Genomic DNA, 119,130 nt, shown 5'->3' with positions numbered 1-119,130 from the left:
CCAGAGACCCTAACGCTGCATCCACCAGGAAATTGTCAGTTTGGGGAAAGAGAGGAGTGGAATGGCCACCTTGCGTATCAGCTGAATGGAGATACTTAAGGCGCCGGAAGAGTCAGGAAACTCACCTGAGACAGAGGACCATAGCACAAAGGAAAACGGTGCAGGGAGTAACCATGGAAACATTACTGACACTGGGTTCTGTAAAACTCAGCTCCACATAACCCAGCAGGTGAGAGAGGGCAAGAAAGCCCAGGACTGGCTTTTTATTCAGAACACATTTCCATTCAGTTCTGAGAGAATCAAAAAATCAAAAAGCTCGAGAGAGTAGCAGATGGGTTGTGTGTTTCCAGATCTGGGAAGCCACTCTGCACAGTGCTCCTGAAACATGTGGCACATGAAACGTGTAACCATTTTTTTTAAAGATAGATTTATTTACTTATTTATTTATTTGAAAGTCAGAGTTACACAGAGAGAGAAGACAGGCGGGGGGAGGGGAGTCCTTCCATCCACTGGTTCACTCCTCAGTTGGCCTCAGTGGCTGGAGCTGCGCAGATCCGAAGCCAGGAGCCAGCAGCCTCTTCCAGGTCTCCCACATGGGTGCAGGGGCCCAAGGACCCGGGCCAATTTCCACTGCTTTCCCAGGCCACAGCAGAGAGCTGGATCGGAAGTGGAGCAGCCAGGACCCGAACTGGTGCCCACGTGGGATGCTGGCACTGCAGGCAGCGGCTTTTACCTGCTACACCACAGCGCCGGGCCCACCAGTTACTTCACACCTGAATCATCTCTCAGATGCAAGAACGAATGCAGGTTGAGAATCCCTTATCTGAAATGTTGGGGACCAGAAGTTTTCTGGATTTCAGATCTTTTTCAAATTTTGGAATATTTGCATACACATAATAAGATATTTTGTGAATGAGACCTAAGTCTAAACATCAAATTAATTTGTTTCATATACACTTTATACACATAGCCTGAGGGTAATTTCATGCATTTTTTTTTTCAATTTTCAGAGGCAGAGAAACAGCTCTCATTTGCTGGTTCAGCCCTCAAATGCCTGCAATGGCTGGGGCTGGGCCAGGTCTAGGCCAGGAGCTGGGAACTCTGGCCCCTATTGGAAGTTAACAGAAATCTCCATTCACTGTCAGACATGGGGCCAATGACAGTGGAACAGGTAGAGAGGTCTGGATTTCAGGTCATGGAAGACAGGTAGCAGCAGTGGAACAGCTAAGATTTGAGGGGGGCGGCGCTATGGCGTAGCGGGTAAATCTGCTGCCTGCAGTGCCAGCATCCCATATGGGGGCCGGTTCGGGTCCTGGCTGCTCCACTTCCCATCCAGCTCTCTTCTATGGCCTGGGAAAGCAGTAGAAGATGGCCCAAGTCCTTAGACCCTGCACCCACATGGGAGACCTGGAAGAAGCTCCTGGCTCCTGGCTTCAGATCAGTGCAGCTTTGGCCATTGTGGCCAACTGGGGAGTGAACCAGTGGATGGAAGACCTCTCTCTCTGTGCTTCTCTTTCTCTATGTAACTCTTTCAAATAAATAGATAACTCTTAAAATAAAAAGACTGGGGATGAGGAGCCTGTCATGTTGGATTAGTTAAGGTTTGCCTCTGTGAGAGTTCAGCTCAAATGGGGTCGTGATGGAGTCAAAGCTACCAGTCTGGATTCAAGTTCAGACCACTGATATCTTCAAGGTTCTAAGGCTTAAAGAGCAGAACACCAGTGATGGTGGGTTTTCCCTTGAGAACAAGTTTTATTATGAATTATGTAAGCACTTAAGAAAACAAGCAATGGAGTTGGGCACGTAGGCATAACTAAAACTTATGGGACATAAGAATATCCTCCACTTAATACACTAAAATGAAGATAGTGGGCTATTAACCAGAGGTCCAGATTGAAGGTTAGACCAAAGAATAGTCAACAAAATTTCAGTCCCAAATGAGACCAGAGGGGTCAGGTCAGAATGGAAGAGATCATAGAATAGTTAATAGGTACATAGGTCTGAGGCCGACCCAGATGGAATTGATGCTACAAGTGTGAACAAGTGTCCAAGACTCAAGGTCGGATCAGAGGAGCAGTTATAAAGGAACAGTAGAGGTCACGGGTTTTTTTTTGTAAGATCAGAGGGTTATGAACAGTGTAACAATTTATTGAGGTCAGGCCAGAGGAGCAATTGAGTATGGGAAAGCTAAGAGAGGCTCAAGTTCAATTTTCAGATATGAGGAGCATTGACAGTGAATTAACTTGAGACCTGGATTCAAGTGTCTGGCAGTTGCTGATGGTGGAATCACAGTCTTGGGTTAGAGTTTAGAATGCAAAGATGTGCATGAAAGAGTTAAAAAGACTGAAGTTCCAAGTAAAACTAGAGATCTTGATTGTGGAGGCATTAGTAGAGGAGCAAGTATGAGGGTATACCAGATGGACAGTGAGGGTGATGGTGTAAAGCGCCTGGGTTTGAGGTCATGCTAGATATAGCCTTGGTGGAGGAAATGTTGAGATGCTCAGATGTGAATTCAGACTAAAAAGACAGTGACGGCGTGGGCCTCCAGCTTGGCAACCAGGATGCCAGTTCAGATGCCCACATCCCACAGCAGAGTACCTAAGTTTGGTACCTGGCTCTGGCTCCTGACTCCAGCTTCCCGCTACTGCAAACCCCGGGAGTCAGTAGTGATGACTCAAGTGGTTGGGTCCCTGCCACCCAAATAGAAGACCTGGATTGAGTTTCCGGCTCCAGGCTTTGGCGCTGCCCAGCCCCCACCATTGTAGGCCTTTGGGGGAGTGAACTGGCAGATAGGGCTCTCTTTAAATAAATAGATTTTAAAAAAGACATTGTTGGTAGATTAGTCAACAGAGGCCTGGGCTTAAATTTGGACCACCTGGGCATTAATGGTACAGCTGTTAATCTGGTTATGATATACCATGAGGACACTGATGGATGGTGAAACAATAAAGGCACAGAGTCAAGGTCGGGGCTGAGGTTACTTAAGGTTAGAATGGAGCAAAAAGGACACTGACCACAAAATAACTGACAGAAGCCCAAGTTCAAGGTCATATCAGAATTACTGGTGGAATAATATACAGAAACCCTGCTTTAAGATTTGATCAGTGAGTCACTGATTGGGAATAATTAACAAAGACCCAGTTTCAGGTTCAGACCAGTGAGGCTGTTGATGATGAAGTAGTTAACAAACACACAGTCAGACAAAGGGCATGGAACCCTTAATGGAGGCAAGACCAGAGTGGCACTGATGCAGTCATCCGTGGTTACAGAGCTCCAGATCTGACTGCAGACCAGAGGCACAGTGACAGATGATGGACAAGTTAACAGAGCTTGAGAACATTATTTTTTATTTGCTCATCTTTTATTTCTTCTTAGGTCGTAAGTCAAGAAAAGTGTCACCAAGTTGAATTTAAAATAGAATATCACTCTGCCACCTCAACATTTCACAAGAATGAAACCCCCAAAATCATGCACAACAATATTCATGACCAATCATCTCGAATCAGACTCAATAAAGGACATGAAGAGTGAGACAAAACGAAGAAAGTGTTAGGAGAAAAATGAGGTTCCCCGCCCCCACCCCCCAAGTTATCTTGCCATCTGTATACCATGGTTGAAACTGAGTATCCATTTGGTGTTCATACTGTTAGGGTTTAAATGTGTCCTCCAAAGTTCATGTGCTGTTAAGTGTGATCCCCATTGTTAACAGTATTAAGAGATGGGGTCTTGAAGAGGTAATTAGGTTGAGGGGCTCCACCCTCATGAGTGGATTAATGCCATCATCACAGGGAGTGGGTTCCTGATAAAGGATCAGTTGCCCCCTCTTCCTGCACTCTTGGCTTCTCCTCTCTCATGCTCTCTTGCTATGTGAAGCCTCCCACCATGTTATGATGCAACAGGAAGGCCCTCACCGGGTGCCAGCAGCTTCGTCTTGGACTTCCCAGCCTCCAGAACCGTGAGCCAAACAAACCTCTATTGTTTAAGAGTTAACACAGCAGACCCAGCCGCTTCCTTGGAAAGGCTTGCGTCAAGGTCGGCTCTTGGCTGGCGACTGGGAAACTTCTATTTCAGAAGGGTTCCTGTGATGCCCAGATAATGACTGCTCCCTGTGCCTAAACTGTACAAACAATGTCGTTTGTGATGGATTCCTGCTTTCCTTCTGGGAGTCTGGAACTTGGGGACGTGCCAGGCAGGGGCTGTCTACGTGACCGGTTCCCAGTAAAAACCCTGGGCACTGAGTCTAATGAGCTTTCCTAGTTGGCAACATTTTGCATGCATTGTCAAAACCCATTATGGTCCACTGGGAGAGGACCCTAAGGAACTTGTGCCTGCCCTCCCCTGAACATGGTCCCATGCACCATTTCTCTTTGCTGATTTTGCTCTGTATCTTTCTGCTATAATAAATCATAACCATGAACACAACCATATGCTAAGGCTTTTGACTCCCAGCAAATCAGCCTGAGGCTGGTTTTGGGGACTGTAACACATGCATACATGAGCGTGATCATAAAAACAATCCAGCTCACTGATAGCCCTATTTTGTCCCCATTTACCCTGGGGCTGGCAGATGGAAGTCAAAGTTAGAAATACTTTTGGCTACAAGTAACCAGACTATCAAATAACAGTGCATTAGAGAAAGAGATTCTTTCTTTCCCCCCAGCCAAACTGCAGGAGTTAGTTCAGCAGCTTAATCGTGTTAGACCAGATTGGAGTCTCCGTGACTCTGGGGAATGGCCCCGGGGGGTCACAAGATGTTAGTCAGACATAGTACCAACACATGGGAGCTGGAGGGGAGTAGCTGGAGAAGAGCCTTGGGCATTCTGGTAACTGACATTTTCTGGTGACTCGAGCCATTGACAAGGGAATTCTGTTAATCCCCATCAATACCCAAGCATCCTCTCCTCGCTAAGGGCTTTCTTCAAATATGAGGGTATTTTAAAAAGCTCATGGAAAATGGAACCAAAGGTAAGTTTGGGACTGATGTTACACAATGGGTCAAGCTGCTGCTTGCCTGCTTGCAATGCCAACATCCCGTATTGGAGCACTGATCGGAGTCCCTTTCTGCTCCATTTCTGATCCTGCTAATGTGCCTGGAGAGGCAGTGGAGGATGGTCCAAGTGCTTGGGACCCTGCCAGCCATGTTGTGAGCATTTGGGGAATGAACCAGCAGGCTGATCTATCTGTCTTTGTCTCTCCCTCTCTGTGTTTCTCTGCCTTTCAAATAAATAAATAATAAATAAATAAAAAGACAAATTTCTTCTGGTGCAAAAACATTTTGAATGTCTATGCATAGGACCGGCGCTGTGGCGCTGTAGGCTAAGCTTCTGCCTGTGGTGCTGGCATCCCACATGGGGGCTGGTTCACGTCCCAGCTGCTCCTCTTCCAATCCAGCTCTCTGCTTATGGCCTGGGAAAGCAGTGGAAGATGGTTCAAGTGCTTATGAAATATTGAAAATAAAGAAATCTATACATAGTTTTTTTTTTCATTAAAAAGCTGATGGAAAACACCATTATGGAGGAAATATGCATGACTTTCAGAACATTTGTGCACAAAATAAACTTGCTTTTGAATTCCAGTTTCCATGAACTTTTTGAAGTCCCCTTGTACTGAATATCGCTTTTTGATTTGAATTGTTCCAGGGCTGGAGTTTGGGCCCTGGGTGGGCACAGGAGGAGATGAGGATGGAAAGCTTCCTCATTGCCTGCACCCCATAGAGGGAGCCCCTAGTCCACCTTGGGGGTACATGGTTGCCCCTGTACCAGCTTCGAGCTCCAAATACTCAACACCTCTGTGCTCTGCTTGTGGACAGCAGTGCACGGACGGGTGTGGTCCATGGGGCCTTGGCTGGGGCTGTGATGGGGGGACACCTAGGCGCCTGAGCAGACTCCTGCAGCCTCTGACAAGGAAGCCCCTGGGGCAGAACCAAGCACAGCCCACCCAACTGGTCTGCCACCACCACCTTGGTGTTGGTCCCCATCCCTGCTCAACAGTGGTCTCCTCGCTGGCCCCTGCTTCCACCCTGTGGCCTGTCATCCCTACAGCAGCTACAGGGAGCCTGTTAGGACCGGGCCAGGTCCAGTCCCGTCCCTCCTCTGGTCAAAGCCTCCCAGTGAAGGCTCCTTTACTCAGGAAAAAAAAAAAAAAAAGGCAAAGTCCTCCTGTGGGTCCTCAAATGTGGTCCGACCTCACCTACCATCACACTCTGCCCTGTGGGCACACTCCAGCCTCAGTGCTTCTGTGCTGGCTCCATCCTGTCTAGAACGTTCTCCCCCCACACCCTGTGGCTGCCTCTCACCTCATGCAGGTCTCTTTATATGTCACCCTGTCACCAAAAAAAGCCAAACCCCCTACTCCTGCACCCCTGTCTCCTGCCCCTGCCCTTTTTTCTCGCACCACGCACCTTGAGCTGACCTGCTCCCTACAGAGGTGCCTGCCCTGCGGAGGGCTTACTGCCTGGTGACCGCTGTGTGCTGACAACATCCTAGAACTGCATTTCATCCCCCTAACCTACTGCACCTCATGGCTTAGCCGAGCCGATGGGAACCGCGCTCAGAGCACTCCCTTAACCTACAGATGGGCAAAGCCCTCTAACGCAGCCTACTTGACACAAAAGCGCTGAGAATCTCGGGTGATTTGTCAAATACTGTACTGGACGGGAAGAACAGAATGGCTGTATGGGTACGCTTTCACACCACTGCCGTGTCCAGACACTGGCGAGCCTCACAGGGATGCCTGCCTTATTGGCTACCGCCTACTTGTCTCCACTGGGATGCACACCGCACCATATGGCCAGGACCTCGAGTGGCTCCTGGCTCCAAGTCGGTGCTCAGCAGCCTCTGCTGAACGCGTGGCTGGGTCAAGCTCTGTGACATGGCCCACACTCAAAGAGTGTTTGTTGGATGGGTGAACACATCACTGTGGGGAAGGCATGGATGAGAAAATGAACCCCATTCTGCTGGGTCCCAGGGCTGTGGGGGCTCCCCAGGACAGCCCCCTGGCCCACCTGGAAGCTGGGCCTCACCCACCAGCACAGACACTTTATTTACAACACGAGGCTGGTGAGGGCTGGGGTGGGGGTGGGGGTGGGGAAACAGCAGCAGGGCCAGCAGGGCCCCTACTTCTGCTCCCGTCTCCAGACGATGACCATGCCCCTGGCGTCACTGGAAGCCAGCAGGCTCTCGTCGCAGTTGAAGCTGACGTCGAGCACGGGCGCGCTGTGGCCCTGGAGCTTGTTGACGGCGGCCTTGGCCGCCCGCTCCACGTCAAAGAAGTGCACGCACATGTCCTCACTGCCCGTCACTGTGCGGGTGAGAGGGAGAGGCCATCAGGAGGCGGCTGGGGGCGCCCTGAGGCGGCTGACGTGGGAGGCCCCAGCATGGCCCTGTGGAAGCCTGAGCCGCGTGGGCTGGGTGCGAGGTCACCCCCCCCCCGCCCCCGCCCCCGCCCCCGGCCAGGCTGGGGCTCTCACGCCTCCAGGAGGTTTCTGAGGCTGTTGTGAGGCCCAGGAAGTCAGGGCTTCGGGGTGTCACGGCCTCAGAGCAAGGTTGCCACCACCCCGCAGCAGCCCAGACCCCCCTGCCCCACAGGGGACTCACCCACGCAGGCTCCCTGGCGGAAGGACATGAGAGGGCAGAAGATACTGCGCACGGGGTGGGAGCTCTGCTCGATGGGGAAGCTCCTCTTCAGCTGCAGGGTCCCCTCGTTGTCCACCACCCTGAGGGAGGACCAGGGCGCAGCCTCAGCAGCAGAACCCCCCCCCCCCCCCGGCCCCGCAGTGAGCCAGGCCACGCCCCCACCCCTGCGCTGAGGTTCCTACAATGCTGCGGGGAGCTGAGTAGGTATCCTGCGTGAGCGATGGCTCAGAAGGTGTGTCTGCTGCCACACACACGAGCCCCCGCAGTGTCCGGCACTGGTTTCCTTCTTCTGCAGGGGGCTCTCAGGGATCCCGGGCTGAGGGGAGGAGCTGACACGGCACCGCACGGGAGAGCCAGGGTTTCCCTGAGCCCGTTTCTGTAAAACAGCGTCCCTCCCTCAACAGCTAAGGGAGTTGTGCGTGTGCGTGTGCGTGTGTATGACAAGGGCAGGAGGGCAGAGAACAGTGACGGAAACGGAAACGTGCATTGTCACCCTGTTTCCCTGCGGAGGGGGGGAGGGAAGAGGGAGGGCAGGGCGGAGGGTGGGGGTGGGGGAGCGAGAACATAAAAGTATAATTTTTTTTTCTTCCCCATGTCCCCCTATTCACAGTACAGACCAAGCGCAAAGCCTGAGCTGGGGTGTACACCGGGGAGGTCTACTCTGCCTCTTCTTTCTACAGGGTGTGAGGACACAGCAGTGGTAAGCAAGCGCAGATGCACTTCCAAATGGAGAAGACAGTGGTTCTCCAGCCAGGCCAAATGGCGCCTGGGGAAGCTCCCACCCCAGAATTTGCTGGCCTGCAGGGCAGCCTGCCTGTGGCTTTGTGAAGCCTTATCACGTTATGCCAATGTGTGGCCCCGGGGCTACACGGGCAGGTGTGAGTTGCTGGGAGGGAGGGAGGAAGGGAGGAAGGAAGGAAGGAAGGAAGGAAGACAGGAAGACAGGAAGACAGGCCTGTGCTGGAAGGAAGGAAGGAAGGAAGGAAGGAAGGAAGGAAGGAAGGAAGACAGGCCTGTGCTGGAAGGAAGGAAGGAAGGAAGGAAGACAGGCCTGTGCTAGAAGGGGGTCCCTCCCTAGTTTGGTGCCTCAGCTGGCTTAATCATAACGGGAGCTAATAAGTCTCTACTGGGGCTGGTGCTGTGGCACAGGGGGTTAACGCACCGGCTTGAAGCACCAGCATCCCATATGGGCGCCAGTTCAAGTCCCGACTGCTCCTCTTCCAATCCAGCTCTCTGCTATGGCCTGGGAAAGCAAAGTCCTTGGGCCCCTGCACCCACGTGGGAGACCCGGAAGAAGCTCCTGGTTCTTGACTTCTGATTGGCTCAGCTCTGGCCATTGCAGCCATTTTGGGAGAGAACCAGCGGATGGAAGACCTCTCTCTACCTCTCTCTGTAATTCTTTCAAATAAGTTAAAACAAATCTTTTTTTTTTTTTTAAGGGTCTCTGCTATTGGTTGGAGTGAGGATTAGATAAGGTGATGTGCAGGAAGTATCTGGAATATGGCCTGTCTGCAGCGGTTGCCATACAGGTGCTTGCTACTGCTTATTAGTACGACTCCTACTGACGTCACCATTGTCGTCATCGTGTTAATCGGAGACCAGACCCCCAGCCTCAGCGAAACCCATCTGACGGAGGAGGCCGGCTCTCGTCCCTGTGTGATGGAGGCGGTGGGGCCTGTATCCCTGGGTGGCTGCTGGGGACGCACCTGTAGAGCAGCAGCTTGTTGAGGCAAGCGTTGATGAGCAGCGAGGGGTCCCGGGCCTCGCGGCTGACCCAGGAGCGGGCGGAGATGCTGGTCACGGGGCTGCCTTCATGCACCAGCAGACGCTTGGCCTTGGTCAGCTTCCCTACAGCAGCGGAGGAAGGGAAGGCGAAGGTCGGGGCCCCGGCTGCGCTGCACCGCGCCAAGACGCAGGCCCACTGCCCGCCTACCTGTGGCCATGTCGAAGAGGAAAGAGAAGACGCTGCCGCGGTCATCGCCCGCCCAGAGCAGCCGGCCAGGGGCATCGAAGGAGAGGGCGAGGACGCGGCCTGTCAGCTTGCTGGAGCCACCCTTCACTTTCTTGCCCGTGGAGATGTTCACCACGTGCACGTTGTGCTTGGCGGTCCCCACCTGTGGGTGCGACACACATTCCATCATGCTCCTCCCAAGCCAGTCCCTCCCTGAGTCTGACCACAGCCGCGCTACAGTTGATGGGGCCTGGCTGGTCCCTACTCGAGTTCAATCGCAGTGGGCACGCGGCAGGTAGAGCAGAAAGGGACCCAGGCATTCACGCCTCCCTCGAGCCAGCCCCTGCAGCAGCCTGCCCACCACAGACAGCTGCTCCTGTCACAGAGGGGCCTCACAGCCAGCATGCCGCCCCTTGCTCAGTCGCCCGCAGTCTGAGAGCACGCGCCCCCTGTCCCCCACAAGGCCTCTAGCTTTTCCCTGCACAGGGCCCTGTGAGCAGCGGCTCGCCCGTGCCCAGCCCCCTGTGCTTCACCACCCTGCCTCAGGTGACGGCAGACTTTGCATTTCCCTGACCCATCTGTCCTGGAGTCGGACCACGGTGGGACTGCACGACGTGTCCGCCTCTGTGTCCTGCTCCCCAGCCCCTGCAGCTGGAAAACTGTAGGGCTGCAACCACTGGGACCAAAGGGGTCCCTGTGCCACGCCCCTTCCCACCAATCCCTGCTCCCTCCCCGAGCCACGCCCAGCAAAGCCATCCCACACTGACAACTGCTCTCCCCTCCCCCCAACTTCTGGCCTGCTCCCTTTAAATCTGACCACAGCAGGCCTTCTGTGACAGGCATGGGGGGTCCTAGACTCCCCAGGCCACCCCCCGTAAGACTCCAATGCCTTGGGGTGAGTGGGTGCCCTGGAGCCTGACCACAGTGAGGTTGTTGTTGACGGGCTGGAAGGTGCAGCAGAGCAGTTCGGCGCCATCGGGGTCAGGGATTTCCCGGATGCAGCGGCCATCCTCAGAGGCCCAGATGCGCATGGTGGCATCGAGTGAGGTGGACACAAGGATGTCATTGGAGAGGGACCAGGCAAAGTCGGAGACGCCACGGGTGTGGCCCCGCAGCACTCGGAGCACGGTGGGTGGGGCGGGTACCAGCTGGCACAGGGAGATGCTGCCGTCCAGTGAGCAGCAGGCTAGGCGGTGTCGGTCATCGTTGGCGAAGCGCACCCTGGGGACTGCAATGGCAACGAGCAGCTGTGGCAGTGCACTCACTGGGCACTTTTCAATTCTACAATGCCCTGGGTGCGCAACGGGTGGGGTGGGGGGGCTGGGATCCTACTGCGCAAGCGCAGTGGCCTCAGCACAGGGCTTTCCTTGACTGACAAAAGGAGCTGTAGCTGCAGAGGGCCCTCTACCGAAAGCTCCCCGATCTTAGCAGGAGCTCCCTCACAGATTGACAAAGTCAGCAAAGGCTGTGGATTCCTCCGGGTCTCTCCCATGGGTGCAGGGGCCCAAGGACTTGGGCCATCTTCTACTGCTTTCCCAGGCCACAGCAGAGAGCTGGATCAGAAGTGGGGCAGCCGGGACTCGAACCCACATCCATAGGGGATGCTGGCTGCAAAGTACTCTTCAAGCTCCCCAAGCCCTTTATGGCACATAGAATACTGAGGCCCGGGAGGCCACTTTGCCGGGTGGCGTGGGGTGCTGAAGAAGGCTCTACAGATGGTAAATTCCTGCCTCTGTGGAGGGGGCACCAGGGGTCTTGCATTCTGGATAAGGATGTCTTGAGTGGCTGTCACAGTTTGGACAGCTGCCTGGTGATGCCCTGCCTCCACCCGCCCCCCCCCCAGCTTACCTGCCTCATCCACATGCTGGTCAAAAACATGGTACATGCCAGCAAAGGCATAGTTCTCGCTGAGGGACGTGTCCCCGGCCATGGCCCGACTCGCCTCTGCCGCTGACGTGGGCACCACGCTGCCGGGGGGCCTGGGCCCCAATAGGAAGTAGAAAGTGACGGTAAATGTTCAGCCTGCTATTGCCCCAAGGCAACCCCTCCCCGGCCCCAACCCCCCAGCCCCTGGCTGCCTCTGGGGCCTACCTGTCCTCATAGACAGCACGGTTCATCTGTGCTTGCAGCTGGTAGGAGCCCCGGCTGACAGAGCGGCGGTGCCCACGGGCCCCTAAGGCCCGAGGGTCGTCCTCAAAGTCCTGTAAAGGGAGGGGGCGGGGCGGTCTTGGCTCAAACAGCCGGCGAACCTCGGAGGTCCGGTGCCCTCGAACTATAACCACAGCCTGATCCCTTCTCGCTGCGGGGCCCGGCCGCCACCATCACTGCTCGCCTGCACTCCTGCAGAGCCTCCTTCGCTACTTTTCCAGCTTCTGCCCTGTCCTTGCTCAGCGGCTACTCAATATGTGTACTATGAACACAGAACGGATATGCTCTCCCCGGAAAACCACTCACCTCTGTCTCACCTCCTGCGAATTTCACTCTGTTACCTCCGCAGAGCCACCTTCCCTCATCACCCCACCAAAAAATACTGCCCTACCGACTCCTATACCATTCCTTCCTAATCTCCCAAGTCCACTTTATTTTTCTATCTTAGCACGTCTCACTGCTAGCCAACGGTGGCTCATCTGGCTTGCAATATGCTTATTGACCTGTTTATCTTATTTATTGCCCGTTTATCATATTTACCATCTGTTTACTGGCTAACTGGGTATGCTCTTTCTGTCTTGTGCTGCGGCTAAGAGACTGGAACAGTGCATTGTACATCACAGGTGCTTGCCAAAAGACCCTGGAGTGGGGGGGGGGCAGCATTGTAGTGCAGGTCTAACCTGCCACCTGCAACACTGCCATCCCATGTAAGTACCAGTCTGCAGCCTGGCTGCTCTCTTTCTGATGCACCTCCCTGCTAATGCACCTGAGAAAGCAGCAAAAGATGGTCCCTGCCACACATGTGGGAGACCAGGATGAAATTCCAGGCTCCTGGCTTCAGCCTAGCCCAGTCCTAGCTGTCCTGGGCATCTGGGGAGTAAACCAGTGGATAGATCTCTCTCTCTCTCTGCCCCTCTCTATGCCTCTATCTTTACAAAGTCCACGAGTGGGATGGGATGCATGTGGGACATACAGCAGGCAATGTGTCCAAGAGCTCACCTCCATGCGGTCAAGGGTAGTGCGGCTGCTGCGGACGATGCTGTTGCTATAAGCACGAGCACTGCCTGGCTCGGAGAGGGGTCCGTAGCGTTGGCCCAACAGCTGTCCCCTCAGCCTCAGGTACTGCCTGCGCAGTGCTGGGGGGTGCCCAGCCTTGGCATTCTCCCGAAGCAGCTGGCTGCGCCGGCGGATATATTGGGTCCGAAACTGTGGAAACGTTGGTGTGCGGTACGCGTTGTACCTGTGAGGTCAGGTGGCAGGGTGGACAGCAGGCACAGGTCACAGGGACTTGATCAGTTAAAGGGACAGGGGAGGAAAATGAGGCGTGACTGGGGTCAGGGTGGCAGGAGTGATCAGCAGCGGTGATACAGGCTAGTCTATGGCACTAATAGTGGGCACGGTGAAGTTAATACAGGGTCGATCTCCCCTGGGGCCACTAGAGGGCGACTGAGTCAGGGGACACAGGACCAGTATGCAGAGACCAGTCAGGCTGACAGGACAATGGGGGTTAGTGGCGGCTGGTGGTGAAGTCAGCCTGGGTCAAGATGGTACAAGAGAACTCTGCAAGGGAATGATGTCCCAGCCTGAGTTCCATCCTCCCCTCCCAAAGGCAGCCGCTTTGCCCATGCCCACTTCTGAGCGCACTTTCCCAGCATGCTCTTGGAACCCTCTCCAGCCACCTCCGGGCGTGCCCCACACCCTGCTACTGCGCAAGCTCACCTCCGGCATGCCCACGCAGCCGCATAAGGCAAGTTCTCCGCCCAGCCTCACTTATCGCCATTGCGCATGCACCACAGTAAGTTCCGCTCCCATGGGCTCCGACCCCACGCCTCACCTCGCGTCCACTGCTAAGACTTGCTGCCACACCGCGGCCATTCCCCGGCCTCCTCCTCTGGCGTGTCCGCCCGCGGAAGCCTGCAGGACAAATGTCTGGAATGTCAGCGTCCCAAGCGAAGAGATCTAGTTCTGCCCCTTCCACCAAGCGAGCGTTGCCATAGAAACCGGGGCCCTTCACGCTGGGAGGTCGTGAAATCCCACCCGGCTGTTACCATGGTCATCACCCCAGCACTGCCCTTCCCAGGGAGCGCCGGGGTGACTCACAGCCGCGATTCAGACCTGACCCCGCCCCTCCCGGTCGCCATAGCAACGCCCCTCCCCCGCCTAGCAATTCTTGCTTGACAGCTCCCAGTCATCTTGCCCCCGCCGCCCTCCGCCTTCCCTTCTCAGGTCCAAGAGAATAGCCCAGGATCGAGGACCACCTCCGGGGCTGCCTCCGGCTCTTGAGGCCCCCCGGGGCGGCCTTGAGACCACTGTCACCCGTTCCTTCTGTCTCTCTTCTCCCTTTCTCAGGCTCCAGGCAAGATGGCCGCCTGCTATCAGAAAGAGCTGCCGAGCACAGAGCGAATCGATGGGAACCCTTTGCAGGGCGTGGGAGTCTCGCACGCGCACTGAGGGACCGTAGCTTAGGCACAAGGACTGAGACTCCACCCCTTGGGCTCTATGCTTTCCGGAATGGCACTTTTTGTGTGAGTATACCCAAGGATAATGTCCGGGACGAGGGTACAGCGACAGGGGTGAGTCAGTTAATTACTCACTATAAATCAGAAATACGACTTTCAGAAACAAACTGAAAAGAAACGGCTTTTCAGAGTAGTTATCTTGGCCCAGCAAAACGGACTACTAGAAACATAATCATACACGCCGAGATCCCTAGAAAGCTCTCCTAGAATGTTCTGCAGTGACTGATGGGCCTCCGGACACCCCTGGGATGAGATGAGTCGGTTATGTGTGTGTCACTGGGAGTGGTTGGATTTGGATGCCCCCAGACAGCTGGAGGCTTGCCTCTAAAGGCAGGGAAATACTTCCTGAAAACAGTCTTTGGGGTTTGAATCTAAGCAGGCTACCCGAGGTTTCATTTCACCTTCAACAGAAAGCTGCATCTCAAACTGTTCACCTTAACATCATCAGAATAAACAATTTACAAGGTTGAAATACAGTGTTCACAGGCCGGCGCCGCGGCTCACTAGGCTAATCGTCCGCCTGCAGCGCCGGTACCCCGGGTTCTAGTCCCGGTCGGGGCGCCGGATTCTGTCCTGGTTGCTCTTCTTCCAGGCCAGCTCTCTGCTGTGGCCCGGGAGTGCAGTGGAGGATGGCCCAAGTGCTTGGGCCCTGCACCCCATGGGAGACCAGGAGGAAGCACCTGGCTCCTGGCTTCGGATCAGCGCGGTGCGCCGGCCATAGCGGCCATTTGGGGGGTGAACCAACGGAAGGAAGACCTTTCTCTCTGTCCCTCTCTCTCTCACTAACTCTGCCTGTCAAAAAAAAAAAAAAAGAAAGAAAGAAATACAATGTTCACAGTAGTTTATTGGGTCTTAATATCAACTGACAACATTTTCAAAACAATTTTCATGTTATCTTTAACAATTTTTTTGTTTTTGTTTTTAATTTGAAGAGGAGAGACAGAGCGAGCTAGCTCATCTGCTCTCTCCCAAAATTCCCACAACAGCTGGGTCAGGACCTGGGAACTGGGAACTCAGTCAGGGTCTCCCGTATGAGTGGCAGAAGTGCAAATACTTGAGCCATCACTGCTGCCTCCCAGGGTGCACATCAGCAGGAAGCTGGAATCAGGAGCAGAGCCTGGACCTCAGTGCAGTCACTTCAGTATGGGACGCAGGCATCCCAGCTGGCATCTTAGCCACTACACCAAATGACTGCCCCTTTCCCACTATTTGTATAAAGAAGACAGTTAACTGGAATGGGTTTTTTTAATTACTTATTTGCAAGTCAGAGTTACACAGAGAGAGAAAGGGGGTGGGGGTCTTCCATCCACTGGTTCACTCCCCAATGGGCCACAATGGCTGGAGCTTCGCTGATCTGAAGCCAGGAGCCAGGATCTTCTTCTGGGTCTCCCACGCAGGTGCAGGTGCCCAAGGGCTTGGGCCATCTTCCACTGCTTCCACAGGCCATAGCAGAGAGCTGGATCGGAAGTTAAGTAGCCAGGTCTCGAACTGGTGCTCATATGGGAGGCTGGCCTTCTGGCCAGGGCTTTAACCTGCTGCGCCACAGCACCAACTGAAGTGTTTTAAAGCCAGGCGAGCCGGCGCCGCAGCTCAATAGGCTAATCCTCCACCTAGCAGTGCCGGCACACCGGGTTCTAGTCCCGGTCGGGGCGCTGGATTCTTTCCCGGTTGCCCCTCTTCCAGGCCAGCTCTCTGCTATGGCCCGGGAAGGCAGTGGAGGATGGCCCAAGTGCTTGGGCCCTGCACCCCATGGGAGACCAGGATAAGTACCTGGCTCCTGCCATCGGATCAGCGTGGTGCGCCGGCCACAGCGCGCCAGCCGTGGCGGCCATTGGAGGGTGAACCAACGGCAAAAAGGAAGACCTTTCTCTCTCTCTCTCTCACTATCCACTCTGCCTGTCAAAAAAAAAAAAAAAAAAAAAAAGCCGGGCGAACTGAGATGTATCCAAAAATGGTGTTACCCTTTTTCTGTGTTCTAGCAAAAATAGATCACCTTGCAATATATGGAATTGATATCTCCCTTGTCTATGTAAGTCATTGTCTTTTCATATTAGTCTTCTGTAACATGGTTGCTAAAGAATGAACTGTATTTCAAGGTAAATGTGTAACCTTCACAAGAACCACTAACATTGGGTAATGAATGTGCTGGGCACTGTCCAAGGTGATTTGTATGCATTGATCCACATATTTTTTAAGGTTTATTTTATTTATTTGAAAGAGCCACAGAGAGAGGTAGAGACACAGAAAGGGGTCTTCCATCTGCTGGGTCACTTCCCAAAGGGCCACAACAGCTGGAGCTGCGCTGATCCAAAGCAAGGAGCCTCCCCTGGGTCTCCCACATGGGTGCAGGGGCCCAAGGACCTGGGCCATCCTACACTGCCTTCCCATGCGCATCAGCAGGGAACCGGATTGGGAGTGGAGCAGCCAGGACCCGAAACAGCACTTAGATGGGATATTGGTGCCACAGGCCGGGGCCTTAACCAGCTGCGCCACAGCACTGGACCTAATCCATCTACTTTTTTCTTTAAATTGAAATTCCTAATACATTTCTCATGCACTTTAAAAAAAAACAGATTTATTACTTATTTGAAATGCAGAGAGAGAGAGAAAGAGAAAGAGAGAAAGGGATCTTCTATCCACTGGTTCACTCCCCAAATGGCTACAATGGCTGGAGCTGCGCCGATCCGAAGTCAGGAGCCAGGAGCTTCTTCTGGGTCTCCCACACGGGTGCAGGGGCCCAAGGACTTGGGTCATCTTCTACTGCTTTCCCAGGCCATAGCAGAGAGCTGGATTGGAAGTGAAGCACCTGGGTCTCAAATCAGCACCCATATGGGATGCTGGCGCTTCAGGCCAGCACGTTAACTCGCTGAGCCACGGCGCCGGCCCTGATACATCTACTTTTAATAAGTGTTGTGGGGCCTACTACTAACCCCATTTTACAGATCAGGAGACCTAAAGGCCAGGGAGTTCAAGGGTGACACTGAACTGGTCCCATATTTGTGATCAGCATTGGGTTTATTTCCATGTCCTTTTTCCACCATAAAGGATGTGATAAATGTTTTTTCCATTCATTTCTACCCTCCCTGGACAGAGCCGTGCCCTTCATTCTACCCACTCTGCCTCCAACAGGATGGGAGGAAGGGAGGAAATCACAGGAGAGTCCAAGATCCCCCAGGGATTTACTGTCTCACCATTGGAATGAGATCTTTTGTTGTTGTTTTTACAATATTTATATATTAACATCTAAAACATTATTTTAAATTGTTTTAATTGTTTGAAAGGCAGAGAGAAAGAGAAATTTCCCATGCACTGGTTCATTCCACAAATGCCCACAACAGCCAGGTCTGGGCCAGGCTGAAGCCAGGATCCTGGAACTCAATCCAGGTCTCTTACATGGGTGGCAGGAACCTAAGTACTTGAACCATCGCCTGCTGCCCTTCACGGTGTGCATTAACAAGAACCTGGATGAGAGAGCAGAGCCAGGGCTTGAAGTCAAGCCCTCTGATATGGGATGCAGGTGTCCCAATCAGCTCCACAAGCTACCTGCTCCTCAAACATTATTTTTTTTTAATTTTTTTAATTAATTAATTAATTTATTTTTTGACAGGCAGAGTGGACAGTGAGAGAGAGAGACAGAGAGATAGGTCCTCCTTTTTGCCGTTGGTTCACCCTCCAATGGCCGCCGCGGCCAGCGCACCGCGCTGATCCGATGGCAGGAGCCAGGTACTTATCCTGGTCTCCCATGGGGTGCAGGGCCCAAGCACTTGGGCCATCCTCCACTGCACTCCCGGGCCACAGCAGAGAGCTGGCCTGGAAGAGGGGCAACCGGGACAGAATCCGGTGCCCCTACCGGGACTAGAACCCGGTGTGCCGGCGCCGCAAGGCGGAGGATTAGCCTAGTGAGCCACGGTGCCGGCCATGCTCCACAAACATTATTTTAAAAATTCATCCTATAAGGCCATAATATGTTATAGAAAACAATCTAATGAAAGGGTAGTATGAGTAACACACATCAAGTGTTTACTACATCTGTAGCCTGAACGTTGCTGTTTTTAAGAGCAATATAATCTGTTTCAGAGGCAGTATAACTTGGCCACTGGCAAAGGCTTTGCCAACTGTGAGTTATATGGCTTCAGGTAAGTTGTATAATCTGGCTGTGGCTCAGACTTCTCATCTGAAAGAAAAGCATCTCATAGGGTTGGCATGAAGACTGAATGAGCTAGTACTTGTACAGCTTAGTCTAGCATCGGGAACAGAGTAAATACCCAGTCAGTGCTGCCTACTCTCCATTTTTTAAGAAACTCCCCCAAAACATATTCACCTCCCAGAGGTAGTTCTGGTGCAGAAATCATGCAAGTAAGAATGACCACAGCTACCACTTGTATGCTTTGAATTGTTCAAGTTTTAAACTCATTTGCGTACTCTCATTAGATTAAAATGGGTTTGAACAATAAGCTGACAGCAGAAAGCACTTGCAGTTGGGAGCTTTGGAGAAAAAGAGATTTGTCTATGTAAGTGGCAGTGTTATCAAACCCACATCCAATTCATTGTCCCAAAGAATGCAATAACTGAGGCTGGCTGGCATTTTGGCACAGTGAGTTAAGCCTCTTGGAAAGCCAGCATCCCATATCATAGAGGGATGGTTCGAGTCCTGGCTACTCTATTTTTTTTTTTACAGATTTATTTATTTATTTTAAAGGCAGAGTTACAGAGAGGGAGGGAGGGAGGGAGGGAGGGAGGGAGGGAGGGAGAGAGAGAGGTTTTCCATCTGCTGGTTCACTCCCCAAATGGTCCCAGTGGCCAGAGCTGGGCCCATCCAAAGCCAGGAGCCAAGAGCTTCTTCTGGGTCTCCTACGTGGGTACAGGAGCCCAAACACTTGGGCCATCTTCTACTGCTTCCCAGGCCATAGCAGAGAGCTGGATCGGAAGCGGAGCAGCCAGGACTTGAACCGGCACCCATATGGGATGCCGGCACTGCAGGCAGCAGCTTTACCAACTATACCACAGTGCCAGCCCTAGCTACTCTATTTTTGATCCAGCTTCCTGCTAATGCTCCTGGGAAAGCAGCAGAGGATGGCCCAATTACTTAGGCCTCTGACACCCACATGGGAGACCCAGATGGAGTTCCTGGCTTCTGACTTTTGCCTGGCCCAACCCCCACTGTGGCCATTTGGAGAATGAACCAGCAGAGGAAAGATCTCTCTCTGCCTTTCAAATAAATACATAACTAAATAAAAATCATTCTAAAATGTACTAAAAAAAAACTTATTTTTTTTAAAAAAGGTTAATGGGGCTGGTATTGTGGTATAGCAGGAGAAACCTAGTGGTTGCTGGGTTATGTCCCAGCTGTTCTGCTACCAGCCCCACTCCCTGATGATGCCATGGGAAAGATCATGGAGGATGGCCCAAGTGTTTGAGTCCCTGCTATGCATGCTGGGGATCTAGATGGGACTCCTGGCTCCTGCCTTCAGTCTGGCCCAGCACAGGCTGTTGCAGTCATCTGGGGAGTGAGCCAGTGGATGGAAGATCTCTGTCTCTCCCTTTCTGTCTGTAACTCTTTCAAAAATGAATAAATAAATATTTTTTTAAAAAAAGAGGATACTGGCCGGTGCCGCGGCTCACTAGGCTAATCCTCTGCCTTGCGGCGCCAGCACACCGGGTTCTAGTCCCGGTCGGGGCACCGGATTCTGTCCCGGTTGCCCCTCTTCCAGGCCAGCTCTCTGCTGTGGCCCGGGAGTGTAGTGGAGGATGGCCCAAGTGCTTGGGCCCTGCAAAGACCTTTCTCTCTGTCTCTCTCTCACTGTCCACTCTGCCTGTAAAAAAAAAAAAAAAAAAAAAAGAGGATACTAGAGCCAATGTTGTGGCACAACAAGTTAAGCTGCCACCTGTGACACCAGCATCCTACATCCAAGTGCCAGTTAGTCCCCACTGCTCTGCTTTCTATCCAACTGCCTGCTAATGCACCTGGGAAAGCAGCAGAAGATGGCCCAATTACTGGGCCCCTGCCACCCACATGGGAGACCCAGATGGAATTCCTGTTTCCTGGCTTCAGCCTGGTCCAGTCCTGGGCTTTGCAGCCATCTGGGGAGTGAACCAGAGGATGAAGATCTCTTTCTCTGTTTCTCCCTCTGTCATTCTGCCTTTCAAACAAATCTTTAAAAGAAAAAGAATCTCATAAATCAGGACAAGGATGTGGGGAGAAAAGTTTACTCAGGCCGCTAGCAACCTGGGAAGTGGCAGGCTAATGCCTTGACATCCAACCAGTCCAGTAAAGGAAAGGAAATCAAAATTTCTGTAGGAACTACAGATTGCCCTACGTGACCATGGTCAAGTTAAAGGTACGCAGGACAGGAAATTCTTCCCGTCATTGTGGCACCATTCCGTGGAAGCCTCTCTCATAGGAAGCTTGGTTGTTTGGGCTGTGGTTGTAAATCTCTTCCTTATCTGGGGTGTGCTGTTTCTGCCAGTCTTTCTCTACAGTCCCAGATCCAATCCTGTGGTCCTGCTGACTGGGCTGGGCTGATTACTTTGCACCTTAGCCAGCTTTCTTAAGGCCAGTTTCTGGAATTCTCAAACAAGCATTATTTATTAGTCACAAGATCAGCAGTTAGCTTTTGTTACTGAGAATGGGGAAAAGGAAAGGAAAATGGATTTAGTAAAGACACAGCAGGTCAATGGAGGGGCAGAAGGTGGCTCACAGGCCTGGGGCTGCCAAGTCACTAGAAGCAGCTTCTCCAGGTTGTGAGGGACCTTGGTTACAATCAAGACATCTAAAAACAAAGCTTCAGCCATGGGGGACCACAAGTCCCATTCATTCTAACAATCCAGGGCTATTTCACTGCCAGAGTGATGGGCAGGGGCCCCAGCCAAATAAACATCAAAAGCAGATTTGGACAGAAAAGCCAGGTAAGCCAGAGCCCTTTGAAGATAATATTCGTCACTGCAGTTAACTCCAACTGTGGAGGACACAGGCAGGGGCCATGTCTTTCCCAGACTAGTCCTTCCTTCCCAGGCCTCCTGCCATCTGCCATTTATACCCCGCCCCTGCCCTGCCCTGAGGGTTTTTTTAAAGATTTTATTTATTTGACAGGTAGAGTTACAGAAAGTGAGAGGGAGACACAGACAGAAAGGTCTTCCTTCCATTGGTTCACTCCCCAAATGGCCGCCACGGCCAGAGCTATGCCGATCCGAAGCCAGGAGCCAGGTGCTTCTTCTTGGTCTCCCATGCGGGTACAGGGGCCCAAGTACTTGGGACATCCTCCAGTGCCCTCCCGGGCCATAGCAGAGAGCTGGATTGGAAGAGGAGCAGCCGGGACTAGAACCGGCGCCCATATGGGATGCCGGCGCTGCAGGCAGAGGATTAACTTACTGCACCATGGCACCGTTTTGTTTTAAGATTTATTTATTTATTTGAAAGGCAGTTCGGGGCTGGCGCTATGGCTCACTTGGCTAATCCTCCGCCTGTGGCGCTAGAATCCCATATGGGCACTGGGTTCTAGTCCCGGCTGCTCCTCTTCCAGTCCAGCTCTCTGCTGTGGCCCGGGAGGGCAGTGGAGGATGGCCCAAGTGCTCGGGCCCTGCACCCGCGTGGGAGACCAGGAGGAAGCACCTGGCTCCTGGCTTCGGATCAGCGTAGCTCCTGCTGTGGCGGTCATTTGGGGGGTGAACCAACGGAAGGAAGACCTTTCTCTCTGTCTTTCCCTCTCACTGTCTGTAACTCTACCTGTCAAATAAATAAAATAACTTTAAAAAAAAGAAAGAAAGAAAGGCAGTTACAGAGAAGCAGAGGCAGAGCGAGAGCGAGAGTCTTCCACCTGCTGGTTCACTTCCCAGATGGCTGCAATGGCTGGAGCTGGGCCTGTGGGAAGCCAGGAGGTTCTTCCAGGTTTCCCAAGTGGGTGCAGGGGTCCAAGCACTTGGGCTATCTTCCACTGCTTTCCCAGGCCACAGCAGAGAGCTGGATCAGAAGAGGATCATCTGGGACTTGAACCAGTGCCCACATGAGATGCTGGCACTGCAGGTGGCAGCTTTACCCTCTACGCCATGGCACTGGCCCTATGCCCTGGGTTTAGAAACGCAAAGGAGGGGGCTGGCTCTGGGGCTGGCATCCCATATGGGCGCTGGTTCAAGTCCCAGCTGCTCCACTTCTAATACAAGTCCCTGCTAATGCACCTGGGAAAGCAATGGAAGATGGCCCAAATCCTTGGGTCCCTGTACCCACACGGGAGACCTGGAAGAAACTCCTGGCTCCTGGCTTCAGATCGGCCCGCCCCCGGCCCTTGTGGATATTTGGGGAATGTGCCAGTGGATAGAAGAAACACAAAGGAAAGCAGGGCCCACAGTGGCTGTGTCTGCTTTTCCTGACTACCACAGGTGGAAGTGGGGCCCAATTCAGAGGACAAAATGGAGCATGACTTGAGGGAAGCCAGGTGGCTTGGGATGATCAGGATGTACTGAGAATCAAGGCCAGTTAGGGAATGGGAGGAGCCTTGGAGCTGAGGGATAATTGGAGTGAATTCATTCCTGAAGTTTCTTCCTAAATGGGGCAAGTGGGGATTGGGATGGGAGAGCACAACTTAAATTTTACTGTTTCCTGATGAGAAATCACTTGTCTCGGGCTGGCATTTTGAACAGTGGGTTAAGCCACTGCCTGTGAGATACTGGCATGCCATATTGGAGTGCTAGTTCAAGTCCTGGCTGCTCCACTTCTTCTTTTAAGATTTATTTATTTATTTGAAAGAGTTACACAGAGAGAGAAGGAGAGGCAGGGGGTGGGGGGAGAGGGAGAGAGGTCTTCCATCTGCTGGTTCACTCCCCAGCTGGCTGCAATGGCCAGAGCTGGGCCAATCTGAAGCCAGGAGCCAGGAGCTTCCTCTGGGTCTCCCTCATGGGTGCAGGGGCCCAAGGACTTGGGCCATCTTCTGCTTTCCCAAGCCATAGCAGAGAGCTGGATTGGAAGCAAAGCAGCTGCCCATATAGAATGCCAGCACTGCAGGCGACAGCCTTATCCACTATGCCACAGCACTGGCCCCTGCTCCACTTCTGATCTACCTCCATGCTAATGTGTCTGTGACAGCAGCAGAGGAGGGACCAAGTGCTTGGATCCCAGCCACCCACATGGGAAATGTGGATGGAGTTCCAGTGCTCCTGGCTTAAGCCTGGCTCAGACCTGGCTATGGAGGCCCTTTGGGGAGTGATGCAGCAGATGGAAGATAGCTCTCTCAATAAATCCTTAAGAAGGAAAAAAAAAAAAAAGAAAACCTTTGTCTCCAAAGTCAAAGTTCTTAGAACTTCATAACTCTCCATGGACCAAGTTAGCAATGAGATTCCTGCAATCAGAAAAAGCTGCATCGAGCCCCTTGGGTAGCTCCCAGTGATAGGGGCTCTTGGGGCTCCTGGAAAGGAAAGGAAGAAATATACATGATGTAACCCTTCAGGAGCCCCAAGGGAGGTGGAGACACAATCTTCAGATGTTGTCATGTCTGCCTCATGGATCTGATTGAGCACTCTGCAAACTTCTATAGAAAACAGTCTACTTTTAGTCAGTTCCCTGATGGGTTCACCTTGAATGCCTCATTAGCATACATGTCAACCTCCTTTAGAAAACATAAAAGTCTGAGCTAGGCGTTCTTGAGCAGCAGGTCTGGGCAAGTAGCCCTCCAGGACAGGCAACTGCAGGACAGGCCCTCCAGGCTGCTGGAGAGCTTTCTCTACTTCTTTCAACAAACATCCTTTACTTTGTTCACCCCTTCCTTGTTTGTGTGCCTCATTCTTCATGGTCACGAGACAAAGAACCCAGCAGAGAAGAGAAGTTGTAACACAGAAGACTGCAGTATTCCTTGATGGATCCAGCAGAGGAGGGAAGCTGTGATCCAGAAGAATGCAATGCTTGATGAACCCGGCAGAAAGGAGAAGCTGTGACCCAACAGGAGACACTGGAACACAGAGAGCCGCAACACAGAGAAGAACTGCAACACACCAAGCTGGAACCTGGAAGCTGTGCTGTTCCTGAAGACTCTGATGCAAAGAAGAATCTGCCACACCTCTCAGGGATGAGATGCGGACAGAACCACTGGAGCCATAGACCTCTCCTGCCACTACCCCTGCAACACCGACACCAGAAGTCTTGCAACGCCAGCACGCAGAAATAGCAAGCCAGCCTTCTGAGAGGTGTCTTCAGCTCCTGCTATGTGCCAGCGCCAAGGAAGATGATAGAGCTGCCATTCTGGTGCCAAACACCGAGAAAACAATTTCAGAAATTGGTTCCTGCTGTTTGGTTAGTGTCGGTACGTGGGGGAGGGCACTGAGAAATAAATGTGAGCTGGGGATGAAAAGGAGCCAGATATGCAATGCTCTCAACTGCTGAATGTGAGAGTAAGTTGGCTGATGAGGCTTATCATCAGCAGGAAGTCATGAATTCATGAGGGATAGGACTGGGGTCACTCTGGTATTAAGATATCAAATTGAGGTGAGCATTTGGTACAGCAGTTAAAACGCTATCATTACATCCCAAATGTGTCTAGCCTTTGATTCTTATTTTTTTCTGCTAATACATTGAAGTACATCTCCTCTTTTCAAATGTTCAGCCACCCTTACTTTCCTGGGTGAGGCTCCACCTGGTTGTGGTGACACTTTACATTAATTTACTTTTTTAAAGATTTATTTTATTTGAAAGGCAGAGTTAGAAAGGTGGGAGGTGGGGAGACAGTTTCCATCCACTGGTTCACTCCTCCAGATGGCTGAATTGGCCAGAGCTGGGCCAGGCTGAAGTCAGGAACTTCATCCTGGTCTCCCCATGGGTGCAGGGGTCCAAGCACTTGAGCCATCCTCTGCTGCTTTCCCATGTGCATTAGCAGGGACCTGGGTGGGAAGCAGAGCTGCCCATATGAAATACTAGCTTGTAGGCTGTGGTATGCTACAAAGTGTGCTCTGACACTTTGCATTTATTCAGCACTTGCTACACTGATCCTCCATAAGCATCACAGCCCCATTTTGAAGATAAGGAAAGCGAACTGGCCAGAGGTGCAGAAAGCATTGGAATGAGTATTTGGGCTTCGGCAGGAAGTAGAACTGGAGTAAGTTTCTTTTCTTTTTTTTCTTTTTTTTTTTTTAACAGGCAGAGTGGACAGTGAGAGAGACAGAGAGAAAGGTCTTCCTTTGCCGTTGGTTCACCCTCCAATGGCTGCCACGGCCGGCGCGCTGCGGCCGGCGCACCGTGCTGATCCAATGGCAGGAGCCAGGAGCCAGGTGCTTCTCCTGGTCTCCCATGGGGTGCAGGGCCCAAGCACTTGGGCCATCCTCCACTGCACTCCCTGGCCACAGCAGAGAGCTGGCCTGGAAGAGGGGCAACCGGGACAGAATCCGGCGCCCCGAACGGGACTAGAACCCGGTGTGCTGGCGCCACTAGGCGGAGGATTAGCCTATTGAGCTGCGGTGCCGGCCGTCTTTGCCATCTTATGTGTTCTGTTTCTTTGCTTTATCACACTTGCTGGAAATTCCAGTATGTTATTGAATCAGGAGTGGAAAGAGACTATAACCTTCCTTTGTTCCCAGTTGTAGCACAGGAAGGAAACAGTCTCTCACCATGAAGTGTGCTGCTGTAAGTAAGTTTCTTATCCTGAGTGCCAGAACCTCCCCCCCACCACCTCCACTGGTAACCTTGCCTCAGTCTGCACATCTCTGGCATTCAGTCCCCAATCTCTTTCCACTCCTGGCTCCCTTCTGACCTCCCAGACTGGCATTCCCACCCTGAAGTTGGCAATGGCTTTCAGCCTTCTGTCTGACCTCGTCTGGCGGTGCTCTCAGGCCATCAGACTAGGCTCTAGCTGCACTGGCTTCCCGTCGCATGCTTTGAACCTTGCACAGCATTTCTGGTATCTGGATTGCTGTCTCCTACACACTCACTTCGCTGACATCTCCTGATCCTGTGGAAATAGACTAATAATGAGCACTTTGAACACCTACAACAAGCACTGTTATTTTTTTTTTAATTTAAAAAAATTTTTTTGACAGGCAGAATGGACAGTGAGAGAGAGAGAGACAGAGAGAAAGGTCTTCCTTTTGCTTGTTGAGTCACCCTCCAATGGCCACCGTGGTCAGCGCATTGCGCTGATCCAAAGGCAGGAGCCAGGTGCTTTTCCTGGTCTCCCATGCGGGAGCAGGGCCCAAGGACTTGGGCCATCCTCCACTGCACTCCCGGGCCATAGCAGAGAGCTGGTCTGTAAGAGGGGCAACCGGGACAGAATCCGGTGCCCCGACCGGGACTAGAACCCGGTGTGCCGGCGCCACAAGGCGGAGGATTAGCCTAGTGAGCCACGGCGCCGGCACAAGCACTGTTCTAAGCACTTGATCCAAATAGAAAACCTGGTTGAATCCTCACAATGACCCTGTGAAGTTGGTGCTATTACCATCTGTTGTCGTAGATGGGAAAATGCAGGCAGAGTGGTGATGCGACCTGCCCATGCGCACACATCAGATAAGCAATGGACTTGAAGAGTCACAGCCTGGCCACCTGGTTCCACAATCCTTCCTCTTTAACCCCTACGCCGACACCCGCCACCAAGTTACTTTGTGTGGGCTCCTCTAGTGTGCATCAAAGTACTTTCTGTCCCCCAACTCCCCTCAGCAACCCCTGCCAGCTCCACCTTCGGAAGATACCAGAACCTGACCTCTGCTCTCCCATGTGCACTCTCCCACTGGTCTTGACTTCTGTCCTGACACAGCTCCCCTGTCTGTCCTCAGGGCAACCAGAAGGAATCTAGTACAAACCACGCTGACCCACAGCCCTCTGCTTGGCTCCCATCTCTCAGAGAAGAAGCCAGGTTCTTCTCCATGGCCTACAGGCCCTCCAGAACCTCTCCAACCTCCCCTCCTATCCCTAGCAGTGTTACTCTGTGCCGGCCCTGCTGACCTCCTTGCTACTGTTCCTGACACATACCAAGCAAGCTCCTACCTCAGTCTTTGCACCTACTTGCTTTACCTTCTGCCTACAATTCTCTTTTCCCATGTGTTGAGGCACGCTAAGGTTGACAGATTTGACCAGAAAAGAAATGAGCCCTTAAGATCAGCACACTGGCGTAACGTGTTAGGCCCCCACCTGCAATGCCACCATCCCATATGAGCAGTGGTTTGAGTCCTGGCTGCTCTGCTTCTCATCCAGCTCCCTGCTAGTGCACCTGGGAAAGCAGCAAACAGTGGCCCAAGTACTTGGGTGCTTGCTACCCATGTGGGAGAACTGGATGGGGTTCCAGGCTCCTGGCTTTGGCCTGGTGCAGCCCTGGATGTTGTAACCATTTGGGGAGTGAACCAGTGGGATAGAAGATCTCCCCCCTCCCTGTACGTTTGCCTTTCAAATAAATAAGTAAATATGTAAAAAATGAGCCCTTGGTATAGTCAGATGTTACTTAGGCACCAAAAACAGAGAGGTTCCCGCTCATGTCTCCTGTGTCAGCCAACATGGCGGTAAAGGGGGCTGAAGGAGTGCATGGCAGATGCTAGGACATCGTCTGCCAAGCAGCCAAGTTCACGCTGCAGCTACGCATTTCTCCAGCACAGAGTCGGGGGCGAAGACGACCAGAACACCCCAGACCTGCCCAGAACCTCAGGAGGCGAGAGGGAAACCATCTCACGACAGCCTCCCTGGTACATGCGAGATGAACAGCCAACGGCCAATGGCCTCGCGCTGGCTCCTCACAGGCTGCGGCCTGTCCTGACAAGCACAGCGTGTCCTGCCGACACTGAGATGAGCTTATCCACGTGGCCTGTGCGGAGACAAGGTAGCCAGGCCACCATGCTGGAGCCATTCCCTCAGACCAGCTCCATGCTGCTTTATTTCCCTCGAGGCAGTCCACTCCCCAGTGTCACATTATACTGGACTTCTTTTTAATTTCTTTACTTTTAAAGACTCATTTATTTATTTGAAAGGCAGAGTTATAGAAAGGGAGAGAGAGGTCTTCCTTCTGCTGGCTCACCCCCCAAATGTGCTGATCTGAAGCCAGGAGCCAGGAGCTGTGTTCAGGTCTCCCACGTGGGTGCAGAGGCTCAAATGCCTGGACCATCCTCCACTGCTTTCCCAGGCCATAGGCAGAGACCTGGATGGGAAGTGGAGCAGCCAGGACTCGAACTGGTGCCCATATGGGATGCTGGCACTTCAGGCCAGGGCTTTAACCTGCTATGCCACAGCACCAGCCCTTCTTTTAGTTTGTTATAAGTAGACCCCAGCAATACATGAATCCTGAGAAAGAGCTGTCATACGTGTTGCCCTGTTCCTGGTAGTATTATATGACAACACACAACACACGCTGCCACTTACTCCATGACCACTAGCAGGCGCTGTGCTGGTGTTTCCCACAGCATAGCTCCTTTCATGGGCCGCCTTTATCATCCCTGTGTTACAGGCGAGGAGACCAAGGTTTTTCAAAGTCCTAGGTTTTAGAGAAGGGAAGGCGTGACTTCTGGTGCTGGGCAAACAGAGGGCTGTAACTGGGGAGGGGAATCAGGGAGCGGGGGTTCCAGGACCAGTATGTGGAAAATACCAACGTAATGAACCAGTCAATGTCAGAGGTCAAGTAGAAGCCTGCATGTTTACAACAGGGTTTCCTGGGGCCTTGCAAGTAGAACTGCCTGTAGCTGTGGACTGTCTGTCACCTGACAGACCTGACAGCTGCACCCGACCCATGCCACTGTGGCAACTGAACAAACTGCACCACTCACAGTTTTCTATTATAATTTAATTTTTTGAAGATTTATTTATTTATTTGAAAGTCAGAGTTACACAGAGAGAGAAGGAGAGGCAGAGAGAGAGAGAGATAAGTCTTCCATCTGCTGGTTCACTCCCCTGTTGGCCATAACAGCCGGAGCTGCGCTGATCCGAAGCCAGGAGCCAAGAGCTTCTTCCGGGTCTCCCACATGGGTGCAGGGGCCCAAGGACTTGGGCCATCTTCCACTGCTTTCCCAGGCCACAGCACAGAGCTGGATTGGAAGAGGAGCAGCCAGGACTACCAGCGTCCATATGGGATGCTGGCACTGCAGGCAGCAGTTTTACCTGCTACACCACAGTGCCAGCCCTTATAATTTAATTTTTTTTTCCAGGTTCATAATTTATTGTACAAATTGAATTACCACATATTGAGTTGACATTAGCTTCTCCAGGCATGGGAACTTAGCAGATGTGGTACAATTTATAATCCATTTATGTTGCTTTCACAGCTGAAGTTTTTTTAGACCTTAACTTGAAGTATAAGACCAGCAAAGCAATGCCTCCATATGTAGCCAGTACACAATTCATTCTTCCCGTGAGAGTGTAAGAGTTGAAATATTTTTTAATACCAGTGAACTGGAATTGAGCATCAGTTTCTGGACCTGCCATGATTTCAATCGAAGCCTCAAATTCCGCAGCCGACGTCCTTCAACACACACAGAACCCTCTCTATAATTTAATTTTTAAAAAGGATTTATTTGGGGCCGGTGCTGTGGCATAGCAGGTAAAGCCACCGCCTGCAGTGCTGGCACTCCACATGGGTGCCGGTTTGAGTTCTCGCTGCTCCTCTTCCAATCCAGCTCTCTGCTATGGCCTGGGAAAACAGAAGATGGCCCTGCACCCATGTGGGAAGACTCAGAAGCTCCTGGCTCCTGGCTCCTGATTGGCCCAGCTCGGGCTATTGTAGCTATTTGGGGAATGAACCAGGGGACGAAGACTACTCTCTCTCTCTCTGCCTCCACCTCTCTGTAACTCTCTGTCTCTCAAATAAATAAATCTTTTAAAAAACAGATTTTACAATTAAAAAAAAAAGATTTATCTATTTCAAAGATGGAGTTATAGAAATAGAGAGAAAGAGGAGAGACAGAGATCTGTCTTCCATTGTGTGGTTCACTCCCCAAATGCCTGCAACAGCTGGTGCTGGGCCAGGCTAAATCCAGGAGTCTGGAACTTCTGGGTTTCCCACATGGGTGCAGGGGCCTAAGCACTTGGTCCATCTTCTGCTGTGTCCCCAGGCACGTTAGCAGGGAGCTGGATTGGAAGTGGAGCAGCCAGGACTTGAACCTGTGCCCCATGGGATGCTGGCATTGCAGGCTGTGGCTTCAACCCGCTGTGCCACAGTGCCAGCCCCTATAACTTAATTTTTCAAATTTATTTTTGCTTATTTGAAAGGCAGAAGACACAGTGGGAGGGGAGGAGGGACTGAGGTATATACTAAGTCTATCATCTATATATAAAGATAATTAAAAATAAATCTTAATGAAGAATGGGATGGGAGAGGGAGTAGGAGATGGGATGGTTTGTGGGTGGGAGGGTAGTTATGGGGGGAAAATCCGCTATAATCCAAAAGTTGTACTTTTAAAATTTATATTAAATAAAAATTTACTTAAAAAAACATAAATCTCCCTCCAGGGGAAAAAAAAAGGCAAAAAGCTCTTAAGACATTAGTGTTGGTAATAATTTTTTTTTTGGACATGCCACCAAAAGCACAGGTAATAAAAGGAAAACCTCACAAGTGGGCATACAAACAATGTTCCTGTCCAGCAAAGGAAACCTACAGAATAGGAGAAAACATCTGCAAGCTACTTACCTGGTAAAAGGTTAATATCCCCCCAAATATAGGGAACTTATACTAGTAAATACCATGGCTTACGAACTCCATCCATCCATCCATCCATCCATACAACAATGATCCAATTGAAAAATAGGCAGGGGACATTAATAGACATTTCTCCAAAAAGATACCAATGGCTAACAGTTACATGAAAAGCCGCTCAACATCACTAATTATTAGGGAAATGCAAATCAAAACCACGACATGTCATCTCACGTCTGCTCCAACAGTTGTGTTTAAGTCAAAAGGCAGGGTGGGGGCTGGCATTGTGGTGCAGCAGGTGAAACCGACATCCCATATGAGCACTGGTTCCAGACCTGGATGCTCCATTTCAGATCCAGCTTGCTGCTAATGTACTGAAGAAAGCAGTGGAAGATGGCCCAATTACTTTGGGCCCCTGCACTCATGTGGAAGAACCAGATGGAGGTCTTGGCTTCTGGCTTCAGCCTGGCCCAGCCCTGGACATTGAAACCATTTGGGGAATGAACCAGTGAATGGAAGATCGATCGATCTCTGCATTTCAAATAAATAAGTCTTATAAAGATAAAAGTGGGTGTTGTGGTGCAGTGAACTAAGTCGTTGCTAAGGATGCCAACATCTCATATCAGAGGGCCAGTTCTAATCCTGCCTACTCTACTTCCAATCCAGCTCCCTGCTAATGCTCTGGAGAAGGCACTAGAAGATGGGCCCATGCGGATTATGTGGAAGACCCGGATGGAGTTCCTGGCTCCTGACTTCAGCCTGGCCCAGATCTGCTATTATAGCCCTTTGAGGAGTGAACCAGCCAATGGAAGATCTGACTGTTGCTCCTTCAAGTAAGTAAATAATTTTTAAAGGAAATAAACTCAGAAAGCAAAGATGAAGTAAAAAAAAAAAAATACAAAAAGCTTCCACCGACAAATGACTAAGATTTGTTAAACAGTTAAGTTTGGAGTGTAGAGGCACTGATTTCAGAATACAAACATTTGCATAGAGGAGAGGCAGTGACTTCAGGATATAAACATTTAAAACATGTTTCTATGTATCTCAACAACCAAAGAAAAAAGTCAGAGCAGGGACTGTGGCACAGTGGGTGCCACTGCCAGCCCATACTGGAGCACTGATTTTCTTCCCAGCTGCTCTGCTTCTGAGCCAGCTCCCTGCTAACGGCTGGGAAGGCAGCAGCAGGTGGCCCAAGTGCTTGGACCCCTGCACCCACGTGGGAGGCCTGGATGGAGTTCCTGGCTCCTGACTTCAGCAGCCTGGTCCAGCTCTAGGTGTTGTGGCCATTTGGGGAGTGAACTGGTTTGGGTAAACTTTATTTCTGTCACTCCAACTTTCAAATAAATAAATCTTTTAAAAAAAAAAAGGTCTACTGGGTGAAGAGTAGATAAACTTGCATTCTCAAATAGGCACATTCCCCAAGTAAATGTTTCTGTAGGAGTTAAGCCTCAGTGGACCAGTCAGGGAAATTGATAATGTATATGATGTGGGATGAATGGGCAGTGAGCGACAAGACATGGAGACTTCCAGCAGTCTCTCTACATAGACCCCACACTGCAAATTCAGCATACCCACTATCCCATGATATACCTGAGCCTCCGCCATCACAAGACACCATAATTTTTTTTTTTTTTTTTTGGACAGGCAGAGTGGACAGTGAGAGAGACAGAGAGAAAGGTGTTCCTTTGCCGTTGGTTCACCCTCCAATGGCCGCCGCGGCTGGTGCGCAGTGCCTATCAGAAGGCAGGAGCCAGGTGCTTCTCCTGGTCTCCCATGGGGTGCAGGGCCCAAGCACTTGGGCCATCCTCCACTGCACTCCCAGGCCACAGCAGAGAGCTGGCCTGGAAGAGGAGCAACCGGGACAGAATCCGGCGCCCCGACCGGGACTAGAACCCGGTGTGCTGGCGCTGCTAGGCGGAGGATTAGCCTACTGAGCTGCGGTGCCAGCCACAAGACACCATAATTAACAGGTGTGTTGAGCTCCACCCACAAAACCTTCCCAGAGATCACCAGGAGCACTTAACCCCACCCAAATTCCACCACCTTTGTGTATTAAATTAGGGAACTGCATGTTACAAGATAAAGGGGGTTACTGAACTGGGGTGGTGCTAGATCCTCCTCCAAGGTTGCCCACATTTAGTTGAGTGTGTGTACCATCTCTTTAAATAAGCCTTGCTCTTATTCTTGCACTTTGTCTGCTTTGGATTTTTTTAAAGATTTATTAATTTGAAAGGCAGAGAGAGGTCTTCCATCCACTGCTTCACTCCTCACATGGCTGTTCCAGAGCTGTGCTGATCCAAAGCCAGAAGCTTCTTCTAGGTCTCTTGTAGGCGTGCAGGGGCCCAAGGATTTGGGCCATCTTCTGCTTTCCCAGGCCACAGCAGAGCTGGATCAGAAGTGGAGCAGCCAGGTTTGAACCAGTGCCCATATGGGATGCCAGTACTGCAGGCAATGGCCTTACCTGCTATGCCACAGCACCGACCCCTGGATTCATTTCTTACACCTTGGAGTAAATCCATCTGGGGACCCCCACATGTCCCAGCAAAGTGGCTGTTTAAAATAAAGTATTTATTTGAAAGAGAAAGGAGAATGAATCTCCCATCTGCTGGTTTACTCCCCAAATGGCCACAGCTGGGCGGGCTGAAACCATGAGCCAGAAGCTTTTTACAGTTCTCCCACGTGGGTGCAGGGGCCCAAGCACATTAGTAAGGAGCCAGATTGATAGTGTAGCAGCCAGGACTCTAACCGGGCCCATACCAGCCCCAAAAACATTTGGTAAAGTAGCAAAAATTGTCTTGTGCACTGTGCACTTCAGGTATTGTAGCGTTCAAACCAGCATCCAAAGTAACCAGGTCGCATGACCTCTGGATAGCACAAGTTGATGTGGGGATTCCTGTCCCTAAACCCCTCTGCTACTCTTGCTTTCCTTTTTGCCAAATGTTTTCTTGGTAGGATGGACCTGCTGACTTTTTACTTTACAGTTTAACCCACATGCTGGTTTTCCAGCCTTCAGTATGAGTAAAAGGATGCAAGAACTTAAAGGACTCTTCAATGGTATATTAGAAATGTCTATTCAGAACAGTGTCAAGAATTTTTAAGACATTGTAAGTCTTATGTATTTGGAAGTATACACTTTTTTTAAGAAAAGATTTATTTGCAAGGCAGAGTTAGAGAGACAGAGTCTTCCATCTGCTGGTTCGCTCCCCAAATGGCTGTGCCAGACTCCATCTGGGTCTTCCACGTGGGCAGCAGGGGCCCACACGCTCAGGCCATCTTCTGCTGCTTTCCCAGGCATATCAGTGCCGCCACTTCTGGCACCAGCAGCCGTGTGTGAGCCCCCACTGCTCCACTCGTGATCCAGCTCACTGATGCACCTGAGAATGGCCCAAGTGCTTGGGCCCCTGCATCCATGTGGGAGACTTGGCAGAAGGCTCCTGGCTTCTGATCTGCCCAGCTCCAACTGCTGCTGCCATTTGGGGAGTGAACCAGTGGATGGTAGATCTGTCTCTGCCTCTTAACTCTTTCAAGTAAAATAAACCTTAAACTTGAGGTCTCCATCCTTTTGGTAGTCCATGCTCACTTGCCTACTGGATCTTTCCCAAGTTTCCTTCCTCCTGGATCGGCTCTGAAATTACAAACTTGGCTGAATAAGGAAACAGCATTTGTTTTCAGGTTTCAGCTTTTATTCATCTTAATGAAGAACATCCTAAACATCATGAGACACAACAGAATGCTTTTTTTTCTTCCACCATTTAAAAAAAAAAAGACATTTACCAACATTTCGAAGAAGCTCTTCTCTATAACCTTGGCAATGTAAAAAAGGCCCTAAAGTTATCATGTTGATGCAGATTTCTTAAGTGTGTTTGGAAACTGCTTCCTATGATAAACATTTGTATAAGATTTCTAAAAACATTTTTAGATACAAATAAAAAAATAAAAAAAAAAAGTCTGACCAAATTGGTTTTTTCTGGCCAGAAGCAATAATCCTGAGAGTCTAAACTAATAAAGTAGTGAAAAGAAAAATGCTCAGGCCCTGCCAATGTCCTATTATCTTTAAATGGGAGAAAAAAATTTTTACAATAAAACATGGAGCTTTCTAAAAGGTCTTTAACAAGCTACCCTGGGAGCTCAATTCAAAAATAGTTGATATACTAAGATGTTTCAGTGCAGCTCCAAAAAAAAAAATCGTTATAAATAGACGTTTGGAAGGATGATCCTGGATCAGAAGTGTTATTCCTTGTGTATCTGAGAACAGTAAGAAGGGGGAGAATTATCTCTGGCAGCAGCAGGCTGACAGCATACTCACCTCCCAGAGGTGATAAAGATGCTGAGGGCTGGACACTGGGGACATACCCCTTACTCCCAACCCCAAGAGTAGAGGATTAAAATGGGTTTTCATAATCTCCCCCAAAGCAGACCAACCCTGACATGCACTGCAAGCAAAAAAGGCCCAGAAATGCTGGGTGGGTAAGGGATGCGAGGGAAGAAATGCTAACAGTCTGGAAGGAAGGCAGAGAGAAGCACAGCAGGGTTCGACAGACGGAGGTCTGCTCACTGCCCAAGTCCAGGCCTCACCTACGGTATGGGCACACACTGCATCTCAGTTGTCATAATTGTCCCTGTAGTTTCCTCCTGAGTAGCGTTCGTAACCACCCTGGCTTCTGGGGAAAAGCACGTGAGCTTTACACGAACATTATACACAGCTATGTATGTCATGTTAACTGAATGCATAAAACAGGACACAGCAACTTCAAGACTATGTCTAGGGAACACAGCTTCATGCATACAAGTTACACGTACCGTATTAAATTCTATCACGTTTGGTGCACTAGAGTCACCAATCAAACACAGCACAATCAACACAAAAGTATTACCACTCAGTCCTGGTGCGATCAAATGACCACACAATGCATTACGTAACACAAAATGTTGTAGTTCATACCCGTCCTTAGTGCACACTAGTAACACCTAGGTGTGACAGGCGTGCGGATCCCCAGGCAGCTGAGCGCTTAGGGACAGAGGAGCGGAGCACCCCACCCCACCCCACCCCGACTACCAACCTGCCACCGTAGTCCCGGGACCGTCCATATCCGTATCCATATCCTCCAGGTCGAGAGTCATACCTGCTGCTCCCATAGCCCTGGTCCCCACCACCTACAGCAGGTGAGAAATATTTAAGCAGCAGTTGTCCAGACACACGGTACTAATAGGCGGATGCCCCACACGCCAGGATCAAACTGACTACACACTCACCTCTGGAGTAGCTGCGACCACGCCCATGGGCCCCAAAGGCACCCCCTCTGGTTCCCCGGGCAGACTTGCCTGCGTGGTCCACGCGGATCTGCCGACCATCCAGGGACTAGGCGTGGCAGGGAGACACAAGGAGGGCGGATTGGCAGTCAGTCAGGGCAGTGGCGAGCTCAGAGCGGGCATGGGCAGGTGGGCCTAAGAGCCCAGAAATTCCTGCTGGGCACCAGGTTCTGGGTGCCATGTTCCAGAACAAGCTCCTTTGACCAGAATGGCTTCATCAGGAGCTACAGCATCCCACAAAATGACCTGTATCCACCGTGTTCCCCCTGCCACTACTTACATCTTGACTGAACTCAGGCTGAGTTCTCCTCCCCACTCCTCTAAGCTGCCCGACTATTAGGGCTAGACAGACACCTCTCTTGGTTTGAGGCTTCCGAGTCCATCCCAGAAGACTCACGAGGTCCTCTCCGGGCCAGGCCCACAGGTCTGCAGACTCTACTACCTAAGCCCAGGGCAGGTCAACCATCCACAGGTGGCTTCTCGGCCTCATGCAGGACCAGTCGTCGCCTCCCAGGCAGCCCGGCTCTGTGTGCCGCTGCCCTCCACCCCCTAGAACAGAAGGCAGTCACGCTCCTGTGAGTGGGCACTGCGGGGCTTGGTGGCCACGCTGCCCCTAGCAGACACAGAGGGAAAAACAGAAGGAACGGAGGAACGGCAGATGGGGACAGGGCCCCTCTGCAGGCAGAAGGCCTCACCTCTCCATTCATGGCTCTCATGGCGTCAGAGGCGTGCTCTGGGTTTGTGAAGGTGATGAAGCCAAAACCCCGGGATCGCTGAGTCTCCCGGTCCTTGACAACGACCACTGCGGGAGGAGAGAGATGGGAAAGGCGGTGACGAGGGTGGCCTGCAAAGCAGGGACCAACACAATCTCACGGAGTCCTCCGAAATGTACACTTCAGGCCTAGGAACGCGGGAAAAGGATAAATCGACCGTCTGGGTCCTCCCTGAACGTTCCCTGACATGACCTGCTCCATCATCGCGGGTCCGACTCCAAGTCTCACCCTCAGAAATAGGCCCGAAGCTGCTGAAGTGGTCTTCCAGCGCTTGCTCATCGGTGTTGAAGTTAAGCCCTCCAATGAACAGCTTCCCTTCTTCAGAGGACATGGCAATGAGTTCGAGTCCTGCGGGGAACGGAATGGACCAGGGTATTCAAAAAAAAAAGGTCAGGCAAACTAAGGATTAAAGAGATACACAGAAAATACACAAAAGGGAACAAAATAATGAATGGGTGCAATCTGAAAGGGAAGGAAAATCTACCGGTTTAGAGGAGTCGCCATTTGAAGGCCGCCATTGCGCATGCCCACAACCTCCCAGGTGCCACGCCCGTCATTTTGTACTGCTGCGCAGACTCAGAACACTCGCGCGTTTCCTCCGCGCGCGCACAAGATGGCGGCGGTCACGTGGGGAGCGGGGGGGGGGTGTCCCAGTGTCCCGGCCGTCGTGTGGTCACTACTGCCCCGGACGCTGGCAGCCTTTCTCTGCACTTAGATAAAGCGCGCCAAGCTCCCAACAACCGACATGTTTCATGTGTACGCACGAAACCCGCCGCCCACCCCGACCAACGCCTAAGCATACGTGTCAGCGGCTGCTCCCTTCCCCACCCGCGCCCCTTCCTCCTGGCCGCCGCAGCATACCAAGGGAGTCGTTCTGCGAGATTTACTTTGCTTACCTAAAAATTAAAAAGTAAAAGCGGCAGGCAAATGGCCACCTCGCGGGAGCAGAGAGAACAGGGAAGCAGCCGTGCGCGAAGACGCCTGATAAAGCACACGTAGAGGGCACGTCACGGGACGTCCTCCCCCACTCCGTCAGTCAACGTGCTCTGGCGTGCCTGTTCACTGGCTGAGGCCAGAGGAAGGGTGGAGAGGAAGGGATGGCAGAGCGAAGGGAACAAGCCTCTCCGTGCGCGCCCGGGAATGGAGCCCACGTTTTTGCAATTGGTGCCCCCTAACGGCAGCCTCCTGCCTGCGTCTGAGACACTTTGTTCCCTTGCGCGCGGAAACCATTTAGCTCTCACATCCCTTTCTGTTCCTATCACCCTCACTGTCCTTGATGTCATTTTTTCCACTTGGCTCCGGTAGCCTCCTAACATCCCTGCCAACGTATTTGCCGTGCTCTGCTCTCAGCCTCCGTCATCTTCTAGTCCCCTCCCCTCATATCCCTTAAGGGCCTGACGTTCCCATCGCTCTTGCCTTAGACCCTACCTTTTCTCAGTTTCTGCTTTTAACTCGTAGGTTTTCTCCTGTGTGACCCACATTTAGCCGCTTGCCCTGGCACCCTTTATCCCGGCGTCATTCCTTTGTATCTCTGACGTCAGCCCTCATTCTCTCTGCTTGCCCATGAAGCCACCCTCTACAGGAACTGCCTGAGATGCTTTCTACAAAACGTGACGCCTGGGTCAGGTGCTGTGGTGTAGTAGGCTAAGCCTGTCTGCAGTGCCGATGTCCTGTATGGGCACTGTTTCATGTCCCGGGTGCTCCTCTTCTGATCCAGCTCTCTGCTATGGCCTGGGAAAGCAGTAGGAGATGGCTCCAGTCCTTGGGCCCCTGCACCTGCATGGGAGACCCTGAAGAAGCTCCTGGCTTCAGATCAGCCCAGCTCCAGCTGTTGTGGCAGTTTGAGGAGTGAACCAGCGATGGAAGACCTTTCCCTCTCTCTCCCTCTCTCTGTCTATGGAAGATTTTTTTCTGTCTCTCTCCTTCTCTCAAATAAATAAATAAAATATTTTTTAAAAAAGATTTTATTTATTTGAAGGGCAGAGTTACAGAGAGGCAGAGAGAGAGGTCTTCTATCCACTGGTTCACTCCAACGGAGCTGTGCCGATCCGAAGCCAGGAGCCAGGAGCTTCTTCCAGGTCTCCCATGCTGGTGCAGGGGCCCAAGGACTTGGGCCATCTCCCACTGCTTTCTCAGGTACATTTTCAGGGAGCTGGGTCACAAGAGGAGCAGCCAGGACACGAACCGGCACCCATATGGGATGCCAGAGCCACAGACAGAGGCTTAGCCTACTGCGCCACAGTGCCAGCCCCTACTGTATGCTTCTAATCCAGCCTCCTGCTAATGGGCTTTCTGGCTCCTGGCTTTGGCCTGGCCCAGCCCTGGCTGTTGCTTGGAAGATTCTCTCTCTCTCTCTCTCTCTCTCTCTCTCTCTCTCTCTCTCTCTATATATATATATATATATATATGTATCTGTCAAATTATATATGTTATATATAATATGTATATGTATATATATATCTGTCAAATTAAATTTTTGTAAAAGAAAATAAAGTACCTACAAATGAATTTAACCAAAAGTTTTTAGCGTTCATTTATTTATTTGGAAGGCAGTATGACATAGATGGAAAGAAAGATATCTTCCATCTGCTGGTTCACTCACCAAATGCCTGCAAAAGCCAGGGCTGGGCTCAATCCTGGTTTCCTACATGGGTGGCAGGGATCCAAGTACTTGAGCCATCACCTGCTGCTTCCCAGGATGCGCATAGCAGGAAGCTGGAATTGGAAGAGGAGCTGGGACTCACACCCAAGCACTCCCCTAGGGGCTGCAGGTGTCCCAAGTAGCACCTTGACCGTTGTACCAGAAGCCCGCCCCTATTTTCATATTTGTTATGGCTGGTGTAGGGAAATGCTTTTGACTTGTACAGGTTGGTCTTGTATCTGGAAACCTTCCTGAACTCTAATCAATCCTATTCGTTTTTCTGGTCACTTTATTGGTTCTTTAAGGTAGTCACTCATATCATTTGCACATTGAGTTTTATCAACTCCTTCCACCACTTATACTTAATTTCTTTCTTTCTGATAGCATCGGCCAGTTTTATACCAAGTACTAGGATTGAGAATGACCATCCATGCCCTGTTCCTGATGATAAAGAGAAAATGCATTTACAGTTTATTAGGCGGGGCCAGCACTGTGGAGTAGTGGGAAAAGCTGTCACCTGAAAGGCCAGCATCCACTACAGGTGCCAGTTCAGGTCGCAGCTGCTCCACTTCTGATCCAGCTCCCTGCTAGTGCAGCTGGGAAAGCAGCAGAAGATGGCCCAAGTGTTTGGACCCTGCACCCGTGTGGGAGACTTGGAGGAAACTCCCAGCTCCTGGCTTCAGCCTGGTCCAGCCCTGGCTGTTGCAGCCATTTGGTGAGTGAACCAGTGGATAGAAGTGCTCTCGCTCTCTCTCTCCTCTCTCTTAACTCTACAGTTCAAATAAATAACCAAATATTTAACAAATAGTTTATTGGGCATTTTTGCTCTCAGATTTTACCACAGAACCTTTATCAAGTTAAGGACATTCTGTTGTCTGCTAAGAGTTTTTCTTTATTTTTAAAAAATTTTTCACATTTTAAAAAGATTTATGTATTTATTTGAAAGGCAGCATTACAGACAGAGGCAGAGATAGAGACAGAGACAGAGACAGAGAGAGAGGTCTTCTATCTGCTGGTTCACTCCCCAGATAGCCGAAACTGCCAGACTAGGGCTGATCCAAAGCCAGGAGCCAGGAGCTTCTTCCAGGTCTCCCACGCAGGTGCAGGGACCAAAGGCCGTGGGCCATCTTCTACTGCTTTCCCAGGCCATAGCAGAGAGCTGGATCGGAAGTGGAGCAGCCGGGCCTAGAACCAGCGCCCATATGGGATGCCGGCACTGCATGCAGTGACTTTACCCACTACACCACAGCACTGGCCCATTTCTTTTTAATTTTTAATATCATAAACAGGGGGTTGGCATTGTAGCACACCTGGTTAAGCTGCCACTTGCAATGCCAGCATCCCATATAAGCACCACTTTGAGTCCTGGCTATTCTGCTTGGGATCTAGTTCCCTGCTAATGGCCTGGGAAAGCAGCAAAGGATGGCCCAGCACTTGGGCCCCTGCACCCACGTGGGTGACCTGTATGGGACTCAAGGCTCCTGGCATAGCCTGACCTAGCCCCAGCCATTGCAGCCATTGTGGGAGACCTAGCTGAAATTCCTGGTTCCCAATTTTGGCCTCAGCCAAGCCCTAGCCATCATGTGCATTCATGGAATGAACCAGTGGATGGGAGCAGCTCCTCCCCCTGCCAATGGAAATCACAGGGTGGGGCACCCAAAGATATATACAGTTTTTGTTAATTTAAAATTGAACAAAAATAAAAAGGAGTGACCCTTTGGCACAGTGGTTAAGACACTACGTGGGTCACGCACGTCCCACGTTGGAGTGCCTGGGATTCAGTCCTGGCTTCACTCCTGATTCCAGCTTCTTGCTAAAGCACAGCCTGATGGCAGCAGATGCTGGCTCAAGTAGTTGGGTCCCTGCCAGCCATGTGGATGGAGATCCAGGCTCCTGGTTTCAGCCTAGCCCAGTCTCATCTGTCGTGGGCATTTAGAGACCAAAGCAGCACACAGGAGATCCTTTTGTCTGTCTGTCTCTCTGCCTTTAAAAATAACTACATTTGGGGCCGGTGCTGTGGTGCAGCGGGTAAAAGCCGCCACCTGCAGTGCTGGCATCCCATATGGACGCTGGTTCGAGTCCCGGCTGCTCCACTTCCAATCCAGCTCTCTGCTATGGCCTGGGAAAGCAGTGGAAGATGGCCCACGGCCTTGGGTCCCTGCACCTGCGTGGGAGACCTGGAAGAAGCTCCTGGCTCCTGGCTTTGGATTGGCACAGCTCCGGCCGTTGTGGCCAATTGGAGAGTGAACCAGCAAATGGAAGACCTCTCTCTGTGTCTCTCTGCTTCTCCTTCTCTCTGTGTGTAATTCTGATTTCCAAATAAATAAATAAATAAATATCTTTAAAAAGTAAAAATAACTACTTTTTTAAAAATTAAAAATAAAATTTTTTAAGTTAGAAAAAGAGCAGAGGAACAAACTGAAAGGATTAAGTCATGGAGGAAATAGAAGTGTGGAAATAAGTGCAATAGAGGATGAAAAAGTAATACATAAATGAAAAAGCTGCTTCTCAGAGGGGCCCATATTGTACTCAGCAGGTTAAGCCACTACTTACAAGGACAGCATCTCATATCGGAGTGCCAATTTGCATTCTGGCGAATTTGCTTCTGATCCAGCTCCCTACTAATCCACTTAGGAAAGTGATGGATCTTCTGTGTGGGGGACCCAAATACTGGGGCCATCTTCTGCTGCTCTCCCAGGCACATTAGCAGAGAGATGCATCAGAAGTAGAGCAGTCGGGACTGGAACTGGTGCTCAGGTATGGGATGCTGGCTTTGCAGACAACGGCTTAACCAGCTATCTCACATTGTTGGCTCTGTTTAAATATTTTTGTAATTATTATATTAGGACTTAGTTCTGACATCTCATTTCATAGTCTCGATTTACAGTATATATTTTTTCTTTTTTCTACCATCATACTCATATCTGATATTTTTGGGGGGGTCCTTTTTATATCTTGTTCCTTTTTCAAAAAAATATTTATTTGAAAGCAGAGTGATGCAGAGAGAGGGAGGGAGAGATTTTTCCATCTGCTGGTTCATTCCTTACATGGCCACAAGAGCCAGGTTTGAACCAGGCCAAAGAAGGCAGGAGCCAGGAACTCCATCTGGGTGTCCCATGTGGGTGGCAGGGGTCCCAGTACTTGGGTCATCCTTCTCTGCCTTCCCAGGTGCATTAGGAGAAACCTTGATCAGAAGCAGACTAACTGGGGCTCAAACTGGGGTTGCGATATGGGATGCAGGTGTCCCAAGCAGCTTAACCCACTGTGCTACAGTGCTAGCCCCTTGTTCCTGTTTTATATCCTAATGTTCTCTCTTCTTAAACATATTTAAAACTATTGGTCGTGGGACTTGTGCTTCCGCTGGTCTCCATTATCCACCTCTACTATAGTGCCCAGTGATCCCTGCCTCACACCCTAGGTAATCCCCTCCCACGTGCTAGGGTTGGTCTAAGTGACCAACACACGCAGCAGAAATGATGGCATGTCATTTCCGAGATGAAGTTATAGACAATGTGGCTGCCATCTGGGTTACGGTCTCTGGCCTGCTCGTTTGGATCATGTGTCATGAGCAGCCCCATGGAAGGTGGTAAGGAATGGAAGCCTCGTGCCAGCAGTCCTGTGGGCACAGCACGTTGGAAGCGGGCCCAGGAGCCACATCAAACTCTCAGCGGACTGTAGTCCCGGCCGGCAATTTGACTGAAACCACAAGAGGAGATCCTGAGTCAAAATCCCCTACTCAGAGGAGCTGCTCCCAGTCCTGACCTTCAGAAACTCTGAGATAAGAAGTCTTTGTTGTTTTAAGCTGCTAAGTCTGAAAGTAACTTGTTTATTCTAAAACTCATTTGTCAGTGCTGGCGCCGTGGCATAGCGGGTCAAGCCGATGCCTACAATGCCAGCAACCTATATGGGCGCTGGCTCAAGTTCTGGCTGCTCCACGTGCCATCCAGCTGTCTGCAAATGCGCCTGGGAAAGCAGCAGCAGATGGCCCAAGTGCTTGGACTCCTGCCACCCATGTTGGAGAACTAGATGGTGTTCTAACCTCCTGGCTTCAGCCTGGCCCAGCCCTGGCCATTGCAGCCATCTGGGGAGAGAACCAGTAGATAACTTTCAAATAAATATTTAAAAAATTTTAATTTGAAAGTCACTATATCTATCACTCACACACACATAAATAAATAAATAAATATATATATATATATATATATAGAGAGAGAGAGAGACAGAGAGACAGAGAGACAGAGTGAGAGAGCGAGCCTCTTCCATTCTCCTCTAGTTCACTCCCCAAATGGCTGCAGTGGCCAGGACTGGGCCAGGCTGAAGGGAGGAGCCTGGAACTCCGTCTTGAGCCATCACCTGCTGCATTCACGGTGAGCATTAGTGGGAAGCTGGAATCGGAAGCAGAGCCAGGACTCAAACCCAGGCCTTGCGATATGGGATGCAGGCATCCCAATTGGCCCCAGAGGTAATTTGTTATACAGCAAGAGATAACCAGCACATCCAGTTTGTTGTCCCCTGGCGGTTGTTAAACTGTCCTAGTATTTCGTCATTTTGGCGGCTGGCGAGCTTGGATCCCTTTGAAGTTGTCAGCTGCTCTGGCTGTTGAAATGTAGAGGCTGAAGGCCATACTCTTATCTGCTCAATTGCCTGCAGTATGAGGGTAGAGGGCTGTGTGGGGAGAGGAACTAGCGGCTGGACAGTCCCGGGTGCCAGAGATGTGCAATTCTCACCCCGCCCCACTCCACAACCAGACAGTCCGCTGGTTGAGGTTAATTTCTCACGCCCTCAGAGGAAGAGAGCTTTAAGAGGGGCGCGGGGTGGGGGTGATTCTGCCTGGTCTGGCTGCCCTGAACTAGCCCCCACCCCACCCTCAACACCCGTACTGGTGGTCTGGGTGGTTTCTGGAGCGAGGCGGCGCATGAGAGCCAAGAGCCAGAACTTACATCTGCTTCTTTTTCCTCCAATTTGCTGTCTCTGGCCACCTGCCCGGAAAACGCACCTGGCTGTAAAGCCAGCCCTCTGTTTGTGCACACGTCTCTCAGAGCTGTGTTTTGTGTTCTGGAGGCCACGTCTCTCCCTGGGCTTTCTCCCGCCTGGCTTGTGCTGGCTGTCATCTCCCAGGGTGTCCAAGTGTGCAAGTCACACAAAGGACTTCTTTGGCCCTTGGAGCTGCCACGCACAGAATGACCCTTCAAATCAAGAGCTCACGAACCACAGCCCCGAACCCCGCGGGGGCCAGCTGGTTCTGACAACAGGAAGATCGCTGATCCTCAGGGGGCCAGACGCCCTGTCTACAGCAATGCTCTCCTGTTCTTCAAGTAATTGAGCCCTCCTCTAGGGAACGGTCCACTTCCCCTTCAGCACTAGGGTGGTGGGAACCTTTGTCGGGTCATCCCCAGCTTTCTATGGCATTCCTGGTGGAGGGGGGAGACAAACAGGAGGATGGCTGCCCCAATGCCCCCTTCCACTCTGGCAGCATTGCTGAATGCAACAGCTGCTGGCTGGGCAGTTGCTCATTCTCTTCTTCTTCTTCTTTTTTTTTTTTTTTTTTTTTGACAGGCAGAGTGGACAGTGAGAGAGAGAGACAGAGAGAAAGGTCTTCTTTTGCTGTTGGTTCACCCTCCAATGGCTGCCGCGGCCGGTGTGCTGCGGCCAGCACATCGCGCTGATCCGAAGGCAGGAGCCAGGTGCTTCTCCTGGTCTCCCATGGGGTGCAGGGCCCAAGCACTTGGGCCATCCTCCACTGCCCTCCCGGGCCACAGCAGAGAGCTGGCCTGGAAGAGGGGCAACCGGGACAGAATCCGGCGCCCCGACCGGGACTAGAACCCGGTGTGCCGGCGCCGCAGGTGGAGGATTAGCCTATTAGGCCACGGCGCCGGCCCTCATTCTCTTCCCAACAAGTAGGCAGCTACTTTTAGGGCCCGAGTTTTGCCAATGCTTGATGCATTTCTCCATTATCAGTGGGATGGAGAAAGCAAATGAATGCCCATGTAAACAGTAGTGGCTGAAATGGTTACACCAGGGGCTGTGAAGCTGGAAACCCAGTTAAGGGCGCAACACATGGCAAGGCTACAGTCCCTCAGCCAGGCTCCCAAGCCAGCGACCCGGGCTGCCAGCATTAGTGCTAGACAAGGTGACAGGTGCATCGCCAGGGGTGGCTCACGCAATGTTCCTCTCAAAGTAGCCCAAGACTTCTCAGTCTCTGTAATACATTACACCCTTTTGTGAGCCAGGAACTGTCGTCTCCTCTGGTGTGTGTGTGTGGGGTGTCTCTCCTGAAAACAGGCATTCATGATACGGCCCCTCACACGTGGACTGATGAGCCAGAGGGCAGACACAGGCTCTCCTCAAGCAGTCTCGGGGTCGGAGCTCAACTTCGAGAACCGATCAGCACCTGCCTTCCCTGCCACTGGGGAAGCAGGACCTATGCTGTGCCAAGGGAAGGATCTTGGTTCCACCAGCTAAAGAGTGCCTGCGGCCTCCACTTCCTGTGGAACTCAGGGACAAGCCAGAGAAATACACAGACTACAGTGAGCTTCCTGTGTGCAAAGTGTAGTTAAAAAGGAAACCACAGAAACAGAAAGAAGAGGCTGTGGCCTCGGGGAGGGGTAGGGGTGGGGGGCGGTGCTGGAGCAGAGCCCAGTACACTCAGACCTGGGCAGAGAGGGCCTAGCTCTCCAACAGGTCAAGGACTGGCAGGCAGGGTGGTGGTGGGGTGGGGTGGGTGGGGTCTCATGTGAAGGCCCTCAGGGCAAAGAATGACCTGGCAGGGTTAATGGGAGGGCTTCAGGGGGCCTGGTCAAGATGGAGCTGTGGCCTCGGCCCCCTCCTCTGAGTCCCACACCTCTGACTGCAGGTAATCAGCAAAAAGCGCCTTGGCCCGGCGCAGCACGCGCCCCAAGTGGTGTTTCCGCACAAGGCGGTCAAAGTGCATGGCCAGCTCGTTGTAATCCAGCCCGTTGCGCATGATGTGGTCACGGTGTTCCAGCAGGATGGCCAGGCAGAGGAAGAGCATGAAGGGGTTCCCTCGGCCGAACTCCTGGGGCGGCGGCAGGCCCCCTGGTGGTGGCGGCGGCGGTGGCGGCAGGGGCTTCCCAGTGTCTTGTGGGGAGCCTACCTCTGGCATGAAAGGGGACCCCATTGCCAAGTCGCCGGTGGGAGAGGCCTCCTGGGTGGAGGGGGGAGACGAGGAAGATGGGGAATCGGGGTGGGAAGAGGAGGAGAGCAGTGGGTCCGGGGAGTTCAGCAAGGGCTCAGAGAGGGATTTGGAGCTGATGAGGGCAGCTGGCGGGGAAAGCTGGACCAGAGGGTCCCTCTGGGCGCCCATATTGTCCCTGAGTTGCTGGAGGCCGTCCAGGCTGGCTTGTCTCAGCAGACGGCCCCCGCCGCCACCACTTCTGCCACCAGGGCCCTGGCTGGTGCTGGCCAAGCGGTTGACAGCATCTTCGAAGGCCCCGCCTCCTCCGCCTGCGGGCCTCAGCATGTGCCTCTGCCGCACAGGCCGCCCCCTGTGGCCACCAAAGCCAGGGTCTGCCGCTTGGCTGGGGGGGCCGATGAGCTCCACCTCGTGTTCAGGAGGATCGGGCGGCAGCGAACTCCAGGTGACCTCAAGCATGCGCAGGGCATCGTCGAAGGCAAACTCGCGCTTGAGTTCGAGCAGCAGCCAGCGGTAGCAGAAGAAGAGGTCGTCGGCGCCTGCTTCTTGCAGGTACTGGTAAAAGTCGGGGTCAGCGTGTCGCAGCAGCAGCTTGAGGTGGGCAAACTTGGTGGCCATGGCGCGGCCGTCGGGGTGGAAGTTGGCGGCCAGGCGCTTCATGATGCCACAAAAGCAGACGAAGGCGTGTCCCTCGTGGTCCATGACGGCGAGGATGGGCGAGGCGAGGTCGCTCATGCCCTGGCAGTAGGAGACCTGGGGGTGGGTGACAGCATAGGTGGTGAGCAGGTCGTGCAGCGCCCGCAAGTGCGGGCCGTCTTCGGGCCCTGCGTAGTAGGGGTGGGCCCGGTCGGTGCGCAGCACGTCCTTGAGCACCGTGCTCCGGATGAATTCCAGGTCCTCCGGGCTCGCTCGCTGCGCCCACTCACTCTTGAGCTGCTCATACTCTCGGCTCTTGCGTTTCATGTAGTCCATCCGCTCCCGGCCTGTCAGTCCGTCTGGGTACACGTTCAGCAGGTACCGCCATACCACCTGGCCCAGGAGGAAAGGGATGAGGCCGAAGCTGCCTACCTGCCTGCTCCTTCCCCGCCCCCCACCTCACCCCCACCCCCACCGCCAGCACGGGGGCCTGTGTTCTTCCCACCTCCACCACAACAGGAAGCGGCTTGCTGCCCTGGAGGGCCTCCACCCTGGCCACAAAAGTGTCTGGTGCGCTGTTGACAAGTACAAGCCTCGAGGGGCCAGTGGGTGACTGAGGAAGCTCACCTTCCGTAATGAGGGCTCCACACCACCGTGGTAGATGCGCAGGCGCAACTCCTCGGGGCGGGAGAGCTGGCCCTCGTGATTGAGGTACGTGTGAAACTCGGCATCACTCAGAGGCGGCTTGAAGGGCTTGGCATCTTCCCCATACGACCAGCTCAGCACCTGCTGGACCTTAGACAAGGTGCGGCCCACCTGTGAAGGAAGCAGGGGAGGAGGCCGCTGGTGAGCTGGACAGGCGAGGGGCGCATGCCAAGCAAGGTACGTGCTTAGAATCAGGGGTGCTGGGGAGGCCCCGCCCTCCAGCCCCAGCTGGGCTCCCAGGGTCCCCGCGAGCACCTGAGACAGGATGGACTGGGTAAAGGGCAGGGCAGCTGTCGTCAGCGATGACCGTTTCTCAGCCAGCAGCACATCGGAGCCAATGACATCCTTGGGGCTGATTATGTCCCAGTCTTCCAGCAACGGGCCTAGCCACACACAGGGGAGCACTATGAGAGCAGGGCTGAGACCCTGACCTCAAGGCCTGGTTCCTCTCCTTCGACTGAAGCCAGGCCACTGCAGGGCAACGCACCACTCCCATTCCCTCTTTCCCACATCATCCAAAGCATGCAACAAAATCAAACCATGAGCAATTCTTTTGTGCTACGTGTCTCACAAACAAAATGGCTGGGCAGCCTCTAATATTTCAATGATATAAAGTAATGCCTGGGGCAGGCATTTGGTGCAGTGGTTAAGAGAGGCCACTTGGGATGCCTGCATCCAAATCTGTCTGATTTGAGTCCTGGTTACGTTGTCTGATTTAGCTTCCTGTTAATTCACACCTTAGGGGTCATAAGGTGATGGCTCAAGTACTTGGGTTCCCCTGTCAGCTACGTGGGTGAACCAGATATAGCTCTGGGCTCCTGGTTTCAGCCTGGCCCGGCCTTGGCTATTGGGGGCATCTGGGGAGTGTTCCAGCAGAAGGAAGGTCTCTTTCTTTCAATTAATATGAAAATAAATACATTTTTAAGGAACGCTTAATTGAGCATTTACTATGTGCCAGGCACTGAGATGTGGGCTTAACATTAAGTTAAGAAATAATAACACCAGCTAACACTCCCATGGTGCTAAGTGGCAGGAACTGTTCTGAGCCCTTTGCAAAGATTGACTCATTTAGGATTCACATCAATTCTATCACTGTTTTTTTCTGTGAGGAAATAGGCACAGTCAGGATAAGATACCTGCTCAAGGCCCACAGCTAGTGAATGAATAAACTGAAATTTTGGGGTGGACATTGTGGTGCAGCAAGTTAAGCCGACTCTTGGGGTGACCACATCTCATACTTGAGTGCTGGTTGGGGTTCCAGCTCCTCTGCCTCCAATCCAGCTCCCTGCTAATATGCCTGGGAAGATAGCAGATGATGGCCTGAGTGCTTGGGCCCCTGCCACCCTCATGGGAAACCTGGATGGGGTTCCTGGCTCCTGCCTTTGGCCTGGCCCAATCCTGGCTATGTGCAGGCATGTGGGGAGTGAACCACTGGATGGAAGATCATGCTTTTTCTGCTTGTCTTTCCCTCTTTCTCTCTGTCACTCTGCCTTTCAAATAAATTAGGCAGAGTTACAGAGAGAGAGAAAGAGAGAGAGAGAGAGAGAGAGAGAGAGAGAGAGAGAGATCTTCAATCCATTGGTTTACTCCCTAAATGGCCACAATGGCCGGGGCTGGGCAGGCTGGAACCAGGAGCCAGGAGCTTCTTCTGAGTCTCCCACATGAGTGCAGGGGCCCAGACACTTGGGCCATCTTCTGTTACTTTCCCAGGTGCATTAGCAAGGAGCTGGATCAGAATTGGAGCAGGCAGGACACGAATCTGCACCCATATGGGATGCTGATATTGCAGGTGGCAACTTAACCTGCTACACCACAGTGCTGGCCCCTGAATGAGTCTTAGAAAACAAAACAAAAACAGAACCAAAATTCAAAGCCCAGGCCCAAAGCTAGACAGCCCAAACTCCTAATATCATATGCACACTGGTTGTCCTCTTACAAACAGCAGACTAACCATTAGCACTCTGGTGTTTCAAATGATGCTAAAAAGGCTTGGAGTAATTAGTAAGTACCAATATTATACAGCCACAAAGTGGTGGGGCTGGGTCAGAACCTCATTTACCTTACAAAGCCCAGGTGTATTTTAGAAAAAAGTATTGGGGCCGGCACTGTGGCGTAGCGGGTAAGGCCACTGCCTGCAGTGCCAGCATCCCATAGGGCACCGGTTTGAGACCTGGCTGCTCCGCTTCCAATCCAGCTCTCTGCTGTGGCCTGGGAAAGCAGTAGAGGATGGCCCAAGTCCTTGGGCCCCTGCACCCATGTGGGAGACTGGGAAGAAGCTCCTGGCTTCGGATTGGCACAGCTCTGGCCGTTGCGGCCAACTGGGGAATGAACCAGCGGATGGAAGACCTCTCTCTCTGTCTTTCTCTCTCTCTCTCTCTCTGTGTTTCCTTCTCTCTCTGTGTCTTTCAAGAAAATAAATAAATCTTTAAAAAAAAAAGTAGCTATGGAATAGGAATGCTGTGTACATGAGACAAACAAAACCGTGCCATGCTTGACTTGCTCCTGTTGTCCTGGAAACAGGAGCAGAAATTGGTTCCTTATCTCTTCCCCCACCATCCTTTCCACCTCAGATGTGACCCGGTGACTTAAGCAGCGGTGGCCACCTACGGGTAAGTTGGAGAAATGTCAGCCTTGATGCCACCAGAGGAGGACCATCCAGGGGTCAACTTGCAAACTCTATCATACGAAATTACTCAGTTTCTACTGGTAAGCCACTGTCACCGGCAGGCGAATGCTATGCCTAGGGCTGGCACTGGGGCATAGCTGGTTGGGCCGCCACCTGCAGTGCCAGCATCCCATGTGGGGGCTGGTTCGAGTCCTGGTTGCCCCACTTCTGATCCGGCTCCCTGCTGATGCATCTGGGAGAGCAGCTGAGAATGGCCCAGGTGCTTGGGCCCCTGCCATCCATGTGGGAAACCTGGACAAAGCTCCTAGCTCCTGGCTTTGGATGGGCCCAGCATGGCCATTTGGGGAGTGAACCAGCGGATGGAGGATTTCTTCCCTTTGTCTCTCCTCTCTCTCTCTCTCTCTTTCTCTCTCTCTCTCTCTGTAACTCTGCCTCTCAAATAAAAATGATTAAATCTTTTAAAGAAATGCTATGCCTAAGTAGTTCTGCCATGGAGTCCGCTATACTTGCTCCCACATTGCTGAAGGGTAAGCAAACCCTTGGTCATGTACGGATGGACTGATGCACCCTGGATGTCTCACAGGGGCACTGCAAACCATAAAGTGTCCAAAAGCAGAGCTCGAGACCCGCCCCAGACATGGCCTCCTTCTTTGTTCCTCATCACAGTGAACAGCATCCTTACCTGCTCAGCTGCTTAAGCCTGAAACCCAGGAGACAGCCTTGTCCCTGCCATCCTCCAATTCCCTGGAGTCAGCCACCACCACGCCCTGTGGTGCCTGTGTGCAAAAGTGACTTCTTCTTTCATCTCCACCCATGTGAGCCACCACCTCTCTCACCTGCAACTGCCTCCTAATGGGTCCCTGCTTCCTCTTGGTTCCGTTCCACTCTCCCAACAGCTACTTAAGTGTTCTTTCTAAAACACTTAATAGGTGACACAAAGAAGGTCATATGACTTGAAAATCAAGCTAGGGGCTGGCATTGTAGAGCAGCAGGTTAAACCACGGTATGTGATGCTGGCATCTCATGTGGGTGCCAGTTTGAGTCCCGGCAGCTCCATTTCTAATCCAGCACCTTGCTAATGTGCCTGGGAAGGCAACAGATGATGGCCTAAATACTTGAGCTCCTGTCACCCATGTGGGAGACTTGGAAGAAGTTCCTGGCTCCTGACTTCAGCCTGGCCCAGACCTGGTCATTGTGGCCATTTGGGGAATGAACCAACTGGTGGAAAATCTCTCTCTCTGTTTCTCCCTCTCTGGCTCTGTAACTCTGCCTTTCAAATAAATAAATTAATCCTTTAAAAAAAAACTCTGCAAAAAGAAAAGAAAAAAGAAAATCAAACTATGGTTTGGAGGATCAAATAGAAGAACCACTTCAAGACTGGGGCTGGTACAATAAAGCAGGTGCTGGTAACTCATATGGGCGCTGGTTCGAATCCTGGCTGCTCCACTTCTGATCCAGCTCTGTGCTAATGCACCTGAGAAAACAGTGGGTGATGGCCCAAGTGCTTGGGCCCCTGCACCCAAGTGGAGACCTGGAAGAAGCTCCTGGCTCCTGGCTTCAGCCTGGTCCAGCCCTAGCTATTGTGGCCATTTGGGGATGAACCAGTGGATGGAAGATATCTCTCTCTCTCTCTCTCTGCAACTCTGCTTTCCAAATAAACAAATAAATATTTTTTTAAAAAAGAGGGAAATTAAAAAAGAAAAAAAGACACAGAGCTAGGGCTTAATGATTTGGGTGAAAAGGTAGAAAGAGCTGGAGGGGCTGGTGCTATGGCATAGCAGGTAAAACCACTGCCTGCAGTGCCAGCATCCCAAATGGGCGCTGGTTCGAGACCTGGCTGCTCCACTTCCAATCCAGCTCTCTGCTATGACCTGAGAAAGCAGTAAAAGATGGTCCAAGTCCTTGGGCCCCTGCACCTGCATGGGGTACCTGGAAGAAGCTCCTGGCTTCGGATTGCTGCAGCTCTGACCACTGCAGCCAACTGGGGAGTGAACCAGTGGATGGAAGACCTCTCTCTCTCTCTTTGTGTAACTCTGACTTTCAAATAAATAAATAAATCTTTAAAAAAAAAAGAAAAAAAGAGCTGGAGGCCATGTCCAGGTGACCTAATGTGCAGCGTTAGGAAATGCAAGAGGAGAAAAGGGATCCAATGGAGATATTGATGGTAGGATTAAACAGGAAACAGTTATGAAGGAAAATTTCCCTGAGACAAAACAGCTCATCAAGTCTTAGATGGGATTAATGAACAAACAACGTGTACAACGGGCTTCCCCCACCCCTACTCAGGTGCTGAGTCAAAATACCCAAATTCTAGGAATGAAAAAAATATTCTTGCTAGCTTCTAAGGACAAAGGACAGACTGCTAACAACAGGAAGGCCGGACTGGCAATGGACTTGTGCTCCACAGCTCTGGGCACGAGAAGATGGTGGCTTTGTGGCACTGAGAAGCCAGGCCTAAGATCCAAGGGCCCCATACCCAGCCAAGAGGGCACAAATCTGACCAAAGAAAAGATGGTTGGGGCCATCAGAATGTATTCAACTCACGTACCCTAGTGGAGGAGAACAGAGGTGCTCTCTGAGCAAATGGCTACTGAATGAATCCAGGGGCTCCAGAGCCGGGCAGGCAAGGGAGAGGGTAAAATGATAGTGGGCCGTGAGTTAGCAGCTGCGTGCCGCACAGCGCTGTCTGGGTCCATGATGGACTGCCGATACTACCTACGATGGTCCCACAAGATGATAATGAAGCGGAATCATTCCTATTGCCTAGTGACATCTTAGCCAGCATAATGTAGTGCAACACGCTGCTCACATGTTTGCATGATGCTGGTGTGAACACACTTACTGAGCCCCTACAGTTATATAAATGTCCAGCATCCACAGTTCTGTACAGTGCAGAATACATGCTCATGATAGTAAGCAACTACATTATTGGTGTGTGTATTGATTATACTATACTTTTTACCATTACTTTAGAGTATATTCCTTCCTCTTATAGAAAGTTTAGGGACAGGGCTGGTGCTGTGGCATAGCAGGTAAAGCCGCTGCCTGCAGTGCCAGCATCCCATATGAGTGCCAGTTGGAGTCCCAGATGCTCCAATTCTGATCCAGCTCTCTGCTATGGCCTGGGAAAGCAGTGGAAGATGGCCCAAGTCCTTGGGCCCCTGCACCTGCATGGGAGACCCAGAAGAAGCTCCTGGCTTCAGATCAGCCCAGCCCTGGCCATTGTGGCCATTTGGGGAGTGAACCAGTGGATAGAAGACCCCCCCCATCTCTACCTCTACCTCTACCTTTACTTCTGTAACTTTGCCTTTCAAATAAATAAGTACATATTTAAAAATAAAAGTTTAGGGGTGGGGAGCTGGCACTATGGTGCAGCAGATTAAACTCCACCTGCAATGCTGGCATCCTATACGGGTGCCAGTTTTAGTCCTGGCTGCTCTACTTCTGATCCAGCTCTGTGCTAATGCATCTGAGAAAGCAGTGGAAGATGGCCCAAGTCCATGGGCCCCTGTAACCATGTGGGAGACCTGGAGGAAGCTCCTGGCTCCTGGCTTTGGCCTGGCCCAGCCCCGGCCATTGCAGCCACTGGGGAGTGAATGAGTGGATCTTTCTCTTTCTCTCCCCGCCCCCACCTGTAACTTTGTCTTTCAAATAAATAAAATCTAGAAAAAAAGTTTAGGGGTGGACACTGTGGCACTGCAGGTTAAGCCACCACTTGGGACACCCACACCCTGTATCAGAATGCACAGGAATGAGTTCCAGCTCTTCCTATGCTTCCAATCCAGCTTCCTGTTAATGTACACCCTGGAAGGCAGCAAGTAATGGCTCAAGCACTGAGCCCCTGCCACCCACATGGGAGACCTGAATGGAGTTCCTGGCTCCTGGCTTTGGCCTGGTCCAGCCCCAGCTGTTCTGGGCATTTGGGGAGTGAAAAGCAGATAGAAGATTTCTCTGTCTTTCTATCATTCTACCTTTCAAAAAAGTTAAGTGGTTAAACAAATATGTTTTTTATAAGATTTATTTATTTATTTGAAAGGTAGAGTTACAGACAGGCAGAGGCAGAGAAAGACAAAGGTCTTTCATCTGCTGGTTCACTCCCCAAATGGCTGCAACAGCTGGAGTTGCACTGATCAAAAGCCAGGAGCCTAGAGCTTCTTCCAGGTCTCCCATGTGCGTGCAGGGGTCCAAGGTCTTGGGTCATCTTCCTCTGCTTTCTCAGGCACATTAGCAGGGAGATGGATCAGAAGTGGAGCAGCCAGGACTCGAACCAATACCAATATGGGATGACTGCACTGCAGGTGATAGCTTTACCTGCTATGCCACAGTGCTGGCCCCTAAATAAACATATTTTAAAAATCAAAATTTACTGTAGAACAGTATGTCATCTTTTTCTGGCAGCAGCATTTACTGGGTCTCTGGATTGTGTCAATTTCTCTTATGCTTGACTTAATCTTGTGCTGTTTTGCTCATCATGGCCCTAGGAGCAATAGGTATCCACCCCACCCCCACACACCCCATATAGCCTAGGTGTATACTAGCTATCCCATCTAGGTTCGTGTAGTACATGCTCTGATGTTCATGCAATAAGGAAATCGCCTAATGCTGAATGTCTCAGGACATAACTTCATGGCAAAGCAACGTGCGCCTGTGCAGTAAAACATAAAATGATACAGCAAATGTGATTGGGAATATTATGGGTTACCTGAGAATTCCTGAACATAAGCAACTGAGAATGTTAGTAAGAAAATACAATGATAATCTGGAATTTAAAGGGCGGGGGGTGGAAATGGAAGCTGTATAAGCAAGATTCAGAAGTTAGGAGTCAGGGATGGCCGGCACCGCGGCTCACTAGGCTAATCCTCCGCCTTGCGGCGCCAGCACACCAGGTTCTAGTCCTGGTTGGGGCGCCGGATTCTTTCCCGGTTGCCCCTCTTCCAGGCCAGCTCTGTGCTGTGGCCCGGGAAGGCAGTGGAGGATGGCCCAAGTGCTTGGGCCCTGCACCCCATGGGAGACCAGGAGAAGCACCTGGCTCCTGCCATCGGATCAGCGCGGTGCGCCGGCCACAGCGCGCCAGCCGCAGCAGCCATTGGAGGGTGAACCAACGGCAAAGGAAGACCTTTCTCTCTGTCTCTCTCTCTCACTATCCACTCTGCCTGTCAAAAAAAAAAAAAAAAAAAAAAAAAAAAAAAAAAGGAGTCAGGGAGTTAGGAGTTAGGAAGAATAATTAGAAGTGTTGCAAATGTCCATGTCAAGAGCTATGGAGGGTAGGAGAGACTGGAGAAGAAGTGTTCTCACGATTTCACTGTCCATCATGTAAAGAAGCATAAATGCAGAGATGCAGCTTTTATGAGAAACATATTTAAGATGAGGTGCCAAAGAAAGGGTGAAAATGATAGAAACATAAAGGCATAACTGGCAAACTCCAAGAAATGGCAACAGCAGCAATGTGAATGTCAGAGAAAGCACCACTCAAGGCCAAAAGCATTTCAAAGGGAAAGGTAGGCCTTACATACTAATAAAAACGATACAAACAAAAACCCATGAAAATAGGCAAAGAATTTCTACAAGCACAAACTCATCCAGTGGAAAAACCTGACCTGAACTGACACGAGACTATATATAGTCTTTCTGTAGCCCACGCGGTGTGAATATGCACACATTTCCTGAAAAAAAAAAAAATCCAAGCATTTCATTACGGGCTGCTGGCCCAGACCCTGCTTGCAGTATTACATAATGCATGAGATCCGTGCTACAGTGCTTATCATAGTCATCAACCTTCCCAGACCCTAAAGGACTACATAAATTCAGGGCAATGCCAGCCAGATGTCTGATGAGGTTTCCCCTAGAACTGGGTAAAAATTATTTTAAGGTTCATACGGAAGAATTCACATGTGAGAATAGCTTAAGAAAAAAGAACCGTGGGAGGATGGCAAAGGTTTGCCTTCTGAAAACTGACCACAAAGCCACTGTCATAAACATAACATAGTGCCAGCCCAGCAGCACACACACAGAGCTGGTCAGTGGAAAGTAACAGAAATCCTAAAAATACATGTGTGTGTATGTGGGAACTCAGTATACGACAAAAGTGGCATTTCAAATCAGTATAGAAAAGATGACTCTTTAATAAATGATGCTGGCAGACTTGAATACTTGGAATTTTTTTTCTTAAGATCTATTTTGGGGTCAGTGTCGTGGTGCAGAGTTAAAGTCCCAGCCTGCAGTGCCGGCATCCCATATGGGCACCAGTTCAAGTACTGGCTGCTCCACTTCTGATCCAGCTCCCTGCTAATAGCCTGGGAAAGTAGTGGAGGACGGGCCATGCACCTGGGCCTCTGCACCCACGTGGGAGACAGGGAAGAAGCTCCTGGCTCCTGGCTTCAGATCAGCTCAGCTCCAGCTATTATGGCCATCTGGGGAGTGACCCAGTGGATGGAAGACCTCTCTCTCTACCTCTCTACCTCTCTCTGTGGCTCTATCTTTCAAATGAATAAAATAAATCTTTAGAAAGAAAAAGAATATTTTATTTATTTGAAAGGTAGAGTGACAAAAAGAGAGGCAGAGAAAGAAAGATCCTTCATCTGTGGGCCTACTCCCCAAATGAGGAAGCTCAATGGGAAGTGGAATAGTTAGGACTCGCACTCTGATATGGGATGCTGGCACTGCAGGTGCTGGTGGCGTAATCCACTGTGCCACAGTGCTGGCCCCAACTAGGAATTTTATTTTATCTTTTTTGAAAGATTTATTTTTATTTATTTGAAAGGCAGAGTTACAGAGAGGGAGGAAAGGAGAGAGGGAGGTAGGGGGAAAGAGAGAGAGAGAGAGAGAGAGAGGTCTTCCATCCACTGGTTCACTTCCCAAATGGCTGCAATGACCAGAGCCGTGCCGATCCGAAGCCAGGAGCCTCTTCTGGATCTCCCATGTGGGTTCAGAGGCCCAAGAACTTGAGCCATTCTTCACTGCTTTCCCAGGCACATTAATAGGGAGCTGGATTGGTAGTGGAGTAGCCTGGACTTGAGCTGGCACCCATATGGGATGCCAGTGCGGCAGGCAGCAGCTTAACTGGTTATGGCACAACACTGACCCAGGAGTTTTTTGTTTTTGTTTTAAGCTAAGTCTCGGGGCAGATGTTTGGTGCAATGGTTAAGGCATTCCTTTGGGACACCTGCATCTCATATTGAAATGCCTTGGTTTTTTAAAAAAGATTTATGTATTTATTTGAAAGTCAGAGTTAGAGAGAGAGAGAGAGAGAGAGAGAGAGAGAGAGAGAGATTGATTTCCTATCTGCTGGTTCACTCCCCAGGTGGCTGCAATAGCCGAAGCTGAGCCAGGCCAAAGCCAGGAGTCAAGAGCTTCATCCAGATATCCCATGTGGGTAGCAGGGGCCCAAACACTTGGGCCATCTTCAGATCTTTTCCCCAGGTCATTAGCAGGGAGCTGGGTGGGAAGTGGAGCAGATGGGAGTGGCACCCATATGCGATGCCAGCATCACAGGCAGTGGCTGCTATGCCACAACACTAGCCCTGGAATGCCTTTTTTAGGATGTATTTTATTTATTTGAAGGTTCAGGGACAGAGAAATAGGGACAGACAGGGAGAGAGAGATCTTTCATCTACCGGTTCACTTCCCAAATGCCCACAACAGTCGGGGCTGGGCCAGGAGCCTGGAACTCTTCCGTGTGGGTGGCAGGGGCCCAAGGACTTGGGCCATCATCTCCTGGCTTCACAAGCACATTAGCAGGAAGCTGGATTGGAAGTGGAGCAGCTGGGACTCAAAGCAGTGCTTCAGTACGGGATCCTGGTGTTACAGGTGGTGGCTTAACCCACTGTGCCACAACGCTGGCCCCTGGAGTGCCTGAGTCTTTGACTATTCTGCTTCCTATCCAGCTTCCTGCAAATGTCCACTTTGGGAGGCAGTAGAAGATGGCTCAGGTACCTGCGTCCCTGTTACCCCTTGGGAGACCCAGATAGGGTTCTGGGTTCTTGGTTTCGGCCTGGCTCAGGCTCAGCCCTAGGTGTTGTAGGCACTTGGGAAGTGAATCAGAGAGTGAAAGGTACCACTCTTTCTCTGCCTGGCTCTCTGACTCTCTATTTTTTCAAATAAAACGAAAAAATTAAAACTAAAACAAATTAGGGGGAGGGGCAGCTGCTGTGGCATAGCAGGTAAAGCCACCACCTGCAGTGCCGGCATCCCATAAGGGCGTCAGTCTGAGTCCCAGCTGCTCCACTTCCAATCCAGCTCTCTGATGTGGCCTGGGGAAGCAGTGGAAGATGGCTCAAGTGCTTGGGCCCCTGCACCCATGTAGGAGACCTGGAAGAAGCTCCTGGCTCCTGGCTTTGGATCGGCATAGCTCTGGTCATTGCGGCCATTTGGGGAGTCAACCAGCAGATGGAAGATCTCTTTCTTTCTCTGCCTCTGCCTCTCTGTAACTCTGTCTTTCAATTAAACAAATAAATCTTTAAAAAACGATTAGGAGTGGGTGTTATAGCATAGCCAGTTAAGCCACACCTGGAACTTCTGCATCCCATATCAGCCAGCCACACTGACCCAGATCCCTGCTAATGCATCCTGGAAGGCAGCCGATGATGGCTCAAGTACTTGGACCCTTGCTACCCCCGTGGGAGACCCGAATGGAGTTCAGACTCCTGGCTTTGGCTTGGCCCAGAACTGGATGTTACAGGCATTTGGGGAGTGAACCAGTGGGCAGAAGATTCTCTTGGGGCTGGCACTGTGCTGTAGCGGGTTAACGCCCTGGCCTGAAGTGCTGGCATCCCATATGGATGCCGGTTCAAGATCTGGATGCTCCACTTCTGATCCAGCTCTCTGCTATGGCCTGGGAAAGTAGTAGAGAATGGCCCAAGTCCTTGGGCCACTGCACCCGCCTGGGAGACCTGGAAGAAGCTCCTGGCTCCTGGCTTCGGATCAGCGCAGCTCCAGCTGTTGTGGCCAACTGGGGAGTGAACCAGTGGATGGAAGACCTCTCTCTCTGTCTCTCTCTGCCTCTCCTCTCTCTGTGTAACTCTGACTTTCAAATAAATAAATAAATAAATAAATAAATCTTAAAAAAAAGAAGGTTCCCTCTTTCTCTCTTTGCCTTTTAAGCTTTCAAGTAGGTGAAAATAAATAAACATTTATAAAAGATCCTAGAAGCTAAGTCTACTTATCACAATGCTGACTGAGTGTATAAAAAGAAAGCTATAAGCATATTAAAGAAAATATAAGAGAATATTTGTAAACACCACTGCACTCGGACCAGTCAAACGGAACGCTTGTAAAAGCTTGTGGATACGGAAGATGTTCCAAAGAGGAAAAACTCAGAAACCCTAAAGGAATACACACATATTTGTATGAGAGTACATAAAAAATTAAATTTTGACAGGGTAAAAAACAAACCATAAATAAAGCCATAAAACAAGTGATAAACTGGGAAGGGGTGGGCATTAGGTGCAGTCGTTAAGATGCCACTTTGGGGGCCGGTGCTGTGGTGTAGCAGGTAAGGCCGCTGCCTGCAGAACCGGCATCCCATGTGGGCGCTGGTTCAAGTCCTGGCTGCTCCACTTCCCATCTAGCTCCCTGCTAATGTACCTGGGAAAGCAGCAGAAGATGGCCCAAGTCCTTGGGCCCCTGCACCCATGTGAGAGACCCAGAAGAAGTTCATGGCTTCTGGGTTCGGATTGGCGCAGCTCTGGCCTTTGCGGCCATCTGGGGAGTGAACCAGTGGATGGAAGACCTCTCTCTCTCTCTCTCTCTCTCTCTGTCTTTCAAATAAATAAATAAATCTTAAAAAAAAAAAAAAAAGACGCCACTTTGGATGCCCACATTCCCTATCAGAGGGCCTGGGTTTCAGTACTGGCTCGGCTTCTGACCCAGCTTCCTGCTATTGTGCACTCAGGGAGGCAGCAGATGATGGCTCAAGTACTCAGTTCCCTGTCTCTCACATGGGAGACCCGGATTGAGTTTCTGGCCCAGCCCTGGCTGTTGTGAGCATTTGGGGCATGAATCAATGGATGGAAGAGCTATTTGTCTTTGTTTATTCACCTTTCAAATGAACAAGAACAAATACTTTCTGTCTGCTGGTTCACTCCCCATATGCTCACAGGGCTGGGCAAGGCCAAAGCCAGGAGCCAGGAACTCCATCTGGGTCTCTAACCTGGATGGATGAAACCCACATACTTGGGCCATCGACCACTACCTCCCAGGCACATAAGCAGGAAGCTGGATCAGAAGTGTAGAGTATGTGGCACTTAAACTGATATTCTTTTTTTTTTTTTTAATTTGAAAGTCAGAGTTACACAGAGGGAGAAGGAGAGGCAGAGAGAGAGAGAGAGGCGGTCTTCCATCCACTGGTTCACTCCCCAATTGGCTACAATGGCCAGAGCTGTGCCAATCTGAAGCCAGGAGCCAGGAGCTTCTTCTGGGTCTTCCACATGGGTGCAGGGGCCCAAGGACTTGGGCCATCTTCTGCTGCTTTCCCAGGTACATTAGCAGGGAGCTGGATGGGAAGTGGAGCAACCAGGACTCGAACTGGTGCCCATATGGGATGCCGGCACCGCAGACGGTGGCCTTACCCGCTACGCCACAGCGCCGGCCCCAAACTGACATTCTGATATGGGATGCTGATGTCCCCAATAGTGGCCTAATCCACTGCACTACAACACCTGCCCTGCAGTTGGGGTTTTCTTCACATGTATATTAGCCAGGCGGATTTGATTTTTTTAAAACATTCATTTACTTATTTGGGGGAGGGGAAGAGGTCTTCCATCCACCAATTCATTCCCCAAATGCATCTCAAGCAGAGGCCTTAGCCCACTGAAACAAAACACTCACCCCCAGATTTGATTCCTCTCCTGAAATAGTGCTACTATGTCTATTTTACAGATGAGAAGACTGAGGCCTGGGGAATTAGTTAAGTGACTGACCTAAGAGTACTCGAGTAGACTTTGCAAAGTTCATGGAAAATGGAATTAAAATGTAAGTTTATTTTGAGACAAAACATTTTTGAAATCCATGCACAGTCTGTTCAGAATGTACATTTGCCATGAATTTCTGGAAGACCTCTCAGAGGGCCACTCAGTGGCAGAGGTCCCTGTGTCGCTGGCTACCTAGCTTTTTCTGTGTGTCTCCTTACCTGTCTCTGTCTTTCCCGCTGACTCATGTTTCTCTCTTTGTCTCTCTGTTCCAAGGTGGCCAATGTTACCAAGCCCAGAATATCATCCAATGGTAAAGGACAAGGACTCTCGAGCCCATTCAGTCACTGCCCAGCTTCAAATTCTACTCTTCCACTTACTGTCTGTGCTACTTGTATAGGTCTTGTCACCTCTGACCCTCGGTTTTCTCATCTATGAGACGGGGAACACAATATTCTCTACCCTGTGCCATTATTTTCATAACTCAACAGAATATTATATGCACAAAATGGTCCCTGGTTTTCAATATATGATAGCTGTTTATATGTTACTACTATGCCAATGGAAGGCTTCACTCATCTCAAATGGGCATGTGGGCACCTGGAGCCAGGAACCATGTCTTCTACTCTGTAACTTTTTATTTTAAAAAATATCAGGGGCCGGCACTGTGGTGTAGCAGGTAAAGCAGCCACCTGCAGTGCTGGCATCCCATATGGATGCCGGTTTATGTCCCAGCTGCTTTTCTTCTGATCCAGCTCTCTACTATGGCCTGGGAAAGCAGTAGAAGATGGCCCAGCTCCTTGGGCCCCTGCACCTGTGTGGGAGACCCAGAAGAAGCTCCTGGCTCCTGGCTTCAGATCAGTAGCTTAGGCTGTTGCAGCCATCTGGGGAGTGAACCAGTGGATGGAAGACCTCTCTCTCTCTCTGTCTCTCCTTCTCTCTCTGTGTAACTCTAACTTTCAAATAAATAAAGAAATCTTAAAAAAAAAAAAAGGAGATGGTCCAAGTCCTTGGGCCCTGCACCCACGTGGGAGACCTAGAAGAAGCTCTTGGCTCCTGGCTTTGGATCGGGCCACCTCTGGCTGCTGTGGCCACTTGGGGAGTGAACCAGTGGATAGAAGACCTCTCTCTCTGCCTCTCCTTTTCTCTCTGTGTAACTCTTTCTTTTTTTAAGATTTATTTATTTATTTGAAAGTCAGAGTTACACACGCACACATACACACACCACACACCCAGAGAGAGAGAGAGAGAGAGAGAGAGAGAGAGAGGTCTTCCATCCACTGGTTCACTCCCCAGATGACCACGATGGCTGGAGCTGTGCTGATCCGAAGCCAGGAGCCAGGAGCTTCTTCCAGGTCTCCCACATGGGTGCAGGGGCCCAAGGACTTGGGCCATCTTCCACTGCTTTCCCAGGCCATAGCAGAGAGCTGGATCAGAAGTGGAACAGTAGGGACCTGAATTGGCCCCCATATGGGATGCTGGCACTTCAGGCAGCGGCCTTACCCGCTACGCCACAGTGCCAGCCCCTCTTTCAAATAAATAAATAAATAAATAAATAAAATTTTAAACAAAAAGTTTCAAACCTACAACAGAGTTAAAAGAAGAATATACTGAACACCCCACACATCCTTCATCTAGATCCCCATTAACAGATTTTGCCAAATGTGCCGCATCTCACTTTCTCTGTATATAAAGATAGTCCTTTTATCAAATTGTTTGCAAACATCACGCCATTTTACCCTTTCATACTTTACTGTGCTTTTCTCAAGGACAAGGACATTTTCCTTCAACAACCAGGATAACGTTGCCACACCGCTATGGTTTCGACATGTCCTCCAAAATTCATTCCTTGAAACTCAGCCGGTGTGATAGTATAGCTCGAGCATCCTTAATCTAACAAAACCAGAAACAAGGAATGTTCCAAAATCTAAGACTTTTTGAGTGAGTGTTGATGTGACACTCAACAAGTTTTGGATTTGGAGCTTTCTTTTTCTTTTAAAGATTTATTTATTTATTTGAAAGGCAGAGTTACAGAGAGGCAGAGGCAGAGGCAGAGGCAGAGAGAGACATCTTCCATTCATTGGCTCACTCCCCAAGTGGCAGCCATGGCCAGGGCTGGGCCAGGCCGAAGCCAGGAGAGCCAGGAGCTTCATCTGAGTTTTTCCACATGGTGTAGGGGCCCGAACACTTGGATCATCTTCTGCAGCTTCTCCAGGTGCATTAGCAGGGAGCCAGAATGGAAGTGGAGTGGCCAGGACTTGAACCGGCTCATATGGGATGGCAGCACTGCAGGCCGACGCTTACCGCACCATGCCACATTGCTGGCCCCAACATTTGAAGCATTTTGGATTTTGAGCATTTTGGGTAAGGCATGCTCAACTAGTAGAGTCTGTGCAAATATTCCAAAATCTGAAAAACTCTGAAATTTGCAACATTTCTGGTCCCAAGAATTTCAGATAAGGAATTCTCAACCTGTTTTAAGAAGTAGGACCTTGGGGCAGGCGCCTGTGGTGTAGCAGGTCAGGCTGCCGCCTGCAGTGCCGGCATCCCATATGGGCATCAGTTCGAGTCCCAGCTGCTCCACTTCTTTTTTTTTTTTTTTTAAAGATTTATTTTATTTATTTAAAAGACAGTGTTACAGAGAGAGGTAGAGACAGAGAGGTCTTCCATCTGCTGGTTCACTCCCCAGATGACCACAACGGCTGGAGCTGTGCCAATCTGAAGCCAGGAGCCAGGAGCTTCTTCCAGGTCTCCCATATGGGTGCAGGGACCCAAGGACTTGGGCCATCTTCTACTGCTATCCCAGGCCATAGCAGAGAGCTGGATGGAAGAGGAGCAGTTGGGACTAGAATCGGTGCCCATATGGGATGTCGGTGCTTCAGGCCAGGGCTTTAACCCGCTGAACCACAACACTGGCCCCATGCTCCACTTCTGATCCAGCTCTCCGCTATGGCCTGGGAAAGCAGTGGAAGATGGCCTGAGCTCCTGGCTCCTGGCTTTGGGTCGGTGTAGCTTTGCATGTTGCTGTCATCTGGGGGTGAACCAGTGAATGGAAGACCTCTCTCTCTCTCTCTCTCTCTCTCTCTCTCTCTCTCTTTCTCTGCCTCTCAAACAAATAAATAAATCTTAAAAAAAAAAAGAAGTAGAACCTTGGGGAAGGTGTTGTCATGCAGGGGTTTAAGCAGGTCCTGGAGAGGCCCTCATCTCGTATCAGAGGGCCAGTTTGAATCATAGCTATTCAGCTTCTGATCCAACTTCCTGCCAATGTGCCTGGCAGGTAGCAAATGATGACCCAAGTGTCTGCGTTCCTGCCACCATGTGGCACAGAGACCTGGATGGATTACCTGGCTTCTGGCTTTTGCCTGGCTCAGCCCTGGCTACTGTGGGTATTTGAGGAGTGAACCAGCAGATGGAAGATCTCTCTCCTCTTCTCTCTCTCTCTCTCTCTGTCAGTCTGCCATATGAATAAGGAAATTCTTAAAAAGCAGGGCCTTGAGGAGGTGGTTAAGTCACAAAGGCAGAGCTTCATGACTGGGATTAGGGTCCTTATAAACAGGGCTTGAAGGAGTGGCTTTGCTCTCTTCTGAGCAGTGTTCAAGTGTTCATCCTCTTTTCGCTGCCCTTCGTGCCCTCTGGCGTGTGAGGATGTAGCAGGAGAGCCCTCACCAGACACACAATGTGTTGGCACTTTGATCTTGGACTTACCAGCCTCGAGACCTGTAAGGAATAACATTCTGGTTTTTGTATATTACCCAAGTTGGGGTATTTGATTGATAGCAGCACAAAAGGACTAAGACACACACTTAGGAAAATTAACAACAATAAAATACGATTGAAAATATTGGCCGGCGCCGTGGCTCAATAGGCTAATCCTCCACCTTGCGGCGCCGGCACACCGGGTTCTAGTCCCGGTTGGGGCGCCGGATTCTGTCCCGGTTGCCCCTCTTCCAGGCCAGCTCTCTGCTATGGCCAGGGAGTACAGTGGAGGATGGCCCAGGTGCTTGGGCCCTGCACCCCATGGGAGACCAGGAAAAAGCACCTGGATCCTGGCTCCTGCCATCGGATCAGCGCGGTGCGCCGGCTGCAGCGGCGGCCATTGGAGGGTGAACCAACGGCAAAGGAAGACCTTTCTCTCTCTGTCTCTCTCTCTCACTGTCCACTCTGCCTGTCAAAAATAAAAAAAAAAATAAAAAATAAAAAAATAAAAAAAAATAAAAAAAATAGAAAATATTATTGAATGTGTGGTCCATAATCAATTTATCTGCATGCTCACAGGAACCAGAATAGGTAAAAGTGGGAGAACACATATGAGAAAAAGTGGCTGCAAGATCAAGGGCAAAAATAAATGAGTGAACGAGAGCACAAATGAATGTGGGTGCAGGATGAGTGAATGAATAACACCTACATTTTGATAAGCATTGTTCCGATAATAATATCATTGAAATACATAATACTCCAGCTATATGGTTAAATTGCATGACATAGTGATAACCTGTATTATTAGTCTGTATGCTAGAAAAATATAGCACATGGGGCTGGCGCTGTGCCATAGCAGGTAAAGCTGCTGCTCGCAGTGCCAGTGCTGGTTCAAGTCCTGACTGTTCCACTTTTGAGCCATCTCTCTGCTGTGGCCTAGGAAAGCAGTGGAAGATGGCAGACGTCTCTCTCTCTCTCTCTCTCTCTGCCTCTGCCTCTCTGTAGCTCTGCTTTTCAAATAAACAAATACATATTTTTTTTAAAAGAAGAATATAGCACACTAATTATTATTAGAGTTACCACTTTTCCAGCATTCGCTGTGTAGCCACACACTGTTCTGGGCATCTGATATGAATTTCCCTAATTAAACCTCACAGTGGCCCTAAGATGCCATTAGCTCTACTTTACAGGTGAAGAAACTGAGATTCATGGCCGTGCCAGCATGCACACTGAGGACACCTTGCTGCCTACCCACCACAAAAAAGTTTATCGTGCGCATGGAGTCATCCTACAGGGGAAAAGGTGGGTTCCAGAGCTGTGCCCCAGGGCACGGGGTACTCACTGTCCTCGGAGGGCCGAATGTCTACCCTCAACTGCAGGTAAGGTTTGGAGGCAGTGGCGAAGGCTGTGCTGAGGTCCCAATCAGACAGCAGGGAGAGGTAAGCTTCCTGTCCGAGCCGGTCCCGGCCCAGGTAGCTGATGCCAAAGTTCTTCTTCCTGGACAGAGGGTATGAGGGAGCTCTCAGGGCCCCCAGTGCCCTGGAAGCCTCAAGGGAGGGGGAGTCAGTTTGCAAAACAAAAGGAATAACATTGCAGGTGCTGAAACAACGTCCAACTGTGTCCCGAGCGCTGTGCCAGGGACTGTGGGCCGTCGGACCTCACGCTGTTTACACCTCCCATGCTACACCAACACAGAAACAGATATACACCTGCTGAGGTCTGGAGGGCACACCGGAACCTGGGGAATGCTGCTCCCTCCTGGGAACGGTAATAAGGTAGTTGAAGGACACAGGGCCTTCTTACGATGTAAAAAAAAAAATAATAATAAATAAAGCTACAATATGCTACCCCCAAAGGCAGCTTTAGGCACCAAGGAAGACCGTAATTTAGTTCCTTCCATCACCAACAAGCAAAGAGTGGGCTGCATCTGCGAAAGCACAATGGTGCTATCATCTGGTTCTCGCTGCACAAAGGTGACCCAGTGGTGCTCTAACTATGGACCTAACTTACAACGTGGAACCCATTATAAGCTGGTGCCTCACCCGGTGGCTGAGTCCCTGCACTAACTTAATTAAAATGTGCTATAAGACTTCTTTTTCCCGATAAAAATTAGCCATCATATTAGCTCCTCCTTCCCATTAAAAAAATTTTTTTTTTTTTAAGAAAAGTAATCTGGGGACCGGTGCTGTGGCATAGTAGGCTAAGCCTCCACCTGCAGCTCCAGCATCCCCTGTGGGCACCAGTTTGTGTCCTGGCTGCTCCTCTTCCAATCCAGCTCTCTGCTCTGACCTGGGAAAGCAGTGGAGGATGGCCCAAGTGCTTGGGTCCCTGCACCCACGTGGGAGACCTGGAAGAAGCTCCTGGCTCCTGGCTTCAGATCAGCTCAGGTCTGGACATTACAGCTGGAACCAGTGGATGGAAGAACTTTCTTGCTCTGTTTCTCCCTCTCTCTGTCTGTAACTCTACCTCTCAAATAAATAAAAACTTTTTTTAAAAAAGCAGTCTGTATGACTTTTATTTTTTACAACAAAAGTTTATGCCAAAAAGTCAAACAACATGTAGGGAATTCTTTTCAGATATACTTGTGCAACTGTGCAAAGAGGTATGTTATGCAATAATCTTAACCATGGAAACATCCTAAACATTCATCAATTCTGTCCTGTTTCAATGGGTTACCATGGGCCTGTATTCCTCTAAAACCACCACCATAACAAAATATAACCATAACACTTGCTCCCAAGAGACAACACTTTCCCCCTATTGGGTTGGCAAATTTTACAATGTTTTCTGGTAATCACTGTTTGTGAGGGGAGAAAGAAATAGGCATTTTATATGCTGCTGGTGTAGTTGTCAACTGGGAAGATATGCCCGGAAAGCACTTTGGAACTATCCATTTAATCTAGCAACAGCCCTGCTAGGAGTTTATCCTAACCCTAGACTTCCCCAGATACGCTAAGATACGCACACGTGGCTGTTCCCTGTGGCGTTATTTATAATAGCAAAACAAACAAAACGCGAACAAACAGTGAGCCAGCCGACGCTCGCTGCTGGGGCCAGTCTCTGGCATCCGCCTACTTACCCGTTCAAGTCAAAGGCCCGAATGAGGATGTGTTGTAACACGTCCAGCGAGGTGATCTGGGGGTCGACAGCGAAAGAGCGGAACTCAGGGGCCAGGAAATTCTCGTGTTTCTGGAGAGAGAAGACAGGGCAAGACCATCAGGGCCATGTTCAGCAAGCTGAAGAGTGTGGCAGGTGCAGAGCGGTAGAAAGCAAGGTCAAGGACATGGGGGGCCAGATCGAGGCGGGCCGTCTGGGCTGTAGTGAGGACTTTGGCTTTTGGCTCTGAGTGAGGGGCAGCTTTGGGAGGCTTCTGAGCGAGGAGGGATGTGGCGCGACTTAGGATTTAACAGGATCTTTCTGGCTGCTCTGCAAAGAGACTGCGGGGGCTGGGGGAAGGGGGAGGAGGGAAGCGAGGGGTCCAAGTGAGGGGGGTCTTTCAATAGTCCAGGTGTCTGATCCTTCTCGGTATCCCCCCACCCCAATTATGCTTGTCAGAATCCTCACATGCAGTCTGGCCCCTACTAAATCAGCCCTCCACTCTGCAACCAATCCAGCACATCTATTACAACCCTGCCCTGCTTCAATCCCTTCCATGGGGGCTGGCGTTGTGGTGTAGTGGGTAAAGACGCCGCCTGTGCCACCAGCATCCCATACACGTGCTGGTTCAAGTCCTGACCTCTCCACTTCCAAGTCAGCTCCCTGCTAATGTGCCTGGGAAAAGGCAGTGGAAAGTGGCCCAAGGGCTTGGGCACCTGCCACCCACGTGAGAGACCCGGAAGAAGCTGCTGATTCCTGACTTTGGCCTGACCCAGCCCTGGCCATTGCGGCCATCTGGGGAGTGAACTAGCAGATGGAAGCTCGCTCTCTCCTGCTCTCTGTAACTCTGAGTTTCAAATAAATGAATAAATCTTAAAAAAAAAAAAATCTCTTTGATGGCAACCCTAGGTCCGCAGCAGGAGGGCCTCAAGGGCCCTGGCTGGTCTTGCTCCAGTTTTTCTATTTACATTAACGTAGTTCCAGACTGTTGGAAGTTACCTTGAACACATCCTAGCCCCAGGCCTTTGGTGCGTGCTGATCCTCCTGTCTGGAACATCCTTCCCACTTGCTTCATGTACCACCTTCACAGCTCAGGCATCAGCTCTTTGCTGAATCCCCAAACCCCTGCCTTGGAGCTCTGTTATGCTGAAGGGATCTGTTGACCTTTTTCTGGCCACTGCCACTGCCATTGCCACCACAGGAGTCCAAGCAATCCCTGCTGCTCGCTGGAACTATTGCAACAGCTTTCTTCCTCAGAGTATACACCAAAGGCCTCCGCCACGTTCCTCCCCTTATGCCCTGAATTCACCTCCTACCTTTCTCCTCACTCTCTGCACCCCAGCGACATGGGGACCCACAGAACATGCCAAGCTCAGTCCCCCTGCCCCTCTTAGCCTTTGCCCTTGCTGGTCTCTGTGCTTGCAACACTTTTCCCGCCTGATATGCACAGGGCTGACCCCTTTGTGTTCTGACCTCTGCTCCTTCAATACCTTCTCTGGAGATTTCCCTGTACAACCTTGGCCAAGGTAACTTCTTAGCTCACAACCTTTTGCATTATTTCCTCATGGCAGTCACCAGGCTCCAAAGCCTCCCATTTATCCAGCTGTTCGTTCCTCCCCACAAGTATGCCAGCTCATCAAGGGTGGAGACCTGCACAAAAGTGCACTCTAAACACACACGTGTTGACTGACTTCAGAGCTCTCCTTGCAGAGGGCAACAGCACATTCCTCCTGGCTCAGGGCCCCACCCCTCAACTACTGCGGCCCCTCCCTCAACTCTACAGCCCCGCCCCTCTACTCATAAGCCCCACCCCTCTATTCCATAGGCCCCTATCATTCCATTATCAGTCCCAGGCCACAGGATATTTCTCTAAGGCTCCGGGTCTTCAAGCCCTCCCTCCCCACCCCCCATCATTCTTCTCTCCATCCTAAGGATACCACCATCTTCCCCTCCCCTGGGATGTCCGACCGGCCACTAGCCTCACCTTGACTCGGACCCGTACCACCTCTCGCTCCTCCTCCTCCGCCGCCGCTGCCGCCTGGGCTCCCCCGCCAGGCGGGGGCGCTCCAGAGCCGGCCAAGTCCGAGGACCCGGAGGTTGCTGCCATCCCGCCGCTGCCCCTTAGTGTGACAGCTGGCCGTTGCCCCCCACCTCTGCGCGCACCCTACAGTGCGGGCACCCGCTGCCCCACCTTGTGCCGGGGCGCAGGCGCAGAGGGCGCCACACAATTCTGCCCACCACAGCCCCTCCCATCTGGCCCAGGCTGGAGGTCAGCTCTGCTCATGCGCCTAGAATGCCGTTGCCAGGTGTCCCGCCCCCAAATCCGGGTATTTTGCCTCACTTCTGCCAATGCGCAGGCGCCAGGCGAAGCTCCGCCTGCCCTCGTTCCGCGGTTTGGTTGTTTTGGCAGTCTAGATCCGATTCACCTAGGTGAAGTGTTAAACTGGACATTCCGGAGATCGAAGTGGGCGGGGAAAAGAAGCTGCTGCGTGATGATGTCAAGGTTCGTTCTACACCCGCCCCCTGTCTGCCTCGCTCCCCTGCTGACAGATGATGTCATCTATTTCAAATACCTGCGTCTCTTGTTTCAAATGAATCTGGTGAACAAAAAAAAATCATTTTTCCAGTCTTTTAAAAAAATAATTTACACATGCAAATTCATAGACTTGTACGGTTATGATTGCTGCACTTTCTGTATGCGTGTTATACTTAAATAATTTACTCCGAAAATAACTTTTATGCTCTCTGAAGGGTCTTTGTTTTATTTAATTCTCTCAACACATTGAAGCTGAAGTCGGTCCTGTTATTAAACTGTGTGCATCCACCAAATATTTGTTGAATGGCGGCTGGCATTGTGGCACAGCTTGATACACCCGCATCCTGTATGGAAGAGCCTGGTTCAAGTCCCAGCCGCTCCAGCTTAATATGCCTGGAAGGCAGTGGATGATGGTCCAAGTACTTGGGTTCCTGCCACCCACAAAGAATACCGGGATGGAGTTCCTGGCTTAGACTTGACCGTGCCAGCATTTGGGGAGTGAAACAGCAGATGGAAGGTCTCTCCATCTCTCCCTCTCTTTCACCCTGCCTTTCAAATAAATAAATACATACTTTTAAAAAAAATCTGAATGATTGGGCATATCTTAGACTCTTGAGAAACTTTTTATTGCAAAATATAAAAAAGGCATTCCTCCCATTTCATTGCACAACATCAATGTGGTTTGGACAAAATACAGTTTGACCTTACAAATATTGTTTCTAAAAAAGAAATCATAATATGCCTGGACTTTGTAGCCTAAGAATCATAGATTAGGTTCAAATGGAAGCAAAGATAGGTTTCATTCAAGTGCAGAATAGATTGGCAAATCAGGAGACAAAGGTTCAGTTAGAAACCAAACAAGTATTCTGTCAAGGGTGAAAAGGACTGAATTTTTAAAGGGGAAAAAAGAGTACAATAAGGTGAGGTGTAGTAACTTGTTTTGAACAGTTTTTGACTGACCCTGTTAATCAAATTGTTTTGAATGCATGTAGATTGGTGCTGAGGATCTGTCCATGCATTAGCTATACATAACTGGTTGCTGAGCTGGTGGTGCTATTTTGAGGGAGTTATCAGTAGGCAATAAGTCTTTTTTAAAAGATTTATTTATTTATTTGAAAGTCAGTTACACAGAGAGGGGAGAGGTAGAGAGGTCTTCCATCTGCTGGTTCACTCCCCAAATGGCCATAGCTATGCCAGTCCAAAGCCAGGAGCCAGGAGCTTCCTCCGGATCTCCCACGTGGGTGCAGGGGCCCAAGGACTTGGGCCATCTTCCACTGCTTTCCCAGGCCATAGCACAGAGCTGGATCGGAAGTGGAGCAGCCAGGACTCGAACCCATATGGGATGCCGGAACTGCAGGCGGTGGCTCCACCTCCTATGCCACAGCACAGGTCCCAATAAGTCTTTTGAGACAGTTCCTAAATCAGCAGAAGTCCCTGGATTGGAAATTCTAGCAATCTGGGGGTTTATAAGCATATTCTTTCCAAACAGTATCCTTTGTCTGGAAGTTCAAAATGGAGGAACTCATGTCTGTGAGGTAAACTTGTAGCCTGTCAAAGTATAATCTGAGGCTCACAGAGAAACTTTGCTGTCTGTATTGACCAAACTGCAGCCATCATAATTGTTCTTTCCCACAAGTTGCAGTGCTGTGTGGTTGCTGCCCTTGTGGTTGACTTTGTCCACAAGTCTGAAATTCCATTTCAATATCTTTCAAAATGATTTGTTGCCTGGGTATTAATATTAAATACACATCTCTAGTTTTTGGAAAATATAAATAATAAGGAATTTTCTTTGAAAGTCAGAATAGGGAAAAAAAGAGAAAATCAGAAGAGGGTTATTGGCATGTCTCTCTTTGTCCCATATGCATGGAGTCAAAAGCAACTATGGCCCTGTTGGATTTCCTAAGTTTAAGAACTGGCTTCTCTTTTAAGGTATCATAGGATGAGATGAGCAAACCAGTAGCCTGGTGCTTACAGTTTATCCCGGTGGTAGTGGGGTACAGGTTTTAGACAGGGGCATGATGTGGTCAGATGCCTCTGCCTTGGTTGTGGAGAGAGCCTTGGACAGAAAGATACTGGGAGGAAGAAGTTCAAAAAGGAGATCTTTGCTATAGTCCAGGGGAGAACTTTTTCTTTCATTTGTTTATTCATTCTTCCATTTAACAAACATAAAGCATATGCTAGACAGTCTGCATATATTAATTCATTTAATCTGCATAAAAACCCTGTGAGGTAGGTGTCATTATCATTAGCTTTTTACAGATGAGAGCAACGGAAGACCAGGGGAAAACAAGCTCAAAGGCAAAGGGGTCATAAGTGGCACAGGAATTAGGCAGTTCAGTGAGCAGAAAGTGAGGCTTAATCTGGTGTGTTTGAGGAAGCGCAAGTAGGTCAGTATGTCTTTAAGTAGAATAAGCAATGAAGTGAGTTAAGGCGTATCAGATGAGAAAGTAATTAGGGTGAGATCATGCAGGACTTTGGTCTTAACAGTGAGGCATCTCTCCAAAGCTATACCATGGACCTGAGCAGACTCATAATTTAAACTGGAGGTAGGCTTCAAAACGGTTAAGATGCCTGCATCCCCTGTCGGAGTATCTGGGTTCAATGCCTGGTTCCAGCTTCCTGCTAATGCAGACCCTGGGAGGAAGCAGTGATGGCTCAGGTAATTGGGTTCCTGTCACCCACATAGACCTGGATTGAGTTCCTGGCTCCTGGCTTTGGCCCTGACCCAGCCCATTGCAGACACTTGTGGTGTCAACCAGTGGCTGGTAACTCTGACTTTCCACCTTTCAAATAAATAAAGAATTTGAATTGAAGGCCTGCTCTACACAGGTCACCTGAAGCCAGTCCATGGGTATCTGTAGTTTCACTCATTCTTTGCCATGTGTTCAAAATTCAAGTAGCCAATTGTTTTTTTTATGACGGAGGGCCTATAAGGTTAAGTAATGTCAGAAGCTGGGCTGAGTGATGGGGTCTTCAGGGTCAGTGATAAGGGTCTCTCTTGTGAGAGGGGATCTGTGAGGTGAGTGATAGGAAGTCTGTAGGGAGAGTGATGGGAATCGGAAGTGAGTAGAGGTCTGTGGAGTGACTGATCAGTGGTCAGTGTGAATGATGGTGTCTCTGGATGGGCAATGGGTGTATATGGTGAACGGTGGATAGCTGTGAGTTGAGAGATGGAATGAAAGGGTTTATGGGGTGAGAGATCGAATCCTTGGATTGACTGGTGGCGGGCTTGGTGGCATAAGTGTTGGATTCTGTAAGGTAAGTTAGAGGGAGTTTATAGGGTTACTGATGAATGATGATGAGGGATCTGTAGGCTGAGTGATTGATGGGTCTGTGTAGTCAGTGATGGGAACTGGTAGAATGAGTGATGGGGGGGGTGTGGGGTGAGTTATGGGGCTTTTAGGGTGAATGAAGGAGATTTTGAGGGTGAGTAGTGGGGGGTTAGTAGGACAAGTGATAGGGATCTGTGTTGTCAATCATGGAGGTCTGTGGGGCCAGTTCTGGAGTTTCCATGGGGTGAATGAAAGGCAGTCTATAGAGCAAGTGAGAGAGTGTGTAGGGAGAGTGATGAGTGTCTTAGGGGTTAATGATGGGGTATGTTGGATGAGTGATCGAGTGTCTGTGGAGAAACTTATCAGGAGCCAAGAGGTTGAGTGATGAGGGGTGTATGTGTGTGCGTGTGGCCTGAGTGTTGGGGGCTCTGTGAAATGTGGGATGTGAAGTCTGAGGTGATTGATGGGGGCTGTGTAGTCAATGATGGGTGACAGGGAATTTTATAGACTGAATTGTGCCCCTCTACCAATTCATATATTGAAGCACTACCATCCAATGTGACTTATTTGAGGTAGGGTCTTTAAGGAGGAAATTCAGGTAAAATGAAGTCAGAGGGTGGGACCCTAATCCAGTGACACTAATGTCCTTATATGAAGAGGAAGAGATACAAGGGCTGCAAACCATGTGAAGACACAGTGGGAAGGCAGCCATCTACAAGCCAAGGAGAGAGGCCTCAGGAGAAACCAAATCTGTTGACACCTTGAGCTTGGGCTTCCAGCCTCCAGAACTGTGAGAAGATAAATTCCTCTGAAGCTACCTGCTCTGTGGCATTTTATTACTGAAGCCCCAGCTGGCTAATGCAGGGGAGGATGAGGTATGTGGGGTTAGTGATGGGGTCTCTGTTAGGTGTGATGGGATCTGCAGGCTAGTGATGGGGTCCACAGGATGATGGAGCTCTGAGTTAAGTGAGCTAAGTGAGTTAAGTGTTGAGGAGTGTGTTGGGTAAATGAAAGGGTGTTGGGTAAATGAAAGGGTATTGAGGGGGTGACAGGATTCTGTAAGATTAATGATGAGGGAATCTGTAGGTGACTGATGAGGCTCTGTGGCGTGAGTTATGGGTGGGCATGGGGTGAATGATATGGGTCAGCAGAGTAGGGATAGGGGATCTGTAGAGGCACTGGTACGCTATTCTATAAGGTGGGTCATGGGACTTTGTGGTATAAGAGATGAGGCATCTGTGAAGTGAGTGGTCAGGTCAGTGTGGTGAGTGGCAGAGCTCTGTCGAGTCAGTGATGGGTGATCGTGGAGTGACAGCTGAATGATGGAGGGGTGGAGCCTGCTGAGAGAAGAATGTGGGCCTGTGAGATGAATGATGTGTGGTCCACGGAGTGACAGGAGTATGTAAGGCTAATGCTGGGGCTTGTGGGGTGAGAGATGTGTCTGCAGGACTAGTGATGAGGGACTTGCAGGGGCGATACATGATGGGCATCTTTGGGGTGTGATTGGAGGCTAACGGTTGAGGGGTGGAAGGACTGAGAGATAAGCATTGGGTGTTGAGTAGGATGCGTGTAGAGGAGTGTTATGGACTGAATTGCATTCCCCTAAATTCTGTTGAAGCACTAACTCTCAGTACTTCAGAATGTGACTATATGTGGTGATTAGGGTTTTTCAAGAGGTAATCAAGTTAAAATGAGGCTACTCTAATCCAAATTGTCTGATGTCCTTATAAGAAATTAGGACACAAACATGTTCATGAAGAGAGGGAAGACCATGTGCAGCCATGGGGAGAAACCAAACCTGTTGGCACTTTGAACTTGGACTTTCAGACTCCAGAACTGAGAAAATAAATCTCTGTTATGGCAACCTCAGTAAACTAATGCAGATTTTGCAACTAGGGAGACAGGTGCTGCTGAAACAGATAACTAAATATGTGGAAATGGCTTTGGAACTGGGTAATGGGTAGAACGTGGAAGACTTTTGAAGTGCATGTTAGAAAAAGCCCATATTGCTACCATGGGCTGAATGTTTGTATCATTAAAATTCCTCTGTGAAAACTACTCCCCAATGTGGTGGTATCAGCCTTTGGGAAGTGATTAGATAGTGAGGGTAGAGCCCTCTTGAATAGGATTAGTGGTCTTACAAGGGGATGATGAGACCAAAGGTCAACTCCTCCACCATGTGTGCATACAGCAAGGTACCATCTATGGGGAAACAGGCCCTCGCCAGAAACCAAATCTGCCAGTGCCTTGACTTGGGACTTCACAGACTCCAGAATTGTCAGAAATAAATGGCTTATACTACCCAGTCATGGTGTTTTTTTTTTTTTATAGCAGCCTGAATAGACTAAAACAGTTGCTTTGAAGAGACTGTTGGTAGAAATATGGACATTAAAAGTGCTTCTGGTGAGGCCTGACTGAAATGAGGATCATGTTAGTGGAAACTAGAGAGAAGGCAAAAAACGTGGTTGTGTTCTAGTGTTCTGTGGGACCTGAGGAGCTTGCTCAGCAAAGTGTGGAAGATGTGGCCTGGTTTCTCATTGCTGGTATAGACAAATGTGAGAGGAGACAGATGCGCTGAAAAAGAAATTGATAGGCAAGAAGGAACTAGAATGTGAAGATTTAGAAAAATGCTGGCCTAGTCAATATTGCCAACACTGAGAAAATGTGTTCTGGAGAGACTACTTGGGGTATGGCTGGACAGATGCTATAAAAAATCTTGGGCATGACATGTTGACCTAATCAGCAATTTCGGCACAAGCCAGGAATAGAGGTGGGATAGTACCAGCAGAAACAATGCTGACTGGGACTAAAGGGGATAGAGATGGGCCAAAAAAAAGAAAAGCCATTGAATGTATGAGATTTTACAGGACAGGACAACAGAGCATTCTGGCTATGAACATGCATGATCCTTCAAGAAAATGGAAGAGTGATCCTAAAGGTGAGGTTGTCCCCTCCTCAGCATCAGTGGGCCAGGCTGCCACCCACAGCTTAGGGAGCAACGCTGCCATCCCAGTGGGGCCAGAACATGGGGCCTTCCAACTCGGTGAGCCCAGAGAACAGGTCATTCAATCAAAGAGGGTCATTCTGTAGCTCTAACATAATGAGACTGACCCTGTTAGGTTTCTGACTTACTTGGGACCTGTGATCCCTTTCTTCTTTCCCCAACTTTTCCTTTCCAGAATGGGAATATCAGTCTTGTGCCTGTCTTACCACTGTGTTTTGGAAACAGATAACTCATCTCATTTCATGGCTTCACAGCTAGAGAGGAATTTTTGACTTGGAATGAATCACATCTCAAGTCTCACCCACGCTTGATTTTGATGATATTTAGATGAGAATTGGGATTTAAAACTAATGCTGGAATGGAATAAGATTTTGGGCTGTTAGGATGCAAGTGGGTGTATTTTGCTTGCAAAAAGAATATTATGGGGGCTGGCGTTGTGACATAACGGGTTAAGCCACAACCTGCAACTCCAGCATCCCATAAGGGCACCCTGGATCCTGGCTTTGACCTGACACAGCCCTGGCATTTGCAGCCATTTGGGGGAGTGAACTAGTGATGGAAGATATCTCTATCTCTCCCTCTCTTTCTTTTTTAAGATTTATTTTATTTATTTGAAAGACAGAGTTACAGAGAGAGGTAGAGACAGAGAGAGGTCTTCCATCCGCTGGTTCATTCCGCAGATGGCCACAACAGCTGGAGCTACGCTGATCTGAAGCCAGAGGCCAGGAGTTTCTTCCAGGTCTTTCACATGGACGCAGGGGCCCAAGGACTTGGGTCATCTTCTACTGCTTTCCCAAGCCATAGCAGAGAGCAGGATGGGAAGAGAAGCAGCCAAGACTAGAACTAGCACCTATATGGGATGCCAGCGCTTGAGGTCAGGGCTTTAACCCACTGTGCCACAGCGCCGACCCCTCCCTCTCTTTCTCTGTAACTGCCTTTCAAATAAATGAAATAAATCTTAAAAAAAAAAAGAATGCTACGGACTGAATTGCGTCCTGCCTACATTCACATGTTGAAGCCCTAACCCCCCAGTACCACAGAATTTGACTATATTTAGAATTGGGGCCTTACTTAGGAGAGTGATTATGTTAAAATGAGGCTAGTAGGGTGGGCCCTAACCCAATCTGACTGGTGCCCTTGTAAGAGGAACTTTGGATACAGAGACACCAGAAGTGTAAGTGCACAAAGAAAAGATCATATGAGGATAGTGTGAGAACACAGCCACCTACAAGCCAAGAGGGGTCTTAGAAGCAACCAAACCTGTCAACCTGTCAATATCTTGACCACTGCCTAGAACTGCAACAAAAGAAGTCACCTGTGGCTTAAGCCAGCCAGTCAGTGGCATTTTGTTATGGCAGCCTGAGCTCACTGATACTGTGGGGTCAGTGGTGGGGGTCTGTGGGTAGCGTGATGGGGTGGCCTTGAAGGGGGAGTTGATGTGGTGAGTTACAGGGTCTCCAGGGTGAAGCCTGGGAGCCTGTGGTGTCAGCGTGGTAAATGATGGGGATTTGAGGTCAGAGGTGGATGGAGGCCTATTTGGGGACGATGGGAGTCTGGGCAATGAGTGAGTGATGGAGGGTCTGTGTGGTTAGTTATGGGGCATCTCTGGGGTTAGTAATTCAAGATCTCTCAGTGTTAGAGTCAAGATAGTTTATTTCCTGATTTTAAAATTGCTACCATCACAGGCCTTTCTGTCTTCTCTCTAACCTTTTGTTCCAAAGGCTCGCGGGAGTAGCTCCACAGAGCCTGCACCCTCCATGTCTCTGGCCCTTTCTGTGCCCACCCACAGCCTAAGTGTGACAGATTAATTAGCTTTGGCCCTCCAAGCTGTGGGAGCAGGGCGGGGTGCTTCTGCTGCGCGCCTCAGCGGCCCAGCTTCCACCCTAGGCCACCGCTCATTAGTTCCGCTTGCTCTTGGCTGTTGCGGCTTTGGCGTCCAGCGTGCTCTGAGCACGAGCAAGATGCTTCACGGCATCAAGCACAAGGACTCCGGGCAGCACCAGCCACAGGGCATTCATGAAGACAAAGTAAAACCAGAAGTAGAGGGGGTGGCCCAGCTCCCCGTGCTGGAATCCGTCCCGTTGCTCCGTCAGGAAGTACAGCACGTCCCCGTAGATCTGGCCTGTGGGAGGCAGGAGGAGAGGAAGCCCCTGTGAGGAAGAGGAAGCTATCCCCGACTCTCTATTCCAGGGCATTTTCCAAATTATCATTCAGAGTCTCGGCGCTCAGGATCCCCAATTCAAAGAGCTAAGAATTCTGAAGGGATAGAGCTGGAAATCTGGGAAATCTGGGAAATCTGGGAAAAGCGGGGATTCCAGACATCAGGGAGGTGAGCATTTCTGAATTCAGGAGATCTTACATCTCTGGAATTGAAGGAAGTTCAAAATCCCAGAATGCACTACAGTCCAGGATTCCAGGACTAACAAGAACTCCTGTTTCCAGGACCAAAGACAGCGACCCATTTAAGAACACAAGACTGCATCTCAGATGAAGGAAGCTCAGAGTCCGGACCCTGGAGGACGCAGGGGCTCCTATGGAACCTTCACAAGAGACTGCAGCGGAGCAAGGAGAGACAGAAGTCGCCTTGCTGGGGAGCGCAGGCTCAGAGAGGCAGGCACATGGCTGTTCCAGGGCCTCAGGGAGTTTGCCCTTCAATCTGGCTCCCCTATGGATGGGCACAATTGCGACATCCCACCTGCAGGGATGCACCTGTGTCTCTCACGCCTCCCCCCACCCCCATCCACCCTTCTCATGCCCCGTGAAGGCCATCTCCTCACCCACAGACACCACGAGCTGGAGGACAAAGCGGAGGGGGTGCTGGCGGAGAAAGGCGATCACCACCCACAGGCTGAGTGGTCCCCACAGGAAAGCTGTGATGGTCTCCATGCACACTGTGAAGTTGTCCTCCCTGCAGGAGAAAGGACGGGGGACATTGGCATCAGGGTAGGCCGTGAGTGCCCCAGGACCGCCACCCCCACCCCCACCCCCACCAATGCAGGTCTCCAAGGACAGAGACAAACACTTACAGGATATATCGGCTGTCTCCTTTGGCATATTCTTTCCCTGAAGCAAACAAGATAGAAACATGAAGGATAAAAACAGTAAAAAAGGAGCTCACGTTTGTGGGAGCTGGGGACCCCTCTAAGAAGATAGACTTCATAACTCTGTGCCTCAGTTTCCTCATCTGTGAAATGGTACAGCAATTTGGATTTTAGGCATGAATGTGAAGGTAATGTGCAAAGGTTTGTGGGAAAATGGAACTAAAAGATAAGTTCATTTTGGTGTAAATGAATTTTGAAATCTATGTGTTCTGTCACAATATGCATTTTCTGTAACTCTTTGAAAGTCTCTTGTCTATACAAAATTTGCACCAAAATGAACTTTTCATTCTGTTTTTCCATGAACTTTTTGAAGTGTGCTTATGTATATATAAAACGAGAGAATGTGTGCCAAGCCTGACACAGAACAGTGGTGCTGTGATTGTTTGCTACTCAAGAAATGTTTGTGGTGTAACAAAAGGCGGGGGTGATGGAGTGAGTTAAATAGCCAACGAGAGAGAGAGAGAGAGAGAGGGAGGGAGGAAGCAGGTGAACAGATGAGTAAATCAAAGAGTGAGCAGAGAATGGATAAGAAAAAAAAACCCACTCCAAATAAAATTAGGTAGAAGACTTCACAAAAGAGGATTTCCAAATGGCCAATACATACAGGAAAGACACTCAAATGATCATTAGTCATTAAGGGAAAAGCAAGTTCAAACCATGATGAGATATCACTCATATCCACTGAGATTTAAGAAACACCTGGTGAGAATACAAAGGAAATAAAACTCTTCTAGACTGCTGGTGGGAATGGAAAACAGTATAACCCGTATGGTCATTTTTCATATTCATAAAATTATAGACATTTACCCTAGGACCCAGCCATTCAACTCCTACATATAAGAGAACCTCAAAATATTCATGGAAAAATGCATGTTATGAAAACAACTATGCATGGATTTCCAAAAAAAAATTTTTGCACCCCAAATTACTTATCTCTTGATTGTGTTTTCCATGAACTTTTGGAAGGACTTTCATATTGAACCAAGAGGAATGAAAGCAGATGTGCACTCACACAGCAGCTCCACTCAGGAGGCCAAGAAGGAGTAGTGATTGTAACAGCATATGACAGGGAAAATAAAATCCCCATCAGCGCCTGTGGAGTCAAATGAACATCTGGGGCCGGCACCATGGTGCAGTAGGCTAATCCTCCGCCTGTGGCACCAGCATCCCATATGGGTGCCGGTTCTAGTCCTGGCTGCCCCTCTTCCAATCCAGCTCTCTGCTGTGGCCTGGGAAAGCAGTAGAAGATGGCCCAAGTCCTTGGGCCCCTGCACCCACATGGGAGACCAGGAAGAAGCACCTGGCTCCTGGCTTTGGATTGGTGCAGCTCTGGCCATTGTGGCCATTTGGGGAGTGAACCAGTGGACGGAAGACCTCTCTCTGCCTCTCCTCTCTTCTGTGTAACTCTGACTTTCAAATAAATAAATAAAATTAAAAAAAACAAATGAACATCTATACTTTGAAAGCTCTTTATGAAATAAGAATGAATGAAACTAAAATGAATTTATATGTAAACTGACTTGGAAGGAGACTTAAGCCAGGATTTGGCGTAGCTAATAGAGTTTGGGGAAACCTGGAAAACCAGGCTGTGTCGCCTCTGCTCTCACACCATAACAATCAACACAGAAGGCTTCTGTGACCACAGCCCCCATCCCCAGATATGTGGAGACTTCTCCCTGCTAGCAAGCAAGCAAGGCTGTAGCAAGGGACGGCGAGTGGGTTTCCTCTATTCCCATTCAATGCAGACCCTGTCAGAGCCCTCAGACAGGTAGAGGGCTCAGTCCCCAACACTGCACTCCCTGCCCCTTGAGATGCCAATCACTAGACCCAAGTAGCTTGACCTGTGCGTCTGGCCCCATTCGTCATAAACTGGGGTCTCCCCAGTCTCTTTCTTAGGCTTGATGAATGTGCTTGAATGGCTCACAAAACTCGGGGAAACACACTCTTGAAGTTCCCAGTTCATTAGCAAGCACACAGAGGAAGAGATGTATAGGGCGAGCGATGAGAGAAGGGTATGGATGTTATTTGGAAGCTCTGAAGCCGGTCTTTTGGGGTTTTTATGGAGGTTTCGTTATACATGCACACTTGCTAATAGACTTGGTGGGGAAACCCAGCCTGGCTTGCCCAAGACTCTTCAGCACTCTTTCCTTGAGGGCATGGGGCAGGACCCCTCTGGCATGAGAGAGGCTTATGACCTGCTCTCTGATCTTGGGGAGTTATAACCAGGAATTGTGGATGAAAACACTCTCATATAATGTAAATGTATCGTTAACTACCCAAGTGGTTTGGTTTTTGAGTCATGGGCCCATTACATGCAACAACGTTAAAGCTTTCAAAATAAATTAGTGGTAGGCCATCTGGTGGGTGGTTAAAAACCCAAATCAACTCCCGCCTAGAAAAGCATCCCCCCCAACCCCACACCCCGAAAGCACAAGAAAGAACTCAGGACTCACATAGTTGTGATAAGAAGGCTTGATCTCCAAGAAGGACCTCATGGTAGAGGCTGAACCAGCCCTCAATCACCAGGTGAATGAACGCACACACTGCAAACCAGCACAGGGACAGTCGCCGCCAAGTCCCCAGTGGGACGATGGCAGCACGGGCCGACAACAGCCACGTGATCACAACCAGAACCCCAGAGACGGAGAAGAGGCCAGCCAGGATATGCCAGGTGGGGCGGTCATTAGGTACAAAGTTGTCCAGCCTCAGGTGTCGAGGCCAATACGGATGCAAGGGGCCGGCGTTGGTGGTCATCATGCTTTGGGGGCTGATGGCTGTGTGCAGATAATCAGGGAGGAGAAAAGCAGAACAGAAAAACCTGGACAAATAGAAAACACAAAATGAAATAAAATCAAAGCCAAAATAGCTTATTACCATAGAAATGCAAATAGACCGGATTTATCCCTGAACAGACTGTGAGTCTGGATTAAAAATAACCTAAATATATGCTGTTTTAAGAACACAACTAAAATGAAAGACCAGAGAAAGACCGAAAACTTGTTCCAGCCCTTTTGCAGTCCTATTAAGATGTAGCAGAGGACAGACATTTGGCTAAGCAGTTAAGACACCTGCATTCCATATCAGAGTGCCTGGGTTCGAGTCCCCACTCCTGCTTCTGATCCAGCCTCATGCTAATGCACACCCTGGGAGGCAGCAGGTGATGGCCCAAGTACTTGGGTCCCTGCCACCCACATTAAAAAGCTGGATTGAGTTCCTAGCTCTTGGCTTTGGCCTGACCCAGCCCTGACTGTTGCTGGGATTCAGGGAGTGACCCAGTGTTTAGAAGATATTTCTCTGTCTCTCCGCCTTCTGGATAAAATAAAAACACAAAATTTAAAAAAGTTTCAGTGAAAGAATTAAAACAAAACAGGAAACAGGAGGCCTAGCCCCTGGCTTCAGGAGGTCACAGTTTGGAGGCAGCCTTGGAACCCAGAGCTGGTCCCAGACCTCAGAGGTCCGAGGATCAAGGCCACTTCCTAACCCTCTGGTCCCGGTTTGGTGGGCGACACAGGAAGCAGGCCAGATCCCACGGCAAGGATCAGCCTCTAGCACCTTTCCTTGCAAAGCTACTCCTCGCCTTTAGTCCTGGGAAGTGCAGCTGGGGGGCGTAAGCGAGATTACCAATTGGGACCACAACTCTGAGGCCGGGAGCTCAGAAAGCCTGAGTCTCTCCCACAAAGCAAACAAGGCCGCCAACCTGCACCTGCGAACACCAAAGTCTGGGGTCTCGCAAGGGCGCCAAGGAGAAAAAAGAGGGCCAATTAGGGAGCGCACCAATCAGAGCTAGAACCCTCTGGTCCAGCGGCTCAATGAGAAGGCGGACCCGCTGTAGTCCGGACAACCGCGCAGCAGCCGGATCCCGCGCAGGCGCAAGGGGTGGTGGTGGGGAAAGGGTCTGGCAGGTGGGAGCTAGGAAATGGAGGAGCAAGCCTGGCGGAGGGCACTCACCCAGCCTGGAGACGGCAGCGGCCGCTTCTGCGGGCTCCGAGCTCCCTCCCGGCGAGCGAGCTCGCAGGTTCCGCGGCGTTGCTTCTCGGGGCCGTCCCCTCAAGGGCTTCCCCACCCAACGGAGCGGGCCAATGGAGAGGCGGGGAAGGCGGCCAGTGCGTCTCCTAACCAATGGGAGCGGCCGGCCCCGTCCTCGCGCGTGGTGCCATTTTTGTCTTTGGCTGAGACCGAGTCAGGAGCGGGATGGAGGCGGGGACAGGACCTGGTGGGCTGGTCAATTCGCCGAGCGCAGTCCTTTCAACTCTGCCCTTGTTTTCTACACTGAGCAACCCATCAGTTCCCAGATTAATGCAAGGAAACTTAATATTACAGGCAGATCACATACATCCGGTACACTGCAGCCCGCCAAGTCGTTCAGCACTCAGAACTCTGTCCGAATACCAGCAGTCATCCTCACCTCTCCCGACTTGAAGTCAGAAAACCAATCAGATCCCAGGCCCTTCAGCCCCGCTGACCAATCGGCATGGAGACTCAAATGTGCTAATTCTAAAGAAACAATCAGAATGCCATAACCTTAAACCAGTGGGCACCCAGACTGAGCAATCGGTCAGAATCCAACCCCATCCTAGCCCTGGCATCCAGTTACAGCCTACAAGACTCAGTCCTCTAAGGACCAATATCTTACTTTCCCTCTTCCCTGCCCCAGTCTGAATGAGGATCTCTGTTTTTCACACCAGTTAGTATCAAGCCTCTCTGATATCCACTGGCACCACCTGTCCCCACGCCACTCAAATCAAACAGGATCAGGACTTGTCCATCCTCAGGCTCATCATCCAACCATGAAAAATCACAAATTAACCACGAACCAATTACAGTCTGCTCCCTCTTCATGGCTTCCGGCTCCCAGCCCTTTATCCATGCTGCTCCCCTCCCACCCCGCCCCTTCCTTACTGCTATTCCCCTCTGAGCAGTGAAGAAAGAGCCTGTTGATGTTGCCTACTTTTATTTGACAATAACAAACTGAATATAAAAAAGGAGAAGGTAGGCGGGGAGGCCCTGGATCTCCCCCTCTTTGCTTTCCCAAGTATCCCCCACCCCTAGGCCCCAGCAGGGACCAGCCCCCTGCCCGCCTTGTGGTGTGGTGGGGATTGACAGGCATGGGAATGGTGTGTGTGTGGGTGTGTGTGTGTGTGTGTAGGGGTGTTGGGGATCATGGGTGGAGTGGGGTCAAGGGAGTAGAGAGGGCCTTCCCTCATCCTCCATCGGAGCTGGCACCCCAAGGAGGGGTCTTGAGGGTGCTAAGAGGATTGTATGCCTTAGCCTATGAGACGGTAGAAGATCCAGCATCCGAAAGTGACCCAGTGACTGGCCCAGCTGAGCTCTGACCACTTGTGGACAGTGTACGCCATGCCGTAGCCCTGTGGGAGAGAAAGATCATGGTTCCACTCAGCAAGGACAGACAGGGTCTCAGCAAAACCCATCCTTTGCCCAGGGACATTTCTGTGACCCATAGTAGCCTAGGTAAGGCCCCCTAGAAGGACCTGGGTGCATCTGAAACGTGACCACACATAGTTTTTGCTTTCTTCTTTAAAAATCATTTTCAAAAGAAGACAAGTCAATCCTACTCTCTGACCCGTCATCTCCCTAATATATAAAGAGCTCCTAGAAATCGTTTTTTTTTTTTTTTTTAAAGGGCAAAAATTACCAAAGGCGTAGTAGGGCATCCATCCCACTAATGGGGGAAACAAATGGTTCATCAACAAGATGCTCAGCCTCGCTCATAATCTCGCTCCTACAGAACCAGCGAACGTGTCCAGGAGCTTTGAGAGGCATCCTGTGTCAGCGATTGCACAAGCCTGTTCACACGTTGTGCAAAGGAATTTGCAATAGGGGAGGACCGGCAATCACCTGAGTGCGCACTCTAAGGGACAACTTAAGGTGTGCTACAGCCTCACAGTGAAAAAAAAGAACAAGGATGTTCCATAAGCTGACATGGAAGATTTCCAAGAACTGCAGGACAATTATCACACATGTGTTACCTTTGGGGTCAACACAGGACGAGAGGAATTAATTAATATAAATGAATTAATTTTATATTTGCTTGATATGCTTAAATTTTGGGAAGATATTTTTATAAAATGAATAAAAGTGATTACCCGTAAAAGGGCAGGGGGTAGCGCATGGGGGCAACATTGTTTTCTGAGTATCTGGAATATTGTTTGTTTTTTGAATCATGTAATATGCATTAACTATTTTAAATATTTTAATAAAAATGGACCCAAAGTTTATTTCAAGAGAAGCAACACTCGGATTTGCACACTCAACCTGAATAGAATTAAGGCAAAATAAAGTTTTAATTTTCAATTAAAAATTAAAAACTTAACCAGAGGTGAAGCAAATCATGGATTCTGCGAGAGTCATATGAATAAACTGTACTTTTATTTTATTTTATTTTTATTTTATTTTTTGCCAGGCAGAGTTAGACAGTGAGAGAGAGAGAGAGAGAGAGAGAGAGTTGTAGACAGTGAGAGAGTGACAGAGAGAAAGGTCTTCCTTCAGTTGGTTCACTCCCCTAATGGCCGCCACGGCCGGCGCTGTGCTGATCCGAAGCCAGGAGCCAGGAGCTTCCTTCTGGTCTCCCATGCGGGTGCAGGGCCCAAGCACTTGGGCCATCCTCCACTGCCTTCCTGGGCCACAGCAGAGAGCTGGACTGGAAGAGGAGCAACTGGGACTAGTACCCGGAGCCCCAACTGGGACTAGAACCCGGGGTGCCGGCGCTGCAGGCGGATTGGTCAAGTGAGCCATGGCGCCGGCCTGAACAGTACTTTTTTTTTTGTTTTGTTTATTTGAACTGTACTTTTAAAAGTATTGTTAGGCGGGCTGGCGCTGTGGCACACCAGGTTAACACCCTGGCCTGAAGCGCCGGCACCCCATATGGGCGCCGGTTCTAGTTCCGGCTGCTCCACTTCCGATCCAGCTCTCTGCTATGGCCTGGGATAGCAGTGGAGGATGGCCCGAGTCCTTGGGCCCCTGCACCTGCGTGGGAGACCCAGAGGAGGCTCCTGGCTCCTGGCTTCTGATCGGTGCGGCCAATTGGGGAGTGAACCATCGGATGGAAGACCTTTCTCTCTCTGCCTCTCCTCTCTATGTGTAACTCTGACTCTCAAGTAAAAAAAAAAAAAAAAAAAAAAAAAAAAAAAAAAAAAAAAAAAAGTATTGTTAGGGGCCAGCGCTGTGGCGCGGTAGGTTAATCCTCCACCTGTGCTGTCAGCATCCCATATGGGCGCCGGTTCTAATCCCGGCCGCTCCTCTTCCAGTCCAGCTCTCTGTTGTGGCCTGGGAAAGCAGAAGAAGATGGCCCAAGCACTTGGGCCCCTGCACCCACATGGGAGACCAGAAAGAAGCACCTGGCTCCTGGCTTTGGATCGGTGCAGCTCCGACCATTGTGGCCATTGGGGAGTGAACCAACGGGCAGAAGACCTTTTTTCTGTTTCTCCCTCTCACTGTCTGTAACTCTGCCTATCAAATAAATAAATAAATAAATACAATCGTTTAAAAAAGTATTCTTAGCCTAAAAAGGAGGACGATCTGGAATTTGCACACTTGATGAGCAAAAATAGTGTAGAGATTTTGACGTACAAATTTAAAGTAGCAGAATCCAGAGTTTGCACCCTCAACCTGAGTCAAATAGAACTTTTTTAAAAAAGAAAGAAATTTTGCCAATTCTTCCTAAGCGAAAATGAAATAAAATATGAGGATATTTCAAAAAGTGTGTGGAAAAATGGGATTAAAATGCATTTTATTTTGGTGCAAAAACGTTGTGCAATCCATGTACAGTTTTTTTTTCATAATATGCATTTTCCACAAACTTTCTGAAGTCCCCTCATACTTAATTTACAAGAAGGAAAGCCTGGATTTTGCACTCCCTCTCTATTGGATGAATCCCATAAGGAGAACGAGTAAACAGATTTTGCTCACTTCTCCCAAATAGAATACCCTGGCAGTGTGACTCAACCAGAGGGACAACAGGAAGGAGGAGCATCGTGCACTGGCTGAGAGACCCAATCCCAGGGTCCCAGGAGCTCCAGCCTCCACCTCCCCACCTTGGTCTTCATGGTCCCCAAGAGCCAGTAGCGCCATCCCTGATATGTCCCCCTGTCCAGGGCCCCACCTCACCTGCTCCTCTGTGGTGTCGTCCACATCAACATCAAACAGAGAGCCAAGGTAGGCCAGGTGGAAGATGGCCAGGGCCCCAAAGAGCAAGTTTAGGCCTCGAACCCCCACACCCTGTGGGGGACAGATTGGATACACTTGGTGGCTGAATGATAGACTGCCCCTCCCTCCAGCTGCAGAGGGAGCACACATGAGCACGCGCACGCGCGCACGCACACACACACACACACACACACACACACGGTGAGAGTGAGTTCCAGGAATGCAGGTGCCCGGGGGGAAGGATGATTCAGGAAACCTGTTAGGGATGCTCAAAGGTCCCCAAGAGTGAGGGTGCTGTTATCAATGAGGGTGTCAGGGTCAGGTTCGGGGGAGAGGCACGTGTTCAGGCAGAGGAGCAAGAGCCGTGGGGGCTGGCAGCTGCGGGGTATGGGGATGACCTCTGATTGTCAGGTGGGACACAAATGCGAAGTGGTCTGTATTTTTTTATGGCAAACAGGAAGAACAAAACAAAACAAAAACCCATCCCCAAATGACCTAGAGGGCTCATGCCTCCCACTACGCCACAGGGGCCCAAACTTGGAGGCCGGTGTTACTCTGGGTGTTCCTGTTGCCTGGGGTGCTCCCCTCAATAAAACAACTCAGAAGTCAGCAGGAAGGCTTCCCAGACTGACCTCCCTGGTGAACTTATTTACTTACTCACTTACTGGACGGGGGAGGGGAGGGGGAAGCGGGAGGAGGAAAGGGAGAGAGAGAGATAGCAGATCTTATCGCGCTAGTTAACTCCCCAAACACCTGCAACAAGCAGGGCTGGGCTGGCTGGGCTGAAACCAGGAGCCAGAAGTCAATCCAAGTGTCCCATGTGGGTGATAGGGGCCCAAGTACTTGGACCGTGGCTGCCGCCTCCAGCTAGAGTCAAGGGCAGAGCAGGGTATGGAACTCAGGGACTCACTTAGGAGATGTGGCCATCTCGTCTTAGCCACTGAGCCAAACCTCCACCCCTGACCTTCCTGTTCAAAACAGAAGCCCTCCTATCCATCCTCCCCTTTCTTCCATGTACTTTCTCGAGCTCTCCTCCACAGAACAAACTAGTATTAGAATTCACAGGAGGGGTGGCGCTGTGGCCTGCAGTGCTGGCACCCCATATGGGCACTGGTTCGAGTCCGGCTGCTCCACTTCTGATCCAGCTCTCTGCTATGGCCTGGGAAAGCCATGGAAGATGCTCCAAATCCTTGGGCCCCTGCACCCACGTGGGAGACCCAGAGGAAGCTCTTGGCACAGCTCTGGCTGTTGCAGCCATTTGGGGAGTGAACCAGTGGATGGAAGACATCTCTCTCTCCCTCTGCCTCTCCTTCTCTGTGTAACTCTGACTTTCAAGTAAATAAATAAATCTTTTTTTAAAAAAAGAATTTACGAACTTCCTATGTTCACTGTCTTTCCTGTTAAGATGTTTGTCTCACAGGGCTGGGACTTGAGCCTGTTTTGTTCACAACTGAGTCTCCAGCACCTAGAAAAGTGCCTGGAACCAGCAGGTGCTCAGCGCATGCTCCCTGGAGGAATGAATGCCCAGTATGTGGATGACAGCAGGTGCCCAGTGAATGGAAGCTACTGAGTAGAGGTGAGGTTATGGGGATGGCTCAGACATGAGGAGAGGAAGCTGGGTAGCTTGAGACAGACGCAAGATGGAAACAGAAGCAATGTTACTGAGGGGCCATGTGGGGCACAAAGTGGCCCCAGGCTGAGCCCTCACCAAGCGATGCCGGTGTGAACAGTCAGGCGGGCACCGCTTAGACAAGACGCAGGCACTGAGGATCCGAGCTAGGCGCTTCCGGAGGACTATGGTGGGGGGTGGGGTGGGGAGCGAAGGGCCTCAGGTTAGCCTCAGAGGGCGGTGACTCCAGCCACACTCCCTCCAGCCCACCTCCACCCCCTCCCCCCACCATCCCTGCGCTCACGCTGCTCACTCACCGTGTTCCACGTAGGTGATAAAGGCCAGGGACAGCAGTACTGCGGCCAGGTGGAAGCTGAAGCCCTGGTTGGGGAGGGGGCGGGGAGGGAGGTCCGGGGGAGGGGCAGTGAGGCGAGTGAAGAGGAGGCCACCCCCTCCCAGCTTTCACCCTGATCCCCCTCGGCCCCGCTCACGTGCAGGAGGGCACTGGCTGCGTAGGTGACCAGCACCGCTGAGAAGGTCCCTAGGCGGAGAGCATTCTTGAAAACATCTGGAGAGGAAGATGGAGATGAAGATTTCCCTGCCACTCCCAGAGGGCCTCAGGCGGGGCTAGGGAACCCCCAGGATAAAGCCCTGATGCGGCTCCCAGCCTCACTTGCCCTGAGGTGGCTTCCCTCCCGACCTGCTCCTCCCAAGTTCAGTCAATGTTAACTCTATTCTTCCACTTCCTCAGGGCAAAAATCTTGGAGTCACCCTCCCCCCTCCCCCCACTCCCATATCCAGACTCTGAAGCAATCATGTCAGTTCCACCTGCTGCAGAATTTATCCAGGATCTGACCTCTCCTCTCCATGTGCACTGTGGCCAGCATCGTCACTAGCCTGGATTCCTGCAGAGGCCTCCTTGCTGCTTCTGTCCTCAGAGCAGCCAGCGGGATCCTGTTACAACCCACATCAGCCCAACGACCCTCCTCTGCTCGGAGCCTAGCTGTGGCTCCCATCTCAGAAAACAAAAAAAAGTCAATGTCCTGCTTGTAGTCCACAAGGCTCTACACGACCTCACTTACCTTCCCTCCTATCCCTGGTCCCCTTGCTCACTCTATGCCTGCCCTACTGACCTTGCTGTTACACACAGCAAGCAAGCTCCTACCTCGGGGCCTTCGCACCTGCTGTTCCCTCCATCTGTCGCTCTTCTCTCCATCCTAGCTGCATTCCTTGCTCCCTCACCTGCCTCAGGTCTTTGCTCAGATGTCAAGTCCTCAGTGAGACTTGCCCTAACTAAATTCATTTAAATTTGCCACCATTGCCCCCACTCCTGCCAGCACTCCTAGATCAATTTTACCTGCTCTTAGTTGCTTTTTTTTTTTACCATCACCACCAATCACCACCTGAACGAGTATGCATTTGTTCTCTCATTTATGATCTGCTCTCCCCATGCCTCCACCGCCCAAAATGCAAGTTCCACCAGGACAGAGATGTGTTTGGTCCCTGCTGCATCTCCAGTGGCTAGTATACAGTAGGTGCCCAGTCAGTGTTGGAAAGGGCCTAGGTTACCAGCTGCCCTGGAGTGGTGACTTGGTGACTCACAGTTATTCAGCCAATAAGACATAGGCAGGTTCCAGCTCGTGACAACCTCCACCATTGACCGTGGCAGCTCCACATTTATTGGCTTGGACACCGTCAGGTCCCTGTGGGCAAAAGAGACATGCCAACCACATTGGCATCTCAACCCATCTAACTGCCACACTTTTGTCTGGGCCATTCCTTCCCCCGCCGGGAGCACCCCCTTCCTCCCTGCATCTCCTGTAGGCAGTACCCTGGGGGGGGGAAGGGGACCCCCAAGCCCTCCCCACCATTCCAGATGATCCTTCTCCTCGGTGAAGCCAGCCCCTGCCAACGTGGCCGTGGCCTCGGACAGAAAGCCCACAAAATAGTTGCTGAAGTGGAAGGAGACGGCACTCTCATAGGCTCGCAGCCACCTGGGGAGGAAGGGGCAAGAGAGAGGGGGCATGATGCCCATGCCCTGGAGTGACCCCCCCTACCACGTGGCAGCATCCCCAGCTCTGCCCCTGTAGACTCACCTTACCATGGTGCCCCTAGGGTCAGGAAGGCAGCAGAGAAGAAAGAACAGAGAGTCAGAGAGAGGCCATGGAGGCTGGCCTGAGTTAGCCACAGACAAGACAGACAGAAATGCGGTGGCAAAAATGGGTAGACCATGAGGGTCACACACAGACACGCATCGCCCGGCTGTTAGTCTCATGCGGCTCAAACAGATGCCTGTGTGGTCCTACAATACGGCATGGCCCTGCAGCCTTGTACGGCCAGCCAGCCCCGGCTCGGGCCAGGCCCAGTCTTGCAGCCCTGCACCCTCGAACAGCCACACAGCCAGACACAAAGACCTCGCAGCTCTCTGACCTGCCTCAGGGACCATAAGACAGTCGAAAAAGCCTGTCGTGAGCACCGAGATCGTGAAACACCAGTACACACGCACACACTCTGTCGGTTGTACAATCAGACATGGTGAAAAACAGGCAGCATCTCGCCCTGGAAAAAGCATCGGTTCAGAAATTAGTCCTGGGATTCGTGCCGGGCTCTTTGGCTGGGTGACACCAGTCAAGTCCCTTGACCTTTGGGAGACTCATTCAGCATCGCATATAACCGGCAGCCGTGAGTAGGGAATCAGAGCAGAAGCAGACGGTTGGTTCTGCCGATAGGTACAGGGACTTAGTCGGTCATGGCCCCAGAGCAGGACATCACCAAGCAGTCAGAGAAGGCACACACACACACAGCAGGGTCTATCACAGACAGCTATTCGACAAGCCACGGTCAGACCCATTCCTGGCCAGAGTTCTAGGCACACCAGCTTTGGCCACGCAGATTTATGTTACCCAGGGATAGCCACATATCCCTTCATTGACAGTGGCACAGCTAACCCACCAGAACTCAGGGTCTCACATTCAGGGCATCAGGGGCCAACAGGCGGCCAACCCGCACATCTCTCCCTCTAGCCAGAGTCACAGACAGGTTAGTCACTTGTCCCTCCCCCATTACGGTCACGTAACTGTTTCCATGGTGAAACAGCTGAACAGATGGACAGCCAGCCACACAAAATGTGTCGCAATGTCAGTCACACACGGAGTCACAGAGCCAAACAGGCAGCCACCGAGAGACACTCAGTGTCCTTTTAGTCATGGGGCAGGGGTAGACATATGGACAGACTCAGACTTCCAGAAGCCATTGGTCATAGGCTCTGGTCCCCATCCCCCAGGCAGCTCCACTTGCCCTCAGCATCTGCCCTCATTTACCTGGCTTTGCGTTTCTTGCTGTAGTAATAGAAGACAGACAGAAGCATTAAGAGACAGGCTCAGAGTTGGGGAGACCCCAGATCACTACCCAACCCCCTGACTGCCGGGCAGGGGCCTCAAAGGCTGTGCTCACTTGCGAAGGAGACGGTCACCATCAAGGGGAATGAAGTATGGGAAGAGGTAGGGGCCCACGCAAGTGGACAGCACAAGGCACAGCAGGGCCAGCGCCAGGCTCCGGGCCACCTTTTGCAGCCATCGGCGGCTCTGTGGGGTTGGGGGGAGATCAAGACTCTGTGAGCATCACCCCCTGGAAGCTCCCACGGTCCCTGCCCACCTGTCCACCCAGGACCTCACCAGTGGGCGGCCTTGGACAGCCTGTAGGTAGCTGTGGAAGGATATCCAGGGCCCAAAGACGATGGTGCCCACGAAGTAGAGGTAGCCCATGAACTCCACAGGCGAGGGCACTGCACCCACCTCGCCCCGGTCCAGGTCGAAGCCCAGAGACACCGCCTTCATGGCCACGATCATCTGGGCCCCTATGTGTGGGATCCATGGTCAAGTGGAAGGGCACAGAGCAGGTCAGCAGCAGGTGAGGGGCGGTTAGGGGGAAGGGGGTACAATGATGGCTAGATGGGCACAGGTCAGAGAGGCAGGTGGGGAAGTGGACCCAGGACAGGCAGGCGCCCTTAGCCAAGAGCTCAGGCCCAAAAGTGAGATGGGCCAGACAGACTCAGGGGGAGAAAGCGTGGTAGAGACAGACACAGATGCTAGAGCAATGTGAGGCCTCCATGTCCAAAGAGGTGGGTGAAGAGAAGCGGAGGAAAGACACAGGGTGGGGGAGTCAGGGGGCTGAGAAAGGGGCAGGAGGGCTGGGGCAGCGAAGGGGCCTGCCTACCTACCTCGCATCTTGTGCCATGTCACGGTATCTACCATGTGCATCTCACTGGGGGAGGGGGGAGAAAGAAAAAAACAGGCGCCGTTCTTGGCTCCAGGACCCCCGTGGCGTCTGAGCCCACAAAATGGGGAGACCCAGGTGCTTAGAGGATTCTGCCTTCCCGGGCCCTGCACAAGTTCATGAGCAATAATGCTCACAGGCTCCCATCTCCAGGGGGAGCCCACGCCCTCCTTGACTAGTGCAGACTTGTTTAAGGCCAATTCTTCCATTGTCTCTTCTTCGGGAATGTTCCACACCACACTCCCTACTCTGTACCTCCCCATAGGAAAATGGTCCTCCCAGACTCCCTTCCTTCTCCTGGGACCCCTTCATGCCCCACCCCACCCCCAACCATCTTGGGCAACCGCATCAGGACCCTTGGGGACCCACCCACCAACAGCATGACGATGAGGACGCATGCCCGTACCCCATGAGTAGGTAGATGAGGATGGTGACGGAGAGGAAGACGCCGCGATGAGAGGAATGCCGGCAGAGGAACAGCACGAGGTAGCACAGGAGGCTGAGCAGCACGACCCAAACCATGTGCAGCTGGAAGAAGTGGTAGAGGCTGAAGAACCCGCCTGCCACGGTGCTTGCATGCTTCAGGTAGGATGGCAGCCCTTCGGGTGAGAGGGAGAGAGAAAGAGAAAGAGAGAAGAGAGGGAAAGAGGGAAAGAGAGAGAGAGGGCGAGAGAGAGAACAAGAAAGGGAAGGTTGGTGGGCTGGTAGGAAGGGGAGGATGGCCTGGGCATAGGGCACAGCCGGGGCAAAGCCCTAGAGGTGCGGACGTGGTGCGGCTGGTGGGGGGCCCAGAGCAGTGCAGGTGGGGAGCTGCAGAGGGCGCCTGGGCTTCTCTAAAAGACATTTGGGGGAACCATGGGAAAAAGACAACTGTCAGTTTTCATCAGATAGCATTATTGCATTCAGAGGACTTTTCTTAGGGGGTGACAGCTGGGGCTGTGGTCGTGGGGGAGGATGTCCTTGGTCTTGGAGCCACACACTGAAGGATTTGGGGTGCAGTGTTGATGTCAGCAGGTTATTCAAGTGATTTGGGAAGTAGATAGATAGCTAGACAGACAGACAGACAGAAAGAACGAGCTATTGTGACAAGATGTTGACAGTTGGAGAATCTGGTCATGCGTATATGGGTGGTCAGTATACTACTTTTCAACTTTTCAGTAGCTTGGAAATATTTCAAAATAATAGACCTGGGAAAAAATAAAACATTCATTTAAAATGAAATAAAAACAAAGTATAGAACCTTTGACTCTCAGATTTCCAGAAATCGCAGCATCCTGAAGGAACCTCGGGGACTTGAAATCTTATTTGGATACAGGCCTGCTTACAATTGCCGAAACATCCGAGAATCTAGAAATTTCATCCTGCCCTGATTACAGAAATCTAAATTGCCAACATCCTGGAAGCCAAAAATGTGAGAATTGCAGTTTGTCAGAAACTCCCAACACGGTTAGGGCACCTTGGGACTCCATCATCCTGTTATGGAATCTTACACCATGGGAGATGGAGGTATTTCAGGATCCCAAGATCCAAGGACTTCAACTTCTCAGAATCTAAGACTGCAGGAACACTGAAGGGCATGGCCTGCTATGGCAGGATGTGGCTTGGCGTGCTGTGGCAATGGGGTGGCTGCAGAGAGTAGGACGTGGGGTGTTGGAACAGGGCTTGGTGGGATGTGGTAGGGCCAGACATGTTGGGATCTCATTTGGTATGGTTGGACGTGGCAGGGTAAGGTGTGGCTTGGTATGGATGAATGTGGCAGGTGTGGCATGGTCTAGCCTGGTGGCACATGGGGTGGCTGGCACTTACCAAGCCTCCAGAGGAGGCGGCAGGCGAGGCAGATGGCAAGGAGCAGCCAGATCTGATCAAGGCCCTGCTGGGCGGTAGGCAGGAGACAGCCCTGCAGTAGCTGCTGGAAAAATTCCTGGCGGCTGAAGGTAGCCATTGCGGACCCCCGCGGCTGGATGGACAGATGGATAGATCTGCCAAAGACGGAACACGGAGGGAACAGAATGTCCACGAGCAGATCCTGCTCAAGGGCTGAACTTGAGCGCTTAAGATTTCAGTTTGCGGGTGCGGAACCCACAGATGGTGCTGGAGGGTCTGGGGGAAGATGTGAGCGTCAGGTGCATCAGACTGAGCCACCAGCTGTGCGTGGGTGTGTGTGGGGGTGGGGGGTGGTTCTGGATGCACACACACACGCGCGCGCACACACACAGCTGTGACTTGCAGTGAATGCGGGACCTGTGTCTCGGGAACGCTGTGAACAGTCCTGTCCGATGATGATCCCATGGTGTACATTCTAGGCCCCTAGAGCAGATGGGGCTGGGGGTGGGATACGGGGGGGGGGCCCTTCCTGGTTTCCAAGGTAGAGTAGCTCTGTGAGGAGGGCACACAGGGGGATTCTGTGACACTTGGGGGCCGTGTGCATCTCTCCTTGTATGGATATGGGGGGTGTCCTGTATCCCCCGCGCTCCCCATCACACCCCCACCCAGCGAGAAGCCGCCAACAAAGCCCGGCCCAGGCCGGGGGACTGCAGGGAAGTGGAGGTGGTGGCAGGGGACACAGCATGGGGGAGTCGGAAAGGTGATGGGGACGGGGTCCCAGGACACTCGCTTCAGGTCCGCGCGGGGAGGCCGGCTAAAGGACGGGAGCCGGGGAGTCGTGTGCGCACACTCCTGGCGCCTTACCTGGCTGGAAGGCAGACGTGCTCTTGGGGGCCTGGGATGCGCCGCCGCCGCTGCCACCGTCGCCGCCTCCTCCGGGCAGCCTCCCCCGCAGGCCGCAAGGCCGGGACCAGCAGCGGCTCCCAGGGCGGCGCGGCGAGCGGGCCCTTTAAATCCCGGGGCGGCCGGGCAGCCGGCTCTGCCAATGGGAAAGCGGGAGCGGGGCGGGGTCCGGGAGGAGGGGAGCGTGAGGAACGAGGGGAGGAGGAGCGGTCGAGTTGAGGGGCGCGGGGCGCGGGAGGACGTCGGCGCGCGCAGCGCTCGCGCCCGCACTTTTCCGGCCTGTTGCCCTTCCAGTCCCCGAATGTCGGTGTCGGGAGGTTTGCTGTCTGCTCCAGAACAAACTTCCGAATGGCCAAATTGTAACTCCTCGGACACCGGGATGGGGAGGATAAGGGGCAAGCCTCCTAGCCTCCAAAGGCTCACCCGAGCACGTCCCCTTCCACACGGTTGCGTCTCCGTTTCACAGATGGGAAAATAAACGGAGGTCTCTCCTTTGCCATCCTTTCAGGGAACTGAAGGAATTTTCAACCCTCCACACCCCAGGGAGGGGCCAGGAACATGTATAGGCAATGATGTGTCACCTAGGACCAAAATTAGGCGCCTACGCTTCCCCTGGGGGATAGCTCTGAGCACTTGGCTTATCTTGAACTGATTTACCGGCTTAATCCCTCAACGGACTCGACCCTGCAATGAAGGTGACCCCGGCAATTAGTGAAGTGTTGCAGTGAGCCAGGAGGAGACTTACAAGGAACATTTAAAGAGGGAGCATTTATAAAGCACTTCCCGTGGCCCCAATGCAGTTTTGCGTTGAGCTCGATCTGCACCAACACTAACGATTTACGCAGCACCTACTGTCTACCCACCCAACCCTGCAGCTTCAGGGCAACTCTACTTTGTTCCTAGCCTGGTAAATGGCCTGTTTTTTCCAAAGGTGCGCTAAGATGTGGAAGGCAGACGCAAACCTAGAAGGAGGTGGACTTACACCCTAACCTGGGGAGCAAAGGAAAACGGGTTCTGATCAGATAAACACCTGCCTGCGTGGCCTGGGCTGCTAAACAAAAGAATGGGATTAGCGGCTCTGTGCAATGCAATGCAAGGGAAATGCCTCGCTTTTTTTTTTTTTTTTAAGATTTATACGTTTATTTGAAAGGCAGACCTCGCTTTTTTAAGACCAATTGCTAACGTAAAGTTAAACGGAGTTTTAGTTTAATATGCGTGTGTTACATATGAAAAATACCGATCTTAGAATATATAATTACACAGGCTAGATACACAAATCCTCGTTCCCTTCCTTAACAGGTCACAGGTTTTATGAATTAGATTTCATTTTAATTCTTCGCGCAGTTTTCAAACACACTCAAGTGGAATCGACCTGGACCAGAAGGAGTTCCCTTAGCTGCACCACCAGGCATTTAAAACTGGGTGATTCAGAGTTGGGCATTTGATCCAGTGGTGAAGCTGCCAGTTGGGACACCTGTGTTCTATGTCAGAGTGCCTGGGTTCCAGTCCTGGCTCCGTTTCAGATTCCAGCTTCCTGCTAATATATGCTGGGAGGCAGCAGATGATGGCTCAAGTAGTTGGGTCCCTGCCACCTGCACAGGAGACCTAGACTGAGTTCCTGGCTCTCACCTTTGACCTGGCCCAATCTTTATCTTTGTGGACCTTTTGGGAGTGAATCAGGACGTGGGAGCTGGATCTGTCTTTCTGCCTCCCCTACCCCCTCCCTCCAAAAACGAAAGAGTTATCTGACGAAACTTAAAAAAAAAAAAAAAAAAAACGACTAGAGGCTGGCATTGTGGCTAAAGTCGCCACCTGCGTCACCGGCATTCTTTATGGGCACTGGTTCCTGTCTCAGCTGCTACACTTCCAATCCAGCTCCCTACTAATGGCCTGGGGAAAGCAATGGAAGATGGTGCAAGTGATTGGGCTCCTGCACCGGTGTGGGAGACCCAGATAAAGCTCCTGGCGTCCCCTTGGCTGAGCCCTGGCTGTTGCAGCCACTTGGAGAGTGAGCCAGCAGATGGAAGACCTCTCTCTCTCTCTCCCTGTCTCTTTAACTCTTCCAAATAAATAAATCCTTTTTTTTTTTTTAAAGAAAAAACCAATTAGAAGATCTTCACTATGTGTGCTCAGCCTTATGAATTTAATTGTTTCTATCTAAGCTTTTGCTGGACTAGTATTTAGATTCTAGGACATAAACAGAACATTTATGAGTTAAGAAGAAACAGACGAACACTACACTAGCCATGGACAGCAGGTATACAAATAGATAATCACAGCCGAAGGTGTCTGAAATGGCCAGTGTGTGTAATATATGAAAAGGTACCCAGTCTCTTTAGTTAACAGGGAAATGCAAAATTAAGACAACAGTGAGACGCTGTTTCACATCTCCCAGATGTCGTGTTTCATATTTTTATACCTGGAGCTTAATAGAGAATGGGGACTCAATATATGTCAAATTTTATAGCCATTATGATCATTCTGGGTTATGGTTTCTGGGAGCATTTTTTGTCTCTCCATATTTTTTTTAAAAGATTTATTTTATTTATTTGAAAGACAGAGTTACAGAGAGAGGTAGATACAGAGAGAGAGGTCTTCCATCCGATGGTTCACTCCCTAAATGGCCACAACAGCCAGAGCTGTGCCGATCTGAAGCCAGGAGCCAGGTGCTTCTTCCGGATCTCCCACACGGGTGCAGGGGCCCAAGGACTTGGGCCATCTTCTACTGCTTTCCCAGGCCATAATAGCAGAGAGCTGGATCGGAAGTGGAGCAGCCAGGTCTTGAACTGACACCCATATGGGATGCCGGCGCTCCAAGCCAGGACTTTAACCCGCTGCACCACAGTGCCGGCCCCTGTCTCTCCTAAATGCAAATTAAAGCAATGAGATGTCATATGTCACTTATGGGACTGGCAACAAAAAGTGCTGAGCCTCTTTCTTTCTCTCTCTCTCTCTCTCTCTCTCTCTCTCTCTATCACACACACACACACACACACACACACACACACATATATATACAAAGCTTTCAAAATGCAATTAAAAGATAATGCAAATTTCCCACGAGTTCTTTCAACCCTCTCCAGCATACAGTTTCACATACATACGAATTTTTTTTCTTTTGAATAACTTGATAGTGGCTACGGACATGATGTGCTTTGAGCTAAGCCCCGGGCTGTGAATTTTCTAAGAACACAGACATTTTCTTACAATCCTACCGGCACAGCATGAGGGTTCCAATTTCTTCATTTCCTCCCTCGTGTGTGTTAGCCACTTCTTCACCGCAGCCAGCCCTGTGTGCGTGTCAGCGGTGCTCTTCTGCAGGTAGAGTAAAGCCTAAGTCAGGAGGTACCCTGTGCTATCAGTTCTTTTCCATCTCTTTCCATCTAAAACGAAGTCTCAGTTTTCCCTTAACTTTCATGATCTTGATTTTTTTTTTTAAAGCGCAGGCCTGTTCTTTGGAAGAATGCCCTTCACTTTGGGCTTGTCTGATGTCTCCTTCTGATTAGGGTTGTATTGTGCATTCTTGGCAGGAATTCCACAGAAGTGATACTGTGCATTTCTCACGTATCCAGAGAGGCAAAGAGATTGCTTGGACCTCCACATTGACTATTTTCCCCTTTAAAATCATATGTATCTTGTAGAGAGATAGGAGGGTATTTTGCAAAGTTTGTGGAAACATGGAATTAAAAGAGAAGTTTACTTTGTTGCAAAAAAAAAATTCGAGGGGCTGGTGCTGTGGCATAGTAGGTTAAGCTACTGTTTGCGGTGCCAGCTGCTCCACTTCCGATCCAGCTCTCTGCTAATGCACTTGGGAAACCAATGGAAGATGGTGCAAGAGCCTGGACCCTTGCCAACCACGTGGGAGATCCAGAAGAAGCTCCAAGCTCCTGGCTTTGGCATGGCACAGTGCTGGCTGTTGTGGCCTTTTGGGGAGTGAGCCAGCAGGTAGGTGGATAATCTCTCTCTCTCTGTCTCTCTGTCTTTCTCTCTAACTATGCCTTTCAAATAAATAATAAATAAATATTTTAAAAATTAAAAAATAAAACTTTTGAAATCCATGTACATTATTGGTCTTCAAAATGCCCATGGAAAAGGCAAACTATGAAAAAACTGTGCGTGGATTTCAAATTTTTGCACCAAAATAAACGTTTTATTTGCGTTTGTCTATGAACTTTTTGAACTATTTCCATACTTTGAGACTGTGCAACTCTGTTTTCTTCTCAAACTTTCACTCACAGGTTAGCATGCAATGGTAGTTCTTTCTTTCTTTCTTTCTTTTTAAAGATTTATTTATTTGAAAGACAGAGTTACAGAGAGAGAGTTAGAGACAAATAGAGGGTCTTCCATCCACTGATTCACTCCCCAGATGGCCGCAACGGCCGGAGCTGCGCCAATCCGAAGCCAGGAGCTTCTTCCAGGTCTCCCACGTGGGTGCAGAGGACCAAGGACTTGGGCCATCTTCTACTGCTTTCCCAGGCCATAGCGGAGAGCTGGATCAGAAGTGGAGCAGCCAGGACTAGAACCGGTGCCCATATGGGATGCTGGCACTGCAGGCCAGGGCTTTAACCCGCTGCACCACAGCGCTGGCCCCAGTGATTCTTTTTTTTTTTTTAATATTTATTTATTTGAAATGCAGAGTTACAGAGAGAGAGAGAGAGAGAGAGAGAGCGAGCTTTCATCTGCTGTTTCACTCCTCAAATGGTTGCAACAGCCGGAGTGGGCCAGGCCAAAGCCAGGAGTCTGGAACTCCATACGGGTCTCCCGCATGGGTGGCAGGCATCCAAGGACTTGGACCATCTTCTGTTGCTTTCCCAGGCCCATTAGCAGGGAGCCAGACAGGGAGTGGAGCAGCCAGGGATCCAACTGGTGTCCATATACGATGCTGGTGTCACAGGCAGCGGCTTAATACCCTGTACCACAATGCTGTCCCCTCCATTGGTGATTCTTGTCTGAAGCAATTACTACTCTTCTCGAAGTCAAATAACAGTATATATATATATATATATATTTTTTTTTTTTAACAGGCAGAGTGGACAGTGAGAGAGAGAGACAGAGAGAAAGGTCTTCCTTTGCCGTTGGTTCACCCTCCAATGGCCGCCGCGGCTGGTGCGCTGCGGCTGGCGCACCGCGCTGATCTGATGGCAGGAGCCAGGAGCCAGGTGCTTTTCCTGGTCTCCCATGGGGTGCAGGGCCCAAGCACTTGGGCCATCCTCCACTGCACTCCCTGGCCACAGCAGAGAGCTGGCCTGGAAGAGGGGCAACCGGGACAGAATCCAGCGCCCCAACCGGGACTAGAACCCGGTGTGCCGGCGCCGCTAGGCGGAGGATTAGCCTAGTGAGCCGCGGCGCCGGCCCAACAGTATATATTTTTAATATCACTAGTTTAGGCCAGCGCCGCGGCTCACTAGGCTAATCCTCTGCCTTGCCTGCGCCGGCACACCGGGTTCTAGTCTCGGTCGGGGCCCCGGATTCTGTCCCGGTTGCTCCTCTTCCAGGCCAGCTCTCTGCTGTGGCCAGGGAGTGCAGTGGAGGATGGCCCAAGTGCTTGGGACCTGCACCCCATGGGAGACCAGGAGAAGCACCTGGCTCCTGCCTTTGGATCAGCGCGGTGCGCCAGCCGTGGCAGCCATTGGAGGGTGAACCAACGGCAAAGGAACACCTTTCTCTCTCTCTCTCTCACTGTCCACTCTGCCTGTCAAAAAAAAAAAAATCACTAGTTTAAAAATATTTTTGCTCTGATTTTTATTTATTTAAGAGGTAGACACACACACACACACACACACATACCCATTTGCACAGTTGATTTATTCCTCAAATGTCCATGATGGCTGGAGCTGGGCCTGGCCAGAGTCAGGAGCTGGGAACTCAACCCAGGTCTCCCATGGGAGTGGCAGGAGCCCAACTATGGGAGCCATCACTACTGCCTCCCATGGTCTACATTAGCAGGAACCTAGAATCAGGAGTCAGAGCTGAGTATCAAACCTAGGCAGTCGGGGCCAGCGCTGTGGCGGAGCAGGTAAAGCCGCCGCCTGCAGTGCTGGCATCCCATATGGGCGCCGGTTCGAGTCCCAGCTGCTCCACTTCCAATGCAGCTCTCTGCTATGGCCTGGGAAAGCAGTTGAAGATGGCCCAAGTCCTTGGGTCCCTGCACCCGCGTGGGAGACTCGGAAGAAGCTCCTGGCTTCAGATTAGCCAAGCTCTGGCTGTTGTGGCCATTTAGGGAGTGAACCAGAGGATAGAAGACCTCTCTCGCTCACCCGCTCGATCGCTCCCCCTCTGCCTCTCCTTCTCTCTTTCAAATAAACAAATAAATCTTTAAAAAACAAACAAACAAACCAGGCATTCATGATATGGGAGACAGGGTCTAAACCATTAGGCCAAATGCCCACCCTTAAATGATGATTTTCTTTTACATATAGAGCTGGGATTTTACTGTGAAGAAGAGCTTTCCCTGTTTCTTTCTTTTCTTCTCTCTTCTGCCTCCTTCCCTCCTTCCTCCATCCCTCCCTTCCTTCCTCCTTTCTGTATAGGACTCGCGGGTTTTGATTTACAGATTAAAATCCATGCTAGGCGCACAATGCAATAGTAGCTAGTGTATTTACAGACTCTTGTAAAATTCAGCACAACCTCATTTTAGGACATTTCTATCACCCACAAAGGAAAACTCATGCCCTTGAGCAGTCAGTCCCATTCCCCTGTGGTAGCTCGGAGCAACCACTAATGGCTTTGTGTCTCTAGAGATTTACTTATTCTGGACATTTCCTATAAATGGAATCATACAATATGTGATCTTTTGTGTCTTTTTTTTTCTCTCACTGAGCAGAATTTTTTTAATTGTAGTGCAATACACATACTGTGAAATTTGCCATCTTAGCCATTGTTAAGGACCTAGTTCAGTGGCAGTAAGCACAGTTACACTGTTGTGCAACCAACACCAGCATCCATCTCTGGAACTGCTTTTCATCTTCCCCTACTGAAACGCCACACCCGTTAAACATTAATACCCCCTTTCTGCCTCCCCCTAACTCCTGGCAATCCCCATTCTACTTTCTGTCTTGAAGAATCTGACTATTCTGAGTACTCCCGAATAAGTTGGAATCATCTTGTATTTGTTCTTTGGAGATTGGTGTATTTTCTATAGTGTGATGGAAGGCTCGTCTATCTTGCAGTGTTGTCTTTTCCTCCCTCCCTCCTTCTCTCTTTCTCTTTCTTTCAAGATTTATTTATTTGAAAGGCAGAGCTACAGAGAGAAAAAGGAAGAGAGAGAGAGAGAGAGAGAGAGAGAGGTCTTCCATCCTCTGGTTCACTCCTCAGGTGGCCAAAACAGCTGGAGCTGAGCCAATCCAAAACCAGGAGCCAGGAGTTTCTTTCAAGTCTCCCACATGGGTGCAGGGGCCCAAGGACTTGGGCCATCTTGTACTGCTTTCCCAGGCCACAGCAGAGAGCTGGATCGGAAGAGGAGCAGCCAGGTCTTGAACCGGCACCCATATGGGATGCTGGCACCGCAGGCAGCTTTACCCACTACGCCACAGAGCTGGCCCCTGTTTTTTCTTTTTAAAGCTGAATAACGTTTTGCTGTATGTATAAGCTGCATTTGGCTTTTCCATTCATCCATCAGGGACACAAGTGGTTGCTTCCATCTTTTGGCTGTTGTGAACCATGCTGCTATGAACGTGGCTTTGCAAATACCTCTTTGAGACCCTGCTTTTTCAATTCTTTTGGATGTTTACCCAGTGGGGGGTTGGCTGGATCATATGGTCTCTCTGTTTCTTAATTTTGGGAGGAAGATCCGTACTGTTTCCCACAGCTGTTGTACCATATTCTATCCCTCTTAATAGTGACTTTCTCCCATCCTTGTTAATTATATTTGCTTCATAAGTATGTGCAAGGGGCCAGTGCTGTGGTGCAGCAGGTTAATGCCCTGGCCTGAAGCGCTGGCATCCCATACAGGCGCCAGTTCAAGAGCCAGCTGCTCCACTTCTGATCTAGCTCCCTGCTGTGGCCTGGGAAAGCAGTGGAAAATGGTCCAAGTCCTTGGGCCCCTGCACCTGCGTGGGAGACCCAGAAGAAGCTCCTGGCTCCTGGCTCCTGGCTCCTGGCTTCAGATCGGCGCAGCTCTGGCCATTGCAGTTAACTGGGGAGTGAACCATCGGATGGAAGACCTCTCTCTCTCTCTCTCTCTCTCTCTCTCTCTGCCTCTCCTTCTCTCTCTGTGTAGCTCTGACTTTCAAATAAATAAATAAATCTTTAAAAAAATTATGTGCAATATTAAGATAGCTTCAAAAGTCAGAACTGGACAAGAAAGAATTTTTAGAAATTTGTCACTTCTCTCTATCCCTTTCTTCAACCCTGCGTCCACCAGCTCCTTCTAGACAATTAATCTCAACAGCTTTTGCTTTGGCTTTCCTCTGTTTCTTGTTGTAAAGCTAAGCAAAAATGTGCATGTGGGGGCTTTACCCAGTTGTTGGGGGGAAATAGGCTGAAAAGATGGGTTTTATTTTAGTGCCAAAATATTTGAAATGCATGCATGATTTTTTTCCTAATGCACACTTGGCATGACACTTGGGAGAGCTCTTCGAGTGCTTTCTTCTATCATCTTACTTCTTACATAAAGGCTTCCGTACTATACATCCTTTTTGGTGCTTTGCCTTGTTCATTCAACAGGGTGTCCTGGAAATCACTCCTCGGCAGTCTGTAGAGTGCTTCCTCAATCATTTTATAGCTGCACAGGACTCCATCGTGAGAATGTACCAGTTTACTCAGTCTCTGCCTAGCTTTAGAACTGATATGGTTTCCAATATTTCCCAAAGATGAACCAGGCAATAATAACCTGTGGATATGTGTTTTCACATCCTTGGAAGTGTATCTTCAGGGTAAATTGCTGGAAGTGGGATTGATGGGACAAAAGAGAAACATAGGCATTTTTGTTAGATGCAAAATCCCTCTCCATCGGGATTGTAAAAAGGACTTTTCAAAAAGCACAAAGAAGAAAGAAAAGCTCCTTTTCACAAAAGAAACCAAACAGTCTTTCTTGCTGCCACCTGATAGTCTGTGTTGGTTTTAAGATTGAGGGATTTAATTTCACAAAGACTGGTTTGTACAGAGGGATTTCGTTTCACCATCACTGCTGGTAGCTACACCCTCCCACATTGGACTGCAAGCTGCCGTGGGAGCTGCCCATTTTACAGAGGCAGCAACTGAGACTAAGATGTCCTAAGCAACCCATGTGGGGCATCTGCGGACAGACATCTGACCCCATAGCCTGCCTGGGCTGCAGGCAGTTTTAGAGATGACACATTTGTTTCCCTGTGGGACTCCTAGATCTCCTAGAAAAAAGCGATGCAAGACTAGAGCCCTCTCCTTAGGAACACACACCGAGAAAGAGAGCCCTAACCCCTGACGTCGGGAGGCTGGCCTGGCACATACCAGCAAGGCCTTGAACTTGAACACCAGATATGGCCACTCAGTGACCAACGTGGATCAACACAAAACTAAGATCAGTCTGTAATCTTCTCTGTGCCCAGGCACATGACCATTGTCCAAGCCACAAAAATGACCAAATCTTCCCCATAACCTAGCTAAAATGCTGCTGCTTCAGCAATTGCAGCTTTAGCCTCCACTCTGAAATGCCCTCCTTTTGGATAAGATTTATTGAGACACCCAGGGCTGCGCTTACCTCCAACTTCCTCTCCAGAGTCATGCTCTGCTTCCTTAAATCCTCCTCCAATCTACAACAGAGGTCCAAATCCTATAGTTCTTTTCTTTCTTTCTTTCTTTCTTTCTTTCTTTCTTTCTTTCTTTCTTTCTTTCTTTCTTTCTTTCTTTCTCTTTCTTTCTTTCTCTCTCTCTCTCTCTCTCTCTCTCCCTCCCTCCCTCCCTCCCTCCCTCCCTCCCTTCCTTCCTTCTTTCCTTCCTTCCTTTTTAAGATTTTATTTATTTGAGAGGTTGAATTACAGACAGTGAGAGGGAGAGACAGAGAGAGAGGTCTTCCATCCGTTGGTTCACTCCCCAGGTGGCCAAAATGGTTGGAGCTGTGCCGATCCGAAGCCAGGAGCCAGGTGCTTCCTCCTGGTCTCCCATGCGGGTGCAGGGGCCCAAGGACTTGGGCCATCTTCTACTGCTTTTCCCAGGCCACAGCAGAGAGCTGGACTGGAAGAGGGCAGCTGGGACTCGAACCGGCACCCATATGGGATGCCGGCCCTGCAGGCGGAGGATTAACCTACAGCGTCACGGTGCCAACCCCCTATAGTTCTTTCTAACACCCTTTGTAAAAAAATTATTTATTTGTTTAATTTGAAAGACAGAGACAAATGCAGAGAGATCTCCCATCCCTAGTTCACTCCCCAAATGCTTGCCAGGACAAAGCTGGGAGCCAGGAACTCTGCCTGGGTCTCCCATGTGGGTGACAGGGAACCAACCACTTCAACCATCACCAGTGCCTTGCAGGATGTACCTTAGCAGGAAGATAGAATGGAGAGCGGAGCTGGGATTCGAACCCAGGCACTCTGATATGTCATGTGGGTGCTCCAACAGGCAGCTTAACTGCCATGCCAAGCATCCGCCTTTCACAGTGCGATTCAACCACAGGTGTGTTTTTTGCCCGGTGGGCTTTCATGGCACCAGCAAGTTCAAGGGCTCTTTGGAACCCCATATATGAATTTCCCTAGTCCCCAGACTCCTAATGAAGTGGTCTTGCACTTGCAGCATCAGTGGGGCCACTAAGCAGATGGACAAAGTGAAGTCTAGACAGATTCTTTGACTTCTTCCAAGTCCCCACCCCCTTGCCCCAGACATGGCTTGCAGACCTTATCACATAGCAGTGTGTCTGTCTCCCCACGAGGCAGTAACCACCTCTGGACTGGACATCCAGGTGATGTTGGGCAACTGTTGATCACAGCACTCCATCAATCAGCTGACCGGCAGGGGTGGGGCCAGGGTGGGTGCTACTGGCCTCCCCATCCTTGGCAAGTGCTTGCAATGGGGCTACCACGGGACTCCCTGACTTTGGAGGTGGGCACTGAGGCCCCTCCTCACCCTGCAGCTTATTGCCCTTGGCTTTCTTTTCATTTCTTTTTTTTAAAATTTATTTTGATTTATTTGAAGGACAGAGTTATAGAGAGGCAGAGACAGAGAGAGAGTCTTCCCTCTGATGGTTCACTCCACAGATGGCCACAGCTGCCAGAGCTGCGCCGATCCGAAGCCAGGAGCCAGAAGCCAGGAGCCAGGAGCTTCTTCCTGGTCTTCCACATGGGTGCAGGGGCCTTAGGACTTGGGCCATCTTCCACTGCTTTCCCAGGCCATAGCAGAGAGCTGGATTGGAAGAGAAGCAGCCGAGACTCGAACTGGTGCCCATACGGGATGCTGGCGCGGCAGGCTGGGGCATTAACCCGCTGCACCACAGTGCCGGCCCCTGCCCTTGGCTTTCTGTCTCACCTCACCAGCAGGCTGCTATTCCCCTTCCCTCCACAGCCAGCTGGTCCCTCTCCACAGGACCTGGCATGCCAGGACCTCTGGCAGCACTGTCTCCTGCCCCAGGTCCCTCTGACTCTCCAAATCTGACTGCAGCAACTGTCCTCCCAACTCCTGCTCCCTGGGAAAGAACTCCTTCCAACAGTGCTAATGGTGCCCAGCACTCCTGACACAGGCCTAGGATGGTTTCCTAGAATAAAAACTCAGCAAAATTTGGAAGTCACTGCCCCCAAGGAAATTCTTTTAAATAAAAAAGATGCATCTATGTATTTATTTGTAGGGTGGAGTGACAGAGAGAAAGGAAGAGACAGAGAGAGAGAGAGCAAGAGAGAGGTAACTTCCATCCACTGGTTCAGTCCCCAAAATATCCACCAAGAGCTAGGGCTGGGCCAGGCAGAAGCCAGGCACCAGGAACTCCACCCAGGTCTGCTAAATGGGTGACAGGGGCCCAAGTACCCAGTCCACCATCTGTTGCCTTTCCAGGTTGTTTCCTGTGTCTCGTTGGGGCCTGGAGCAAGAGTGGCTGGCCATCCTGGGTCTCTGGTCACACTCTCTGGATGCTGATTCTGTTGTTGAAAAACCACCCATGGCTCCCCAGGGCCAGGAGTTAGACAACTGCTGAGCTTTCCAGTGTCTTCCATCCTACTGGGTCCTCTGTACACCCTATGCTTTCACCCAACACGTGCTTTCTTACATCTCCCAGGGCTTACTCATACTGTCCCACTTCCAGGAATGCCCTTCTTTTCCTGCCCCATCTCCCAGCAAACGCCAACATATCCGTCAGCACTCAGTTAAGATGTCGCTGTCATCATCAAGTCCTCCTTGGGGCTATTTACAGCATTGATCATGGAATCATGTGGTGAGGTGTGCCTGTGGCTGTTTCTCCAGCTAAGCAGTGAGGACTACAAGGGTAGGGAGAGGCAATGACTCACCTTGCTGCTCCCCATGCCCAGCCTAAGGCTGGATCCCTGGTAGTCATGAGTTATGGGGGTGCACCAGTGTGTGGCTGGGTTGATAGGGCGATGAATGAATGGTGGGTAGATGAGTGAACGATGGGTGGGGGAGTGGGTGCAAGGTTAGGTGAATGGTTGCGTACATGGATTGTGGATGGAAGGAAGAGAGGAAGAGGGGGCTAATGACTTCCAACGTTCTTGGCTGTGCCATCTGCTTCCCCACCCTTCCCTCCGACTCTCTCACACAGAACTCATCTTTAATGGGCCAAAAGAACAGACCCGCCCTCCCTTTCAAAGAAAAAAAGCAATGTTAGAAGCTGATGTTTGATGAGCACACACCTACACAACAGCTTGGGAGCTGAGCGGAACTGAGCGGCTGACGGGGGGACAGATCCCTCAGAGGAAGGAGGGCCATCTGCTGCGAGTGGAGACACAGGACAGGAAGGAGGCTGCTCTCGCCTCCTGGGCTCTCCCCTCTGAGCTGCTGGATCTGTTGAGTACTTGGAAGTCTCCCCAGAGATTTCCTTCATCCTGGAAAAAAAAACCACTTTATTTATTCCATTTATTTGAGAGGCAAAGAGGCAGAAAGAGATCTCCCAAATGCCCATAATGACTAGGGCTGAGCCAGGCCAAGGTCAGGGGTCAGGAACTCCATCCGGGTCTCCCATGTATGTGGGTGGCAGGGACCCAAGTACTTGAGCCATCACCTGCTATCCCCCAGGGTGTGCATTAGCAGGAAGCTGGGGTCAGGAGTGGAACCGGGACTTGGACTTGGACTTGGCATTCTGATAAGGGAAGCAAGTGTCCTTCCCCCTTCCTTTCGCCACCATGCCCACAATTCCACCAGAAGACTAAGTCATTTCCAGTGAGGCTTCTCCTTCTCCAAACAGCCTCTGCCACCAACATGTTCAACAGCCTCTGGGAGTCATAGAAATCTGAGGATAAATGACCGTTCAATATGCCATGGTGAGGGGGGTGCGGAATTTCTGGTGGCTAAGAGAGATGAGGTAACTCTACTCCATAAAACAGAGGACCTGCAAATGGTGAGCAGGGAGGGACTAAGGCTGCCCGTGGTTTTACCCCAGGACTCAGGTTAGCCTACCTTTCTTTTTAGTAACTCTACACTCCATCCCTCTTCTATAAAATGCCATCTTCCATTTTCTTTTTCAAAACTTTTATTTAGGGGGAGAGAGAGAGAGAGAGAGAAACATTCTCCATCCACTGCTTTACTCACAAAATGCCTGCAATAGCCAGGGCTGGGACAGGTTGAAGCCAGGAGCCTGGAACTCCAATCAAGTTTCCAGTGTGGGTCTCAGAGATCCAAGTACTTGAGCCATCATCTGCTGCCTCCCAGGGTGTGCAGTAGCAGGAAGCTGGAATCTGGGATGGAGCCAGAACTGAAACCCACTCATTCCAAATGGGATGTGGGCACCCCAAGCCAAATCTGAACCACTGCACCCCTGTGGGTGCAGGGGCCGAAGCACTTGGGCCATCCTCCACTGCACTCCCAGGCCACAGCAGAGAGCTAGACTGGAAGAGGGGCAACCGGGACAGAACCGGTGCCCACATGGTATGCTGGCGCCACAGGCAGAGGATTAACCAAGTGAGCCACGGTGCTGGCCCCTCCTCCTTCTTCTTAAGATTTATGTATTTATTTATTTTTTAAAGATTTATTTATTTGAAAGTCAAAGTTACACACAGAGAGAAGGAGAGGCAGAGAGAGAGAGAGAGAGAGAGAGAGACTGAGATTCTTCCATCCACTGGTTCACTCCCCCAAATGGCCACAATGGCCAGAACTGTGGCGATCCGAAGCCAGGAGCCAGGAGATTCCTCCAGGTCTCTCACGCTGGTGCAGGGGCCCAAGGACTTGGGCCATCTTCTACTGCTTTCCCAGGCCATAGCAGAGAGCTGGATTAGAAGTGGAGCAGCCGGGACTGGAGCGAGTAGCCATATGGGATGCTGGCACTGCAGGCGGCAGCTTTACCTGCTACACCACAGCCCTGACCCCCCGTTTTTCTTTTTTAAAAACATTTATTTATTTATTTATTTTTATTTGAAAGGCAGAGTTTCAGCGAGAGAGAGAGAGAGAGAGAGAGAGAGAGAAAGAATATCTTCCATCTACTATTTCACTCCCCAAATGCCTGCAACAGTCAGGGTGGGCCAGGTTGGAGCAAAGAGCCAGGGACTCGATCAGAGTCTCCATCACGGGTTGCAGGGGCTCAAGCACTTAGGTCATCATGTACTACTTTCCAGAATGCATTAACAGGAAGTCTCAGAGTAACCGGGACTCAAACTGGCACTCGGAAGTGGAGTACTCGGAAGTGGACACTGGGAAGTGGAGCAGCCAGGTCTCAAACCAGCGCTCATAGGGGATGCCAGAGTCGTAGGCGGCGACTTAACCCTCTGCACCACACCGCTGCACCACGTACTTGCATTTTCTCTTGATGACACTGCTATGGTTTATATACATTTGGGTGCCTCCAAAGACCCACATGTTAAAGGCTCAGTACCCAATGTCCTATGTTAATGGTTAATAGATTGAGAGTGGAGACTTGATCCAGTCATGGCATCTGGGAGATGGGCCTAGCGGGAGGTCCTTAGGTCAGTGGGGGTAGCTCTCATGACAGAATTGGTCAAGTAAGCCTGAATCAGGCTGGCTACCATCTCTCTTTTTTCTGGGCTCCTCCACACACTTCCTACCATTGCCATCCTCTGGCCTCACTAGAGGGCTGAAACACTGCATCCTGCCCAGTCTTGGACTGCAAACTTCCAGACCCAGGAACCAAAAATAAACCTCCTTTCTTCCCCCAAATAGCTTGTCATTTGCTATAGTGTGGAAAATCTGACCAACACACACACACACACACACACACAACTCACCTTGCTCCTGGGCAGGTGGTTTAGAACCGGCCACGGACAAAGGTGTAGCCCCTAGAAAATCAGATAAGCATTAGGGATCTGCTGGACAGATTGTCATTCCCCACTCTTGTGGCCCTCACCGGGGGATGGGATTCAGCACAGGTAAAGCCCTCCCTCACCCACAAGGGTGCAGGCTCCAGGCAGAGTGGATTAGGGGAGCAGGACTAGTACTTGGTCAGTGTTGGAGAGGTGTGTGACTCCAGTTAGAATAAGCACATAATCAAGATGATGGCGACCCTGAGGTCCCGGTCACCATGGTAAACCCCTGTATTACTGCTATCAGGAGCCCTAATCCTACAAGTTCATGGAGGTCCCGGTCACCATGGTAAACCCCTGTATTACTGCTATCAGGAGCCCTAATCCTACAAGTTCATGGAGGTCCCGGTCACCGTGGTAAATCCCTGTATTACTATTATCAGGAGCCCTAATCCTACAAGTTCATGGAGGTCCCGGTCACCGTGGTAAACCCCTGTATTACTGCTATCAGGAGCCCTAATCCTACAAGTTCATGGAGGTCCCGGTCACCATGGTAAACCCCTGTATTACTGCTATCAGGAGCCCTAATCCTACAAGTTCATGGAGGTCCCAGTCACCGTGGTAAACCCCTGTATTACTGCTATCAGGAGCCCTAATCCTACAAGTTCACGGAGCAGGCAGGTCCTAGAGCATCCCAGCAGTAACTTCCTTTACTACTGGGCGAATCGTTAGATCTGGACACTGGATGATCAGCCGGGCAAGTCTGCTTCCTCACCGATCAGCCCATGGTGGTCCCAGTGTCAAATACCCTCTGGCCAGCCCAACGGGGAAGCCAGATAAGACCAGTGCGCTCCTGACTGAAGAGCCATCTGCCCTTGGAGGAAGGTCTTCCACTGAGTGCTCAGCTGTAGGAGGGAAGTGGGGGGGAGGGGAGGAGCACCCGCCTCGCTGAGAGTGGCCGGTGGCGAGTACGGCGGTCCCATTCCAGCACTCCCTTACGCTTCCCTGTAGCCATAGCTGTGGTGTTTCATCCCACACAGTCCAAAGTCCCAGCTGCCCTCCTGTGGTTGTGTCCCAGTGTGCTGTATCTGGTTGACTCCAAACACCCTGAAATGTCCCATGCAGATTTCTCGTGGGAACCAATATGTACATGTTTGCAATCATGTTGTGAGAATTTAAATGTGTTGCCTGAAAAACACTATTAGCAGGGAATAATAAAAAATCTTCCTGTTTCCTGCAGGGGGAACTGACCTTGTAAAAAAAAAAAAAAAAAGCTTTGCATGTTTTCTTCTGACGGCACACAGGGCTGCGGCAGGCAACTGCTGAGTATCTTTCTGATTTCCAGACACCCTGCGGGCTGAGGACTACTCTGCCCTCTGGCTGTGTCCACATCTGCCTCATTTCCACACTGCCTTTGTCTAAGGATCTGGATGCTGAAGGACGCCACTAGCTCATGGAGTGCCTTTGGGAACTTTAGCAAAGGACGCCCCTTCCTCCTGATGGAGTCTGCTCCAAGCCAGGACCCAGGAGTGCTAGAGGAGTCCGGGCTACATTTCCATCCCCACATTCCTGCTTGCCTAGGGGTCCTTGGTGGGGGCAGAGCCTGCCCAACTGTGCACACTGGCTGGCTGCTGTCCGACCCCCTGGAAGAACCAGAGAAAAGCCAGTGGTTGAGGTTGAGGTGGGGACACAGGAAATTCTTTTTTAAAATTTTATTGAAAGGCTGAGTTACAGAGAGAGAGACAGACAGACAGACAGGCAGACAGACAGAATATGAGACTCTTCTATCCACTGGTTTATTCTCCAAATGGCTGCAACGGCCAGGGCCAAAGTCAGGAGCCAGAAGCTTCATCTGGGTCTCCCAAGTGGGTACAGGGGCCTAAGCATTTGGGTCATCCTCTTCTGCTTTCCCAGGCCACCAGCAGGGAGCTGGATCTGAAGTAGAGCAGCCAGAACTCAAATCTATATGGGATGCTGGCGTCACAGATGATGGCTTTACCCACTATGCCACAGTGTCAGCCCCTGGAAATTCTTGACATTACACTTGAGGGCTGTTTTGGAGGGAAGCTGGGTAGGGCTGGGGTGCTGAGACTAGAAGGGGAGAGTCCTCTGCCTTCTCTAAACTTGCTCTACATCTGAGCCAGGTGTGGAATTCAACAACAGTCGCCGTTCCCCAGCGAGGGCCAGGAGGGGGGCTAGGGGTCCCTGTGTGTCCTCTGCCATGCCCAGATGGATGGATGAGGGACCAGGGCTGGCGGTGGAGGTGGCCCTGCCCACCAAGGGTTGCAGCCCCATCAATCCTGGCTTCCTCCATTCTGACAGGCCTGGGGGCTTGGCTCCCTTAGCCCAATTCCAAGCTTTGCTGCTGGGGCAGGGTGTAAGGACTTGAACGTGACAGAGGAGCAGATGGTGGGCCCAATCTCACCTGCTCCCTGCACCCTGCTCTTGCAGGCTGGGCTGGGGCTGCAGACAGGGCATTTGACAATGGACAATACTGAGGCCCAGAAAGGCAGGCTGCTGATCCTTGGCCCCAGCAGCATGTGGAATCCTGGGCAGCTCTTTAAGCCTAAGTGGTTCCAGGGGCATATAGAAGCCCTCCCTACAAACTCCCGTCCATCTCTAGGCTCCTCCCAGGCCCAGACGCTGCAAGGGATGAGAGAGCCAGATTATAGCTGCTATCCCCATCTCAGGCCTTTGCCGTCTTCCTAGCCCTCTGGAGTCCAGCCACGTTGTCCCTGGGTTGCCAGGGAGCTCAGCTAGTGCCCAACTCAAGAGGAAGAGAGTGAAATGGTATTTTCTGAGCACCAGCTTTGTCCTAAGTAACAAGGTTTGAGAAAAGCCAAATGGTTCCGAATTTTACCCTCCTAGGCTCTGCTGACACCTCAATTCCTAGAGGAAGCTCACTCCTTGGTTTCCTTTATGATCCCAAGCCAGGTTTAGGCCACACATGCATGCACAAGTACCATGTGTGGGCCCCCCAGGGTGCACATGTGCAGATATCAAGATCCAAGCTATGGGCACAGCTGAACACACAAAGTGTACCCATGCATGGGCCCCTAGGGGTACACGTACACATGTGTACAGACCCAGGCTCAGGGCCATATGTGAAACTACACACACACATGCATGGCCCCTAGAGTTACACATGCAGACACACACAGGCCTAGGCCTCTGGGTACATCTGCATTAGTGTACACACGCACGCATAAGCACCCAGAAGTACCTGTGCACAGACCCCAAGGGTCCATGGCACACCTGCTCACATTCCCACACATATGCACATTCCCACAGGGTGTGTGTGCACACCCACCCAGACCCAGGCCCATAGACAAATATGCACCCATGCACACACACTGACTCACGCTTATGGGTACCATGGGATACATGTACCCAGACACCTAGATCTGAATCCATGGGTGCATCTGCACTCATGTGTACGTATATGCATAGTGCCCAGAGGCACACATGCCGGGACACCACAGGCCAGACTCCTGGGTGCGTACACACACACACACACACACACGTGTATTTATGGGCACCTCAGGGTCCAAATGCACAAGCACACAGGCCCAGGTTGATGGAAATCCCTGCAGCCATGCACACATGCATGCCTGTTCACAGGCTCCCAGGGGCACTGGTGTGTGGATATCCACGCCCAGCCCTGGGCATGCACATGTTCACTCACACTTGCACAGGCATGGGTGCCCAAGAACATGCATGCATAGACAGTAGACACATCAGCCGAGGCCAACGGGCTTCCCTGCACCTATGCACACATACACAACCATGTGTGTGCACCCTGGTACACACATGTACACACACAGCCACAAAGAGGCTAGCTCCCATGGCCATAGGGATTCGCACACGAAATCCCACATATCAGCACACCCTCATGCATATTCACAGAGTCTCATCAGGGTACTGGCCCCCATGTGCCTGCTGGGCACATCTGCACTCTGGCATCTCATACTTGTGCTTGTGTAACACACTTGCACATTCAATCCTGCCTGCATCTCAAACAGCAAAATCTGAACACACACAATTGCACCATGTATGCATGCACAAAAGCACCGTCAGTGTTGCACACACACGGGCATCAGCATACCACGCATGAACGCATGTAACTCACATATGCTGGGATGCACGTGTTTGTGCACACACCTCTGTGTGCACCCTTCATCTTTTATTTATTTTATTAGAGAGAGAGCGCGCGCGCTTCCATCCACTGGTTTACTCCCCAAATGGCTGCAATGGTCAGCGCTGGGCTGTGCAGAAGCCAGGAACCTGGAACGCCATCTGGTCCCCCACGTGGGTAGGGAGTACAGGGGTCCAAGTATTTGGGCCATCTTCAGCTGCCTTCCCAGGTGCATTAGCAGGGAGCTGCATGGGAAGTGGAGCAGCCAGGGCTTGAACTGGTGCTCATATGAGATGCCAGCATCTTAGGCGGCAGCTTAACTTGCTGCACCACAACACCGGCCCCACCTTTCATCATCCTTTGAGGTTCCCATCCACCAGCCCTGCCTGGCTGGTAATGACTCCTTTCTCCTGCATCTGGTGGAAATTTTGTGGCACAGGCTGTGACCCATGATTCATCTGAGCTTCCCCCAGCCCCTGTGTCATCTAGAGAGAGTCAGACACTCCCCCTTTCCCTGGGGCTGTCCCCGGGCTTGAGATCACCCCACCCCACCCACTCTTCTGAACACAGGCCTCTACGGCTCTTCCTGCACATGTGTCTGTGGGCGAAGAGCCTGGCCTGAAAAGCAGGGTGGGGTGAAGCATTAGAGGGAGACTCAGGGCAGTCCTGGAAGCTCCCCAAGCCAGTATTACTCATCCTGCAACGTGGCTAAACATGATCCACAGACACAGCTCCATGGTCTGTCTGTCTGTCTGCCTTCCTTCCTTCCTTTCTTTCCTTCTTTCTTTCATGTTTATTTATTATTTTCATCTCTTGAAAGATCTTCCATCTGCTGATTCACATCCCAAATGCCCAAAACAGCCAGGTCTGGGCCATGCTGAAGCAGGGAGCCAGGAACTCCATCCAGGTCTCCCACGTTGATACAGGGGCCCAAGGACCTGAGCCATCCTCTGCTGCTTTCCTGGATGCATTAGCCAGAAGCCTGATCAGAAGCAGAGCAGCCATGACTCAAACCCAATATGGGATGCTGGCATACCAGGCAGTGGCTGCTTGGTAGATTTCATCTCTGGCTTTCCCTGGGCTACTTATGCCCTGCCTCAGTTCCAGAGCCACCTTCAACTTGAAAAGGGGTGTGTGCTAAATTGGCCTTCTTTCACTGTGTGTGCGCCGTCTCCTCTCACACATGGTCAACACGAGCCTACTGAAATCAACCCCGAAACAGAGAGGCAACGAATAAGGGTGCTTCAAAAAGTTCATGGCAAATGGAATTAAAGGATGCTTCTTTTGGCACCAAACATAATCGTGAAATCTATGCATACAAGTATTAGTTGCTCATGCTCCTGTCACTAAATACCACAGACTGGGTGCCCTCAACAACAGACACATATTTTCTCATGGTCTGGAGGTTGGAAGTTCAAGGTCAAGGTGCCTAACAGGGTTGGTTTCTGGTAAGGGCTCTTTTTGTGACTTGTGATGGTGGCCTTCTTGCTGTGTCCTCACATGATGTTTTCTCGGTGCACATGTGTGGAGAGAGCAAGCTCAGGTGTCCCTTTCTCTTCTTATAAGGACACTAGTCCTATCATGTTAGGATCCTACTCTTATGATCTCATTCAACCTTAATTACCTCCCTAAAGCCCCTATATCAATAGTCAGCCCTCTTTATTGGCTGGTCCCATGTCTGTGGATTCAACCAGCCACAGATTGTAAATATTTTTTTCTTTTAAAATATTTGTTTATTTGTTTATTTATTTGTGAGGCAGAGTTACAGACAGAGAGGGAGAGACAGAGGGAGAGGTCTTCCATGCTCTGGTTCACTTCCCAAATGGCCGCAATGGCTGGAGCTGGGCCAATCCGAAGCCAGGAGACTGGAACTTCGTTTGAGTCTCCTACTTGGATGCAGGGGCCCAAGCACCTGGGCCATATTCCACTGCTTTCCCAGGTCATTAGCAGAGAGCTGGATTGGAAGTGGAGCTGCCAGGACTTGAACAAGTAGCCATATGGGATGTCAGCACCAAAGGCGGAAGCTTAACCTACTATGCCACAGCGCTGGCCCCAAGACTGCAAATATTTCAAAAATAGAAACAGAAAATTGCACCTGTAGTGAATACGTTACAGGCAGCTTCCCCTCCTCCCTACCCCACCTTGTCTTTTCCTCTAAACTATGCAGTATGACTACTATTTAAACAGCATTTACCTGGTACTAGGTATTACAAGTAATCTTGACAGGTTTTTTTTAAAAAAGATTTATTTATTTATTTGAAAGAGTTACAGAGAGAAGGAGAGGCAGAAAGAGAGAGAGAGAGAGAGAGAGAGAGAGAGAGAGAGAGAGATCTTTCATCCGCTGATTCACTCCCCAGTTGGCTGCTATGCCCGGAGCTGCGCCAATTCAAAGCCAGGATCCAGGAGCTTCTTCCAGGTCTCCCACATGGGTGCAGGGGCCCCAGCACTTGGGCCATCTTCCACTGCTTTCCCAGGCCACAGCAGAGAGCTGGATCGGGAGTGGAGTAGCCAGGACTTGAACCTGTGCCCATATGGGATGCTGGCACTGCAGGCGGTGGCTTAATCCATTATTGCCACAGTTCTGGCCTCATTGACAGGTTTTAAAGTATAGGGGAGGCTATACAT

General features: G+C 50.7%; 5 protein-coding genes, 2 long non-coding RNA genes, 1 other non-coding gene and 1 pseudogene across 43 annotated transcripts; 2 read left to right on the top strand and 7 right to left on the bottom strand.

Annotated features, from left to right (window-relative positions):
- Window positions 1-3,330: 3,330 nt before the first annotated feature.
- WDR13 (WD repeat domain 13) lies at window positions 3,331-14,129 on the bottom strand. 6 transcript variants are annotated; one of them, XM_070067032.2, is made up of 10 exons: window positions 13,992-14,129; window positions 13,568-13,647; window positions 12,733-13,020; window positions 11,677-11,786; window positions 11,434-11,564; window positions 10,506-10,813; window positions 9,568-9,748; window positions 9,341-9,482; window positions 7,596-7,714; window positions 3,331-7,299 (listed from the first exon to the last, which is right to left on the bottom strand). In XM_070067032.2, the coding sequence occupies exons 3-10, from the start codon at window positions 12,736-12,738 to the stop codon at window positions 7,115-7,117; spliced, it is 1,182 nt and encodes a 393-aa protein (XP_069923133.1). In that variant the 5' UTR covers window positions 12,739-13,020; window positions 13,568-13,647; window positions 13,992-14,129; the 3' UTR covers window positions 3,331-7,114. The 6 variants fall into 6 exon arrangements, with proteins under 6 accessions (XP_069923133.1, XP_069923130.1, XP_069923135.1 ...); XM_070067029.1 differs by having other exon boundaries at window positions 12,733-12,973; XM_070067034.2 differs by having other exon boundaries at window positions 12,733-12,939; window positions 13,992-14,123.
- Window positions 8,225-8,353, bottom strand: LOC127485053 (small nucleolar RNA SNORA51). Its single transcript, XR_007912254.1, has one exon. It is a non-coding gene; the product is annotated as a small nucleolar RNA SNORA51 (small nucleolar RNA).
- Window positions 13,430-34,814, top strand: LOC108178714 (uncharacterized). Of its 8 annotated transcripts, none has more exons than XR_016227979.1 (5): window positions 14,121-14,258; window positions 18,330-18,388; window positions 24,039-24,528; window positions 31,493-31,659; window positions 34,499-34,814. It is a non-coding gene; the product is annotated as an uncharacterized LOC108178714 (long non-coding RNA). The 8 variants fall into 8 exon arrangements; XR_016227981.1 differs by having other exon boundaries at window positions 34,430-34,814; XR_011385567.2 differs by having other exon boundaries at window positions 32,471-34,814.
- LOC138847653 (ATP synthase F(0) complex subunit k, mitochondrial pseudogene) lies at window positions 29,330-29,647 on the bottom strand (annotated as a pseudogene). Its single transcript, XR_016227978.1, has one exon. The product of XR_016227978.1 is annotated as an ATP synthase F(0) complex subunit k, mitochondrial pseudogene (transcript).
- RBM3 (RNA binding motif protein 3) lies at window positions 34,488-37,900 on the bottom strand. Of its 13 annotated transcripts, none has more exons than XR_016227977.1 (8): window positions 37,806-37,900; window positions 37,138-37,257; window positions 36,832-36,938; window positions 36,417-36,685; window positions 36,080-36,185; window positions 35,887-35,980; window positions 35,402-35,506; window positions 34,488-35,071 (listed from the first exon to the last, which is right to left on the bottom strand). XR_016227977.1 is itself a non-coding variant. In XM_051827085.3 (7 exons), exons 2-6 carry the CDS (start codon window positions 37,238-37,240, stop codon window positions 35,434-35,436), a joined length of 483 nt encoding a protein of 160 aa, XP_051683045.1. In that variant the 5' UTR covers window positions 37,241-37,257; window positions 37,806-37,900; the 3' UTR covers window positions 34,488-35,071; window positions 35,402-35,433. The 13 variants fall into 13 exon arrangements, 9 of the variants coding, with proteins under 9 accessions (XP_051683045.1, XP_008270800.1, XP_002719942.1 ...); XR_016227974.1 differs by having other exon boundaries at window positions 35,402-35,487; XR_016227976.1 differs by having other exon boundaries at window positions 35,402-35,484.
- Window positions 37,901-46,086: 8,186 nt separating this feature from the next.
- TBC1D25 (TBC1 domain family member 25) lies at window positions 46,087-70,685 on the bottom strand. Of its 2 annotated transcripts, XM_008272577.5 has the most exons (6): window positions 70,351-70,685; window positions 68,350-68,459; window positions 66,613-66,767; window positions 48,300-48,427; window positions 47,967-48,155; window positions 46,087-47,732 (listed from the first exon to the last, which is right to left on the bottom strand). In XM_008272577.5, the coding sequence occupies exons 1-6, from the start codon at window positions 70,471-70,473 to the stop codon at window positions 46,347-46,349; spliced, it is 2,091 nt and encodes a 696-aa protein (XP_008270799.3). In that variant the 5' UTR covers window positions 70,474-70,685; the 3' UTR covers window positions 46,087-46,346. The 2 variants fall into 2 exon arrangements, with proteins under 2 accessions (XP_008270799.3, XP_089180434.1); XM_089324308.1 differs by lacking the exon at window positions 66,613-66,767 and having other exon boundaries at window positions 70,351-70,570.
- Window positions 70,686-70,719: 34 nt separating this feature from the next.
- On the top strand, window positions 70,720-81,724 carry LOC138847656 (uncharacterized). The gene is made up of 2 exons (XR_011385569.2): window positions 70,720-70,869; window positions 79,621-81,724. It is a non-coding gene; the product is annotated as an uncharacterized LOC138847656 (long non-coding RNA).
- Window positions 78,814-84,301, bottom strand: EBP (EBP cholestenol delta-isomerase). Of its 4 annotated transcripts, none has more exons than XM_002719895.6 (5): window positions 84,228-84,301; window positions 82,733-83,097; window positions 80,205-80,241; window positions 79,956-80,086; window positions 78,814-79,300 (listed from the first exon to the last, which is right to left on the bottom strand). In XM_002719895.6, exons 2-5 carry the CDS (start codon window positions 83,034-83,036, stop codon window positions 79,077-79,079), a joined length of 696 nt encoding a protein of 231 aa, XP_002719941.2. In that variant the 5' UTR covers window positions 83,037-83,097; window positions 84,228-84,301; the 3' UTR covers window positions 78,814-79,076. The 4 variants fall into 4 exon arrangements, with proteins under 4 accessions (XP_002719941.2, XP_089180436.1, XP_089180435.1 ...); XM_089324310.1 differs by lacking the exon at window positions 84,228-84,301 and adding an exon at window positions 84,054-84,161; XM_089324309.1 differs by lacking the exon at window positions 84,228-84,301 and adding an exon at window positions 83,901-83,925.
- A 912-nt stretch (window positions 84,302-85,213) lies between these two features.
- On the bottom strand, window positions 85,214-97,205 carry PORCN (porcupine O-acyltransferase). 7 transcript variants are annotated; one of them, XM_008272575.5, is made up of 15 exons: window positions 97,015-97,167; window positions 96,133-96,305; window positions 94,733-94,925; window positions 94,271-94,314; window positions 93,726-93,907; window positions 93,505-93,635; window positions 93,372-93,389; window positions 92,148-92,162; window positions 91,920-92,045; window positions 91,654-91,754; window positions 90,543-90,619; window positions 90,369-90,432; window positions 90,151-90,236; window positions 88,404-88,514; window positions 85,214-85,645 (listed from the first exon to the last, which is right to left on the bottom strand). In XM_008272575.5, exons 2-15 carry the CDS (start codon window positions 96,266-96,268, stop codon window positions 85,544-85,546), a joined length of 1,386 nt encoding a protein of 461 aa, XP_008270797.1. In that variant the 5' UTR covers window positions 96,269-96,305; window positions 97,015-97,167; the 3' UTR covers window positions 85,214-85,543. The 7 variants fall into 7 exon arrangements, with proteins under 7 accessions (XP_008270797.1, XP_017205189.1, XP_089180433.1 ...); XM_017349700.3 differs by having other exon boundaries at window positions 94,733-94,854; window positions 97,015-97,129; XM_089324307.1 differs by lacking the exon at window positions 90,151-90,236.
- Between the last annotated feature and the right edge of the window lie 21,925 nt (window positions 97,206-119,130).

This window comes from Oryctolagus cuniculus, chromosome X (assembly GCF_051225735.1).
Source record: "Oryctolagus cuniculus isolate XC-2025 breed Fujian yellow rabbit chromosome X, ASM5122573v1, whole genome shotgun sequence".
NCBI classification, from domain to species: domain Eukaryota; kingdom Metazoa; phylum Chordata; class Mammalia; order Lagomorpha; family Leporidae; genus Oryctolagus; species Oryctolagus cuniculus.
This window is presented reverse-complemented; position numbering and strand designations above follow the sequence as displayed.

What these genes read in the sequence shown, in the direction of transcription:
- TBC1D25 (XM_008272577.5), bottom strand. Translation starts at nt 70,473, where the DNA reads ATGGCAGCAACCTCCGGGTCCTCGGACTTGGCCGGCTCTGGAGCGCCC. An exon ending in TGGTACGGGTCCGAGTCAAG is followed by an intron (nt 68,460 to 70,350) that starts GTGAGGCTAGTG and finishes TTCTCTCTCCAG; the next exon opens with AAACACGAGAATTTCCTGGC. An exon ending in CGGGCCTTTGACTTGAACGG is followed by an intron (nt 66,768 to 68,349) that starts GTAAGTAGGCGG and finishes CCCTCTGTCCAG; the next exon opens with GAAGAAGAACTTTGGCATCA.
- PORCN (XM_008272575.5), bottom strand. Translation starts at nt 96,268, where the DNA reads ATGGCTACCTTCAGCCGCCAGGAATTTTTCCAGCAGCTACTGCAGGGC. An exon ending in CCGCCTCCTCTGGAGGCTTG is followed by an intron (nt 94,926 to 96,132) that starts GTAAGTGCCAGC and finishes TCTCACCCGAAG; the next exon opens with GGCTGCCATCCTACCTGAAG. An exon ending in CTCATCTACCTACTCATGGG is followed by an intron (nt 94,315 to 94,732) that starts GTACGGGCATGC and finishes CCCCTCCCCCAG; the next exon opens with TGAGATGCACATGGTAGATA.
- EBP (XM_002719895.6), bottom strand. Translation starts at nt 83,036, where the DNA reads ATGATGACCACCAACGCCGGCCCCTTGCATCCGTATTGGCCTCGACAC. An exon ending in AGCCTTCTTATCACAACTAT is followed by an intron (nt 80,242 to 82,732) that starts GTGAGTCCTGAG and finishes TGTTTGCTTCAG; the next exon opens with GGAAAGAATATGCCAAAGGA. An exon ending in CCAGCTCGTGGTGTCTGTGG is followed by an intron (nt 79,301 to 79,955) that starts GTGAGGAGATGG and finishes TGCCTCCCACAG; the next exon opens with GCCAGATCTACGGGGACGTG.
- RBM3 (XM_051827085.3), bottom strand. Translation starts at nt 37,240, where the DNA reads ATGTCCTCTGAAGAAGGGAAGCTGTTCATTGGAGGGCTTAACTTCAAC. An exon ending in TGAGAGCCATGAATGGAGAG is followed by an intron (nt 36,186 to 36,831) that starts GTGAGGCCTTCT and finishes TGCCACGCCTAG; the next exon opens with TCCCTGGATGGTCGGCAGAT. An exon ending in TCCCGGGACTACGGTGGCAG is followed by an intron (nt 35,507 to 35,886) that starts GTTGGTAGTCGG and finishes GTTCGTGTAAAG; the next exon opens with CTCACGTGCTTTTCCCCAGA.
- WDR13 (XM_070067029.1), bottom strand. Translation starts at nt 13,608, where the DNA reads ATGGCCGCGGTGTGGCAGCAAGTCTTAGCAGTGGACGCGAG. An exon ending in CCTCTTCGACATGGCCACAG is followed by an intron (nt 9,483 to 9,567) that starts GTAGGCGGGCAG and finishes CCGCTGCTGTAG; the next exon opens with GGAAGCTGACCAAGGCCAAG. An exon ending in AACAAGCTGCTGCTCTACAG is followed by an intron (nt 7,715 to 9,340) that starts GTGCGTCCCCAG and finishes GTCCTCCCTCAG; the next exon opens with GGTGGTGGACAACGAGGGGA.